The sequence below is a fragment of the Perognathus longimembris genome, chromosome 20 (assembly GCF_023159225.1).
Source record: "Perognathus longimembris pacificus isolate PPM17 chromosome 20, ASM2315922v1, whole genome shotgun sequence".
NCBI lineage: Eukaryota > Metazoa > Chordata > Mammalia > Rodentia > Heteromyidae > Perognathus > Perognathus longimembris.
The window spans coordinates 1,192,089-1,336,267 of NC_063180.1; the positions used below are offsets into that span (position 1 = coordinate 1,192,089).

Consider the following 144,179-nt stretch of genomic DNA (forward strand, 5'->3'; position numbering starts at 1 on the left):
GCTATTGTTACCTTCCTGTTAATACATATAGCAAAATGGAAGCCACAATTATTATCATAAAACAGCAACTCAGTTTTTTTGTGCTGTCTCTACAAACTCATTGCAAGTTCTGACCTTAGATTTAGAAATAGTTTTGCCCAAAAGATGAAAGAAGACTCTTTTACAGACTAGGAGGAGGCTAAAGAAAGCTGGCAGAGAGTGGGATAGAATAGGGTTGATAGCACTAAAATACTGAGGTATGTAGAAAGAGAAACATACTCAGTGACATGACAGAATAGTGTGAGGTAGCAAGCTCTCTTTTCATCCTCAGGGGCTTTCATAAAAGTAATAAACAAGACATGTTTTGATTAGTATTTGACATGTTCTAGGAAATGAAGGAGGAAGTGTTTGTGTCTGTATATGAAGGGATTCAAACAAAAAGACTGCATAGATTTAAGAATGAAAGTAAACAAAGCCCAGCATGCAAGGTGTACATTAATGGGAAGGTTCTGACTTGTGCAGGAATTGGACCTCAGGATAATTATGCTTTGCATTATCAAAGAGCAGAACGTAGGGCTTTAGGTCACTCAAGTATTGTCTGGTCTGATTTTGCTTAATTTAGTGTCCTATTTGTATTGTTTGGCTTTGTGGAAAAGTAGATGCTGAAGGATAATTGAGAGACAGACTCAAATGCAGTTAGACAAATTTAAAACTTCTTATGGTATTGTGTATGTTTGGAGTTATTTTGTGTGACTAACTTTGCCCAACTTGAGTCCACTAATCAACCATTTGCAGTAACTGATTTTATTGACAGATAATTATGTTCATAATGGAGTCTTTCATAGTACTCAAACAGTCTATACTCCTGCAGCTTCCACTCACAAACTCTACACTTGTTCTAAAACAATCAAACCGCAACCAAGTCTTCAAAGTTATGTTGTTGAACTAAATAGGTCACCAACTGTCATCTAGAGGAGTTGTTAAATGTCCCACAGATTTCCATTCTCCAAAGACAATTACCCTATTAGAATTCTTTCTAGGTAAGTGGAAATCTTTTCTTTCTAGCACCTTTTGATAATGAGGACATCCATATGTGGAGCTATATAACTCAGTCGTATTATTATAGAGGGTTATTTTGATTGTATTTTATAATTAGAGACATACATACATACATACATACATACATAATGGGCCATTTGTCAATTTCATATCCTCTTTGAATTCATTAGAATAGATCAAGCTCATCTTCTTGTAACCTTTTTGGAAGCTATGTAAACATTTCTCAAACCTTGAAGATAGCTGGGTCAAAGTGGGCTTGAATCAAGGCAATGTTTCACGTCCTTCAGTATAAGTTGACAGTCACTGTCTCCTCAGTGTTAAGCATTGCTAAGGGATAGCCGTATTTGATAGTTTTCAAGATGGATATGTTTTTACAAGGGTCTTAAGTCTTGTGCCTTCAAGATCATTTTGTGAGTTTAAGGAAGGCAAGCACTACAGGAGGTAACTTTACACTTCCCATGCTTAATAACCTTTACAGTACACAATCACATTTGTTCCTACTTTCATATCTGTAGACAAACTAAGTAGGGAGACTTAATATTATTATTGCAATCGATTTGATTTTTCTCTAGTGAATCTTTAATTAGTTAAGTTGGACAGTAGAGCCCTTCATTGAAAAGATCCTGATATTTAAACCAAACAATAATCTCTGACTTTCTCTTACCTCTGTGGTATAACTGACGTGTATCTTACTGGCTACAAAGATTACTTTTGGGTACAATGATTCCCAAGTCATGAGTCAAGCACTTAACTGTCCAAAAAGCAATTGTTGAAGACCAATGAATCACTGAGTAAGATAGCATGGATTTAGTAGTAATTAATTTGGGGAAAGCTTCCTGACTTTTCCTTTGTAGAGTCAAATGCTCATATAGTGTCAGCAAGGTCAGAGGTCAGCAAGCAGACAGAAATTAATCTATAGGGGGTTCTGGATTTAAGTTAATGCTTATTTTCATGGAACTCTATGGAGAGAGAACTGTAGGACAGGATGTTAATACATTACTGAGAACTTATGTTTTCCTTATACAACGAAGAATGAGGAAAGTACATGCATAGAGGGTTAAGGTTTCTTTCTACCTTTGTAATCACTTAGCATCTTGTTTTTCATGGAGAGCACACTCTGGGTTGATGAACATTAAGTAATAAAATGGTTCTTTATTTTTTCTTCTAATAAAGGAAAGGTATGACTGAAGAATCTGTAGATTAGCTTGGGAGGTGAGATTAACCAGAGGTCTGGAGTTTGTCAGTGTAGAGAGTAGGAAAGAGGCAAGGTATTCAGGAAAAATAATACAGGATTTATGAGGTTTTCACATTAGGCCCCAACAAATCTTAGAGTCCTTATTTTATTTTATTATTTATTTTTTTGTGCCAGTCCTAATCAGGGACCAAATGCTGTCCCTTAGCTTTCATGCTCAATTTGAGTTACAACTCCATTTCCTTTCTAGATTTTTTGATGGTTAACTACAGATGCAGTCTCTCAGAATAGTCTGTCTGGTTAACTTCAAACTGTGATCCTCAGATCCTATCCTTCTTTAGCTAGGAGTAAAGGTGTCAACTACCAGCACTTGGAGCATTTACAGTTTCATGAGAGCAAAGGATGAGCATCTGATGGTGGACATAACAGCCAAACCGTTAAAAAGAATAAAACATTAGAACAATAAAATGGTAATGAAGATGGTATATAAGGTGATTGAGAATCTAAATGGACAGCTAGGCTGTTCTAATATGTTTCAATATTTTCCATAACATTATCTCTGTTATTTATCTCCTTGCTTTCCCCAGCAGAGTTGAATAACACTTTCTGCATATAACCTCCTCAAAAGAAAATAGCATATAAAAGTTTAAGCATAAAGCTGCCATAAAGACAGTAAATTCAATGTATAAATCAGGCTCATACTTCAATCAATTTGAATGTAAATATAAGCCAGGCACTGGTAGCTCACACCTATACTCTTAGTTACCTAAGAATCTGACCCAGAAAGGATTGAGGTTCAAAGTTAGCTCAGTTAGAAAAGTCTGTGAGGTGATATTCCCAATGAATCAGCAAAATGGGGTAAGGGACTTATTGAGCAACTAGTTGAGCAAAAGATGTGAGCAAGAAGGTTGAGCAAGACTATCAATCCCTGTGTTCAGTTCCTGGTATTGCCACCAAAAAAAGGATAAAACAGAGAAATTATATATTCATTCATTCCTTCACGACAGGCTGGTAATGGATCTATAGTGTCACCTAAAGAGGCTAGAAGGACGGAACAGTATCTTTCCTAATACACAGGCTCACAGTCAAGAGAAAGGCCAGATCTTATCCATCCTAATGTTGCTAAGGTTACAGGGCTGGTCCTAGAAGTAAGTTCTCTCTCCTGAATTATTGTCCACAGAAAAGGAACATATTGACTGAACTGTACCTCAAACAGAAAAATGAGAGATTGGGAAACATTTTCAGCCTTACAACATTTTTTTTTGGTCATTTCCAAGAGAGTGAAAGACACATAAGCCTATGTCTGTTCCAACATTGTTTCTTCAGTTGCACAGAACCTTTGAACAGGTTCTTTAAAAAAGGAAGAAACAAACCTCAACCCAATACCAACTGGTTGGGAGGAACACAGCAGGCAAGAAGGAAGTTGAAATGGTCCCCGTTCAAGAATGTATTTCAGAACAGCGCTTAGTAAATAGCTGTTCCTCCAAGCACTCCTTATTCTGTGTTGAATTATACTTTTTTTGAAATAGCACTTATAATTAATAATTCATACTGCTAATGACTGAAATATGTAATTAACTTATTCAAAAGCCAAATCACCCAGGTTTTAAACAGATATTCGAATAGCAATTCAAGTAGGAAAAATGCAAATAAATAATAAGCATGTGGCAGTTATCTTTTTAAATTTTCCTTCTTTCCCTCCATCAATCCCTCCTTTCTTATTTTTTCCTTCTTTTATTCCTTCTGTTTTCCTTGTTTGTTTTCTGTGCTTCTAATTCAGTATTAATGAGAGAAAAGAATATTAAGATAATGGTACATACTTGTAATTAGATGGGTGAGAATTAGAGCAGTAAGGACAGGTTCCAAGACAGTGAGGATGCTGAGAACATTTACACAATACTGGTGGGAGAGAAATTGAATATGTTATTATAGAGCACTTTTTGTTAATTATGCTCATAACCTATGGCCCCAAAATTTCATTTCTGAAAATAAATCCTAATTATGTTCAGGGAGACTATACTAGAGCTTGAATGAAAGTATTTACTAAAGCATTGTTTGTGTCCATGAAGCATTGAAGGCAACCTAGAGATGAGATAACTAACAAGTGGTAATTGTAGGGAGTATTAAAAAATATCATGTAGAATTCAGAAGCCATCATCTAAATTCGGTGGCACTGCATTGGAACATGTAAGATATCCTGATTGATGAAAAAGGAAAAAGCAAAAGCAAAAGAGTTTGTACAGCCCATACCATTGATTTCAATTTAATGTAATCATAAAATAACACTATTTTACAAGGTGTGTACCTGCCCACAAACACAGACAAAGAACATTGTTGATAATGTGCTTATACCTATAATCCTACCTATTCAGAGAGCTGAGATCCTCAGATCTCAGTTCAAAGCCAGTTTCCAGCCTGTGCTGGAAAGTCCTTGAGAAAGCTGGAAATGAAGTTGTGCAGCAATTGGTAGAGTTACCAACCTTGAGGGAAAATGCTAAGTTATAGCATTCAAGTTCTGAGTTTAAGCCTCAGTACCAGCATAAATTTTTAAAAAGGAAAAAAAAGTTGCTGTTTGTGGTGGTGGAATAGGAAAGGACATAAGGGCTAGCTGTGGTGTTAGAATAGAAAGGGAGATAAAGGTACATGAGAGAAAATCAGGGAAGTTGTGTGGCACAATTTATATGATTGTGCACTAGGAACCAAAAACTATGATAAGAAAGAGGAAGCACAGGTGTGGAATTCACAAATAACATAAGCTACCATTCACAAATAACATAGCTACCATTACTGTTAGGCCTTCATTACAGATATTATGAGATACACAGGGAAGTAAGAAACTTCATGTTTATTACAAATACTTCCATCCACTACTCAGCCAGGGGTAATTAAATCAGAATCCACAAACCGCTGTAGTCTGGACTCAAGATTATTGCTCTATCTACATAGTCCTCGCTTTGTGTCTGCTGCCATGCTGAGCCATTGTGCTGACCTATTTATTTTCTGCCTCCCATAGCCACAACTATGGCTCCAGAATCTCTTGGTAGGGTGCTTTAAATCAAAATCATTGAGAGAGGAGAAGATAGGAAGATGGTGGAGGAGCAGCAGAGCCCTAGCTCAGCTCCCTCCAACATCACAGTTTTCCCTCCCCAGAGAAACTTTTACCCCTAGATAGACAGGCCAAATAAGTTCTAACAGTACAGAGATTCTGGCCAGGAAAGAAAAATCAACTTTGCTGGTCTGAAAACACAGATTTGAGCTCCAGGTGGCGTCCCGCTGCCACACAAATGCTGCTACAGGCACAGTGCTGAGCATCCCGAGCAGCTCAACGGAGACCAGGGAGAAATTCTCCAGATGGAACCGTACAGACAGACCGCAAACTGAGCACAGACAGGCTGAAATCGCAGAGACAGCGTGAGTACTCCCACAAAAGAGTCTCACTCATGCCCACAGAGCACCTCCTTTCCCTACCACAAGAGCAAAGCGCCATCTTTGACACTGGCAAAGGGTCAGACCAGACTGGAGCTAAAGCCGGCCTGGGGAAAGAGAGGACAAAGCGGCCATCTTTGAGAAGGGCAAGAGGGAACAATCAGTGAGAGCCAGCTCCGCCCAGGATAATGCCCCCTGCGCAGGTGGGAGGCTTGTTCTGGGCCTCGGCTCGGCTGGAGGTGCCTTCCCTGCCCGACAGAATTCCTAAATTAAAAGTGAAAGTGGCGAGCAGCTATCAGCGGCACGGAACAGCCACACGGGAGAACAAACTTCCCAAGACAGATAAACGGTACCATTTAGAAGCCCAATTCCCAGCCCGAAATGGAGCTGAATTCCATACCCAGCTCTGCCCAGAACCACCCAGGAGGGTGGAACCTCCCCCAAGCAAGCGACACTCAGCCCAGTAAACCAGGCCAGAGGCGCCCCGCCCTGCTGAGTCCACAGCATATTCAAAGCCAGGCATTAAAGGCAGTGGCTTTACAGCAGTGGGGAGGAGCCACGGTTCCCAGGACTGCACATGCCCCCATCTACAGTGGATGCCCAAGGCCTACCTGCTAGCTGTGTGAACCACAGAACCCCATGATTTCACTAACAGGGGCAGAGGGTCAGAGCAGATCCTCCCCCTGTGAACTGAATGTAAGTCAAACCAGCCAAGTGGCGGAATAGACTGCAGACCATAGCAAGGAAATCAGAGACTGTAGAAAGCCCACCCAAACAAGAAAGAATTTTTGTTTGTTTGTTTTGTCTCAAAAGTTTTTTAAGCTTTCATTTTTTTTCTGATATTTTCATTTCTGAAACATCATTGGTTTGTTTTTGTTTTCCATTTTCACCTGTTGGTTCTATCAAGTTTTGTTGTTGTTGTTCTCATTTTCTTCATTTTTCTTTTCTGTTTTTTTTTTCTTTTTATTTTTTTAAATATTTTTCCTCGGTTATGTGCATCTGTCTTTCAGTATTTTTTTTTGTTTCCGTTTTTGTACTCTCTTTCTTTAAAAATTACTTTCCTTTGAATAACACCTCCACTCTTTACTGCTAACTCTCCATTGTCTATCATTTTAACCTTATTTTTTCTACTGATTCTACTCTCCTCCACATTTCCACGTCACTGAAACTAAACCAAAATCATCACCCCACCCATACATTTTACTCTAGTTTCTTTACTACCTCTAACTTACCCTCCTGACTTACTTATAGGTCCTCCAGATCCCATTGATTCCTGGTTATTTGGATAGAGGGTATCCCTGCTTAATTAGAGTGAAACAAAGGGGTTCATAGAGAAAGCCAGTCCAAATGGAACTTAATATAAGAACAAGAATTGCTCATAGGGTTGTAAAAGTAAATAAGTAACTACTGAATACAGGGCTCAGGATTGGTTGTTATATTAAAATTGTATTCTTTAGGAACACCAAATCTAATTTTATATACAGGTATACAAGGTATCTGTATATAATTGTCAACTTCTAACATTTATTTTTTTTTCAAATTTTTATTACCAACTGATGTACAGAGAGGTTACAGTTTCAAACTTCTAAGATTTACACAACAGTGCTTGGTAAGGTCTGCTTTGGGTCTTAAATGGTGCTCACAGGTGCTTGCAGATTCGCATTACCAATCCAAATGGGCAGAAGAAACACAAGAAAGATGGCAAACAATGGAGTCTTGTCTCCCAATCAAAACAATCGGAAAGCAGAGCAGTCAATCAAAGACATAGAAGAGAACCCTCAAAATGCTCTACAAAGTCTACTGATAAACATGTTAAATAAAAAGTTTGAATCAATAAAGCAATCCTTCCATAAAGTAATAGATGATTTCATGGCCGCAACTAATAGAAAGATAAATGAAATTCGATAATCAAATGAAAAGATAGCTACCCAGGTAAAAGATTTGAGAGACAGCACTCAAAACCAAAGTAATGAAGTAATGAAGTAAAGAAGTCCATGCAAGACCTAAGAGATGACATGGAAATTATCAGGAAAGACAAGTAAGAGGAAAGGCGATTCGAAATCAAGTAGATAGCCTACAGTCCCAACTAAATGAAACAGAGGATCGAATCTCAGGAGCTGAAGATTCCTTAGATTCTATGGAGAAAGATCAAAAATCAATACAAATTCATTCCATCAACAAAACAGATCGCTACAGGAGATTCAAGACACGATCAGGAAGCCCAATTTAAGGATAATAGGTATTGAAGAAAACTTGGAGAAAGAAGTTAATGGGATAGGCAACCTATTTAACAGAATATTAGCTGAGAACTTCCCAAATATCCAGAAGGAAAGGCCTATACAGGCAAAAGAAGCATTTAGAACCCCAAAGCGTCCAGACAAGAATAGGATATCCAACCGACACATTGTGACAAAAATAGGATCAGTAGAGTACAAGGAAAGAATCCTTAAAACTGTTAGGGAGAAGAAAACAATCACATATAAAGGAAAAGCAATAAGAATTATCCCAGACTTCTCAGCAGTGACCTAGAAAGCAAGGCGAGCCTGGAATGAGGTATACCAAACACAGAAATTCTCAACAACATTGTGGCAAATAGATTTCAGCAGGTCATCAAAAAAATCATACACCACGATCAAGCTTGATGCACCCGAGGGATGCAAAGTTGGTTTAATATGAGCATCAATTAATGTAATCTACCACATCAACCGGAGCAAGGTAAAGAACCACATGGCTTTATCTCTGGATGCAGATAAAGTGTTCGATAAAATCCAGCACCCATTTATGATAAAAGCCCTGGAAAAACTGGGATTCCAGGGAACATTCCTGAATATAATCAAGACATTTTATGACAAACCAACAGCAAGTATTACTCTAAATGTTGAAAAACTAAAGCCATTCCCTTCAGCAAGAATAACTCTGAATGGTGAAAAACTAAAGCCATTACCTTTAAAATCAGGAACAAAGCAGGGATTTCCACTCTCTCCCCTGTTCTTCAACATATTACTAGAATACCTAGCCAGAGCAATTAGGCAAGAAGAAAATATAAAGGGGATATAAATAGGAAAAGATGAAGTTAAACTTTCTCTCTTCACAGATGACATGATCCTATTCGTAAAGAACCCCATAGACTCTACCCCCAAGCTACTAGAGCTGATCCAAAACTTTGGCAAAATAGCATGATATAAAATAAACCCTAAAAATATCAACGACCTTTCTCTATGCTAATGACTGGAAGACCGAGGCTGAAATCAGGAAAGCAACTCCTTTTGCAATAGCCCCAAATAACATAAAATACCTAGGAATAACCTTAACCAAAGAAGTGAAAGACCTCGTTGATGAGTACTTTAAAAGCTTGAAAAAAAAATTAAGTCAGAACTAAGGAAATGGAAAAACCTCCCATGCTCCTGGATTGGGAGGATTAATATAATCAAAATGGCAATATTGCCAAAGGCTATATACAAATTCAATGCAATACCGATTAATATCCCAACACCATTTTTAAATGAAATAGAGGAAGCAATCCTGAAATTCATATGAAAAATAAAAACCTAGAATAGCAAAAACAATCCTAAGCAGAAAGAACAGTGCTTCAGGAATTACAATACCCAACTTCAAGCTGTATTATAAAACTGTAGTCATAAAAACAGCTTGGTATTGGCTTTGGAACAGGCTTGAAGACCAATGGAACAGAATTGAAGACCTGAAATGAACCCACAGAACTATGCGTACTTAATCTTTGATAAAGGAGCTAAAACAATAGTTTGGAAGAAAGATAGCCTCTTTAACAAATGGTGCTGACAAAACTGGTTCAACACATGTAACAAACTAAAACTAGATCCTTGTATATCATCCTGCACCAAAATCAATTCCAAATGGATTAAAGACCTCAAAATAAAAACAGACACCATGAAAACACTAAAGGAAGGAGTAGGAGAAACACTTGGGCTCCTTGACGCAGGATAGAACTTCCTTAACAAAGACCCAGAAAGGCTACAATTCAAAGAAAGGTTGGACAAATTGGACTGCATCAAACTTCAGAGCTTCTGCATGGCAAAGGACATAGCTCGCAAGATAAACAGAAAGCCCACAAACAGGGAGAAGATTTTTATCAGCCATCCAACACACAAAGGCCTCATATCTAAAATATATACAGAACTAAAGCATGTACCTTCTTCCAAAACAAAACAGCAAAGAACTAATAGCTCCCTCATCAAGTGGGCTAAAGACTTAAAAAGAGACTTCTCTGATGAGGAAATGAGAATGGCCAAGAGACATATGAAAAAGTGCTCTACATCACTGGCCATAAAAGAAATGCAAATCAAAACATTAAGATTCCATCTCACCCCAGTAAGAATGTCCTATATCAAGGAAACTAACAATAAAAACTGTTGGAGGGGATGTGGCCAAAAGAGTCCCCTACTTCATTGTTGGTGGGAATGTAAACTGGTTCAGCCACTCTGGCAAGCAGTATGGAGATTCCTCAGAAGGCTAAATATACAACTCCCCTCTGACCCAGCAGCCCCACTTTTGGGTATCTATCCAAAAGACCACAAACAAAATCACAGTAAAGCCACCAGCACAACAATGTTCATTGCAGCACAATTTGTCATACCTAGAATCTGGAACCAACCCAGATGCCCCTCAGTAGACGAATGAATCAGGAAAATGTGGTAGATATACACAATGGAATGTTATGCCTCTATCAGAAACAATGACATTGCCCCATTTGTAAGGAAATGGAAGGACTTGGAAAAAATTATACTAAGTGAAGTGAGCCAGACCCAAAGAAACATGGACTCTATGGTCTCTCTTTTTGGGAATAAATAGTACAGGTTTAGGCAAGTCACAGCAGAAGATCACAAGAGCCCAATAGCCATACCCTTATGAACACATAAGATGATGGATGCTAAGTGAAATGAACTCCATATTAAGGAAACGATTGTTATATCACAGTTGTAACTACTTTCAACGTCCCATGTGTATCTGTAGCTTCTCCTATTGATGATGTTCTTGTATCACCTTCATGTGGTTGTACCTACACTATCTCTGTAATCTTATCTGAGTATATTGGAAACTGTGTATACTGGTATTAGAACTAGGAAATTGAAAGGGAATTACAAAATTGAGAGACACAGGGTAAAAAAAATACAAACAACTACAAAAGCAATACTTGCAAAACTCTTTGGTGTAATTGAACTGAACAAATCATGGGGGGGGAAGGGAAAGGGCGAGTAGGGTTTATATGAGGGACAAGGTAACCAACAGTACCAGAAATGTATCCAATGCCTAATGTATGAAACTCTAACCTCTCTGTACATCAATTTGATAATAAAAATTTGAAAAAAATCATTGAGAGAGAATCCCATAAGCCTTACCTATCTCTCTTGAACTGTCTGTGCCTATACTAAGTCTTTGTCTCTTAACAAGTGAGTATATAGAGCAGTGCTTGTTTTTCTGAAGACCAGGTAAGTGCTGCTTTTTAGCCTAGTCTGATGATCAGCATCATCTGCTTTGGCTGTCCTAGGACTTGAACTCTTTGAGTACATCCAACAATCCATCACACTTCACTGTTTTAAATTGGATGCATTTTCTGGTGTTGGTCATCATTTTATTATCTGTGGTCAGTGTGACTGTGGGAGAAACTGCACTAGGATTTGCACATCAGCTCTAGAATATGGAGCTGTTGTACTTGTCATAAACCTGTTCTGCAGCCACAAATGCTTACCATGCTTGCATTTCAGAGGAGAAGTAATAAAGAGAAATATGTTTGGCAAATCCCCTAATTTTCTTGTGAACGACAGGATTGCACTGTAGACTGGAAGACTATGTATACTGGCAGTACTCTCATGAAGAATGAGAAGACTTGGGAACCCACTCATACTCAAAAAAATGGTAGAGTGTTAGTGCACAGGGCCTGAATTCAAACCCCATGACAAAAAATACATTCTTTATAGTGGAACATGCAATAATGTCAAATATTAATATAGGGTGGTTACTTTATTCAGTGTCCCAGTTAGTCCTCAGGGCCTAGCACAGCACATATTTTGATTTCTCTCTCACAAAGAAGGTGAATGCATTGCAACTAGTCAGAGTGACAGATCTCCTGTAAAAGTCATCAACACTATCAAAAACAATAAAGTTGTGTAGAAATATATGAAACTATGTTTTTGGAAAATCAATTAGGATGCTTTGCTTCTAGCCAGGATGGATCAGCAGGAGCCACACTGGCCCTACTGTACAAGTAAATACTGGCAAAGACTGAGGAAAAATATGAAGTAATGTAATGTTTTCAAGACATTATACAATAAAAGATAGCACTCATTGACCAATTATGTCACCTTTATGATTTCCCAGATTACTTCCTTTTGAAAAGTTTCTAGACTGTCCCATGGTTAACATAATAATGAACTCAAAAAACTACACTGACCTAAAAAGACAAAGCTCAGAGTCTAGATATTGAACTAGCTGGAATTTATACAAAGAGTAGCAATGAAAAAGTGCTACCCAGAAAGGCAACTCTGCAGAACAGCAGTGGTCCACATAAGTGTGAAGCAGAGGACTGATTGGTGAATGTCTGTGGAAAGTCTTTGCATCTGGGAAGGAACCATCTGATAGAATCAGAAAGAAGAAGGACCAGGTACTCACACATGCCAGTGGTAACCAATGAACAGACCAGAAGACAAATCTTAAAAATCAGAAGGCGGGTGAAGAGAAGCAGGGGGGAAACAGGATGCTCAAATTGAGGTCCTAAGTTCCAAAAAAATGAGGCCCAGCACATGAGGACAACTGTTTCCTTAAAGTCTCAGCCTCGTGGCCCACTCTTCAGTAGGCTTTACTTCCCAGAAGAGTCCTCTTCGTAGTCATACATCTTTTGTGTGAACCCTGAATGCACACCTAACAATCAGGAAAAGCTACCTCAATGAGATACTACTACACACTTACTGGAGCAATGGAAAGTGTGATCACAGGCATTGCCAAGCATGTTGAGGAATTGGCCACTTCTATGTGGCTATGGGATATAAAATTGTAAAACTACATTGGAATATGGATAATGACCTTGTTAGTCATTTTGTTGAAGATAGTTCCCTCAAATAGAACAAACAAAACATATCCATAAAAGAGTTGTATACAAGTATTCATAGAAATTTTATATTTCATAGTCCAATGAAAAATAATCCAAATGCATATGTTCAAAGAAACCTACAGAGAAAATGTGGCAATATATAAAGGGAGATATCCAACAACAACAACAACAACAAAAAAAAACTATTGCCATACTCAAACTTACAAATGACTATCAATGTAATCATACTAAGTACAAGAAGCCAGGCAAAAGTGAGTATGCAGCTTGGCATCATGACTCATGCCAGTAATCCTAGCTACTCAGGAGGCCGAGATATGAGGAAAGGGGTTCAAATCCACAAAAGTCCATGAGACTCTTATTTCCAATTAAATGCAAACGAAACTGGAAGTAGAGCTGAGGCTCAAATGATAGAGTACTAGCTTTAGCAAAATAACTCAGTGAAAGTGCCCTGAGTTCAACAGCCAGGACCTGCATATGAAAAATGAGTATTCTGTATTCTCTTCCATTTTAGAAAACTCAACAAAATGCAAATAATTTCTTATTAACAGAAAGGGGGACAGTGGAGGTTTAAAGTGCAAAGCGCAAAAGGAATTTCACCAATCATAAGTGGAAGTCTTTACAAATAATAGACATGTTGTTTAATTTGAGTGTGAGAACACTTTCAGATCATCATCTGGCACACTGTAAATCAGTGCAGTTTATTGTATCTGAATTATACCTCAACAAAGGTGTTATAATGCCATTTATAATTTTGTGAAATCCAATAGAATTTAATGCCAAACAAGAGTAGATATATTACATATACTGTTCTATGATTCCAATATTTCAATACTGTACAATAATTGTGAATAGAGTTTTAGAGCTAAATTTACTATCCTTATAAACATTCATAGTACATCGAGGTCTATGTTTGCTTGTTTTTAACTTCACTGCTGGGCCTGATGGCATAGGCCTGTAATGGCCAGCAATTGGGAAAGGTAGGGGGTAGGCTCATCACAATTTCAGGGCCTGGTCCACACAACAAGCTCTAGACTAGCCTGGAGTACAGAGTGAGAACCTTTCTAAAAGAAACAAACAATCCAAATTGACTAATTGAAACCTATTTAGAAGATCAAAATTACATATACTTTGAAGTAAGTTGAGAAGTTAAACATCAAAATATTTACTTCGTACTTCAAGAATGATGAAAAATTTTAGTTTTTTTTTTTTTAATTTGGGATTTTTGGCAGTTACTTTCTGTGCTGAATAATAATTATATATAAGATTTTCATGAAGTCAAACATCTATGGCTCCCCTACTCAGGAGGTCGAGATCTGAGGATCATAGTTTGAAGCCAGCCAAAGCAGGAAAGTCTGAGACTATTCTCTCTAATAAACTATTCCTTAAAAAGCCAAAACTGAATTTGCAGCTCAAAAGGTAGTGTCAGCCTTGAACATGAAAAACCTCATGGAAATATTTAATAAGTGAGCTGAAAACACAGGTTGAAGAAAGATAGCCAGTTCAACAAATGGTGCTGGCAAACTTGGCTGTATACATGTTGAAAATTGAAGTTAGATCCATGTGCAACACAATCAATTCCGACTGGATCAAAGACTTTGAGATAAAAACAGATACTTTGAAAACATTGCAGGAAGGCATAGGAGAAACACTAAGGCTTCTAGGCACAGGATAAAACTTTCTTAATAAATAACCAGCAACACAACAAATCAACGAAAGGTTGGGAAAATGGGATTGAATCAAACTGCAGAACTTCTGCATGGCAAAGGACATAGATTGAAAGATAAATAGAAAGTCCACATATTGGAAGAAAGTCTACACTGGCCATACAACAGACCAGGGCCTCATATCTAAAATATACATTGAATCCCCAAAAGTAATTTACCCAAAACAAATCCTCAAAGAAACAAGTGCCCAATTAATAAATGGACTAAAAACTTAAAGCGAGACTTCTCCGAAGAGGAAATGAGAAAGGCCAAGATGCTCATGAAGAACTGCTCAACATCCCTGGACATAAAAGAAATGCAAATCAAAACAACATTGAGATTCCACCTCACCCCAGTAAGAATGGCCATTATTAAGAAAACTAACAACAGATGGTGGCAGGGATGTGGCCAACAGAGAACACTACTATCCTGTCAGTGGGAGTCTAATCTTGTACAACCACTCAGGAAAGCAGATGGATGTTCCTCAAAAGGCTAAACATAGAGCTCCCCTATGATCTAGCAACCCCATTTTTTGGGCATTTACCCAAAGGACCACAAACAAGACCACACTAAAGGAACCAGCACAACCATGGTCATTGCAGCACTCTTTACCATAGCTAAAATATGGAACCAACCCAAATGCCCTTCAATAGATGAATAGAGCAAGAAATTGTAAATATATGTATCCCTTACTTTGATGAGAAAGAATGACATTGCAGCATTTATAAGGAAATGGAAAGACTTGGAAAAAAATATACTAAATGAAGTGAGGCAGACACGAAGAAATGTAAACTCTGTGGTTTCCCTCAGTGGTAATAATTATATGTCTAGGAGAATCCTAGCAGATTATCACAATATCTCAGTAGCTATGTACATATGATCATATAAGATGACGATAAGTGAAATGAACTCTAGGTTATGAAAACAAGCAGTTTATCCTTGTTGTTGTTTCTTATGCACTATTTGAAATTCTTTATTTTATTTTATTTTATTTTATTTTGTTTATCGTCTTTATGGTTTAGCCCCTGTTGTCACTGTATTTGATTTTGGTACCCTTGGTATTGCATATATGTTTTTCTGAATCAAGGTAGAAAAGAGGAACATCAAAATGTTGAGACAAAATGTAAAATGTGAACCAATGGAACAATAATACAGGACAATATGTAGTTAACCAACTGTAAAACTTGGGTAGGGGCATAGTTTAGGTGGGAAGATGGGAGAAAAATTAGGGAGGAGGTAACAAGTTTGACAAGAAATGTACTCACTACCTTATGTATATAAATGTAAACTCTCTGTACATCACCTTGAGAATAAAATTTTAAACAGTAAATTAAAGAAAAAGAGTAGATAGCATGAAAGAAGTACAGGAACGTATATAGGAAACACTACGGCTCCTTGGCACAGATAAAAATTTTCTAAGTAAAGATTCCAAAACACAACAAATCAAAGGAAAACTAGACAAATGAAATTGAATTGAACTGAAGAGTTTCTGCATGGCAAAGGACATAGATAGAAAGCCCACAGAATAGGATAATATCTCTACTGGATTTGCACCAGACAAAGGTCTTATCTACAAAATATACTTAAAGTTCAAAAAAGTAAAACTCCACGAATAAATCCTCAAAGTAATAACCACCCAATCAATAAGTGGGCTTTCAAGACTTAAAGAGAGAATTTTCAGAAGAAATTAGAATGACCAATATACATATGAAGAAATGTTCAAGATTTCTGGCCCCAAAAGAAATGCAAATCAAAACAACATTGAGATTCCATCTCATTGTCGATATAATGGCCATTATTAAAAAAATGATTACAGGTGCTGGCAGGGCTGTGGCTGAAAGGGAACGCTACTATACTGTTGGTGAGAATATAAACTTGTTCAACCACTTTGGAAAGCAGTATGGAGGTTCCTCAAAAGAATAAATACATGGCCTCCTTATAACCAAGTAGTTCCACTCCTGCGTATTTATCCAATAGTACACAAACAAGACCACATGACAGTTATCAGCACAGCCATGTTCACTGCAACATTGTTTACAATAGACAAAATATGGAATGAATCCACATGCCCAGTAGTGTACAAATAGACCAAGAAAATTGTGGCAAACATATACAATGGAATGCTCCTATCAGAAAGGATGATATTGAACCATTCATAAGGAAATGGAAACACTTAGAAAAAATTATATTGAGCAAAGTAAGCCAGACCCAAAGAAACATAAGTCGTTGGTTTTACTCACTTGTAGTAATTGCAATGTGCCTATAAATCTTGAAATAAATGCAATGGATAGTAAAAGAGAAAACAGTACACTTGAATAAGCTAAATTATACAGGACTCTAGACATCCACACAGTGAGACACAAGGAGAATATTCTTAGGAGAGGATCACAAAACTTCAATAGCTATGTACACATGATCGTATAAAATGATATTTATTGAAATGAACGTCAAGAAATGGAAACAGGAGGGTTTTTTGTTAATTTTGTTTTTGTTTCTCTCCTTTATCATAGTTTCATTTTCTTTACCTTTTGTCTTGTATGTAGGTTTATCTGTTTGGGGGAGTGTAAGGTGTAAGCACAGAAATGTTCACAAAGGGTGAAAAAATGCAGCAGTGATACTCCCCAGACAGTATGTTTAAAATGAACTATACAACTTGTGGGGAAGTTGTTTGGAGGAAAAAATTGGGAGAAAGTGATAGACTTATCACCTGACTTTTGTAACTGTAACTCTTCAGTACCTCTCCTTTTTTTTTTTTTTTGGCCAGTCCTAGGCCGTGAAATCAGGGTCTGAGCACTGTGGCCTGGCTTCTTTTTTTTCTTTTTTGCTCAAGGCTAGCACTCTGCCACTTGAGACACAGCACCACTTCTGGCCATTTTCTGTATATGTGGTGCTGAGGAATTGAACCCAGGGCCTCATGTATACGAGTCAAGCACTTTTGCCACTAGGCCATATTCCCATCCCAGTACCTCTCCTTTGAAAGAAGAATAAAAAATTAACTGAAAAAAGGTAAAATATAATGCTCATGTCCTGAGTTCTAACCACAGGATGGCACAAAAATATTTTCTTGGCATGCATATTATTTCATATTATTTGTGAGTACAGATATAATAAATGTTATAATATGTAAAGAATACTAACAAAATCCTATCCAAGGACAGAATAAATTCTTGAAAATTTTCAGAAAGAAGGCCATAGCAGATGAAAAAATGGTAACTCACTATGAAAAAACAAAATGTCTTTCATAAACCCTCTGTAATAGAATACTTGGTTCAAAAAGCAAGTGATTATTTTCCCACTTCTCAGAGGTATAAATTAAATCCCATAGAGATAAATCACTTTCTTGGTGTTGCCCAAAATGTAGATGTGAGTCAGTATTCCATTACCAAAACAAAACAAAACAACAACAACAAAATCCCGCAAAACAAAACCAACAGAAAGGACTTTGAGGAAATCAATTTTAAAAGTTTTCATAGTTCTGGAGGCTTCAGTCCATGGTGAATGGGTTGCTTTGAGCATGTGATGAGGCAGCACATCATGGTGGGGGATGTGTGGAGCAACATTCACTTCCCTTACCTCATGTTCAGAAGTAAAAGAGAAACAGAAGACAGCTTCTCACAATCTCCCACTAGGATAGCACTCTTACTTCCCTTTCACTCTTTCATAGATTTCACTTCTCATAGGTTCCTGCACATCCCAGCAGAATTATGCTAGAGTAAGCCTTTAATGCCTTTGCTTTCATGGGACATTTCAAATCCGATCTGTAAAAGAGATCACATCCTTTGCATTTTGGAATATTGCTTTTTCCATGATGGCAGAGAAGGCCACTGCAAACTAGATTTTCCCTTCGTATGTCGGTGATTAGACCTTAGACCTTCCTTAAAAATCTATCTTGTTACTGAAAGCTAGAGAGAGAGAGAGAGACAAGCAATGGGAGAATTTATTGACTACTTCAATTAGACTAAATAGTATTGTAAACCGTAATCTTTATTTGCTCAAGAATACTGCTTTGTATTATTCAATGCCCTCACCATTATTATGAAGCAAGAAAATTCATTACCAGTAGAGAATGAGGTAGAAAGTGACGCTAACCACATTTGAGTAAGTATATTGTCCTATTCAAGATTTCCATTTAGTACTTTCAGAACAGGAGTGAAATGGCCAAAACTTTTAAACTGACCTTATTGTCTACTATGTCCAATAGAAGAAATCACTGCTTGACAGATAATATTTACAAAAAGAATATGTTTAATAAATATTCCTTTTTTTGTCTAGTTCAGGATCATACTATCCTTCATAATGGCCTGCCAATTTTCACCCAATATATGGTAGAAAACATGGGAATATATTTTAAGTAAACCCTTCTGCAATGGCTCCTTGAGGAGGCTTAAATAGTTTCAAAATTATTCTCTACATGGAAAATGTTATCATACCTAAGTTCGGGAATACATTAATAAGAAATTCAAATTTGAGTATGCAATCTCCCATATAAAGGATTGACAAAGATGCTTATTCAATCTTATCTTGTGGGTTACCATTCAAAGAAAGGCTAGAGGTGAGGACGTCTGAGTTTCAATTCTACAAGATACATCTGAAACAATCTCATTGGACTTTATGCAATCAATGTATGCACAAAACAGTTTCCAGTTGACTTTTTAAGCTAGTGAGAATTCAACTCCACTTTGTTAAACATTTGGTAAAATAAATTAGTTGATTCTTTTTCATACTTTTGGGGTGTTAGGTTTCCTTAACACATGAAAAATATGACTAACATATTGACCACAGCAGAGAGAAAGCTGGAATATACATATGGATGTAATATATTGACACTATTAACATGAATTAATACTAGTAAATATGATTTAAATCAGTAATAAGATGAATCTGCTTATTTTTCATACAAACCAAAATGTTGTAAATAACACTAATCTGGAAACATTTCTTGTATTATTTCCTGAAATGTCATAATTCTCTCTCATAACTTTCATAATTCTCTAGTTGATAGAATATGCTGTGCAGACATATTAGCTTTAACTGCTTTGGAAGCACAGATTTGTCTCAAACAAGAACTATCACATAAAACAGTTTCTATGGACATTATTTAATTTACTGTATGTTTGAGGGTTTTTTGTATTGTATGTTTGGGGATGCCAGTTCTGGGGCTTGAATTTGGACTAGGGTCCTTCTCTTGTTTTTTTTTTTTTTTTTCTTTTCACTGATCTATCACTTGAAGTACATCGCTACTTCTATCTTTTTGCGGTTAATTGGAGATGAGACTTTTATGGACTTTTCTACATAGGCTGGATTCAAACTACGATACTCAGATTTCAGCCTGCTGTTAACTAAGATTATAGGAATGAGCCACTGGTATTGTATTGCTTTAATTGATTATCATACGGTGTTGTGTTACTTTAATTGACTATCATATTTACAGTGTTGGTCTTATCTTAAAGTAAGGCAATCATTTAAACTTTTCCTCACCAATCTTCATAGAAAAAGTTGAGGTGCAACTTAGCCTTAAGTTGATCATTATTTGTTATTCATTTTCTGTCTATTCTTACCCTTCTATCTCCTCCGTTTTTACTAGCATAAGCAATGGTATTACCAGGTTTTACTGTCATACTTATATAGGTGTGTAACAAGCTAATCTCTTCTATTACTGTATTTCAATATGTTTTCTTTTGGTTAACATTGTTTTATTAGTCAGACTTATGCACATTAGTGTAAAACCAAAAGAAACTTTTGTACATGAGAAGTAAATAAAATATTCCTCACAACAGCACATGACAATATGAAAACAAACTAAAGATACTTTGTTAGGACAGTAGATTAATAAAAATAGTAGCTTACTACAGCCACTCAAATGTTAGTGTACCCATTGAAATGATAAATTTTCATAAAATAGAAGATGTATATCTCTTAACAATATATTATTGAAGTTATTTTCCAAAAGAACAAATGGTACTCTGCAGTATATTTATAAAGAAATAAAATAGCATGGGTAAGGAAGCTCAATATTTTTCAACTGGTATATTGATGCATTTTATATCTGTCATCCCGATTCTACACTTTATCTTTACTCAGAATTTCTCAATTATTTTAAGAAATGAGGACTAGGGATGGGAGGCCATTTTTCTGCTAAGGACCATTGGATATTTTATCATTTGAAGGCCAGACAATATTGCCCATATAAAGCAGACAGGCATGGGCAACCAACAAGAAGCAAATAAGAAGCAGGTATGTCTGTCTTGTCATGTACTAAAAGATTTTGAGGTCCTTATACTTGCATGGATTTTAGGCCAGATGTTCTTCACCCTGTAAAGTGTAAAACTATATACATACATACATACATACATACATACATACATACATACATACATTATATGTGTACATACATATATTATATATGTACATACATACATTATATATGTACATACACACACTATATATTTAGTTTTACTTGTGTGTGTGTGTATATATATATATATAATATTCACTGCTATGAATGCCAACAGAGGATTTCCTGACTTAGTGAATTAAAAGAAATGCATACATTGATCCCTATTTCGTTTAAAATCCACTGAAAAGATAGAAATAACAAAAAATATAAATTTTATAGACTTTGACAATAAGATACATGACAAGTTAGAAAGTTTTCTTAATTTTTTAAGAAAATGTAAGAGAGAGATGGTATTAAAAATAGTTTAGCACAGCAGAATTCTAAAGGTATGCATAGGACTTGGAGATTTCCAAAGCATGCCTCAGGAATCACACTAACCAATTACGAAGGTATGCCTAGGAGTAGGGCTGCAAACAGGGGAATAATTAAAGTATGGAATAAGAAGAGTTAGAAACCCTTCCAAGAACAAAGGTGCATTCTTAAGGAAGCCTAACCCCCAAAATATGTGGATTCATGGCCCTAAGAACCGTAGGGGAGTTGCTCACTTTTATAGGGAACCCACTCATGAGCAAGACCTCCTATTTTGTATAGATTTTTGTCTGATTTTAGGGTCTTCCTGTTAAGTAAGAATATGAAGCACATGACCAAGATTTTGAAAGGGCAGACAACCAGATTAAAACAAACAAACAGAAAGAGAAACAAAACTAAACAAACAGACAGACAAGAAAAAACAAAAACCGAAAGGTAAGATTTCACACAGCATGTTGAAAATAATTACAACAGTGGTATAACTCTTGTTTCCATAACATGGAATTCGTTTCACTTGGCATCATCTTGTGTGATCATATGGGCATAGCTATTGGGGTACTTTGATCTTCTACTATGACTAATGTAGTCATGGCAGTTCTTCCCTATGAGGGACACCACAGGGTTTTTCTTTCTTTGGGTTTGGGTCACTTCCACCACTGTATCTCATCTGAGTACCCTGGATAGTGTTGAGATGGGTATTAGAACTGGGGAAGGGAGAGGAAATATCAAAATTGAGAGACAAAGGACAAAAAGACAAACCATTCCAAAACCAATACTTACAAAACCATTTGGTGTAAACCAACTGCACAACTCTTGGGGGAAGAGGGGAAGTGGGAAGAAAATGAGAGATGAAGTAACAACTTGAACAAGAAATGTACTCACCGCCTTACATATGAATCTGTAACCCCTCTGTACCATACTTTGACAATAAATTAAAAAGTTCAGTAAAAACAAACAAACAAACAAACAAACAACAAACACAGAGTCTGAGGAAACAAAGACGATATACAGGTCCATAAACTAAAAATTTCTAATGAGCATTAGATGTCAGTGGAAGAATCTATTACATCTGTGTTCTGTTGTCTACTATTACATAGCACACTGCCCCAGAGCTCGTGTAGTTCCAGTTTTTGGTTATACAAACTTCGTTTGAAACAACTCATGTATTAGTGAGATAGTGGCTGGTTCTGGTGGCAAGTGAAGGTTTCTTTAATATAAAAACAGATCTTTGTTTATGTAACCTCTCTCTGTAACTCTGTGTGTGTGTGTGTGTGTGTGTGTGTGTGTGTGTGTGTGTGTGTACCTAGGCCTCCTTGTTTTCTCCAGTCTCAGATATCAGAATTCTTATTTGATGCTCCACAGAATAAATGTACTACAGAACAAAATATGAAAAGTGTAGTCTCTTAGGATCTGGGTTTAGAAACTGGCTAGTGTGGTTTCTATCATGCTGTATTAGTCAAAATACTCAAAGACCCTAACAGGAAGGGGAAATGCAAACCATTTTCTTCAAAAGAAGGCTATCATAGAATCTATGGCCAGTTTTTAATTTTTCACAATTGATAAATTCATAATGTGATGAAAGAAAAGAGTCATACAGCGTCTTCAACAAGTGGGCTAAAGACTTAAAAAGAGACTTCTCTGATGAAGAAATGAGAATGGCCAAGAGACATATGAAAAAAATGCTCTACATTACTTGTCATAAAAGAAATACAAATCAAAACAACTTTGAAATTCCACCTCACCCCAGTAAGAATGTCCATTATCAAGAAAACTAACAATAACAAATGTGAGAGGGCATGTGGCCAAAAGGGAACCCTACTTCATTGTTGGTGGAAATGTAAACTGGTTCAGCAACTCTGGAAAGTGGTATGGAGAGTCCTCAGAAGGCTAAACATAGAGCTCCCCTATGACCCAGCAGGCACTCTTTTGGGCATCTACCCAAAAGAACAGAAACAAGAACACACTAAAGCCACAAGCACAACAATGTTCATCACAGCACAATTTCCCATAGCTAAAATATGAAACCAAGCCAGATGCCCCTCAGTAGACAAATGGATCAGGAAAATGTGGTACATATACACAATGGAATTTTATGCCTCTATCAGAAAGAATGACATTGCCACATTTGTGAAGAAATGGAAGAACTTGGAAAAAAATACACTAAGTGAAGTGAGCCAGACCCAAAGAAACATGGACTCTATGGTCTCCCTCATACGGAATAATTAGAACAGGTTTAGGGTAGTCACAGCAGAGGATCACAAGAGCCCATTGGCTTTGCCCTTATGCACACAAGATGATTCTAAGTGAAATGAATTCCATGTTATGGGAAAGAGTGTTATATCACTGCTGTAATTACTTTCAATATGCCATGTGAAACCGTAGCTTTTTTTGTTGATGATTTTCTTGTATCCCCTTCCTGTGGTTGCACCTGTGTTAACACCGTATCTCATCTGAGTACCCTGGATGCCGTATATACTGGTATTAGAACTAGGGAAGTGAAAGGGAATATAAAAATCAAGAGACAAAGGATAAAAAGACAAACGACTCCAAAAGCAATACTTACAAAACCATTTAGTGTAAACCAAATAAACAACTCATGGGGGGGAGAGGAAAAGGGGGAGGGGGAGGGGTAATAATGTAGGAGGTAATAAATAGTACAAGAAATGTACTCATGTCCTTACATATGAAACTGTAACCCCCCTGTATATCACTTTGACAATAAATAATTATTATTAAAAAAACAAGAAAAGGTTCATAATACAACAATCTTATGTATTAAAATAGATAGTAAAAATGCTAAAGGCAATTGAATTTGTGTAGTGGTGCATAATGATGCTCATGGCATTTTGGAGGCAGTAGCTGCAAGATCAGAATTTCAAGGTGATTCTGGGCTGTAGACTGTATAGAGAATTAAGGTCAACATAGAATACATGGTGAGATTCTGTCTTAAGTAATGAACACTTGGAAGATAACACTGAATAAATCACTTATAAATTAAAATAAAAAAGCAACTACATAAAATGAATATTCAGGCCAGATATGAGTAGATCATGCATGGTACCGAGCTCTCAAGAGACTGTGATCTAAGGTTCAAAGTTCAAAGCCAGGCAAGGCAGGAAAATCCATGAAACCCTTAATTCCAATTAACCAACAAAAAATTGTAAGTAAAATTTTGTCTCAAGTGGTAGAGAACAAGCCTTGAGTGAGAAGCTAAGGAACAATACTCAGCTCTGTGTTCAAGCTTCAGTATCTGCACACACACACACACACACACACACACACAAACACACACACATGCACACACACAAAAATTCAGGAAGAGACATAAGAAATGTGTATATTATTCAAGGCAATATATTCTGTAACTTTAAAAAAGAAAAATTAAGTGTAAAAAATTATGGTAGCAATTAACAGAAGGAAAATCAATTAATATAAGGAAAGGAAAATGATTAATAATATTAAAAAATAACTAATACTTACCAGAAACGTATAACTTACTTTTTTCAAATTTCAGAATAGAGAACATAGCAAAATAAGCCATATATTTCCATAGAGGTTAAGCACTCACAGAAAACCCGAAAATTAAGACAGGAATCCAAATGCTATCATATGCCTTAATGCCAAACCTGCAAACTAGAGCACTGGGACTCAAAGTTTTCAGAGGAAACAATTTACCAGAATTCCATACACAACAATCATCAATCAAGCATGAGATACCACAAAAGAATTTTGAGACCAGCAGATGGATAAATCTTGTCTAATTGATGGGGAAGTCCAAGAAAAAGAAATGTAATATACTAATTGGAACCTAGAGAAGAAAATGTATTCCTAAGGTCAAGGCCAAAGGGAAGGGTCAGGACTCTTAAGAGTAGAAGAAAATTAAGTAACACAGAGAAGAAAGGCAGCATGGATAGATAAACTTGCAAAATATCATTTAACACATCAGACTCTGTTGAAAGAGGCTCTAGGGCTCTTTCTACTCATTAGCAAAGGAAAGTGGTATAGACATCAAACACAGGCAAAGGAAGATCAATATGTCCTACTAACAACTCCAAGTAAAAGTGAAAAATCTTTCAAGAGAGGGATATCAACACAGCATTGTTTTTCAATAGAGAACAATAGTTAACATGGTCAATATACTAAAATGAAGATTTTCCAAACACTTTCTAAAACACAAAGTTCATGTCTTCGGTCCTTCCTGTCCATATATTAAAAAGTAATCCACTCCAGTCCTTTGTTGCTAGAAGATACAACATATTCAATTTACTCCAAAAAATATTGCAAGCACAAATAACATGATGCACTAATTCTTGGAGAAAGTAGTGGAAAATCCTCTTGTAATTTCCAATTTTTTTCTTCTCCTGCTCTGATATCAAAGGAAGTCGATTGCTGTGGGGTATTATAATTTAGGGCATGAAAAACTGTAAGAATTCAGTTCTCCGTTTTTCATCAATCCATGTTGCAGAGGTACTATACCCAAAACTGTAAATATTACTACTTGAAGTTATTGAGTTTCATTTATCATTTATGTTGTAATTCAACTTCAACCTTCTGCTACTTAAATTAAAATAGAAAAACTATATTTATAAGAACTTCTGCTATAATAATTTGGTTTGCAGTGCAGGTATGAAATAGTTCTACTTATGTGTTAAATCTCATCTTTCAAACAATCATATAATAAACACGATTTATAAAATTAATATATTAGAATAGTGCTAAGAATATTATAGAAAGTTGTACTAAATGAGAGAAAGTTAAAAAGGTTTTGTCAAAAGATGCCATTGATAATGAGGTTTAAAACAGGAAGTTATTGCTTGTGATACGAATTTTATGTTTTAGCTGGGACTGTTGGTATAAGACACGACTCCAGCTACTACAGAGGTGAAAGGATGATCACTATCCAAACCCAGCATAGAAGAGTTGAAATGAAATCATCTCTCAAAAATGAACTGAAACAGAATAGTGGGGGTTGTGAGTGGATGGCCCTGATTCAAACCAGAGTACTACCAAAAAAATGTATAACATATGATTTGATGTTCCTTGGTGTCCTAAAAATATTTTAATTGTGTCTTCACAAATGTTTTGCTATATAATATAACATATTGGTTTTCTTCTTTTTTTTACTCAGTTATTTTTTCTTTATTTTTCTGATATTTGTTTAAACGTTATTACTATGGCCTGATAACATTTATTGATTTTTACACTTTCATACATTAGGGCATGGGTACAATTCTTGCACTGCTTGTTGCCTCCTCCCTCATTACCCCTTGACCCCTCCCCCTTCCCCTCTCCCCCCATTAGTTGTTCAGTTGGTTTACACCAAATTATTTTGCAAGTATTGCTTTTGGAGTCGTTTGTCTTTTTATCCTTTGTCTCTCGATTTTGATATTCTTTTTCACTTCCCTAGTTCTAATACCAGTATATACAGTATCCAGGGTACTCATATAAGATACAGTGGTAGTGCGGGTACAAACACTAGAAGGGAATACAAGAGGATCACCAACAAACTAAACTACTGTTTCACTTGGCATGTTGAAAGTAATTACAACTGTCATATAACAGTCGTTTCCATAAGATGTAGTCCATTTTACTTAGCATCATCTTATGTGTTCATAAGGGCATACCTATTGGTCTCAAGGGATCCTCTGCTGGGACTACCCTAAACCACTGCTAATTATTCCCTATGAGGGAAACCATAGAGTTTACGTTTCTTTGGGTCTGGCTCATTTCACTTAGTATAATTTTTTTCTAAGGTTTTCCATTTCCTTATAAGTGTGGCAATGTCATTCTTTCTGATAAAGACATAAAATTCCAGTGTGTATATGTACCACATTTTCCTGATCTATTTGTCTACTGAGGGGCATCTGGGTTGGTTCCATATTTTAGCTATGACAGATTGTGCTGTGATGAACATTGTTGTGCTGGTGGCTTTAGTGTGTTCTTGTTTGTGGTCTTTTGGGTAGATGCCCCAAAGTGGGGCTGCTGGGTCATAGGGGAGCTCTATGTTTTAGCCTTCTGAGGAATCTCCATACCTCTTGCCACAGTGGCTGAACAGGTTTACATTCCCATCAACAATGAAGTACAGTTCCCTTTTGGCCACATGCCCTCCCACATTTTCTATTATTAGTTTTCTTGATAATGGACATTCTTACTGGGGTAAGGTGGAATCTCAATGTTGTTTTGATTTGCATTTCTTTTATGGTGAGTGATGTAGAACACTTAATCCTATGTCTCTTGTCCATTCTCATTTCTCATCAGAGAAGTCTCTTTTTAAGTCTTTAGCCCACTTGTTGAGGGTGCTATTGGTTCTTTGAGGTTTTGTATTGGAGGACTTTAATTATTTTATTTGGGCACATATTTTAGATATGAGGCCTTTGTCCATTGTATAGCTGGTAAAGATCTTGTCCCAATCTGTGGGCTTTCTGTTTATCTTGCAAGCTATGGGATTTGCCATGCAGAAACTCTATAGTTTGATTTAGTCCCATTTGTCCAACCTTTCTTTGATTTGTAACATTAGTGGGCCTTTATTTTTTTTTTCTTATTTATTGTCAAAGTGATGTACAGAGAGGGTACCGTTTCATACGTTAGGGCTTGGGTACATTTCTTGTACTGGTTGTTGCCTCCTCCTTCATTACCCCCTCTCCCCGTTTCCCTCTTCCCACCATGAGATGTTCAGTTGGTTTACACCAAATGGTTTAACAAGTATTGCTTTTGGAGTTGTTTGTCTTTTTTTCCTTTGTGTCTCGATTTTCAAATTCCCTTTTACTTCCCTAGTTCTAATTCCAGTATATACAGTATGCAGTGTACTCAGATGAGTTACAGTGACAGTGTGGGTACAACCACAGGAAGGGGCCTTTATTAAGGAGGGTTCCTCTTGTGTCAAGGAACCCGAGTGTTTTTCCTATGCCTTCTTGTATTGCTTTCAGGGTAGCTCTTTTTATTTCGAGGTCTTTAATCCATTTGGAATTGATTTTGGTGCAGGGTGATATATAAGGATTTAGTTTTGGTTTGTTGCAGGTGTTGAACTAGTTTTGCCAGCACATTTGTTAAAGAAGCTATCTTTATTCCCTCCTATTTATTTGCTACTTTATCAAATATTAAGAAGGCATAGGTCTGTGTGTTCGTTTTTGGGTCTTCAATTTTGTTCCGTTGGTCTTCAGGCCTGTTTCTGTGCCAATACCAAGCTGTTTTTATTACTATAGCTTTACAATACAGCTTGAAGTTTGATATTGTAATTCCTCCAGCACTGTTCTTTCTGCTTAGCATTGTTTTTTACTATTCTAGGTCTTTCATTGTTCCATATGAATTTCTGGATTGCTTCCTCTATTTCATTAAAAAATGGTGTTGGAATATTAAGGGGTACTGCATTGAATTTGTAGGTAGCCTTTGGCAATATTGCCATTTTGACAATAATAATCCTCCCAATCTAGGAGCCTGGAGGTTTTTCCATTTCCTTAGTTTTGCAGTAATTTCATTTTTCATGTTTTTAAAGTTCTCATGATAGAGGTCTTTCACTTCTTTGGTTAAGGTTATTCCTAGGTATTTTTTTTTTCTGGCTATTGCAAAAGGAGTTGCTTTCCTGATTTCAGCCTTGGTCTTTGGGTCATTGGCATATAGAAAGGCCATTGATTTTTGAGGGTTTATTTTATATCCTTCTACTTTGCCAAAGTTTTGGATCAGTTCCAGTAGCTTGGGAGTAGAGGCTATGGGGTTCTTTAGATATAAGATCATGTCATTTGGGAAGAGAGAAAGTTTTACTTCATATTTTCCTCTTTGGATTGCCTTTATGTTTTCTTCTTGCCTAATTGCTCTTGCAAGGAATTCTAGTACTATGTTGAAGAGGAGGTGAGAGAGCAGACATCCCTGTCTTGCTTCTGATTTTAAAGAGTTTATATAGCATTTTGAGGGTTCTCTTCTAGTTCTTTGATTGACTGCTTTGCTTCCTGCTTGTTTTGAGTGGGAGATGAAATTCCCTTGTTTGCCACCTTTCTTGTGCTTCTTCTGCCCATTTGGATTGGAAATGCCAATATACAACCACCTGTGAGCACCTTTTAAGCCCCAAAGCAGACCTCACCAAGCATTGTTGTATAAATCTTAGAAGTTCACAAATATATTCAGATAATATAAAATCAAATTTGGTGTCCACAAAGAGTACAATTTTAATATTACAAACAACCCTGAACCCTATATTCATTAGTTACTAATTTACCATTAAACCCTATGAGCAATTTTTGTTCTTATATTAAGTTCCTTTTGGAGTGGTGGGATTTCTTTATGAAAACCCTTCAATTTACTCTAATTGAACAGGAATACCCTCTATCTGATAACCAAGGGTCAGTGGAGTCTGGAGGTCTTCAAAGTAAATTTAGTAGGGTAAGTTAGGTGTAGTGAAGAGAACAGAGTAAAATGAATGGGGCAGGGTGATGATTTTGATTTAGTTTCAGTGAAGTGGAAAGATGGAGAAGAGTAGAATCGGTAGAAAAAATGATGTTAAAATGATAGACAATGGAGAGTCAGCAGAAAAGAGTAATGGAGTTAATCAAAGCAAAGTAATTTTTAAAGAAAGAAAATATGAAAAGGGAAACAAAGAAAAACTACTGGAAAACAAACACACAAAACACAAAAATATATTACCCCAAAAAGCTAATAAAACAAACAAATAAAAACAGAAAACAAAAAAAAATCACAACTCAAAAATGGAAAATAAAAAAAATAAATTTTTTTTTAAATGTTAAAAAAAAAATGGAGTCTTCCTTGTTTGGGAGGGCTCTTTCCAGTCTCTGGTTCCTTTGCGCTGATCTACAGTCTATTTTCTTGCTGCTTGGCCTGTTTGATTTGCTTTCAGTTTGCAGGGTGTGGATCTGTTCTGACCTCCCTCCCCTGTTAGTTAAATCCTGGGACTCTGTGGTTCACATACCTTGCAAGTAGGACTTGGGTGTCCTCTATAGTTAGGGATGCTGAACAGTCTTGGGAACTGTGGCTTCTCCTGTCGGCTGCGGGGCAGCTGCCTTTAATGCTTGGTTCTGAATAGGCTCCGGACTCAGCAGGGCAGAGTGCCTAGGGCCTGGTTTACCATGCTGAGAGTCACTTGCCCAGGTGAGGTTTCTCCCTCCTGGGTGAGGGGACCTTCTCCTGGGCAGAGTGTGCTATGGAATTCAGCTCGGTTTGCTGGTGGGAGTTGAGAGTTAGGCATCCTCTGTAAAGGGGCTATTTATCTGTCTCGGGAACTGTTTACCCTCCTGTCTAATTGTTCCATACCGCCAGTAGCTGCTTGTTGCTTTCAGTTTGATTTTAGAATTTCCAGCTGCTGGAGAGTTGGCAGCCATAGCGCCTGAGGGGTGTGGCCGGGCACCTCTGGGTGCATTTACCTGAGTCGTTGAATCCAGGAAGAGATCCTCTCACGTGGGCAGGGGGAACTTCTCCTGGGTGGAGCTGGCTTTCACCTTTCAGTCACTCTTGTTCTTTCAAATATGACCCCTTTGTCCTCGCTTTCCCCTGGCCCACTTTAGTTCCAGTCTGCTCTGACCAGGTCCATGTCAGGGTCAAAGATGTTGCTTTGCTGTGGCAGTGGGGGAAGGGCTAGCTTCCAGAAGCTGCTTTGTGGGCATGAGTGAGAATGTCTTTCATGTAGTACTCATGCTTTCTCTGTGGTTTTGGCTCGTCCGTGCTCAGCCTACGATCTAGGTCTGTCTGCTGCTGTCTGGAGGATTTCTTCCTGGTCGCTGCTGTGTGATATATGTGTGCGGAGTGCCGGGTGCTGTGCCAGCGCTGGCACTGGTGTGGTGGCAGGACACCGCCTGGAGATCAAATCTGTGTTTTCAGGCCAGCAAACTCGAATTTTCCTTCCTGGCCAGAATCCCTATACTGTTACAACTTACTTGGGCTGTCTTTCTAGGAGTAAAAGTTCCTCTGACATCGTAAAAGAGAGATGTCAGAGGCAGCTTGGCTAGGGCTCTGTTGCTCCTCCACCAGCTTCCCAGAAGTCTGTTTTTTTTTTTTTTTTTTTCTGTGAGATGATTAGAATATAGTGTTAAAATTGTGATGGCTTCTTGGTTAAAAACTAAGGTGCTTTAAAGTTCTTGGGACATGTCAGTTTTGTGACATGGTCACCATTTATCCCTTGCTCACATAAGAATATGGTTAGACAGCTCTCTCACCTGCACCATTCAAGACAGACCTTCCTACTTCCTTCCTTCAGGACACTACCATATGCAGCTCACTGAACTAAGGACTTCTTTGTTATGGTCAATCCAGGCTTCTTTATCCAAGGTTCATAGATGACTGCTCTAAAACAGAAGATTAAGATTAATGTGCCAGTATGGTCAGGTTTTTGTCAGGGTTATTTGTGCCTGCATATTGCCATGTTCTTATTTTGTCTCTCATGACAGGAAGAGATCCAGAGCATTCTCTGGAGTCCCTCCTGTAATGTCGCTAATCTCATTCATAAGGAATCCTTCCGCATGACTAACAGCCTCTGAAAGGCTTCCTCTCTCAATACCATAACATGTGGGCTTATAGCTTCAACAAATGAATTTGTGTATGTGTGTGAAAATGTTAAATCCATGACACATGTTAATTCAATTACTGCTCTCTCCAGGTGATTTGACATTAATTGCCTCACTGGCTCTTGAGTGTCTACAATCATGGGCCAACATAGTGTCATTACTCATTCCAGATGGCGAAAGGTAATAGTACCTGTGGAGGAAATCCTCAAGTGTTAAGGCTTATTCCATCTTGGAGATGATTTAGGAAGATGAATGGAAACTTTCCTCATGAATTTCCCTTCTGAGAGTTGGATTGAGTCTTCTCTTTGTTGGGAAGCAAACTTTGGTGTCAAAATCAAGACATTTGTAATGTATTATTGTTTTTTGATGTACTTATTTGAAATGAAAGCTGTTCATCCTGTTACCATCTCTATGGCAGCTAGCAAACTGCCAATAAATGTTTACACAATGTAATCAATTCTATCTGCTTTGCATGTGTATATTAACATTCCCGACTCCCCAGCATACTCACCTTTCAGATTTAGCTTGAAATATATCCAACAACCTTTTCTTATAGAGTGCATGAGTGTTAGAAGAAGTTAGCATATTCATATATATATATATATACAGAAACATATATATATATAAAGACTTTTATAAGACTGTAAAATATTTTCTTTCACGCATATAATGGTAATATACTTTTATTATTTATTGACCTAGGTGTTATTATATGCATTTCCCACATCCTAGTTCTCTTAATCTTCACATTTGTTCCAGAGTATTGTGCAGCTTAACCCACCCTTTTACCAGATGGGTATCTGGTGCCCGGAGAAGCTGGGCACATGGAGAATAGAGATGAATTCAGCACAGGGACATTTACTGTACTGCTGTCAAGTTTGGAGGTACTCAGGAAATATCTAGTAGATTATATTGTTTGAAAAAGCCTATTAGAAAATGAGGAAGAATTCCACTATGTTATTGAATATGTGTTTGCTTACAATATCCTTTTACCCCTCATCAAAGGACAAGATATAGAGAATTAAGGTCATAGGCTAACAGAGCTCAAAGTTAGCCTTGAAGGATAAATAGGGCACATGAATAAGATTCACACAAGGAGTGCATGCATACTCTCCTCAGATGATAATACCATTATCTTGGGAATTGTCATTAGTTCTAGTTCTGCAGATATATCTGAAAGATTGGTGCTTAATGCCAAAAACTAGACATAAAATATGTAAACTACAACCCTGCCCTTTCAGAGATTAAAGTCTTAGTGACATGGATAAGCAATTAAAAATATTTATACTTCAGAATAATTAAAACACTGATAAAGTTAATGGTAATTATATTACATAATTGACTTTAACATTGTATATGAACTAAAGATATTCTCATTATTGCTTCAATGGTGAATTAAAAATAATTTTCTCAGTTGTGAATTTGACAGCGGAAGAGAGATAAAAACCAATTTCAACTATGCCTCTCTCTACATATATTATGATGTATGTGTGTGTGTGTGCGTGTGTGTGTGTGTGTGTGTACAATAGTACATTATTTTAATTACAATTACTGAAGCAGTAGTCATGGCCAGTCTAGAGAGGAACAAGTGACATTATCTCATTTCTCCCTGGGCTTTCCAACTCAGCACTATCAGCTGTATAAATAAAGCAAGAGGAAAAAAAAAAAGGAAATTCTAACCAAGGAACAAAAGGGAAACAAACTGGGATCCTAGGATTGGAGTAACATCGCGTATGCAATATGTCTTACATCCTTGCCAACAAAAGGAGGTTCTGGAATGCATACATTCTATTTCTAGAGCCCACAAGAATGGAAACACAAAGTAGACTCACTCATCCTTTGTATCATCCAACTCACTAATAAACATCCAATTGAACTTCTGTTTCTCACAATGCAGGATGAGTCCAATAGCACTGCCAAAGAGAAAGTGGCTGAATATTTGCCAACAATAAGCAGCCAGATGTTCTCAATTTGACAGGTGAGACAAGAAAGTGAAACTCACAAGATGCCCCACACCACAGCATGTATTTAATATAGGAAACCCCATGGAAGAGTCATAGGAACTTCAATACTCTCCTGCTTCATCCAGAGACAAAGAAGTGATGATAAAAGTGCACCTCTAGGGAAACATCATGATATTGCATACTTTTTCAAAACAAACACTTGTTGTTCTAACAGCTAGGCCTAGAAAAACACACTTCTGCTCCTTTAAACAGTATGGAAGACACAGTGGGAGTTCCCACTGGATAAGCCACTCCCCTAAACGAATATGTCAAAGGCTCCAAAACTTAAAAGGCCACTAGATGTTCAGCCCATTGAAGCAGATGAAAATTATCATGGTAACAAGACAGATCTTATTAGCCACACACTCTGCTTCACTGCCAGTTTAGCAACTTAGTTTGGGTAATTCTTTGTCGCTTTTTTTTTTCTTATTATTTATTGTCAAAGTGATGTAGACACAGGTTATAGTTTCATATATTAGGCCTTGGGTACTTTTACTGTACTGTTTGTAACATCCTTACTCATTCCCCCATCTCTCTTCCTCCTTTCCCTCTCTCCTCATGAGTTGTTCAGTTGCTTTACACCAAATGGTTTTGCAAGTATTGCTTTTGGAGTCCTTTGTCTTTTGGTACTATGTCTCTTGATTTTGATCTTGCCTTTCATTTCTCTAGTTCTAATACCAGTATATACAGTTTCCAATGTACACAGATAAGATACAGTGATAGTGCAGGTACAACCACAGGAAGGGGATACAAGAGGATCATCAACAATATAAGCTACGGTTTCACATAGCATGTTGAAAGTAATTACAACAATGATATAACCGTCGTTTCCATAACATGGAGTTTATTTCACTTAGCATCAACTTATGCATTCATAATGTCATCGTTATTAGGCTCTTGTGATCCTCTGCTGTGACTAGCCTAAACCTGTAATAATTTTTCCCTATGAGTGAGACCATAGAGTCCATGTTTCTTTGGGTCTGGCTCATTTAACTTAATATAATTTTTTCCAAGTCCTTTGATTTCCTTATGAATGGAGCAATGCCATTCTTTCTGATAGAGACATAAAATTCCATTGTGTATATGTTCCACATTTTCTTGATCCATTAGTCTACTGGGGGGGCATCTGGGTTGGTTCCAAATTCTAGCTATTACAAATTTTGCTGTGATTAACATTGTAGTGCTGGTGGCTTTAGTTTGTTCTTGTTTGTGGTCTTTTGGGTAGATGCCCAAAAGTGTGCCTGCAGGGTCATAGGGGAGCTCTATGGTTAGCCTTCTGAGGAATCTCCATGCTGCTTTCCAGAGTGGCTGAACCAGTTTACATTCCCACCAACAATGAAGTAGGGTTTCCTTTTGGCCACATACCCTCCAACACTTATTATTGTTAGTTTTCTTGATATAGGACATTCTTATTGGGGTGAGATGGAATCTCAATATTGTTTTGATATGCATTTCTTTTATGGCCAGTGATGTAGATAATACTCCACTGTTTGCCATCTTTCTTGTGCTTCTTCTGCCTATTTGGATTGGGAATGCCAATCTACAAGCACCTGTGAGCTCTGTTTAAGACCCAACACAGACCTTACCAATCACTGTTGTGTAAATCTTAGAAGTTCACAATTATATACAGAAACCTTCCCCCTCTTTTTTTGTATATAAAGTTAGATTTTTTGTTCCTAAAGAATACAATTTAAATATAACAACCAACCCTGAGCCCTGTATTCAGTAGTTACTTATTTACCATTACAACCCTATGAGCAATTTTTGTTCTTATATTAAGTTCTTTTTGGACTGGCTGGATTTCTTCATGAACCCCTTTGATTCACTCGGATGGGACAGGGATATCCTCTATCCAATAACCAGGGGTTAATGGAATCTGGAGGTCCTAGAAGTAAATCAGGAGGGTAAGTTAAAGGTAGTGAAGAGAATAGATTAAAATGTATGATGGGTGATGTTTTTGGTTTAGTTTTAGTCAAGTGGAAATGTGGAGAAGAGTAGAATCGGTAGAAAGAACAAGGTTAAAATGAAAGACAATGGAGAGTCAGCAGAAAAGAGTGGAGGTGTTAGTCATTGGAATGTAATTTTAATGAAAGAGAATGTGAAGAGAAAAACAAAGAAAAATTACTGGAAAACAAATGCACAAAACACAAAAAAATTATCAAAAAAAGTGGGGAAAAAAGAGCCAATAATACTACAAATAAAAATGGAAAACCAAAGACAAGCGACATCTTAAAAATAAAAAAGTGAAAATAAAAAAAGTTTAAACATGTTTAAAAAAATGGATTCTTTCTTGTTTGGGTGGGCTCTGTTCAGTCTCTGGTTTCCACGTGATGGTCTACCATCTATTTTCCTGCTGCTTGGCTGGTTTGACATGCTTTCAGTTTTCAGGGGGTGGATCTGCTTTGTCCCTCCTCCCCTGTTAGTGAAATCCTGGGGCTCTGTGTTTTGCTCAGCTTGCATGTAGGACTTGGGTTTCCTCTCTACACGGGGGACACTGAACAGTCTTGGGAAACATGGCTCCTCCTGTCTGCTGTGGGCCAGCTGCCTTTAAGGCCAGGATGTGACTAGGCTGTAGACTTAGCATGGCAGGGTGCTTCTGGCCCGATTTACCTGGCTGAGAGTTGCTTGTCCAGGTGAGGTTCTTCCCTCATGAGCAGGGCGACCTTTTGGGTGGAGCTGACTGTGTAATTCAGCACCGTTTCAGGCTGGGATTTGGGCTTATTCTGTGAAGAGTCCATTTATCTGTCTAGGGAACTGTGTACTTTCCCATCTGGTTGTTTCGTGCCAGTGGTAGCTGCTTGCCACTTTTGGTCTGAATTTAGAAATTCTACCTGCTGGCAAGTCAGCAGCCTCAGCGTCCAAGGGGTGGGCGGGCAGGGCACAACTGGATGAGTTCACCTGAGTCTGTGAGTCATTGCAGGGGACATGCCTCCTGCCTGGGCAGGGGTCATTCTAATGGGCGGAGCTGGCTCTCACTGGTCAGGCCCTCTTGCCCTTTTCAAAGATGGCTCCTTTGACCTCACTTTCCCCAGGCCCGCTTTAGTTCCAGGCTCATCTGACCCTATGACATTGTCAAAGATGTCGCTGTCCTCTGGCAGTGGGGGAAGGGCTAGCTTCTAAAAGCTGCTCTGTGGGCGCGAGTGAGAATGTCTTTCATGGGGTACTCATGCTTTCTCTGGGATTTTGGCCCATCTGGGCTCAGCCTGTGATCAGCGTCTGTCTGCTGCCGTCTGTGTGCTTTAAGTGCCCAGAATGTCAGGTGCTGTGCTGGCACCGGCACTGGCGTGGCAGCAGAGCACCGCCCAGGGCTCTAATCTGTATTTTCAGGCCAATGAAGTCAATTTTTCCTTCCTGGTCAGTATGCACATACTCTTATAACTTACTTGGGCTGTCTTTCTAGGTATAAAAGTTTCTCTGAAGTGGTAAAACAGGGATGTTGGAGGGAGCTTAGCTAGGGCTCTGCTGCTCCTCCGCCATCTTCCCAAAAGTCTCTTGAGTTTCAGTAATTATTTTTCAATAGCTATATAAATCAAAATTGTATATGGTATAACTGTAAATATATACAATTCTTATATATTAATTGTACCACATTAAGAATAAACAAAAAACATGCAGAATTTTCTACAACAGACAAAACACCTAGAATATAAGGGGGAAAATACTAATCACCCAATTGGACAAGAACCAAGAAAACTCACTGTTTGAAAGAAAAATGATACTTGATCTTAGTGACAAGATGAATCATCTGATACAATTGTTTGTCCGTATTTGAAAGCAGAAAGAAATGACTAAAAAAGCAGAATGCAATTCAAATGAAAGTAAATTTCTCAGATAAAACTATAGAAGACAGATGGAGTTGGCAAAATATTATTTTAAGTGATTATATATGTACATATATATTTCTTTATCTAGGGAAACTATAATTATGAAATGAAATGAAATAGCCATTCTCTTTTCCTATGAGAAGAAAAATTAGAACTTGTAAGCAGAACTCCCCTTAATGGTTTATTTCTTTATTTCTTTTTTCCTTTTTTTTTTTTTTTGGCCACTTCTGTGCCTTGGAGTCAGGGCCTGAGCACTGTCCCTGGCTTCTTTTTGCTCAAGCATAGCACTCTGACACTTGAGCCACAGTGCCACTCTGGCCATTTTCTATATATGTGGTGCTGGAGAATCAAACCCAGGGCTTCCTGTATACAAGGCAAGCACTCTTGCCACTATGCCATATTCCCAGCCCGCTTTAATGATTCTTAAAAAAATAAAAGGTGAACAAAGTTCCTAAACAAATAAGAGGTGTAGGTAAGCATGAAAGAAAGGCTCTTGGAGCATATAGGGGAAGAAGGAGCAAAGGAAAGAAGAGAAACACAGAGCATAGAATAGGCCATTATTTTCTTCTGCAGTTAAAAACAAAATCATAATGGACAGAAAAAAGTGACAATATAATCTGATCTTTTTAAGTTTGAGAAAGTAAAGGGATTTGACAGAAGTGAAACTTTCTCACTTGTCTAAAATAGTAAAATATCTACAGTAGTAGACAGTTTTATCATATTCTTATTGAAATTCTCAGAGGAATGGTTGTTATACTATCCAATGAGATATACAAGAAAATATATTTCAAGGTAATCTGCAGGAAGTCAAGAAAAGAGAAACAATGAAAATACATACAATCAAATGCAGAACTGAAGCACAGACTCAACAATAACTATGAATAATATAAATACTCTGTATCCACTAAGAAGAGCCAAATCTTACTAGTGTAATTACTGCACAAAGATAAAGACTCTTAAGCAGAGCCTCTTAAATACTATAGAAACATGTTTTTTTTTCAATTGTTAGATGAGAAAGACTAAGTCCCTTATCTTGTCTGAATCTCAGTTTCATATGTATATGTCTCTTGATACACACACACACACACACACACACACACACACACACACACACACAATATTGGCACTGTGAAAATTTGGAAATAAGAACCTCACAGACTTTCCTGCCCCAGCTGGCTTTGAACAATGATCCTCAGATCTCAGCATCCTGAGAATCTAGGATTACAGACATGAGCCACCAGCTTCTCAGCTAAGAGTTTATTTTACTAAATGGGATTCAAATAAGGAAACAATTCTTCCTAAGTAGTTTGCACAGAATGAGGGTTTGCTTTCCAAAAGAGAAACATTTATTTCTCTTGTACAAGAAGAGAAATTGGCCACACAGAGAGACTACGGACAATCACTATCTATTTTTTTCTGCAAGAAGATGTCTGAAGTGTTGGCAAGACCATTTCCCTTTGTTGGGCCCCAGTAAGAATCCTTTCATACTGGCGGCTTTACTATGGCCATGTTTATGATTCTAACCATGTTCATTGCAGCATTATTTACCATAGCTAAAATATCGATCAACCTAGATGCCCCTCAGTAGATGAATGGATCAAGAAAATGTGTTATATACATACAATGGAATTCCATGCTTCTACCAGAAAGAATGGCATTGCTCCTTTCATATGGAAATGGAGACTTGGAAAAAAATCATAGTAAGTGAAGTGAGCCAGACCCAAAGAAACATAGACTCCATGTTTTCTTTCACTGGCAATAATTAATATATGTCTAGGATAGTTCTAGCAAAGCATCACTGTAGGTCAATGGCTATGTATATATGATCATATAAGATGATGCTAAGCAAAATGAACTCCAAGATATGGAAACAAATGGTTTTACATTCTTGTTATTTTTATTAATCTCATTCTTTTTTATTTTTAATGTACTTCGTGAAATTATTTCTTTTTTTCTTGTATTGTTTTTCCTATGGTTTAGGCACTGTTGCTATTGTATTTGATTTTGGTACCCTTGGTATTGTGTATATGTTTGTCTGAATCTGGGAAGGGAAGAGGAACATCAAAATGGTATGGCAGAGGGTAAAAGGTGACCCAGTGCAACAGTGACACTTACAAGACAGTATATTGTAAACTAACTGTACAACTGGGGGGGTGATTAGGGGTTGGGGTGGAGGAAAGGTGGGAGAAAAATGAAAGAAGAGGTAACAAGTTTGACAAAAAAACTTACTCAGTACCTTATGTAAGAAACTATAACACCTCTGTGCAGCACCTTGATAAAATGTTTTGAAAGAATCTCTGTGTGTGTTCTAGCTGCTGGTAGTTTCAAGCAACCCTCATTCTAAATGTAATATTCTATTTTCTACTCTGTCATCTTCCCTGTGTGTCTGTGTCCCAAGCTCTACTCCTAAAATAGACATTATTGGATTTAGAGCCCACCTCAATTTAGCATGATTACATTTTATTAGGTGTGTTTACTTTTGCCAACACTCCATAATCATATTCACAATTAGTGGGAATTCAACACAGCAGTTCTACTCAAAACATAAATCAAAACAAAATTAGTGTGTGTGTGTGTGTGTGTGTGTGTGTATGTGTGTTAAATTGACAGTTTACCTGGATTTTCATTGAACTTAATTAGCTAAAACCTGCTGGGCTTCTTCATTTTCACCTATAATCCCAGCACTAAGGAAGCTGAAGCAGGAGGATCAAGATTATGATTTTGAGGTCAATCTGGGCTATATAGGGAGACTACATCCTGAACAAGTGACCAAACAAGCAGCTGCATTTCCTCTGAGACTGAAATAATTGAACATCAATAAAACCTTTAGTGGTCTCCATTATGACACACCAGTCATGTTTCTCCATGCTAAATATTCGTTTTTCTTATTTTAACTAGATCATGATAGTTTTTCTGTTTAAAAATTTCTAAATTAGAATGATTGCAAGATGTTCTCATCTAATTTAGGCATTTTCATCAAATATTATGTTTATGAGATCAATCTTGCTTTTGCATGCAGCAAACCCTCTGGGAATGATTTTCAAAATGCTAGAGTTGACCCCCGAAAGTAATTACCAGCATGAATCTGTCAGTCAAACTTCTGTACCTACTAACAAACCACCAGAGCTGCAATCTTGGAATTAAAAAGGTTAAAGTTGGAAATTGCAATCTCCATCCATGCTGCCTCTTGGACACCCTAGAAGAAAGAATACTAGATGTTGAAATACTACAACACTAAGGCAGAAAATAGTTACACACACAGAGAAACACTGAAATACAGAATCTATTGAACACCAACGGCAGGGCTGTGAAGGAATCTTGGAAACCAAGCTTATAACTTCCTGTTCTGTGAAATGAATGAAGGAGTTTGAGAAGGAGAAAAGAAAATAGCCTCAAAGTCTAAGATTTCCTGGATCTAGAGGACAGTTAGCTGGAGGAAAGTGAAGGATATGTCAGACCAGTGATGAGCAAACTCCTGGTAGGTTCTGGTACTATAATAATACAGACTGAACTAAGGTTAAGATTATTTTTTTTCAAATCAAACTATCATCAAGGAAGGCACAGGTCTCAATTTTAATTTTGCTTTCTTTTTAATAGAATCTAGGTTTTTATAACATTAAAGGAGTTTTTTCACATGAATAAAACCCTAAGTGTGCAAAACCACAACCAGTGACAACATAGTCTTGATCTTTTGTGACCTCCCATCTCCAGTGTTTCCTTACTCTCTACTTAAGTTTAAATGCAACATTAGGTATTTAAGAAGATGATGAGTACATTTGTTTATCTTTATTATAAAACATTTGCATAATATTTTCTTTAAAAAATGCAACTCAGTATTTTCATTAACCAGCAACTAATGGACATTTAAGTTGCATTTTGCATCTATAGTTTTGATTGAGATATTATATAGAAAAATAAATATTGATTGGGTGCTAGTGGATCATGCCTGTAATCTTAGCTACTCAAGAGGCTGAGATAGGGAGAATTTTAGTCTAAGCCATAGTGAGCAGAGACATCCACAATACCCCATCTCCAAACTAACTAGCAAGAAGCTAGACTTGAGGTGTGGCTCAAGTGGTAGAGTTCCAGCTCAGAAAACATCTGAGCAAACATGAGACCTTCAGTTCAAATTCTGTTACTAAAGCAAAAAAGAGAAAAATAAATATAGAGATAGATTACAATATATCACTCTATGAGGTGCTTATGTATCTATATTTATATGTGTACATATATGCATGAATACTTACACACTTCCGCTATGAATTACCAAATTATCTAAAAAAAAAAACCCAAAGTAATAAAATTTACTAAGTAAAAACAGTCCAATTTTATTTTGATGTATAGTACCAAATCTTCTAAATGGGAATGTTGTTATTTTTCTTCCACTAATGATGCCTCAGAATGTCTTCTTTACAATTACATTCACAAAATAAGCCTTTACAAAGATTAATAAATTGTGTGGATTAATACATTCATTAAGATTAATAGGAATGTAACAAAATGATTTGTCATGTTTTAATCTACATATTAGTTATTATTGGAAGGGATAGATGTGACCAGTTTGAGTCTTGCAAAGTGTTCTCTGACAGAACTGTATCATGTATGCTGTTTAGTCTTGAGACTTGAAGGGTAGTAACAGTGTGAAAAGTGGCAATTTCAATTAACAACAATTAATAACAGAAGACTAAACATTTCAATTCAAATGACAACATTTTAGATGTAGACAGTTTTGGTGCCAGAAAGTAAAACAAGTTGGTAGGAAAGGTGGCAAGGAATTGTGGCCTATACAATTTGCAGATAGCAGAGTAAACTGACAAACCCAAACCTGCATGCCTGCATCATAATTCGGATAGGACAAGCATCTAGAAAAAAAGACAGAGCCCAAAAAGGAAGTAAATACCAGGAAGTAGGTACTTGAAAGAGGAAGGAGGAGGGAGCACTGGGACAAAGGGGAGCAGGGAAGATGAATAAAATGGGAAAGGGAGCAAGAATGTAGTCAAGAATTCATTGTCTATAAAATAAAATTAAGAAAAATAGGGACCAGGTGGTATGAGGGTGGTAAAGATGTTTGAAGGAATGACACAGATCAAGATGCATTGCATACATAAACTTAACTTAATGGCAAAAAGAAATCAATTAAAAAAGTAAAAGAGACCAAAGAATGAGGAAACAAAATGATAGGACAGTAAATCTTTTGTGTCACAACTTCACAGGAAACAAAAAGATGATCTACTAACCAGAAAGCTGTCCAGTTCTTATGATTTAACCCAAGACTGAACGCTGTAATGAAGAAGAGAGCCAAGTTGGCAAGATTAGCTATCGTGTTGTCTGCTGTGTCAAAGCTCTACCACATTCTCTCTGTCTCCGTCACATTTCTTTTCTAATGAATGTTCCTACCAGATACAAGGACTGAGATTGTTTAGCTTCTCTAAATTTGTTCATAACCTATTTGGTACATTGGCAGAATTAAATATGTCTTTTCTGATTTAGACTCACCAAGTTCTTATAGAAGGGATGTTAAAAGGTAAATGACTGATTATATATTGGATTTTCCTATTCAACATATTAAGCATATTGGGCATTTAGTTTTCTTTAAGTGATAAGTACTTCAGTTGACCTGATGTTGGAATCTGGCCTTAGGTAGCAGATTAGAGAACAGATCAGAAATCAAGTACCCAACCTGAAAACCCACTTCTCTTCTGAAAGAAAAATTATTACATTAAGATTGGCTGCAAAGCTACCCATTGACTGTGAGCAATGTATTGTAGATAGTATCATTTTAAGAGGTTTTTCTTCCCAAAACAGAGCCATAATTTAGAAGTAAGAAAAGACAAACATCAAAATATATTAATAGTTTGGGATGAAAAACATACTGACTGACCTACTTTTAAATAACCCCATTTACTTTTGTCTTTCTTCCTCATGGTTTTACCCCTGATGTCACTGTAACTGATTTTGGTGCCCTGCATATTGCATAACCATTTGTTGGAACTAGGGAAGGGAAAGGGAACATCAAAATGAAGAGACAAAAGGTAAAAGGTGAACCAATGCAACAGCAATACTTACAAAACTATATGTCGTAAACCATCTGTCAACTGGAGGTGAGGGGGGGCAAAGAGGGGAGAGAATTAGGGAAGGGGGAAGGTGGAAGGCAAATGAGGGAGGAGGTAACAAATTTAATAAGAAATGTACTCACTGCCTTACCTATGAAACTGAAACTGTATCCCCTCTGTACACCACTTTGACAATAAATAAATCAATTTTTTTTAACCCAATAATGTCTCTACCTGGAATGAGACTATTTTTTTAAAGAAAATGGTTTTGTGGGAAGATGATTTAGTTGTGCCTGGTAAAGGCCAGTATATGCTTTTAGTTTCTAGAAACATTATATATCCTCCAAATTCAGAGGTATGCATTTGAGAATTCCCACATTAGAATAGACCTAAGTGTTATCAACACTGTTTATTTACTGTAGAGCAGAGTAGATGCTGATACAGTGCAGAAATTCCTAAGACTTCAGAGTAGAATTCAGTGATTATAGACCCCATTTCTGAGTATCACATTCTGTAGCATCAGAGATGGCCTGGCATTGTGGTATTGTAGAAGTTTTAAATATATACAAACTGGATTGGCTCATGGCTTATGCCTATAATCCTACTTACTTTGAAGATTAGTGATTCAAGGCCCACCATGGAAAACGTCTGTGGGATTCCCTCAGTCAGCAAACCATGAATGAAGATGGTGTGCACTGTAATCCTCTGCTAGATGGGAGGATGTTGGTCCAGACCATAACGGTGGTGAAGGCAGGGATGTGGAAGATCTACCTGAAAAGTTAACAAAGCAAAAAGGAAGAGTGAGGGATTGGTATGGCTGAAGTGGTAGAACACCTTCCTGGACAAGTGTGAAGCCCCAAGTTTAAACTCCAGTAGGGAAACAAAACAAGAAAATGAAAAAGGAAGAGGAGGAGAGGAGGAAGAAGAGAAAGAGTATGATGAAAGTTATATAACTATATTGACTATGTTACTATTGCAAAAGTACACTTATTAGTTATGTTTCTTACATAATTGTTATGCTTATTGATACACTTATTAGTTATGAGTAGTTTTCTTTAGCTACTGAGTTTCAGTGCAAGATGATAGGTCCTTGAGGTTTATTTGTGAAAAGCATGTTAGGATGACTCACAAAAACAAGTCTCCTATGGTGAAAGTTTTAACAAAGATTTATTATGAGAGGGTTAAAAAATAGAAAGGGGAAACATTGAATGCTATACTTGCAGGAAATAGGATCTAACAAAGTGTAAACCTTATTGTGTCACAATGGTGATTTTATTCTTTGAGCTGTGGTATAATCATGTTCACGTCATCTACTAACCATGAGACCATGGTTTAGGGTTCAGGGTTCAGAGTGGTCAAAATGAGTGCTGTGAATATTCTAAAATATGGAGAGTCCTCTGGCCTACCTGAAACACAGGGACAACAGGGGAGTTTCAGGGCTTCCTTCTCTCAGATAAGCTTCTCATCCTTGTATTTCTACTTTTCATAGGACCTTTGCTGCTTCCACTCAGTCCAAAGGAGGACACTCTTTCAAGTAATCTCCCTTCTTGTAGCTTACATAGAAAAAAATGTTATGTTAGGAGGGAATCTTAAATATTTTTTTTTCAGTTTGTATCCTGGTTCTCATCTCTGAGTCTGGTCCTTTGGATATTTGTCAAAAATAATATATTTTTCTTGTCTCCTCATCAACATATTCTTTCTCAGTTTTAAAAAACCTATAAATTCAGCCTGCTAGATCCCGTATAACAGCTATGTAAATACAAAACAAAGTTCAATATTCATTCTACTTACAAATGACTATGAATTCTTCATGCAAGATATTTTTACTCCCCCCACCCGTTCTGTATCTGTTCTAAATTTTTTTTTGTCTTTATGGTATAACTTGTGCCCTGTGGAATACAGGTGGTAAGAACATATCTTACATGACTACTTTAAGTACGCATTTTGAAGGGCAGTCTATAAAGCCAGATGCTGGTGGCTCATGCCTCTAATCCTAGCTGCTTAGGAGGCTAAGATCTAAGGATTTTGATTCAAAGCCAGCCTACTCAGAAAACTGAGACTATTATAGCCATTTAACCAGCAAGAAGCCAGGAGTGGAGATATTCCTTGAGTAGTAGCATGCCAATGTTGAGTGAAAAAGCAAAGTGACATCATGTTGCCCTGAGTTTAAGCTACATTATGGGCACAAGAAGGCAAAAAGAGAAATAAAAGAGGAAGGCTGAATTCTTAACCCCACAGGGCTTAACTATGATGCTTTAATTTTTCATTTATTAGGAGACTGGGTCATTTAAGCATCTAACAAGATATTTAACAAGAGACCAAAATCCAAGCCATTTAAACTATTTAAGCATTTGACAATGGACCAAAAAAAACTATTAAAATCAAGTATTTTGATATAGTTTAATTTTCTTTTTATTAAAAATATTACTGGTAAAATAGACTTCTAAAAAATTCCTATACAGTCTCCTTATCCCCGTTATTCCCTTTGCTCCAGTTTATTTTCAACAAATTTGTGAGAATAAAATGGCTTTAAAAAGAGGCAAAATTAGGAAAAATCCTGTAAGATTTTTCCCATTGAATTCAGATGAATTCCAAATAAGTGAACAGCATGGAAAACCAAGGGGAGGCTAGAGTGGGTGCATTTCTAATGAAGGTGCAGCTTCAAGGGTAGTTTGCATGGAGACTTCCTTTTCCTCATGTCTGTTTGGCCTTGGAGATCTCAAGCTCATCAATCAAGGCTCAATGCTAGTAACATTTAATTTATGATGTATGTCCAAATGATGGCAATTCAAATCACTGTCTCTGACCATGCAAATTGGATATTTATATACCCATGCACATTAAATTATTTCTTCCTTTGCGGGAGTTCATTTCTCAGCAACAGTTGCTTTGAATGAGAACTAGAATTAGAAGGCCTTCCTTATAGCTTGGACATAGCTTAAAAACTAGTGATCTTTATAATTGTGGAATCCTAGCCACTCAGGATTGTGATAGAAAGCAAGCCCAGACAGAAAAGATGGTGAGAATCTTATCAGCTAAAAGTCCAAACTGTAGGTGTGGTTCAAGCACAGTGCCAAGCAACTGAGAGTGGAAAGTCCTATTGGAAATGTGGTGAGCTACTGGGGTTGTCACATAGGAACGAGCAAACCAACTTCCAAGGAGCTTGGCAAGCTGTTTACTTTTTGTAAAAGGGAATGCTATACTGCCTGAACCCAAGTAAGCAAATGCTGCTGGGTGGGCAATCACCTATGTATAATCCCTAAGGAGTGATTGTCCTTAATTCAGTTTAGTTAGAATTTAGGTTCACAATCTTGCACAACTGGCTAGTTTGAAAGGGGTTAAATGTTTATCTAAACAATTGACCAAATCCAGGACATCTGTCCAAAACTTGTTAGAAAAATTTATTAGCTGACTCTCTACCATTTGAGCCATGCCTCCAACTCTTAGAAAAAAACAATTCTAATAACAGGGTGTGGGTTATTTAAATTGGTAGGACTTGCATAAACCCACCACTCTGACAGAAAATGTTCTAACATTCCCTCAATTTTATCTGACACATTTCCTCCAAAACTAGTCAAATAAACTTCTCATTTAGCAGTATCAAATAGGATATTATTTATAAGAAAGAGGTGTTTGTTGAGATCAGTTTAAATCAGTGTCTGAACAAGACCTCTTATAAAAGGAATACAGAAACCAGGAAGCCATTACTCTGAAAAAATTACTAAAGAAGTAAATATAGATGATATCATTCCTTCCCATTTTCCAAGCTCTTATACCATCAAGCTAGTAAATGGGCCATGTGTCCCATGTATAATCTAACCATCTAAGTTTTTAGCTCACTCTTCTGCCAGAGTGGCAAATCTTTTTAGGCCTTTACGCAGCATTCACTGGATCATCACAGACTCCTCCCATTTTGGTTAGTATAGCTAGGGATAATCTTCCCATGCCTTCTGACTAAGGACATCTAGTCCCTTGATGGTGACTCTAGTGTAACTAAAAAATCTCTGATTTTAATGTGATTAAAGCAATCTGTATTTTAATTTATAGCAGACTACCAGAATAGAATGGATTAAAAACCTATGAAGGTCTATTGACCTGCTTGGAACTTCTTCTCTCCTTACCTGACATAAGGTAGTCATTTGATACCCATTAGGCTGATGAAATATCAGAGTGAATGAGATGGCCAGCTAAAACAAAGCACAGGTTCCAATTCAGTTTCATAGTAAAGTCCGCCCTAAGTGGTCCTCAATAACCCTTTTTTCCAATTTGCCCTGGGTAACTACAGTTAGGTGCTAACTATCTCCTCCAAAGATTGTATCTTAGCCTGACATTGGTGGTTCACATCTGTAATTCTAGCTACTCAAGAGTCTGAGAAATGAGAGGTGAAGTTCAAAGCCAGACCAATCAGGAAAAGGCCATGAGACTCCCCTCCCCTCCCCTCCCCTCTTATTGTCTCTTCTTTCTTTCTGGGCTTGAAGTCTGGGCCTTGGTGTTGTCACTGAGCTTCTTTTGCTGAAGGCAAGTGCTCTACCACTTGAGCCACAACACCACTTCTGGCTTTTTTGATTAGTCTTCTGGAGATCAGAATCTTATGGAGTTTCCTGCCCATGATTCTCAGATTTTAGTGTCTTGAGTAGTTAGGATTACAGATGTGAGCTACCAGCAACCGGCTCTAACTAACTTTTGATTTGGAGTGCATTGTCAGCCATGAAGTAACAGGTTTATCTTGAACTGGAAGCTTTCTCAGCTGGATGCATCTCCTTCTTTGTAAGACTAGCTAAACAGAGACTGCTGTGTGGTCGTTCAGGCAAAAAAAAATGTTCATTAGGGGTTTCCAAACTGCAGGTCCACATGAGATGTAGATAGGTAGAGACCGACATATGGAGAGACTGGGGTTAATGTAGGGAGAAGGCAGGCGGATGAGTGGCCAAGGCAGATGTGGATGTGATTTCAGAGCCTGGGAACCTTCCACTGTCCAAAGGAGGTATGACCTAGGTGGTTCAGAATGTGACCTCAGAAGAAGGGGATGTGATTTCCGAGGTTGGGGACCTGCCACTTCCCCCAGGTGTTCCAGTCACCTGGGTTATGCAGGGCTAAAGTGTGGTCCTGCCTGGAAAACAAAGAGGAGGAGGTGTCTACATGCATGGAGAGTAGGGGCCATTTTCCAGGGAAGATATAACACTCCTAAAGAAGGGCTTCCAGGATGCTACTCCAATAACATGACACTTCACAGGTCAATCTGCAAATGTTTTGTGATATTATGATGCTGAACAAAAACAAGAAGGCCAACTCCAAAGGAAGTCAGCTAAGTAGTTAGCTTTTTCAGAAAGGCAAGCTTCTGGTAGGAAATCAAGTCAGTAACCTCTACTGTGTGGGCATTCACCCATATTTTATCCCTAATGAATTACTGCCTATTGTTTAGATTGGTAAGAATTTAGGTTTGCAATCTTACACAGTTGTGTACTTAAAAGTTTATTTGAGCAATCAACCCAAACCAGAACATCTACCCAAAACATATGGCAAAACAATTCTTACTCAGCTGGCTCTCTACCACTTGAGCCATGCCTGCAGCCTCTAGAGAAACAATTCTTATAACAGGATGTGACTTAATTCAATAGCTTCTCATAAGATGGTGGCTACTCTTAAAATTGTCCTTATAAGGAACCACTTTCACAGAAAAGAGTCTAAGTCCCACAGCCCAAGACTCAAGCATAAGTATTAAAACAACAGAGACAGAGACAGAGAGAGAGAGAGAGAGAGAGAGAGAGAGAGAGAGAGAGAGAGAGAGAGAGAGAGAGAGAGAGAGAGAGATAGAATGGTGGGAGGCTGCAGGCACTGTAAGCCAGGAAAACTCATGAGGAAAAGAACAAACCAGACTCATAGTGACAACGTGTTCCCCACCTGCTTTCTCTGTCCCTGTTTTGGTTTGATTTATGTTTCTCTTTAAAACCAACATAATGCTAAGGACAACAGACCATTTGTGGACTTTTAACCTAGATACTACCATATTGTATTCAACACAGTTATTTGTATACATTTGTTTCTTTGCATTTCTAAGTCTTATAATAGCCACTTTACATGAATGTACTCCTCATATAAATTGAAAAGTAGTTAAGGAAACATTTTTACCAGCCTGACGATATAGGTTCAATGGCACAGTTCTGAAGAGAGACTTGGGCTCCCTTGTTAAGTCATCACAATTCTGTTAATGGTGAGATTGTCCTTGACAAAGAACCAAACTAGGGTAGTCAAAACAAAGCCTATGAACAATACAAATGCAAATCTATTTGTTATTATTGCTTTCATGTTCTTCTGATCACTCCTGCTATGTATGTAGTCATTAGAGTTTCCACATCAAGGTATAAACCTCTTTATCTAGTGAAATCTTGTTAAATAAAATGTGATCTAAGCAGAGTGGTAGCCTCTCTTGACTTTCTTAATAGGCCAATCTGAGATGACAGATTTTCAGATCAGCATCAGAAAAGCAAAAGGTTACAGCGACTTGTCAGCAGGTGCCAAGTGAATTCAGGGGAAATCATCACTGTGGAAACCTTGGTACTAATTAGCTTCCTCTTTATTAATTACATGCAGTAATCTGCTGTCTTTGAGGACACTACAGTTATTTTGTTTTGGTCTTAAATTTACAAGGAACATTCTTGTGATGTTTTTCAAGGTATTCTTGGTGCCATATATTACAAGAAAGAAAACCACATTTGTCCCCATTTTGGTTGCATTAGAACGAGTTGCTTTCCAAATTGTGTGTTTGTGTGTGTGTGTGTGTGTGTGTGTGTGTGTGTGTGTGTGTGTGTCCCTTATTAAGCTATGATGAAGGTCATTACTGGGCCTGTCTTCTGGAGAATGCAAGAGGATATCACCAAGTGATGAATAAGGAAATTAGGTGATAACCTTTCCTAACTCATACTTTTCATTAAGGCACCAGTGGACTCTCATTGTCTGTGATCAAACAGCCAGAAAAATTTCTATTTGAATGAGGGCAAGCTCCAATTAGTAGCAACGATATGCACAGTTCTCTCATAAGGTGCAATGATTTTATTTCTGCTGAGTGTCTTTACCCAGAACCAAAATGAATCTCAGAGATCATGCAATTTGAACTTTTGTTTTATAAAGGAGGAGAAAAGACACAATGATACTAACTACACATAGCTAATTCATAATAAGGTGGATGTAATAAGAACACTGACAAGAAAACACACTAGATGAACATTACATTGGAATCTTGCTCTGTTAATTATTCACTGCACTCCTAAAATCATGAAACTCCTCCAAGCCTGAGATAGCTTAGCATTGTAATACATTAAAAATATTTTTAATTAAAATTAACCTTAATCATATGATGACCTCTAACATTTATGTTCCATAAATGGTTTACTAACTTTACTGGCTCCTTTGTTAAGCCCTTACTTTCTCTTCCCATACGCCCTTAACTTTAAGTCAATGGGTGCCATCTTCTGTTCACTTTTAACCATATCCCACATAATCAGTGATTTCACTACTAATATCTAAAGGCACCTTCCAATAACGTTTTTGTCTCTCCAAATGTATTGGAAGAATTAAGGTATTCTCTTTCCAAGACACCAGTCATTTTTCCCTGTATCCTCTTAAGAGCAGAAAAGAACTGAACTAGGCAGTCAGGACAAAGGCTCCCTTCCACAAAGGTTATGCAACCTTCATCATGGCCTTGAGCATTCTCACTTTTTGATATCACATAATTATGGCCTTGAGAACTGCTGAATTCAAGGTATGGGCAGCACACCATGGCCCATTGTGGATGATGGAAGACTTGCACATGATCAACAGGCTGGTTGGACTGATTGGACACCTGATTTGAGTTGTGCATTAGAATGGGCATTTAGTCAAAAGGTCGAAATAGCTTGCGGAAAGCTTGTGCAGGCTGCACAGAGCTTCTGAGTAGGAACTAATGTGGCCTACTGGCTGGCCATTAATCTTGGATATCATGTAGCTCTCTCCTAGACAAACATTAATTCTTCTATAACAAATCCCTTTCCTAGTGGAAGATCTGCTTTTTCTGCAATAAACGTTTGATCTATACTTCTCCCTTCACTCATTCTTCAAGACCATTCAGACAAAGGACCTGATCAGGGTATTGAAGACTTTCAGTGTCATTCTCTAGAAATGTACTAATTCGCCTCCATGGCCACAGCCAGCACTCTTCTGCTGCTTCAGCTATGGGCTTTCTACATTCAGTTCTCAATTTGTCTTCCTACATATTTGGCTCCTGTTGCTCTCATTCTTCCATGCATCCTGTCTGTGTCTTCCCCATACCCAAATTTGTTCCAAATTTGTTTGACCCAAATCTGAAAGGTTCTTTGATATCGCTGATCTGATGTCTGTACTTAGACAATACTCTTATGTGAGCACATACTCCACCCATGTTCCAATCAGACATTACTTAGAGTACCTTGAATATTGCACACAAAGCACAAACATTAATCCTTCCATCAAGTTATTCTTTGAATTTCTTTCCTTTCAAACCTAACCTTATTTCAGCTATTGCCTTTATCAGGCTTATCCTGAAGTCTTATTATAGTATTTCCTAATGGTTTTCAAACTAGGATCATTCATCTTTCTTAACCTACTACTGCACTTCCCTTGAGAATATTTTCTACTAAACAGTGCAAAGGAAAAAATTATAATTGGTCTAACTCAAATTTTTCATAGTAGGTTTTCCATTCTAGTCTCCTTTGTCTGGAATTTTCAGCTTCCTTATCCTGAAGGCAGTGGTTGAGCCCTACCACCCCCCACTGCCCTCAGGACTTTGAAAGAGGAGAGAAATTCAAGAGATCATTAGTAGAAAAACAGAAAGACATGGGAGAGTATAGTATTGCAATCTCTCGATAACTAGAACTTCTGAAATGCTCTCTGCTGAGAGAATTGACCATCTATGTGCTTTGAATGCAACTGACAATTCTTGTAGACAGTGCTAAGGTCTACATGCCTCTTTTCATTAGAATATTTCATGTCTTTGATTATTAGGACTGATTCTGTGCATGTTAATGTGTGTGAGAATGCATTTGCTTGTGTATATCTGTGTTTATTTATGGATATACCCACATACTGAATATTAGTGGTTGACACCTGTAATTATAGTTACTTGATATTCTGAGAATGGAAAGATTGCATTTTGAGACCACCCAAGACACAAAAATTCATGAGACTTCACACGGAAGTAAAGGTAGACATGATAGGATATGACAGCCATCCAGTAACCACCTGAAACTTAATGTAGGCAGATCAGAACTGAGGTGTGCCAGATGGAAAGCAAGACCCTATTCTAAAATAACCAATAAAAACCCAGGCTGAACTTGTGGCTCAGTGGTATTTTGCCAGCCTAGTAAGGCCCAAAATTTTGTCCAAATACCATTAAAAAGAGGAATACTCACAATGGTTTTTCCAAATTCTTAGAACAAAATTAGTAGCATAAGCTTAAAATATTTATTGAATAGTTAGAAGAATGGGTGATCAAACATATTTACACATAGATACAGGCTACAAGTGTGCTCTTTTGTTTATTGTTCACCTCTTTTTTGGCCTAGTCTGTCTCTTATCTCAGCTTTTACTGTAGATACTAGTTTTCTGTGAGCTCTGGTTAACTTCAACCAGCAATATCCCACAAGGCTTTGCTTCAGGATCTAGCTGAGCCCCTCTTGACTCTGACTGTTGGAGGTGATGCCTACTCACACATAACCTGGAAGGGTCAGGGAGCGGTAGTTCATATATCTTCATTGGGAAAACCTTTGATGGGTGAGAATAAGATTACATGTTAAATATATCTCTTTCTACACTTGGGGAGTATGCCTCAGCCTCAATCCATGTGTTAGTTCTAGGGTCCATAGCAACTGAAATGGGGTCCACATTTTTTAACTTATCCTTACCTCAGGCTCTTTCTCACTTCTCACTTGTTGCTTGTGTTATCACTTCCTATCTCTCACTTCAGCTTAGGCAGATCTCAATCACTATTGACAGTCAGAACTAAGCCAGAGTTGCAGGTTTTGGTTTAGGAGAAACTCACGCTGAGGCAGTTAAGGGAAAGGTCAAAACAAAAACAACAGCAGATTTTTGTTAACTTAATCCTCTCATGCTCCAATTGCTCAGGAAATAAATTTTGTGTTTTTATATGTGTATACATTTTTGTGGAATTTGTCTGAATTTATAGATGGGAATAGCACTGTAGTTGCCTTTAAATCTGACATTTGTAAATTATTTAACAGGGATCATATAATAATCCAAATAAACTTTGATTTCCTTATTTACAAGAGATATGAAAATGATTCATTCACAGACTTGGTTTAAACCTCAAATTCAACAACAAAAATGCCTCCTAGTTTTCAGTTTCCAATTATGGACAACCCTTCCTCACCATAAAATCTTATGTTTCTCTAAAGATACAACATTATCATATGGAAGAATGACAGTGATTGTCACAACTTTCAACAATGGAAAACTGAAAAATCAGATCATTATATTCAATAATGTGTTGAAATTTTAAATATTAAAGTCCATCATTACATTGACAATAAATTATCCCCTCAGACTAAAGTTTACTGATGCTGATTTTATATAAGATATAGTTGCTCTCATTTGAGTGTGATGGTTCTTTAGTCTGTGTTTGTTTTCACTTAAGAAAATCAGAGTTTTACCACTTACCTCAACATTTCTTTTTTCCCCCCCTACTATTCATAAGGTGGGAGGCAAGAACATATTCAAAACCCACTGTTGTGTTAAAAAATGCAAAAACAACCACCAAATTAACTGATAGCTATCAGGGGCCAATTTGGGAAAGTTAAAAATGTTGATTCATCAACTAGTGTACAAAACCTTGAATTCAGCTTGTGTGTGGAATTGGACACCTGTGCATTAAAAGTATATGCGGAGACAGGTGTGAGTGAAATGCCTTATTGTCCATATTTGTTTATATTTTTGCTTTAAAATTATGAGTTCAATCATCTCTACAAAATGAATGGTTTATTGAACAGAAATTCTGTTTGTGACATGGTACTCTACTTTTAGATGGTAATGGTGCTGTTTCCTAGAAAAATGGCTAAAAATGCAACAGAGAAAATATCATTTGCTTGATCTGCCTTGTGTTTTGACTTGTGTATATAGTTTCACTGGGAATATTTCCAGATATATTTTCACTGTTGATTCAATTATTTGCCCTATCTCTTAAAATAGTCACTTGCATCTTAAATGTTAAAATTTATTCACCCTTGGGTTTCTCAAAGACTATGATCAGTATTGAGATTTTGGCCGTGAGAAGTTGATAAGTGCACTCGTGGAATAACTGAATGAACAAATATGTCAAAAACATTAAATTATGATCAGTGAGGTCTTTGCTTTGAGCCAAAAGCTACTTAATGCCGTTCTGGAGAGCTTGTGACTTTCACATAATTAATTGTCAAAAGAAATACTTCTTCATTTGGGCCAAGTGAAAATCTCCAGTCTCAGTTTGCACATTTGAAAATTTTTCTCCTTTATTATTAATAGAAAATGTAGTGTTTCTCTCCTATTCCAAAGGGTTTCAAATTTGAACAACTTTTAACACTGGACAGCAGTTGAATAACCACAATCTTGCCTTTAATCTTCCTTATCTATTATTTCCTCCAAAAAAAAGCCATGATATTAGTCCATGACTTCAAATTTTTCTCTATTTTTATTGCCTAGTTTAGATATACTCTCGTACCCATTTTTTAGTTCCTTAGAATGCCAGTTGCTGCTAATTAAATGTTATACCAGATCTCCTCTGGGACCTGCCTGTCTCACGAATATTCCATGAAAACCTGACTTCCTTCTATGCTAAACTGTTTTCAGTTATGTTATAATGTCTTGTTTTCTCTTGCATGTTCTGATTTTTGTTTTTTTGCTTAGCATTTGTCCTTTTATTCATTGTATTCTACAATATTCATCTTATTAAAGCCTATTAATTAAATAAATTCCAGGATTAGATTGTACCACTACCATGTTGGAAGGTTGTAGAACTATTTCTCCTAAGTACTTCTATAGATAGTTGCTTTAAGTTTACACATTCCCATGATGCTCACCCTTTGTGATAGCCTTGACATTTCTTTTGAATGCTTCTGAAGACCTTAACAGAAAGGCCCAGGTTTTGCTTCTTATTTTATTTAACATTGTGCCTAGAAACAAGTCAGCAAACCAAATAATGATAGTAAATTATTGAAAGTGTAAATATTTCTAGGTTAATAGCACATACTTAAAATAATTTAAATTATTATAATAATTGCTTTCCTGTAGGTGTTTACAAATAACATGCAGTGTGCTCGTCCACGTTTAAAATTTTTTTTGACTACTTGATTTAAGTAGTGTATACCAACTAGTGGATTTGTGTGTGTGTGTGTGTGTGTGTGTGTGTGTGTGTGTGTGTGTTATTTTTCCCCCCTATGCCAGTCCTGGAGTTTAAACTTAGGGAATGGGCACTGTACCCAAGATTTTCTGGTCAAGGATAGAATTCCATCTCTAGACCCACACTGTAGTTTTATCTTGTTTTGGTGGCTAAATGAGAGACAAGTGTCTCATGGGGCTTTTCTACCTAGGATGACTTTGAACCACAATCCTCAGATCTCAGCCTCATGAATAGGATTAAAGGGGTAAGCCAACAGCATGTGGCTAGAACTGACATTTTTTATCTAAACAAAATTTAGTATTCAATACATATAAAGACAAAACAGTAAAAAGAATATAATTTCAGTTTTAATGAGGACTGACTAGATAATGGCTCATCTTGCTTTGTGTCTCGCCATTTTTGTGCCCTTTTCCTCAAGGATGACTTCAAAATAAATATCAAACACTCCATCTTCCACACACAAATATTTTAGGCTCTATTTCTAATAGACAGATGAGCTTTTGTAAACAAAAGCTCAATAGCATTAACACCACTATACAAAATTAACACTAATTTTTTAGCATAATTAATTATTAAGTGTTAAATAATTAGTTTACGCTTGCCTACATCTATCTATCTATCTATCTGCTCACCTCAAGTATTTGTAACCAGTGCAATGATATAATTGTAAGGGTGATTGCCCCTTACAACAACCAACCAACCCCCCCCACATACACACACACACATACACACACTCACACACAAATTTAGCAAAAAATTGGTCCTTTATTACTTCTTGCTTTCTATTTTTAATTACATTTTACTTTCAATAAAGAATTAATGTGCATTCATTGAAATAATTCAATCTCCTGAATCTGTCAAGTCCCAAATCCAAAATATGAGAGAATAAATATATTATTCATGCACATAAAATGTCCGAACACGCATTTCTTTAAGCATCTTCCAAAAGTGCAAAACTGAAGGCCAAGTTCTTTCCATGAGCCTTCTGGAGATATTAAAGATGCAAACAGTAGCATAATCAAATAGTGGTATTCCTTATTATTCCTTTTCTATGTTTCTTAATTTTATTTCAATAAATTTGTTTATGTAAGTGCTGAAAAATATCCAGAAAAATAATAGGGCTTATCTATGTTTACCTGATGAGTATCCCTAAGCCTTCACAGTTGTCCATGGATATAACATTGCTAACTTGATTGTTTGACTATAATACATGCTTTCTGACTACTTGTATAATTTCACTCCCCCAGGCACACCAGTATTTGGCAAGGCTGGCTCCCAGAAGTCATATAAATGTGTTGCTAGAAACCGATATGAGATAGGATGTGACAGAACAGGTCTAATGATACCAGTGTTCAAAGTTCTTCATGTATACCCAAGTTCCTTAAAAACATGTAATGAGACAGTGGCTCTGTAGGCAGTGTAATGAGCCTAAGCATGGTAATCAGATGTTTGACTGGAAAGATGTAATGAGATCCTTGTCTTGGACTCTAATAAGATTGCTTACTGGGAGTGTGTAGTTAGTAATTTATCTTGGTGTATGCCGTGAGGGATGTAACTAGAGGCAGAAATGTTTGGGGCTTGGGAGATAGTGATGCACATGTGGTTGAACTGCTTAAAGATGACCAGGGTGGGACGTCTTGTGGAGAGTGTAGTCCGGGATGATGCACACCATGAGGCAAATAAGTTGCAAAAACACTGACTGTTGAGAGAAGTGATGTGGTCTATGAAGTATGAGTAATACAGGATGAGTATATGGCAATAAATTATGAGTATTGCTTTTTCCCCAGGCCAGACTGGATCATTATATGCCTATTTATGCTTCCACTTAGTCTGGCAGAGTGTGGTATAACTTATTTCCTAGGCTAACCTAAAACTGTGATCCTCTTGATCTTTGACTCCGAATAATTATGATTATAGATGTAAGTCATTGTCACTCAAGTGTCTTCGAATCTTTTTCTCCTTTTTATTAGTGTGTGTGTGTGTGTGTGTGTGTGTGTGTGTGTGTGTGTGTGTGTGCAGAGGCACCAGTACTGGGGCTTGAATTCAACACCTGGTCATTTTCTCTTAGTTTGCTTAAGGATAGTACTCTACCCATTGAGCCAAAGCTCCACTTTCAGTTTTTGTTTTTACTGATCTATTAGATCTGTGTTCGTAGATTGGCTCTTAACTACAATCCTCAGATCTCAGCCTCTTGAATAGCTAGAAATATAGGTGGGAGTCACCAGTGCCTCAGGTTGTACTGAAATTTTAACCATTTTTTTATGAATTGTTAGAAGATGCTTACTTATTGTGGATCTTACTCTTTTGTCGGTATTTTTTTCTCACTAAAAATTAGTAAATAAACAAAGCTACAGGGAAAAAAAATCATTTGCAAGATATTGGGAGTGCTAATGCACATGGTCGTCCCATTTCTATAACATTTCATAGCTTATCCTTGATGTAAGACACTGTCATTGTTAAGGCATACTTACTTTATTCTGAAGAGGAGGAGCTGTATTTCCATAAAGGCTGTAACAAACAAAATGGACACAATGATTTGTCACAGAGAATGCAAAGAATTAAAACATTCAGCATTTTATCCGTGGCATTTTATAAACCCACAGATTCCTCAGTGGTCATTACCTCTATCTCCGCAAAGCAGTTGGTGGCCTCTCTTCTTCATCTCCTTCTCTAAGCTTGAAAAGAAAATTTCTTATACAAGATGAATTATTGCTCTGAAAGAAATCTTCACCTGAGCCTGGGCACTGCTGTGAATTTCTCCTTTGATGATGAAGTGGTGATGGTGGATAATGTATTATTCAGGTGAGCCTAAGTTATGCTGCAGTAAAATAAAACCTCTAAATCTGAATAGCTTCACAAAATCAAAGGACTATTTCCTATTATGCTGTGTCTAAAGGCAGTTGGCAAGTCAAGCTCTGTTCACTAGAATCCCTCAGGGACCCAGCTGGACAAAGGCACCAATATCTTCTCATGTCATTTTTTTCAATACAAGCTCAGGATTCATTTTTGCCTCCACAGAGAGGGCTGGGGAGGCACGGGCAATTAATGTTCAATATGAACATGACATGCAATATCTCTCTTCATATTTCTTTAGGTCCAACTTGTCACATGACCATATGCGGAGGAACCATCTAGTAGATGCAAGGTCCACCGCATGAGGGCTCCATGCAGATGCCTGGTTAAGTCTCCACCTAGTTACCTGGGTAACCAGCATAACTGGAAGCAGTTACTCCCCACAGCGAGTCCTTTTAAAAAAAACTGTGACAGTATATTTTGTAAATCATGCAAATTGTTAAATAAACTTTGGTAAACGGACAGAGACTTCAGAAAAACATACTGAAGTTATTTCATTTAAGGTTATTATGTGATGGTTGAAAAGGAGTATCAACATTATCATCACTGGAATCAGTGTGACTATAACAATATTAAATATCTTTAAAAAACTCAATCTCTTTTTCATTCTTATCAGGCCAGGAACAGGGCACCCTTTTAGAATAAATCTTCATTTTAGGAATAAAAGTTCTCTTACTTTTTTCAATTTCCTTTCTGCTCCATTCTTCTTTTAGTACTTTGCTTACCTGAGGTTGAATTTCAACAGATTGGACATCAGAACGTGGTCTTTCTTTCAGTATCTGCACATGTTGGTGAACATCAGCAATTTTTTCTAGAAATTTAAATGGAGATTCTTCTTGTAAAGATGTGGTTGTGGTAACCAATTCAAGCTGTGGCTCCCATATTTCTTTAAATATTTCAATATGTGGAGTATATTTTTTGCAATGTGGAGGTCAGATCTGTCCAGTGTCATCACTGGCTGTTGAGGGGTGTCAGATTGACTCCATCTCAGATTAGTTATAGAGAGCAGATGCCGACTCCATCTTCACTAAGATCTCCCCTGCCCTGTCCAGGGAAGTTCCCCTTTGCTGTGGTAAGATTATGTAAACTGCTTGACCACCTGAGTTGTGGAACATTCAAGGTTAAACCTTTGCTGTCCTGTGAGTAGGCATATCTGCCTGCTTCATGTGAGCCCCGCCAAATCCATGTGCCAATTCTAGCTAACATGATAGGTTGGCTCCAACAGTTGTTATGAGGCAGATTGTGACTCCATTGGCAACCTGCATGTGATCTGGCATGCTCTGTAAGTGTTGTATCCTCATTTGCCACCTGTGTGTGGCAGGCTTGACCATGTGGTATTTGTCCTTATAACCTGACCCTGAGTGCAGCCCTGCAAGCGCAGTCCCAGCTCCCGAGTCTGGGCTGCAACCCTGGCCAGTCAGTTCACTTTTTACTTCCCCAATAAACCCATCTTTTTACTTGAGACTGTCTCTGAGTGGTGGACTCTTGGAGGATTGGGGATCCCTCCACCCCATTACATTCTTGACTCATCAAATTGTTGTATATCTGACTCCATTTTGATTAGGAAAACATGGTAGGAAATGTTGGGTGGAATAGAGCTGGCTCAATCTTGACTATTAGGTCAACCTGACCCCAAAATTCTGCTTCTGTAAATAGCTTGCTTAACTTATGTGCTTTATCCCCTGTGTAAACCTTCCTACATCTGTACCATGTTTGCTTTGTTGCATGCTCTATCTCCTGCATCAACCTCCTACATCTGTGAACTGATTGCATGCTCTACCCCCTGTATCAAGCCCCTATATCTGTGCTATGCTTTTACTTTTATAAATCCCAATTTGAGTGAGGACTGCTGGGATCATGGTGGCAGCTCCTGGGTTTGTGCTGTGTCCCTGGCTGGTCAGTCCACTTTTCAGGGTAATAGTTTCAGCTCCCGAGTCTTTGCTGTGTCCCTGGCCAGACAATTTGCTTTTTGCTTCCCCAATAAACCCATCTTTTTGCTTGAGACTGTCTCTGTGTGGTGGACTCTTGGGGGGACGTGGAACACCCCCCCTCCTGCACCCGTAACACAAATTGCCAACATCACAGAGAGCAGTTAGGAAATTCTTCTTTTTCTGTTCTAATATATCAATAAGCTCCTCAAAATGCTGGAGAACAACTTCCTTGTCACTTTGCACCATTTTCTTTGAATGGGATTTCTCTTCTTCTAGCTTTTCAGTAAGATGAGTAATAGCTGTCCATTGTGCACCAGCAAGCTGCTTAAGCAATCTTTGTGGTGTGTTCTTTCCTTTCAGATAGGTACTGTGAAGGTCATCTATAAGAAAGATGACCATGATGTTGACCTCTAGTTAGGCAATAACCACAAACTAATTTTTTATCCAGCAGACAATAAACATTCAACGGTTGCCTACAGTGTTTAGGGCAGGTGACAATATCTGGATGGTCTTCCTCCTGGTACTTTTCAATAATAGCCCTGAATGCAAAATTATCAGGTTAAAGATTCAATACGACTGGAACAATTTCAATAATACTTCTTCAATTAGGGCATTTGAGTGGAATTCACAAATGTCTTGATTTATAAAAATTACCAGATACCTGAAGAACGTTTTTCAAACAATTTCTACAAAATTTATGAGAACATGGTAATACACAGGATCTTCAAAAGTACTGCAACAATGGGACATGTTAACTCGTCCTCAAAATTGTGCACTTTTTTTTTGTCAATTTCCTGGTTTGGATACTGAATATCCTTTATCTCCACCTTTTCCTGATTCTTTTATGCTTTTCTGCTACAAGGAAGACATGCAGGGAGTGGGAGGCACGGGCAGAGCACAGTCTGTAGCAGGCTCCAAAGCAGCAGGCCAGTGGAGGCTGCGGGCTTAAGGATGCCCCTGGCCCCTCCTATGTAAGTTATTTTTTTTAATTAAACTTTTTTCTTTATTGTCAAAGTGTGGTACACAGGGGTTACAGATTCATATGTAAGGCAATGAGTACATTTATTGTTCAACTTGGGAGGTGGGGGAGAATGAGGGAAAAAATATGTAAGAGTTATTGAAGTAGGTAGCCGATAAAGAAGAATGCCACTCAGTACTCAGGCAGTTCATTACCGAACTGCTGGCCACTGGCCGAGATCATGCCACCCTGGAGCCTGCCTGGCCCTGCCTTATCTAGGGCAGGGGCAGGGAGGTGTGGCAAGGTGAATTAGGACATAACCTCAGAGAAGGGGGGAGTAACTGTTTCCAGGTAGGCTGGTTACCCAGGTAACTGGGTTGAGACTTAACCAGGCATGGAGCCCTCAGGGGTGGATCTTACAGTAGAGAATACTTATTTAAATATCCCAGTTATGATGTTTCTGTTTTATAAACTCCCTCCATATGTTCATATTTTATCGTTTTACTCAGGATTTCTCTGGCATTTAAAATTTTTTAGCCCCATCTTCTCAGAAAACAATTAAATACAAAAGTCATCAGTAACTAATATCACCTTATTCCTTTGCCTTTACTATACACAGTGCAGTACCAACGTCCCCCTAAATAAGTAACCAATATAAACATTATTTGTTCTGAGTATATTTGTTCTTGAACAGTGCCACTCCTTCCCTCACTTTTGTTATGGGGTAAGAAATGTTACAGGGTTCGAGGGAGGGAATTCCCAGTCTCTCCAAGAGTCCACCACAGTATCAAGCAAAAAGATGGATTTATTGGGGAAGCATAAAGCAAATTGACCAGCCAGGGACACAGCGCAAATTTGGGAGCTGCCACCATCACCCTGAACAGTCCTCAAGTTGGGGTTTATAAAGGTAAAAGCATAGCACAGATGTAGAGGCTTGACACAGTGGGTAGAGCAAATAACAAGCTAAGCAAGCCATTTACAGAAGCAGAATGTTTGGGGGTAAGGTTGACCTAATAATCAAGATGGAGTCAGCACTATTCCCCCCAACATTTCCTACCATGTTTCCCTAATCAAGATGAAGTCAGCTCTACAACAACTTTCTCCCAGTTTTCCTCCTCCCCCTCTCTCCCAGTTGTATAGTTTCAGTTCCAACATAGTATCTAGCGAGTATCACTTCTGAATTGATCCACACTTTGTCCCATCCCTGTGCTTTTTTCCATTTTGCCCTTGATTTTCATTTCTGTACCTTTTGTCTTGTATAAGTTTACCATTCCTTCCTTCCCTTCCCTTTCCCTCCCCTGCCCTTCCTTCTCTTCCCTTAGCTTTCCTTCTTCTTTGTCTTTTTTTTTTTTATTCCTCGGGCACTGTCCTTCAGCACCCTGCCACTTGAACCACAGCTCCACTTCTGGCTTTTTTGGTGGTTTAATGAGATAAGATTCTCACACACTTTCCTGCTTGCCTATCTTTCATCTGCAATCCTTGGATGTCAAACTTTTGAGTAAGTATGATTATAGGCATGAGCCACCAGCAACTTGCTTATGGTATTTCTCTTTATGTTGACAATGCTCCATTGTATGTGTGCGTATCCCTTGGTGGTTATCCATTCATCTATCAATGGCAATTGGGTCTTTCAATCTTTTGGGAAAGTTATGCTGCTATAAATCACATGTACCTGTTTGAATTTTTGCTTTCTATTATTTTCAGTATATTTTCAAAAAGTGAAAATCCTGATAATTCAATTTGTACATTAGGCATGACAGTGCTATTTATACTTTTTAAAGAAACAACCGTCCTGTTTTCTGTGGCCATGTCATTTTACAATCTAATCAGTAATGAATAAAAATTCTAGATTTTCCACACATGTGCCAATACTTTCTATTTTGATGATAACCATCTGAGTAAATACAAAATGATATTAGTCTTTTGATTTTAATGTACATTTCCCTTCCCTGTGTACACATTTGTTGGCTGTCTTCTTTGGGGACATGCTTATTCAATTTGTGTACCAATTTTGAAGGTGGTTACTGATTTTTTGTTGTTGAAATAAAATGCTTTATATATCCTGAGTACCAACGTCTTGCTGGGTATATAATTTGAAAATTTCTTCTTTCTTCCCATGGAGTGCCATCGCTTTATTGGTAGTATTGTTTCATGCACTGATATATCTAATGATAGTGTAGTCCATCTTATCTATTTTTTTATTCTGATCTCTGCATTCTTGGATCTTATCTAGGAAATTGTCAAATGATATATTATGCTCCCCCCACTCCAGTTGTTCCATATAAGAGTGTATAAGTTTTAGCCCTTACACTGGGTTCTTTGATTCATCTTGAGCTAATTTTTATACATAGTGTGAGGAAGGGACCAGCTTTGCTCTGTGAATGTGGACACTTAACTTTCCTAACCCAATTAGCTGAAAAGTTCACTTTTCCCCCACTGAATAGTTTTGAAATTTAAGTATGTGGATTTACATCTGACCTCTATTTTATGCGATTGGTCTATACATCTACCCTGAGCTTGGTAGCAATTGTTTTCATTACTGTGGCTTTGAAGTAAATATTGAAGCCAGGAACTAGAAGGCTGTCTTTAGTTTTGCTTTTTGAAGATTATTTTGTTTATTCAGAGTTCCATGGGATTCTATATAAATTTAAGGATGAATTTTTTTGTTTCTGAAAAAATATATTGGTATTTTTATGCTACTTGAATAGAATCTGTAGATCATTTGAAGGGTGGTATTGTCATTTTAACATATTAAATCTCCCAATCCGTTAACACAGGCCTTCATTCTGTTTATATGTTGCTTTATTTGCTTTCTGAAATCCTGTATAAATTAATAATACAAGTCTTTCTTCTCCTATAATTCCTAAATATTTTTCTTCTTTTTTGTTATTAGAAAATAAGAATTGTATTCTAAAAATATTTTTGAAGTTTTTACTAGTGGTATGTAAAATCACAGCTGATCCTTGCATACCAATTTTGCAAATTTTCTGAATTTATTCATTGTTTCAGAGACATTTTAAGGGAATCATTCAGATATTTCTACCCATAAAATCATATAATCTACAACCATCTATAATTTTGGTTCTTGGTTGGATACCATTTTATTCATGCTTAATTGCTCTACCACTATGCTAAATAGAAGTGGAAAAAGAGAAATCCTATCTTTTTTCCTGATTTTCTTTTTTTTTTCTGAATAATTACTTATTTGTTGTCAAAGTAATGTACAGAGGTTTTTATTTCCCGATTTTAGAAGAAAAAAATTCATTATGCTTTTTTTTATTCTATTGCTAATTCAAGATACTGAATCTGAAAAAAATAGAGATGATTATTCTTGTTTTCTTTATTCTGATATTATTTTTAGTATAATGGTTTATTGGAGGCATTAGGGAGGTTTGGATTAAAGGTCATATGCACGATAGACAAGTTTTCTCACTAAGTCATGCATCCAGACCTTTATTACATCAATTTATTTTGAAGTTTGTATGTTAGATTTTTAAAAAAAATATTTATTTCTTTATTGTCAAAGGGATGTACAGAGGGGTTACAGTTTCATACATAAGGCAGTGAGTACATTTCTTATCCAATTTGTTACCTCCTCCCTTATCCCCTCCCAACCTGCCCTCCTCCCCATTCCCCAACCATCAGTTATACAGTTGGTTTACAGAATATAGTTTTGTAAGTATTGCTGTTGAATTGGTTTGTCTTTTTATCCTTTGTATCTCCATTTTGATGTTCCCCTTCTCTTCCCTAGTTCCAATATACATACATACAATATCAAGGGTAACAAATCAGTTACAGTAATATCAGGGGTAAAACCATGGGGAAGAAAGACAAAAGAAAAAGGCATATTTTCACATGGCATATTGAAAATAACAACAATAATAAATCACTGTTTCCATAACTTGGAGTTCATTTTGCTTAGCATCATCTTGTGTGTTCATATATACATAGCTATGAGCTATTGTGATTATCTGCTTGTAATCTTTTGGGTAGATGCCTCAAAGTGGGGCTGCTGGGTCATAGGGGAGCTCTATGTTTAGCCTTTTAAAGAACATCCATACTGCTTTGCAGAGCTGTTGAACAAGCTTTACACTCCTATCCACAGTGTAGTAGGTTTCCCTTTTGGCCACATCCCATCCGTCATCTCTTACTATTAGTTTTCTTGATAATCGACATTCTTACTGGGTTGAGCTCGCATCTCAATGTTGTTTTGATTTGCACTTCTTTTATGGCCAGTGATGTTGAGCATTTCTCCATGTGTCTCTTGTCCATTCTCATTTTCTCTTCAGAGAAGTCTCTTTTTAGGTCTTTAGCCCATTTGTTGAGAAGGCAGTTGGTTCTTTGCTTGCAAGATAAATAGAAATCCCACAGATTGGGAGAAGCTCTGCATGGAATGTTTTTGAGGCAGCATCTTCCTTTCTGTTTTTGTCGTGTCTGGACAGTGATAATCTTATTTTGGGTATCCCCATCAGGGACTGTGATAATCTTGTTTTGGGTATCCCATCATAGTCTGATGACAGGTGTAAGCTACCTCTTGAAACTTGTCTCCATTTAGAGGTAGTATAAACATTCTGCCTCTGATGGCTTGGAGCTGAAATTTTACTGATCTCTGTCTCCTATGTAGCTAAGACTACAGACATTAATACAATGGCAACCAGCTAGTGGTTGATTTCTGTATGTTGATCCATCCTTGTATTACAGTAATAGATACCACTTAGGAAAGATGAATAATACTTTAATATGCTGCTAAATTTGGCTTGGTGTTTTGATTTTAATATGCTACTGTATTACAGTACTAAGTTCACTATCACATTGTTGAAAACATTCACATTAATGTTTTTAAGTAATATTGTTCTGAGGTTCTGTTTATTGCAGTTTTTCTTAAAAATTATATTATGACAACTTGTCATAATATAACCATAACCATTTATAGCAGTTCCTTATGATCTTTTTATTTGGATTTTTCTGGAGTATTTTCCCTTCATGTTTCTCATTCTAATCAAGTTTGTTTACATTCTCAAATTCATCAACTTTCAGCTTTACTAGGTTAAAAATTATTTCTTCTTAGATTTTTTTAAATTTTTTAATTCCAAAGAGTACAAACTTAGCCCACTTGAACATTTTACCTACTACATTTAAATACCTGAGGCTGGGAAGTCTACAATGAAAATACATTTATTTAGTTCACAGTTTGGGAACCTAAAAGTCCAAATTCAGGTAGCTAGCGTATCCACAAGGCCTCTGGTGAGTGCTTGTTATACTTTTGGGGAAGGAAACATGTTGTTTGCAGAAGGAATCCAAGGTCTAGGGTAGATATCCCTTCTAACACTAACCATGGAATCTTACCTCACTAGTTCATCATTAATCCTTCCTAGGGACAGTGTGTTTTCTTTTCATCTGTGTTGAAATATCCTATAATTTCCTTTTATATTTCTGCATTGGCTTAGTAATTATTAAAGAGTAATTTGCTTAATGTTCATGCATTTGTACATTTTATTTTGTTCATTGATTTTTAGTTTCAAACATGATGATTAGATAATATACCCTGACTGATTTCAATGTATTTTTTCGATTTGTTAAGAAATGTCCTGTTATAAAATCCTTTCTGTGCAATGTTCTTTGTGTACTTGTAAAGAGCGAGTATATTCTGTCCCTCAGTACATGAGTGGATCAAGAAAATGTGGTATATATACACAATGGAATTCTATGCCTCCATCAGAATGATACTGCCCTATTCATAAGGAAATGGAAAGACTTGGAAAAAAATCATACTAAGTGAGAGAGACCCAAAGAAACATGGACTCTATGGTTTCCTTCATAGGGAATAATTAGTACACGTCTAGGATAGTCCTAGCAGAAGTTCACAATAGCTCAATAGCTATGTACAATATGAACACATAAGATGATGCTAAGCCAAATGAACTTCAAGTTATGGAAACAAGTGATATGTCATTGTTGTTGTTATTTTCAACATGCCATGTGAAACTGTACCATTTTATTTTCTTTTTTCCTTGTATTCCCTTCCTATGGTTTTACCCCTGATATCACTGTATCTGATTTTACTACCCTGGATTGGAAATAGGGAAGGGAAAGGGAATATCAAAATTGAGAGACAAAGGATAAGAGGACAAACCAATGCAACAGCAATACCTACATAGCCATATAGTATAAACCAACTGTACATCTCATGGTAGGGAGCAAAATGGGGAGGGGGAAAGGCAGGCAAAAATGAGAGAGGAGGTAACAAGTTGGATAAGACATGTATCCATTGTAAGTCTTTAGCCCACTTGATGAGGGGGCTATTGGTTCTTTGCGGTTTTGTTTTGGAAGAAGGTAATTTTTTTAGTTCTGCATATATTTTAGAGATGAGGCCTTTGTCTGTTGAATGTCCGGTACAGATCTTCTCCCAGTCTGTGGGCTTTCTGTTTATCTTGAGAGCTATGTCCTTTGCCGTGCAGAAGCTCTGCAGTTTGATGCAGTCCCATTTGTCAAACCTTTCTTTGATTTGTAGCCTTTCAGGGTCTTTGTTAAGGAAGTTCTGTCCTGTGCCAAGGAGCCCAAGTGTTTCTCCTACTCCTTCCTTTAGCGTTTTCAGGGTGCCTGTTTTGATTTCAAGGTCTTTAATCCATTTGGAATTGATTTTGGTGCAGGGTGATATGTAAGGATCTAGTTTTAGTTTGTTGCATGTGATGAGCCAGTTTTGCCAGCACCACTTGTTAAAGAGGCTATCTTTCTTCCATACTATTGTTTTAGCTCCTTTATCAAAGATTAAGTAGGTGTAGTTCTGTGGGTTCAATTCTGGGTCTTCAATTCTGTTCCATTGGTCTTCAGGCCTGTTCCGGTGCCAATACCAAGCTGTTTTTATTACTATAGCTTTATAATACAGCTTGAAGTTGGATATTGTAATTCCTCCAGCACTGTTCTTTCTGCTTAGGAGTGTTTTTGCTATTCTAGGTCTTTTATTGTTCCATATGAATTTCTGGATTGCTTCCTCTATTTCATTAAAGAATGGTGTTGGGACATTAATGGGTATTGCATTGAATTTGTAGATAGCCTTTGGCAATATTGCCATTTTGATATATTAATCCTCCCAATCCAGGAGCATGGGAGGTTTTTCCATTTTCTTTCTCTGATGAGGAAATGAGAATGGCCAATAGACATATGAAAAAATGCTCTACATCACTGGCCATAAAGGAAATGCAAATCAAAACAACATTGAGATTCCATCTCACCCCAGCAAGAATGTCATATATCAAGAAAACTAATAATAACAATTTTTGGAGGGGATGTGGCCAAAAGGGAACACTACTTCATTGTTGGTGGGAATGTAAACTGGTTCAGCCACTCTGGCAAGCAGTATGGAGATTCCTCAGAAGGCTCAATATAGAACTCCCCTATGACCCAGCAGCCCCACTGTTGGGTATCTATCCAAAAGCCCACAAACAAAATCACAGTAATGCCACCAGCACAACAATGTTCATCGCAGCACAATTTGTCATAGCGAGAATCTGGAACCAACCCAGATGCCCCTCCATAGATGAATGGATCAGGAAAATGTGGTACATATACACAATGGAATTTTATGCCTCTATCAGAAAGAATGACATTGTTCCATTTGTAAGGAAATGGAAGGACTCGGAAAAAGTTATACTAAGTGAAGTGAGCCAGACCCAAAGAAACGTGGACTCTATGGCCTCCCTTATTGGGAATAATTAGTACAGGTTTAGCCAAGCCATAGCAGAGCATCACAAGGCCCAATAGCTATACCCTTAGGAACACATAAGATGATGCTAAGTGAAATGAACTCCATGTTATGGAAACAATTGATATATCACAGTTGTAACTACTTTCAACGTCCTATGTGTATGTGTAGTTTCTATTATTGATGATGTTCTTGTATCACCTTCCTATGGTTGTACCTACACTATCTCTGTAATCTTATCTGAGTATATTGGAAACCGTGTTTACTGGTATTGGAAGTAGGAAATTCAAAGGGAATACCAAATTTGAGAGACACAGGGTAAGAAAAGAGAAATAACTACAAAAGCAATACTTGCAAAACTGTTTGGTGTAAGTGAACTGAACACCTGGGGGGGGAATGAAAGGGGGGGAGGGAGGGGGGCATGAGGGACAAGGCAACAAACAGTACAAGAAATGTATCCAATGCCCAACGTATGATACTGTAACCTCTCTGTACATCAGTTTGATAATAAAAATTTGAGAGAAAAAAAAGACATGTATCCATTGCCTTACATAAAAAGTGTAACCCCTCTGTACTTCACTTTGACAATAAAGAAATGAAAAAAAGAAAGAAAAAAATGAATTATGCATTGTTCCTTCCCTTAAGGGTCTTTTGAATATGGTACAGAAAAGATGTACAGAAGCCCATGTCATTGAAGCAAATTAATAATTACATGCCTAATGTTGCCAGAAAGAGAGGAAAGTCTGGCTATATTTAGAGGGACTTAAGTTTCTTTTTTAAAATATTTATTGTAGAAATTATTTGGCGAGTGTATGTATACACATAAAGGAAGTGTTTATACTCTTCATTTGTGTTTTTCTAGGGTTATTTTTGTTTGTCTGAGGAATATACCTAGATAGGACAATTTAAAAAGAAGGATTGATTATGGCTCATATTTTCAGTGAGTTCTATGCATAATCACTTGGTCCCATGAAGTTGGGCAGAATATCATGGTGGTGGTATATTGTACTAGTTTCTTCACTTCATTTAAAAACAGGAAGAGTCCAAGAGCAAGATGCCTTCAGTAATCTGTTGTCAGTAACCCACTAACTCTAGCCAAATTTTATCTGCCCAAACTGCAGAACCTCCCCAGACAGTAACACCAGCCAAGTACCAGTTTTTTCAGCACATGAGCCTATAAGGGGCATGTCATATTCAAATCATAACTGTGCTCAGCACAAAGTATAATAGAAATAATTTCTGTTTTTCCACTTCAAAAATGCTAGTGGAAAGAAATAAGTATGTGATCATTTATATTGGAATCAAATCAGCCACTAAAATGTACAATTCTGATATCTTTACTATGCACAGGGATATTTGAAAGCATCATAATTCCCCAAGTTTGGAATGCTTTCATGACAACAAAAAAATTACCACTACATAGTAGCAGTCTGTCTTCTATATATTTTTTTTGCACAACAGACTTCAGAAAACAACTTGTTTTTCTTCTCTGTTAATTTGGCTGTTCTTATCTCATACATATTTGGTTATACAATATATTTTTTTGCACAAGTGACTTTATTCAGTAAGAGAATGATGTTTGTAAATCTATTTAAGTTGTCATATGAATCAGGACTTTGTTTTTCCTTGTCCAAAATATTGTGTTGTATAGTTATACAACATTTTATTTGTTTAATCTTTGGGATGTAAAAAGTTGGGTGGCTTCCATTTTTGTCAATTATGTATAAGACTCTTGTGATCAGCCATATTTCTCTATTTTCTGTGATCCTCGTGTGTTAATTTTTTTTCATATATGAAAGAATCATTGGGTCATATGACAATTCAATGACTAGCATTAGAGGAATTGCCAAAGTATTTTTCTGACATTAACTATAACCATGTTTGTAATTCTGAAAGCCTATATGGAATCTTTTCATATTCTCATCAACATTTGTTAAGTCCATCTTTTATGATAGTCCTGGTACTGTAAGAAAAGTGGTGCAAATTATTTTATTAAGATTCACTCCCTAATAAGTTAATGTTGAACACATTTTTTCAGATGATTAACAATTATCTATATCTGCTTTGAAAAAATGTCCACTGAGTTAGTTTCCTTACTTGTAATTATACAAGTTATCTGATTATAAGATCTGGAATATGGATGCTTGCTGTATCTGGCATCATCTTGGCAACTTGGTGGACAAAGGGGACTTTCCAAAAACTGTTAGAGGTGAAATTCTATTTCCCAATCCCCACCCCCATGTGATAGGCACAAGAATGCCTAGAAGCAGATGGGATAGGACTTAGACAACATAGATAGGACTAGCAACTCTAGAGATGCTGTGAATTCTGGGACTCCTTGTAATCCTACCCCCTAAGCACGGCCCTACTTAGGCCCCTCAACCTCAGCTGCCACTGGGCCATGCCTCCTGACTCCCTGCTCTCCTCAAGTTATCATGGTGTTCCTCTTCAACTCTCCATTAGAGTTGATCTGGTTTGCTGAGATTTTTTTTTCCCTCTGCTCTTTTTGAACTCTACTATCCTCATAGCTGTTTCCTAACAGTATTAAATAGATTGCAGGATGCAAATATTTTGAGGACCTGTGTCTGCTCACAGTCACTGGCTTTCTAATGAAAACTCTCCATTCAATTCTCAAAATGTGGCTTCTTTGTATTTGGAGATCAAATATACTTATTACAGTTGAAAAGAAATTTTTATAAATTCTGGTTAATAACTTTTGTAGATGATTGGTGGATATTATTGCTCATATTGCTTCTCCTTTCCTGCCTTCTCATATTCTTTTTTTTCTCATATTCTTGATGGTTTGGTTTACATTATAAACATTTTGGTTCAAGGTTGTCTGACATATCTATGTTTTCTTAAAATTTTACAATGTTTTTTTTTAAAAATCCAATTCAATCTTATGAATATACGTGTGTGTGTGTGTGTGTGTGTGTGTGTGTGTGTGTGTGTGTGTATTCTACATCAAATGCCTTAGTAGTTTCCATTTTGGTAGGAAATCCATTGAATTTGTACATAAATTAAAGGATTATTACATATCAATAATAAAAGACTGGGACTCTTAAAGCTTGGGTGGGGTGAGAAATTCCAGACACTTGCCTCCTATTTGGAAATATTAGGCCTGAAATAGCAGCTGCTATGGCATCGTTCTTGCTCAAAATAGTTGCTTTACTGAGCTAGGAGTAGGTCATTCTACAGACACACTCTTCATGCTTACCAAGAGGAAGTAAACTTTCATGAATATATGTTTCTATTTAATATGTATGTATGTGCATATATGTATATATGTATGTATATGTATGTACGAATGCATGTGTATACACACACACACACACATAGGACAATTTTCAATGATGAAATCATTTGGTTTTGTTTTCTTGTGTTTTGTTATATTGGTCTCCTTGTTGTAAGTATTTTCTACAACGAATTTAAATATTTTTCTCAGAGGAAAAATATATATCAAACCCTCCCTCCCCATAGCCCTTATCTTGAATTTTAAACTTTTTCCTTTTCTAACTTACCTTAAAATGTCATATGGTCTGCCTTGAGTATTGACAATAACAGATAAAATATGAGCTCCGCTGGATTAGCTGACAGAGCTAGTGTACTGTACATATATTCTTGAAATAAACCATTTACATTGCACATTACAGTCTAATTTTGCAATCATTTTCTTCATGCTTCAAAGCCTGGTCCATGCTATATTGTTCTTTGTGTCATCATCCTTAGTATAGATTTGACAAGAAGGAGTATCTATTGAATAAATGAATTAAAGTATTTGTGAAAATGGTTAGCCAATTGAGACTAAAAATTATGGCTCTCTGTGGTTGATAATGTGAATAATAAGAATCATATAATGTAGGGTGTTATTTATCTCAATACTTTCGTTTTCCTTTTTTTTCCCATTCAGCCCAAATACAAATGCCAAGTCTCAAATGTAATCCCTGAATATAATTCCTTCTCTCAGGGTAACTTAGAGCTTTCCCAGCTTGCTGACTAAAGGCTATTTATTTGTGAAGTGTTTTATAATGTGGGGAATGAAGCCAGGGAGTCTTTTCAATAAAGCAATAATTTGCTATGAAAGGAAAATTAGAATCATCAAATTTTCCGACCTGACAAATTAGAAAATATTATAAATATTTTTCTTCCACTGTACTTAATAATTGCCAAGGACTGGCTCTAATGTTCATGGTAGTCTATTAAATAACCTCTGTATTATCATGGTCTATAGTCCTATTATTATACTTAGCACACAGCACTTTAATTGCTGCGTTTATGCATCCGTTTCTATCATTAACTGGGGTTCTTTGGGAATCATCATAAAATATTGAATATCTATCTGCACACCCCAGACACCTGGTACATAATCATCATTTAAAAAATATTTCCTGATGACCTCATTGCATAGTTCATCCAGTTACCAGGATATACTTTCATGCTGGTGCCCTCAAACTCCTCAAATCTAATGCTTTATCTTCTTGACAGAATTCTCAGATTGAGTGATTAGATTAAAAATAAAATAAATATTAGTACAACCACTTTGGAGAACAGTATGGAGGTTCCTCAAAAAGCTCAGCATAGACATAACCTACGACCCAGCCATACCACTTCTAGGCATCTATCTTGAACAACAGGTCTCAGAATATCAAGAAGACATCATCACTTCCCTGTTTATTGCTGTACAATTCACAATAGCCAAAATATGGAAATAACCCAGATGCCCCTCTACAGATGAATAGACCCCAAAAAGGTGGTATCTATACACAATGGAATACTACATAGCGATTAGAAATGACAAAATATTGGTATTCGCTGGGAAATGGTCAGAACTTGAACAAATAATGTTGAGTGAGACAAGCCTAGAACAAAGAGAACAAAGGATCATGTTCTCCTTGATATATGACTGTTGGGGGGGGGGGGGCAGAACAGCAGAGACCAGGCCTGTGGAACAAAAAACTTCTTTTCAAATGGTATTTCCACAAGTTTGGATCAGCGACCTTACATTATGTATCTAAAACCAAACAACTACTAAACATCAAAAGGTCTAGAATAGACCTATCAGTGGATCACAATAACTCAACAGCTATGTACATATGACCATATAAGATGAGGATAAGCAAAAACAACTCCAAGAGAAGGACACAGGATGATTCTATTGATGATGTTACATTTAAAGTTCTAGGTGAATTTCCTTTGGCATATGCCACATGTCTACTGTATATGATTTGGGTACACTAGGTATTGTATATATGCCTACCTGATTTAGGGAAGGGAAAGAAAAACGAGGCTGTAAGATATCACAAGACATGTACTCACTGCCTTATTATGTAACTGTACCCCTTTTGCACAACACCTTGTTAACAAAATTTAATTAATAATAAAAAGAGAAAATAATGTAAAATAAATAAATGAGGGAATTAACAACCTGATAAATGTACTAGAAATTGGCTCTTTTATTTCACATCCCTGTGTGGAGGAATGGGGCTATTGCAATGTGTATTCATATCTTGATGTGGCTTCATATTTTTATTTCTCATGGAATATCCACCCCCAGAGATCCCCAAGAGAATTCCCCAGGTGCATGAACAGTTTCAGCAATAGATTCATTTGTAGTCTCTATTTCATGGTGAAGTTTTTCTACAGGTTTCTTTGAAAGGTTCAAACAGACCTTTCTCATGTAGTTGCTTCTAGTAACAGAGGAAATAAACTACATTTCTTTGTCATTAAACTCTTAGATAAAAAGACAACCATTCCTTTGTTGGGAAGCAGACATCCTCTGAAAACCTAAACATCTTGAAGTGAGGGAATTCTTGATCATTTCTCTTCCTAATTCTACCAGCAAAGGAAAATCAAAGCAGGATGAAGATCTTGAGATGTTGGAACCTGAGTGAGATGAGAGTTGATGAAGACTTGTGCTATGAGCATTTAGAGGCCATGGTGTCCCACAGAGGCAACATTTAACCTAGATAATTGCTAAGAAAAGCTGAATATTGTGGTTTCTCCTTGACTGCAGATTTCCATAATTTTCCCACCTAAACAAATGTGTCTTTCTGCCACATCAATATCAAAAGCTACAATGTCTTTTAAATAATGAATTTGTTACATTAAAGAAATTAGATACCATTTCTCTAGCTAGGAACTCAAAATTTTAATCATTGTAAAATTTAAAATTTTTGGAGGCAAAATAAATTTAAGTAGTTTATTTTCCAAGAAGTTATTTAGTGCTAAAATAAATCAGTAGATGGGATGTATTAGGTAAGAAGGTTATTATTTCTTAAGGTAAGATACTTGCTAAATTCATGACTGGAATACCTTGATAGAGACTACTGTCTTTAAAGCTATATTCATAAACACTGGCTTGAGGATGTTTAGAGCTCTCTGATAAAAGGTGTTCATGGACACTTAAGTTCATGGTACATTGGTTAGTAAATTGTCCTTCTACAAATTCACTGTTTACTAGAGCCATGGCATTGATACATCATAAGCAGGTATTCCCTCTTATCCTATCTTACACATTGATTCTTGGGTTAATATAGATTATCTATTTAAAAACATACTAATTAACATAATATAGAATAGCAGCCTACTGATGCAATTTGAGTAACACTAATGAATACTGTTGGTGTTCCTTTTGATTTCTATTGGAAGAAACACGTACAGTGCCCATGTAAAGAACTTGTCAAAGCCCAAGAAATACTTTAAAACTACTCTGTAACACTATATAAAATTTCTTTTCAGTCTGTCTGCCTCTAGCTATGAGTGACTTCAGAAATTGGAAAGTGTGACAAAAGTTTAATCTCAAAATAAACAAATAAAAACCCCCAAGGAAATATAATGCCTATTGAAAAGATTTAAAGAACCAAATTCTCAGAAACCTAAAGTCTTGAAAGTAGAGTAGCTATTTTACTTACTTATTGACACTAACTGGAAATAGAAGTCTGGCAACTCAAATTAGATATTTGGGGAAATGGAGAAAAAGGAAAGATTCATTGCTGATTATTTCAATTCTCTTGATAGGAACTAGTATTCTCCATTTAAAGAAAGAGAGGGGCTGGGGATATGGCTTAGTGGTAGAGTGCTTGTCTTGCATGCATAAAGCCCTGGGTTCAATTCCTCAATACCACATAAACACAAAAAGCCAGAAGTGGCACTGTGGTTCTAAAGGTAGAGTGCTAGCCTTGAGCAAAAAGAATCCAGGAACAATGCTCAGGCCCTTAGTCCAAGCCCCGGGACTGGCAAAAAAAAAAAAAAAAAAAAGAAAAGAAACGAAACGAAACGAAAGAGCAGAAGACAATAGTATAAAAGTTATTGAAATGGCTATTCTGTGCAAAGGTATAAATATGGCTTCCTAAATATACAATTAAACACCAAAAATAATAGTGAGTAAACAATGTAAATTATCTGAAAAAAAAACTATTTCTGTGTGCATTGCATGTATGTGTATGTCAGGGAATGGACATGAATCATAGTTTAAGAATGGTTAATAAGCCTGGTGCTGTTGGATCATACCCATAATCCTAGCTACTGAGGAGGCTGATCATGGTTCAAAGCCAACCTGTAGAGGACAGTAATCACCAGAAAACTGGAAGTGCACTGTGGCTATAAGTGGTAGAATGCTAGAAAAGCTCAGAGACAGCACTCAGGCACCATGACAACAAAAGTTAACAACAACAATAATATTATTAATAATAAAAAGAACACCAGACAAAGAAAATATGAAAGAGCAGTTTTCAGTCTTGATGTCTGACAGACAGGAGCCAGGACAAAAAGAAAATCATTAGAGACAAAGAAGGACTGTCTGAAGTGTTTAGGTGTGACGAGGAAGCTGATAACCATTAAGATTTATTTGCACAAAAATGCAGAAAAAATTGTTTCAGAAGAGAGAAATTATAGAATATGTTAATCCATGTACTGAGAAGATATTAATAAGATCAAATAATACTTCTTCCTCTCAAATAACACTTGCTCCATTCACTCAACACAAAACTCAGTAAAAACTATAGAAAACATGAAGAAACAGAAAAGCAAAACAACAGAAAAAGTTACATCTTTAAACTGTAGAGCCAGAAGGACCAGAGTAACTCCATATTGTACTAAGACCCCATTCTGTACCTGACTGACCTTACTGTAAGTGCTAAAGACCATAAAACACCCTGGGGCAGGGAGTTCTCAGAAAAACTATAAACACTCATAAGAGTGAACGACAGAGAAGAAAAACAAGTTTTGGAATTATGCCACGACTCCCGCAACCAGGTGTGGTTTCCAGTATCTAATTAAAAACCTGCAGCTGTGCACATATGCCCCTTGCTACACCCCTATGGCTTAACCAATCAATTTTAAATGCGTTGGTCCCTTGACCTGACCAATGACCCTTTCCAGATTCCTTCCCTCCACCAAATGTGCCAAACACTTTTTAATTTTCTCGCGGTGTGTGTTGATTTGTTAAAAGATGCTATGATGTATGCTAAGTCCCTGCCTTCCCCAAAAAATGTATAAAACAGTTGGGAGCCCAAGGCTCAGGGCCTCTTAGTGTCATCAGCGTGCTGAGTGCGCGGAGGACCAAGCTAGCTCGAGATAAATGACATTTTTGCTGCTTGCATTGGTCTTGATCTCTGGAGGTCTTTCGGGGGATCCGAACTCAAGCATTTCAAAGCATGTATAAAAATCCAATTACCTGTATTAAAGAATACACTCAGGTTTACAAGAATTAATAATATACCAAATAATAAAAACAACCGCTATCAATTTCAGAGACAAAATAACTTAGAATTTTCTTACTACTGGGAGCATCAGGAGGAACGTACTACATGGCCATATACTACAGCACATTATTATTTAAAAAATTATGTTCTTGGAAATTAAAAAAATACTCACATTGTTATTAACGAGTCTTTGATGGAAAAAAGCATACTAAACTGGTAAGTTTTGAAAATAATAAGGATGCAAACTTAAGATATAGTATATGACATGGAGCAGAAACTCTTTGAAAGAGGTAATTCAGCTGTATTATCGCTATAGAAAAAAACAATGAAACTAAACATGACAGATAGTAAACATTTAAAAAATACTGAAGAACAGAAACCTACAAAATTAGGTGGTTAATATGTAGAAGAAATATGAATAAAATGTGATTAAAATAACTACAATTTGTAAAATAAACCTAAATAAAGTACTTAAAAAATGTTTTCTGGGGTGAGGGTGTAATTCAATGGTAGAACACTGGTCTAGCATGTACCAGGCCTCAGGTTCCAGCCTATGGAGCATATGCACACATACACACTCACAGACATCTCCCACATCATGCTCACAGACATGCATTCATGTGAACATACATATGTGTTGGACCCAGGTAACTGCAACCATATACAGGACACGGTGAATGCAGAGGCGAGTGCAACAATGCACACTTTATTTCAGGAGGGCCAGGGTCTATATAGGGATAGAAATCAACTCACAAATTCAAGGGTGAAAATTATTACAGCACGATATCCATTTCAAATACAAAAGTTGAGGATGTGCTACTGTGAGGGAGGAAAGTAATACAAAAGTTTTCCTATTACAAAGGGTGATTACTACAAAGATTTTTTATATCAAAACAAGGGATAAAACTAGTCAAGGAAAAACTCTATCACTTAGCTACTATTTTCTCTTTAACCATGACTTCTCTATTTACTGTGAAAAGACTTCCCTATATACAGTGAAAAGCTTTCTCTAAAAGCAGCTGGTCAAGCAAGTCTCCCCAGGGAGACTCTGTAGGGGGGGGGCGGAGAGGGGCGGGGGGGGGGGGTGAATCTCATTACAAAGGTGGCTTCCTTTGGCCATCAAACACAGGAGACCTTTAATGGAGATTTTTCCCCAAGGCCTATTAATTTGCTAATAAGGCATCAGAACTTCTGTTCTGAGGCTAAGTTTCCCACTGGTCACAGAAGTTATTCTCCCACAATCCCCCTTTATTTATTAATTTTCTACAGCTGCTTTTCTAGTAAGCTTAAGGGCAGTGAGTAACATATCAGAAGATCTATTCTTAGCAAAACGCTTCATTACTGATATGATAGAACAGTATCGTAAGGTAAAAACTCATAACATAAGTAATCATGGCAATAGAAGCATTTCCAACACTATGTATAATACTTTGCCACCACCCACTGGGGTCTAATCCTTCTAAGGTCTGGGCTAGTCCCTGGGCAATCTCATCAATAGAAGAGGCATCTAATTATTCCTTTTGAAAAGCTTCAAAAACTTCCCGGTATAAACTTTGCTCACTTAAAGAGCCATTTATTATGGCTCCATCTATAAGCATTTGTATAGCATTCCATTCACATTCAGAGGCATTATATTCATAAGGTGTTACACAGACATGACTAGAATTCCAATCACAGGTTAAAAACAATCATTGCTGTAAAGCCAGGTATTTCTGTCCAAGCCAGAACACCCCTCCTTTGAGGGCTTCTATCTCATCTTGAAGGTGGGCATTTACTTCCAGCTGATGTTGCTGTAAATTGTGGCAGTCCTGGTGCCAATGCACCATAAAGTCATGAGTTTGTACAGATTATCCCAATGTGGCTCCAGATATCGCTGCAATAGTAGCAATGACAATCAGTCCGACAAGTCCTGCGATAATCAGTCCAATTGCAGGATGACGCCTCTTTAAAAGCTGCTTGAAAAAGCATATTACTAGTCCTTGTACAGGTCCTCCAGTCCAGGGATGAAGCATGTGAACAGGCACCCAAAGTGAGTAGGGCTGGGTCAAAATCATGATCCTATCTTGACATGTAGGAGCACAAAGGGTGAACATGTAGATTCTTCCAGATGACTGTCAGGCTGTCTGTCCTCCATCTTAACCCAAATAGGATGAGCAGGGGCCCTGGTGGCAGCAGGCAGCAGTGTCTCCCAGTGGCTCCAATAGAATGTCACACTTCCTGCTGGGCTGCCTGCAACTTTCTGCATAGACTGGTTAAAGAAGCTAGGTTATAAAGATTTGAGCAAAATCTACTATTTTTCTGGTTGCTTTTTAAGTACACTGACTTTTGCAAGCTGGTGTCCCACCAAATTTCAAAACACCTTTAGGCAATCAATGCTCCTTGAGTAATTTTGCCATTGCAATAAGTTTTAGTAATCAAACTTTTAAAATAAGGCTAGGATTTTTTAGGCCAACAATACAGGGGCCAGAGAGGCGACTAATTTCTACAAATGATGCTGTGGACAAAATAGACTGTTCTCATAAGCAGGCCAGGGGTCACTAAAGCCTGCTCTAAACCATCCTAAAAGCTGTTTAGCAGACATGGAGTTGGACATGTTCATAGATAAATCAGGGTCACAAGATGGGTTATATTCAGGGCAGTTTTGTAACCACATACCAAAAGGTCCCCAATCATACAAAATATGTTGGGATGTATTCCATATAGTTGGAAAAATTCTTTGACAAGTTTCCCAACACCTTTCAGTAAAATTCAAGTTCAGATAAATAAAAATGTGACATTTAGGCAGACCAGCAGGACTGGGATAATTGTCTATCTTATAGGTGTGAGATTCCCACAGACCAAGAAGACAGTCTAACCAGCCAAGTTCTACTGGAATTATATGAACATCCATGTTGAATCCAATATTACTATTTAAAGGAATAGCATGGAGAATGGCCTAGACAGATAGCTTTAGAGAACTGACAGTAAGAGAAGTTAAAAAATTGTCCTTCTTCTGTAGAAAAGACTGGTATGCCAGACCCATAAGGGGGAGAAAGTAAATCAGGAGTAGATGTAGAAACAGAGACAGGGGCTTTTGTCCATAAATATGGATGTAATAAAGGAGCGCTAGAAATATTGGCCCAATACATTACCTCTGATGTGGACCCTGCAGGTTATCAGTGCACACCTGTCCATTAGAATGGCCTTATGACTTGGATGAGGATATCTCACCCAGCTCTTGATGCTCAGGGGGTGTTTGTTGCTGGATTCACTGGACAGGTGCTAGAAAGATGGGCTGTCTTCTGTAGAAACATAAGCATACCCTCGCCCCTGGGTTATTATCTCCCCTGGAACACAATCTAGCCCCACACCCAATCAAGTCTAGACAGCCTGTGGCTTGTTTAACAAAGGCGGGGCTAAGAAGTGGTGATCTGATCTGGCCATTATATCTCCTAGAGGCAAATTTTAAAAATTAAGAACAAATAAATTAAGAACAAATATTGCTTTCTCAATAATGGCTGGGGCTATTTCATAAAGACTTTTCATAGAAGTCTCATACCCCTCGGTACTATCCATATTATCCCCTTTTTTAATTTTTTTGAGCTTGTTTTACTACACCTTGACCTTGAGGATTATATTTAATTCATGTACGATATTATGAAATTTTAAGGATAGAATGGTTTTGGTTTTCTTTTGTGGGAGCAAAAGAGACTAAAGCATCTACTTGAGAATTACAATATGCCATACGACCTGGAAAATTAGAATGAGCATGAATGTAAATTACATACAGGGACGGAGTACTGTTTTTGGCATAACAGGCTTTGTAATTGTTTAAATAGTGAACTTAGTGGGGATTTTGGGGGGGGGGGTGGAAATTTTAGCAGAATATATATTGCATAATACAAGTGCTGCATGGGCAGAGATAGTGATTAACTTAAAAGGAATTAAGAAATTCTGAAAAGCATATATAACAGCCTGTACCTTGTGCCGATTGCTAAGGAGTGAGAAAAACTTGATATTTATATTTTATTCAAAATGTAGATTTGTTATATTTAGTACCATCTATAAAGACATTTTGAGTATTTAGAATGGGTTCAGAAAGTAAAATATTATCAATAATATAAATTTGTTTTTGAAAGAATTGCCATAAAGGGCTAGAAGGTAAATGGTGTAAAATTTCTCCAGTAAAGCCACTCAAGGCCAGAGGGTGAAGATCAGCGGTTTGTAATGCAAATCCAAATTGCTGTTTAGGTATAGGGATGATAATGAACTAGGTGTCTTGCCAACTGATTTGCAGGCACCTTTTAAGGCCTTGCATGATGATAAAACTGGTCATTTTCAGATGTGTGATTAGCATTTTAGAGAATGTGGGCCTGGTATATATCCATTCCAAAGGCTTGTTGTACTGTTCTAGCATCCCTGTGGGGTAGTTTTTTTGGTAAGTAAAATTAATAACCCAATAGGGGCAGATAAATCTACCCAAGTCAGGGCTTTTTGTACTAAAAGTAATTTCTGACTGCCTCACTAGTTAATTTACAAAGGCTATTTAAAGCTGAATCTCTTTGAAGAATGGAGAATAGATTATGTAAAGCATAGGCAGGGATCAGTTAATGTTTCCGAGTAACTCGAATCTTTCTTAATTGGGGGTAACTTGTTGTCTTCTAACTAAATATCCTAGATACTTAAATGGATTTTCTGTATAAATGAATTTTATCAGGGGCAATTATTAAACCATACTGTTGCAAATGCAAAGGCAAAATTTGCAACAACTCTGATACCATATTTTTTTTTCAGGTGCAGCAAATAATAAATCTTTTTTTTTTTTTGAAAACCTGCAAGGCAAACTGGAGTAGCAATTAAACACTCATCTTGGTAGCCATAATTTTCCTATATCCAACTTAAAACAACCAGGTAGTACAGGACTTTACCAAGCCTGTATGTATTTGAAGAAATCTGGAGCCTAGGTGCCACCCATTGCTTTAGGCTGCTTGTTTTCACTCCCAAATTTCTTATCTAGAAAGACATTCTAAAGCCTTTTAAAATAGAGGCTTTCACACCTTCACTTCAGCCTTTATTTGCGTGGAAAAACTGAAGGCCCAGGTGGAACATTGCCTCTTGGCTGCCTGTTTTAAAAGAGCCAATATATATGTGTGTGTGTGTGTGTGTGTGTGTGTGTGTGTGTGTGTGTGTGTGTATATATATATATATATATATATATATATACATATATATGTATATATATATAGAGAGAGAGAGAGAATTAATGAGAGTTGTTTACTTCTATCCCCATTAGTTTATGTACTTTAAAATATTTACCTGATTATATGAAACTTAAGATAGTCCTACTATTACTTCACAGTTTACACTTATAAAATTTAGTACCCAAAACAATTGTAACAAGAGTACACGTAGCAGTGTGCCCCAGAATTATAAACATGAGATTCCAGACTTACAATCTTTGCCTTTTTAATACATCCAAATTGCAAAACTGGACAGAAATCAAATTATATCAGGCAAATAAACTTTTAACTCTCCTTTAAGATATTCCAATTTTAATCCATCCTAAGGAGCAGTTTTAGAATTATCAAGTCATTCATTTTTACCACCAGGTTTCCAATGTTTACCTGACAACAAAAGAAACAAAAGAAAGGCCATTACCTAGTCCTATAGAATGGGCCTATCTACACCATACTTCTTAGAGCTTAATGAACTGCCTTGTTGCCAGCTTACCTTCTTCTACCATGAATGGAGACCCCCTATTGCTATCCCATCACGTGGACTGGCTAAGCTGCACCTTTGTTAGTTTATATGTCAATCCTGAGGACAGGCTACAGGCCCAAGCTAAATTTTCATTTATTTATTTATTTATTTATTTATTTATTTATTTATCTATTTATTTATTTATTTATTTATTTATTTATTTATTTATTTATTTATTTTTAACCATGAATTAAAAAGAGTCTTAACTATAGTTCCTCTTTAAAATAAAATAATAATCCTTTAAAACTTTTGGTAATGCCTAAACTTGATGCCCTTTTGAAGTTTAAAGTTAAACTGACCCATTTTTACATCATACAGTTTCAATCTTGAACGCATTCACACTCACATACATGTGCACACGCACACACACACACATACATACATTCACATATGCAAGTATTTGTTAGCATTTCCCTAGCCTCAGGTCCTCAGCTCCTCCCACTAGACCCCAGACCCACCCATACCTAATGAGCCACTCCCACTTACTAACTAACTACTTCCCCTTTACCCCAGAGAAGCTGCCACCTGGATAAGGTGCACACGCCATGTAGCTCCCTCTCCCATGGGAACTATAAACCTCCTTATGAACCATTTTCTCCTGCCTGTGATTATCTCCGCATGGTCCTCTGGGCCATACCCATGGCCAATATCTATGCTTTCATTGGTGCTGAAATTCGGGATAGGCTCCCCGGTGGATTTGTTCCTCCATTTCTGGGGGTCCAAGCTGCCTCCGGGACCTATTCTGCTGTCCTAAACCCACGCAGATGACCACTGAGGTAACTTCTCCTGACTGAGCGCTCTAATTCCATCCACCATGACAATCTACAAATTTGCTCTCACACTCAGGGTAAGTGATCATCTAAACGAGGGCTCGGATCCGATTTTCCAATTTACCGTAGGGCCACAGGGCCATGGCTTCTGGGCCACACCAAAAATCTTGGCGCCAAGATTTGAGCCCCACTCAATGACCGTAGCATAGGGCCACAGGGCCACAGCCACAGGGCCACACTCTGCGCTCGGTCCGAGACACAGTGATTGGGGTGACAATTCCATCACTGATTGTCTCTCACATTTCTGCTAACCAGAGTAATACTGAGGACACTTGGTATTAACTCCTTGGCTCTGCTAATCACTTACCATGGGAGGGGCACAATCATCCACCACCACAGATTTGAAACTCCAACCAGGGTGAGTGACTATTAGCCGGGAGCTTGGATTTTCTCTAGTTTAGCTCCGCTGGTCACTCATCAAGTGGGGAACAGTCTAAAGCTGCTCACAATCTTACAAATTTGGACTTACATAACTTCTATGAGCACTCAGGCAGATGGAGTTCTCTCTCTCTCTGTATCTCTCTCTCTCTGCCTCTCTCTAAACTCTGCCTGCCTGCCTTCCTGTGATGGGCTTGTACTAGCTTCCAAAGGTACCAATATTTGTTTAACATCTGCTTTGATTGATGTTTGTTAAGCTTGGAGATTCAGGTAAATTCTGCTTGTTGTTGGCTAAACCCTGTTTTCTCTAGCATTGACCACGTTGATAATAGAATTAATTTTAGCAAGGGCCATCTTGGTTCCATCAAAGTTCCAAAAACTCTTGGAGGTGGAGTCCCACCTATCCCCCAGTTTATGGGCATGCAAAATTTCTGGAATTCCTCCAGGCAGGGCAGGGACTTGGGAGACTCAAGCTCCTGGAAAACCTGCCCCCCCACCCTAAATTCTTTAACTGTGGCCTTGCAATTCAAATGTGCCTTGCAATTCAAATTCTAAACTGGTTTCTCAAAATGTGGCTTCTTCATTTCCTTGCCAGATAATCTGTGAAAGTTTTTTTTTTCCCTTGGAAAAGTTTTTTGCTTTCTAACTGACCACGTGGTTCTAAAATATGGGCAAAATAATATAATTTTGCCACTGGAATTCCAGAAAACTTACATAGCCAATTAAAAAACTAAATTTTAAGCATACCTCAAAGCTTGTGCACAAGTGTCTGTATGTCTGTCTGTCTGTCTGTAAAACATGTAAAATCTGGCATCATGGTTTCAAAATTACTTGCTTTTGACTACTATTTTAACTTACTATAAGTCTTCTGTTAAACTTTCCTTTGCAGCCTGTGGGTGGAGTGACAGTGCACCAGACTCCAAGCCAAAAGAAAAAAACCAGGTTTTAAACCCAAAGTGAACATGTTCGGGTGCAAGCAAATGTGTCTAAGAAAAACTCCAAAAAGTTCAAATATGAAGCATGTGGTACAAGTACAATGATGTAAAACCAGTGTGTTATTCTTTATGTCCATCTATGCTCAAAGTCAAGTTTGCATCTGATCCTGACAATTCTTTGTTATAGATGAAGTTTTTGCTTCTCCATTTTTCTCTCTTGTGCTCTCATAAACTCTTTAAGGTCAAGAGACCAGAGTGCTAACCTAGATTTTTCTGATGCAGGATGAGTATTTGGCTTTATAGGATTCAGGTCAAGATGTGTGCTATCTGCATGGACTGTAATGGTCTGTGGCTACAGGGGTGGCCACAGGGTTGCACTGGGGTAGCATTGGTGTCTTCCCCCTCCATGTCTCAGAAACTGTTGTGGCTGCTGCAGAGAGCAGACTTGGTTGGCCTTTCGTCTGTGAGGATTTTGTGACTAGGAAGATGGTTAAAGGCCCAAGCCTTCTAAAACCTTTTAAAGTTGTCACCCTGCTTAAACCAGCAGGATACCAGCCTACAAAAGCCATAGTAGTCAGAGTATGCAACCAAGGAATATTGGGAGATTTCAAATGTCTTTAACCATTCTTGTGTAGAAATTTGCAGGCAACCCAGCAGGAAATGTGACAACCTGCCCAGGGGAATCTAAGAGATGCCACTACAGCCTCGCCCAGATCCAACCCATCTCTCCTGCCTGCCTCCATCACACATGACTAACCAAACCTGCTGATTTGGGATGGAAGACACAGCCACTTCAGATCTGCTGAAGCTGAGACTTTTACATTGTCCTGACCCTTTGCCCTCTTGATTGTCATTCATTTGTGTTCTCTTTCACCTGCAAGTAAGGTTAAATGATATGGTTTGATTTGATGACATATGGATCTCATTCAGTCTGCTGTTCTCTAAGTATTACAGAAGAATTATAGCAAGTACTTGTTGGTCAATTCTCAACAAGATACAGGTAAGCTCTACTCCTATTGTTCTCCTGTTGGTATAATTGGAAATAAAAAGGGCTTTTATGGCTAAGATTCCTTGGATTGCAGTTCAAAACCAGCCTGGGCAGAAAAAAATTTCCCTCTAAAACTCCATCTCCCAACTAACCAGCAAAGAGTCAGACTGGAAGCTTGGCTGAAGAGAACCAGCCAAATGCTGAAAGTGGCACCATGGCTCAAGTGGTAGAGCACTATCCTTGAACAGAAGTGCTCAGGGACTGTTCCCAGGCCTTGAGTTCAAACCCTGTGAATGCCAACTGGGACAAGCTATCCAAGTAATGAGGAACTAGACCTTCAGGACGAGGTCTATCCTGACAATGAGGAACCATGGAGAGGAGTAAGAGGAGATGAAGTCTCATCTTAAATGGAGTCAATTTAAACTTGCCCTTTCAAAATTAATCAGAGATGAGAGATCAAGAGGAATATTTGTTTACCCACCTAATGTCCATACCTGTCCTTTTTCCATCTGGACAAAAACTTGCATTCTTGCCCTAGTTACTTGCTATTTGTGTATATATATGCGCCTCTAACTGGTTACTCCGATTTCAGCTAGGGGGATTTTACAGTTTTGAATTACTCTCAGGCTAAGATTAGCCAGCTGTTTGAACCTGGCTCTTTGCCACCTGCACTTTTTCAACTGCCTTCTTGCAGAAGGGGATACAGAAGATTGTAGACTCTGATGTTCTCCCCATAGACATGTAAATGGACAACAGAAATATGGGAAACACAAGTTTATATTTAAAACTTGTGCCAACCTCAAAGACAAAATGAGTCAAGACAATACAGGACATAGAAATAGAGGCTTTATGCCTTGGATGGCATGTCCAGCGTCCACAAGCTGCCAGCCAGAGTGATGGAAAGTCTATAGGGTCCAGAAAATTCTCAGGGGGATTCTCTCTGGTGGAGATTTTTATCCCCAGGCAATCAGTCTGCCGAGGCCACCCACCAGATGCCTTTTTTCCCAATACAGCAGTCCACACAAAACACAACTAATCAGACAAGGACAAAGACACATGAAACATATACATGAAACATGTAGTACGGGGGCAAATTAAAAGTGCAATTGCAGTAAAAATTCTCTTGAGAGGTAAAAGAAAAATCACTAGTCCTTCCCTAATTCCAAGCTGATGATCAGAACAGGGAGTGGCAGCTCCCCTGCTAATGCCTGGTTGTAAGGAAAAGATGATGAGGAAGCCTTGTTCACTGGAATGGAACCACAAGGAGTCCACCACATATTACAGCTGTTCTAAGTTAAGTGAATCTGGTCAATATCTTGATAATAAGGGGGCTCAACTACACATCCCATTGGAGGGGGTTGAATGATAGGAAAAGTTTGATAGCAAGGGAGAGAAACAGAACCATTGGAATTAGAATAAGAAAAGTAAAAGCGGGCCCTGACGAGGCAATTTTTTTTTCACTTTCACCTTCCTGATTGCCCCTGGCATATCTGGAGAGTGTCTGTAGTGCTTATACTGCATTGCTGAGATATCTAAATTAGCTTCATTCTCTGAAGGAGCATAAGTAGAGGCCGAAGGCTTATTGATGTTGATTTTTCTTTAACAGAACTGACAGGAGATTGTTCAGGTGTAGCCATCTATTTTAGCTCCTGCTCAATTAGAGTTTCTGCCTCCTCTGGCAGGTTATAGACCTTCATGGCTTTCTCCACGTCAGCCTCTAGCTCAGCAGCTGATGTTATGGTAGCATCGGGAGACATCATACTCAGTGTTGCACTCGTCAATGCCCAAACACACCAAAATGTAACTGGAACCTTGTCACCACACCGATATTCCTTTTCCACATTATTCTTTACTCATTCCCAGACTTTTAAATCTAAAGTATCTCCCTCTGGGAACCAAGCATTATACTCCACTACCACCTGCATGCACTCATCTCTTTGTGAACGTGAGACCATAGCTCCGTTCCGTTTCAGTACATGGTGGATAAAATTAGAAAAAAGAGTTGATTTAGCTTGTCCCATAACCCCATAATTTTTTAAGTATTAGGAGCTCACCACACAGTTCCCTTATCTCCTGTGAATTAAAAATATCCCCCACCCCCTCCTGAGAGTTTGGCAGTTCCGCAGTCTCCTATGGATCAGAATATCAGATCCCTGGATCTGGACACCAGTTGTTGGATTAACCAGTTGGGTTACTGCAACCATAGTCAGGACATGGCGAATGCAGAGGCGAGTGCAACAATGCACACTTTATTTCAGGAGGGCCAGGGTTTATATAGGGTTAGAAATCAATTCACAACTTCAAGGGTAAAAATTATTACAGCACGATATCCATTTCAAATACAAAAGTTGAGGATGTTGCTACTGTGAGGGAGGAAACTAATACAAAAGTTTTCCTATTACAAAGGGTGGTTACTACAAAGATTTTTGATATGAAAACAAGGGATTAAAACTAGTCAAGGAAGAACTCTAATTATCACCTAGCTACTATTTTCTCTTTGACCATGACTTCTCTATTACTGTGAAAAGACTTCCCTATCTACAGTGAAATCTTTCTCTAAAGGCAGCTGATCAAGCAAGTCTCCCCAGGGAGGTTCTGTGTGTGTGTGGGGGGAGGATTTCTAATGACAAAGGTGGCTTCCTTTGGACATCAAGCACAGGAGACCCTTAATGGAGATTTTCCCCCCAGGCCTATTAGTTTGCCAATAAATCATCAGAACTTCTGTGCTGTTACTAAGTTTTCCACTGGTCAGAGAAGTTATTCTCCCACACATATGCACACATATACATACAAATATTGTAAAAAGAAATACTAGCTTTACCAAGCAAGAGTGAGGGAATAAATCCAATAAAGAAAGCTACAAAAGATAAAAACAGAAGGAATATAATATTTGAATAATGAATTTGTACAATCTTTGTGATTTGAAATCAAGATGACCTTTGCACAGAAAATTTGAAAATTCAATTTCAATGCAAATCAGAGAAGATAAGAAAAAATAAACTTCTACATATATGTAGATTGCATAAATTTATAGACATCACCTGTAGATTATATGTTCATGGTCTACATACATATTATATGTATTTCATATATGTACAATGAGTCCAATACAGTTCTCTAGGAGGAAAACTTGTTACAACCCTCCTGAGGTTGGCATTGTTTGCTTGATGGTTTGTGCATGTCCTTCCCTTTCATTGCTTGACTAATCCTGCAGGCCATTATGAGAAGAATAGAACATGAATTGAGCAGGAGCCCATGGCATTATGAGAAGAAGTGTTTGAGTATAACCTTGGTGCCCTGTAGGAAGAAGCACCATGACTTGCCAAGCACAATAAAATGGTTATTCTGTTTGCTAGTCCTTGGGGGTAATTTACCACATAGCAATAAAATATGCAGAACTACATGAGTCATTTCGTTTTTATTGGTGATATATGTTAGTACAAATGCTATACCTTGTTGGGGTCATCTGTGCCTTTAAGAGGCCACAGCTGGCCTTGGCCTGTCTCCCCCCCCCCAAGCTTCTTCCGCCTTTAACAGGACGAAAAGCCCCCTGCTCCTGGGGCGAGCACGTGTGCAACGGTGGAGGGCACTCCAGAAACCCAATCCTTGGGAGGCTGGGCCTCCACCCACAAGGGAGGTCCCCTGACATCATTTGATGGACAGGTCTCGTGACCAATCTGTTCTCCCTCTCTTGTGCCCGCCTTTGGGGTATATCTTTGTGGCTTTTCATTTGAATAAATTAGAATAGTCCCAGAGACAGTCTCCGAGACCTCACGCGCTCGTGTCTTCCTTGGGCTGGAGAGTTTGAGGGGTCTCGCATCCACACGCGAACCGAGGCTAATCTGGGTCCCCGCTCCCGCGTCTAATCCCTACCGGCTGGGAGGACATGAGAGAGTGAGTATGGATCCCAGAAAAAAGAGATAGATAAGCCCTGGACCCCTCCCCACGTGGATGGGGAGGGATAGAGCGAAGCCCGGCAATTTGGAACCCAACAACACCTTATATCTATGATGTGTCTCATGTAAGCAAGCATTTATAAGGAAAAGAAGGGACAAGTATAATATTTTGTATAATAATTTGTGTTTAAAACACAAAAGAAAACTTTCAAATAGGATGGTAGTAATAAGTTTGGGTTGGGATTTAATTCATAAAAGTTTCTTGCTTATATATGATCATTTGATTTGGCAACACTTTAAATTTTGATAAATGTACTTTCACTTATAATGTCATCTGTTCTTTGTTAACATTTAACTTTTGTGTTATGTTACACTTTGGCATCACCTATTGGCACAGAAGGCCATGGTATAATTGTGACTTCTAGAACCATGGTCAGAAAGGGCAGTATCCTCCAAATTAAAATTCTTTTCAAAACATTGTCACAGATGTTAGGAAAGCCATGTTGTAGGCTGAAAGTCAATGTTTCGAAGAGATAACTGTTGGGAACGTATTATGAGTGGATTACAGGTTGAATATCCAGAAAGTTAGTATTGGTGAAATGGGGTTTTGCCTCAGGCTATGGTGTAATGGGGTCAACATGGCTGGCTACCTTGACTTCTCACATTGAGTGTGGTGCTATACTATCTTGGCTTCAAGAAGCAAAGGAAGGCTCTGTAAAGGATTCTGTAATAGTCTGAGAGGCACAATATGTAGTACTGGAGTACTGTATCAGACCTAAGAACACTTAGAAGACAAACGAAAAGCATCTTCAGTAGTTGCTCTAGATTAGTGGTAGAAAGTGGGGCTAGAATACCCCATGTTGGTTTGGTGATATTGAAAAGAGAAAAAGAAACAGAGAGAGGGTGGAAAGACACAAAACCAAGTGGTAGTGGGGAAGATGGTGAGCAAATGTCAAGTGGATGGATCAGGAAGACAGGTGTTCGCATCCTTGCTTTAATCAATGGCTCAGGATTGATGTCATTGTAGCAAAATCACCCCCTCCTGTTTTTAATAAGGCCATTGGTTTTAGTCAGAAAATTCAATAGTGCTGATACCAGTGGATTCCTTTCAACCTAAACATTATATATACGTATCTCCAACTGCAATCTTTTGAAGTGCCCAATTAAAGATGTAAAAAAATAGTGAATAACCAGAGGTGTCTGTCTTCCCAGTTTCTTTGCAGTTGAACTTTTCTGACTGAAAGGATTTTAAGTTTGCCTCTGTTTTTATTTCCCACTCTTTTTTAGTTGCTTCAGTTTTCCCTCTCCCATCATCCTGTCCATCATCCTGTCCTTCACCCTGTATCTCTGACAATGCCCAGTCCACTCTCCAACCTTTTTCTTCCTTTTCCTTGTGATTTCCAAGAGTGTCTTACCCTTTGCTTTGGAAAAAATTGGAATCACTTTCTACCACCCATGGGTGATCAAGACCGTTGGAGAGATGGTGTTGAAGGCACTCAGGTTGAAGTAAGCATCCTCTTTGAAGTGCTTCACATCCAAAAGCATCTTTTCACATTAAACTTCAATCCCGAGGGATTATGATTTCACTTGAGAATTAACCTTTTCCAGCCCTGTACTCAGCCCAAAGTGGGTTCAATGAGCTTAGGGAATAATGGAAGCTTCTCTGTATGTTCCCAGTTTGCTCAGTGTTGGTATGGATAGAGCATATGTACATGGTGACAAACTCTGTTTTCCACTGGCAAACTTACTGTAAGTTATTTGAGATCGGAGGCTCTGTAATTCATATAATTGTTATTCAACAAATGTGTGTGTGTGTGTGTGTGTGTGTGTGTGTGTGTGTGTAATATTAAACAAATACCAAACGCCTACACTTAGGTGCTGTGGATATAGCTGTTACAAAAACATACTGTTCCTGTCCATATGTAGCTGTATAGACTTCTGGGAAAACAGAAAGTGTACTCATGACATTAAAATATGTCTAAATATAAATCTATGTGTGCTTTGCGAATATATTTAGGAATATCAGAATGCAGTTGATCTGGGAGCTAATGGCTGAGAACGAATTAACTTGGTAGGAAAAAAATAGGGGAGGACTCTGTATTGAGAAATCTCTGCACATGGGAAGGCTTATGGTAGCTGGACCATGGCCCCCAAATCAGAGTGTGTACACAGATATGATCACCTTTGCCCATCATATATTAAACATGAGATCAGGACCCATAGACCACTCTGCTTCTTAAATTAAGCACATTGTCCATTATATTTTTAAAATATCTCCAAGCAATATAATACCTCCAGCTAGCAACTACATCAGAATTAGTAGAAGACCCTTGTGTTTGAAGATGACTTGCAATATTATAGCGAAAATTTTATATGAAATAGAATGGATACAGAGAGCATGCCAGTATCCAGATTTTTCAGAGCATCAAGGGGTGAAGAAAGTAAGAGAGAAACTATATCCAGATTCAATTCTTCTCAATCAGTGTGTAGATGACTGCTCATCTATTAACAAGATGACCTGTTCAATGACAACATGATCAAATATTTTATTTTCCCCTGCCTTTGAATCTGATCTTTCCCCTACCATTCCTGTGTCTGTATGTACTTCTGAATCAACTGTTTTGTGACCATTAACAAGAGCAAACAGAAGGTAGGCCCAGGTTTCAGATCAGATGCAAGAACAGGAGTAAGAAACATGGAAAATTTTTTAAAAAGATCAGTATCAATAAATGGATTTTGAGGAAGCTGATTTTTCCAGCTAGTTGGCCTTAAACCACCATGTACATCATCATAAGCTATTATCTTTGTGACAAAAAGATCAGCAAAATTAGTCAGTTAGATAGGTTAGCTGAAGCAAGGAGAGTGGACTGAATGATATAAAATACATCTGGAGAGAGCTGTTATCTAAGTGGTCTAATAGTACATTTTAGAATGATGGTAGCTTAGAGTGAGTTGCTAGAAAATGGAGAAGGGTGGATAGATTCCACTGATATTCAGGAAGAAAAATTTTAGGTCTTGATGAGATTTGAGAGTAAAAGGGTAGGAAAATAGGTAAAGTTTGCTTATAATTTAATGGATATTTAGGGAGAATATAAAATAGCCCCCTTTTTTTTTTTAAGCCAGGGACCTTGCACTTTCCAGGAAGGTGTTCTTCTACTGAGATAAATTCCCAAGATAGACATTCTGAGCTAGAGAAGTTATTACTTGCTTTAAGAGATGTGATTTTAAATATATCCTAAATAGGACATCTTATAGTTGTACAATAGAGTGTAAGACTCAGAGAAAAGGTCTATTTTAAAGATATGAATTTGAATGTCATCCATATGTTAGTTTCTAGCTCTACATTTAAGAAAATGTCTTAGAAATAACCACAGAAGTTTATTTCCTTATAACTCTGAAAGCTGGAATTCTGAGATCAACTTTGAGTATGGTGGTTTTCTTCTGAAGCTGCTCTATGACTCTATGGCAAGTCAATGGTAATCTCTTCCAAGTGTCGTCCTATGGTCTTTCATTGTGTGTGTGTGTGTGTGTGTGTGTGTGTGTGTAATATTTTTCTATTTCTATGAGCACCCCTTTAAGCTTGTATCTCTAAATACAGTAACCTTCTGTGGTGCTGGATTTTTCAAGAATTCAACACAGAGTTTTTGGAGACTAGAGTTCAGTGCATACAGATAGTTGATGTGGATATTAACTTGGGAAAACAACAAGTGAAAAAAATGAGACAGCTCATAAATTGCATTTTTAACTTCGAAAAGGAGAGAGGAGGGATAGAGAAATGAGATTCTTACAGAGAAATCAAAGGATAGCTAATTTAGCGAAGCCAATAGAATTGATAATCATGACAAGGAAACAATGCGAAAGGCTGATGAAAACAATGGAGAATGAATCTAAAAAAAGACCTATTTTTATGTACTCAGTACCTATCCTAGTGACTGGAACCAAAAAGTCTTCAGTAATGATCAGTTTGTATTGCCACATTTGAATCTGGAGGAAAAAGAAAGAATAAAGAATAAAGAAATATTATAGATTAGATACAGAATCTATGCAAACTTGAAGAGGTAAGAATCTCACCCCCCCAATCACAAATTATGTAATATAAGTTCGTCAATATTTATTTCACAGAACTGATTTGTTTATACATTGGAATTTATATTGAGAACATATAATATGTGTTATTTTGGCTATTCATTAAAAATACATTAGCCGTAGGCATTTCACTCAGATTGGCTAGAAACAGAAAGAAGTAGAAGTGATTCCATACTGAGTCAAGTTCTTCCTGGAGAATAAGAGAGTTTTGGCTATAAAGTATGTTTTCCAATGTGAATTTTAAAGGTAAAGTCAGGGAAAAATACGGGAGTCTGCAATAGTGTGAGAAGAAATGGACAATGATGATGAAGCAAATTCTAAGCTAGGATATACTAAGTGGTAGAAGACAGAGAATTCATTTCTCCTTCTGCTAGGATGAGGCTATGCCATGACCTGAATGCTGTATTCTCTCCCAACCCCAATCTGTTAAGACCTAAGCCAAAGGTGATGGAGTTAAAAGGTGGGTCTTTGGGAATTGATAAGAGTTATTATCATCATGAAGTATTTCTGAAGCATCCTTCACACCTCTGCCAACATCTGAAGATGCAACACAGCATGGGCTGTTATCTCTGCTTGGACTTCTAAGCCTCAAAAATTGTAAGAGCTAAGATTCTATTGCTAATAAGTTATACATGAAATTATTTATGGTTTAACAGCTTAGACAGGCTGTAGCCCAGTTTTAGTTCAAAATAAAGTGAAAAAAATAAGCTCAGCAACAAAGTAAGTGATGTTTTTCGAGTCAATTTGTAGCTCACTCTAGGGTATAGGTTATAGATTTAACAATGCAACTTCCTAAAAAAGAAATAGAGCTAGAAATATATATGTGCACATGGTGTGTTGTACAGCCTGTCCAACACCGTGGTTGTTAAAAGGACACATGAAACTTGGGCAGTGGAGCTGTGTTCACATGCTATGCAGAGCTTTCTTATGCTGTGAGATCTTAACAGACTGTAACTCTTCTGGTTTTCATGGTATTTGTATACATTTATTTGCTTTGGGCAATGCACATTTCAACAAAATAAAAAAATGAGTGCAGCAAGTAGTAGCAGTTTTGAGGAGTCATCATGTGTATTATGTTGAGGTCATCTCATTTAGCCTACCAGACATATTTGTGCTATCTTTTATAATCTCCATTTTATGAAGCAGGAATGTGAAAATATGAACCATAGAATGATCAGAGTTCAAAGGTAGTGTGCCCCTGACTTGGTGGTGTGGTGGATACATCTAATCAGCTCCTCCCTGGCCTCTTTTCTAAAGCAGTGCTGACTCTCCATATGTTGGTAACTGTATGATGGTCTAAGTGAACACATTTGTATTGCAGCAACCAGAAAATACTAGAGATCAGTGGTTTGGTTGGGTATTTTGCTTAGTGACCTGCTTATTAGGCATTTGGATTGAGGTATACTTCTGATCCATGTCGAATCTTTTGTCATTAAGAGTTAACTCAGTGGGTGTATTGTCTCCAACTTCTTGAAATTTATCAAAATATAGCATAGATTCTGGTCTCTTCTCTTTACCTATTAATTCATTACATAAAAATTGAGTTATTTAGCAGGGTATCAGTGGCTCATGCATGCAACCCAGTTACTTAGGAGGGTGAGATCTGAAGATCACAGTTAGAAGCTGGCCAAGGCATGCAATTATAAGAGACCCTTATCCACAAATAAGCAAGAGAAAGCCAGAAGTGAAGGTATATCTCACGTGGTAAAGAACCAGTTTAGAGCAAAATGGCTGAACTACAGGTACACAGTACTAGCCCCAGTACCAGCACATGGACACACACACACACACACACACACACACACACACACACTGACCTTAGAGAAAATAGAATATTAATGGCTGAAATTTATCTAACACTTACTGTATGACTGATAGGATTCCAAGGAATATATACAAATTGGTACATTCATTCCTCCCAATAACTCCATGAAGGAAACATTGTTAACTTTCCCTTGCAGATTCAATGTTGAAGCCCAAAGAACTTACACAGATGTCGATACCTAAAACTATGAATTGTGTTCTCAGTGCTTATTACTGGCATGGAGAAGTTCATCATTTATATTAAGTGAAGTGATCACCTGGCCACATTTTCAGCATAAATATGACTTTCACAAATTAATCCCCAGGCTCTGTTTGTCCCTCTGTTTGACCCATATGAAGGTGCCATCCAATACATTTGGAATACAAAGATGGGGGAAAATATGTTTGTAGTGAAAAAGAAAGCAAAATGTTTAAACACATACTTCAGAGAGATGTTGAGGGCTTTTTAGATGTTTGTTAGTCCTCTGTTGTCTCTTATTGCCTGATGTGCCTCTTCAAAATAAACCTCTATGAAGACTGATGAACAGTGCTTTAGCCTTGTAAATTATTGTCCTATAGGACCAGGCCTGTAGGGATGCCACTCGGTACTCAACATGTGACATGTAGTTCTGATCTACCTATCATTTTTAGCATCATGAACTAGCAGAAGGAAATCACCATCTTGTAGGTACTATTTCTCTACCCCTAGGAAGGCAACTTCTGTGCACAGGTGCTCATTCTGTGCCTTCTTTCCAATTGTTTAATCTAGATTTAGAACAAGTCTCTCCCTTGGTCTGGGTTTCTACCACTTCATTTTTTGTGGATTCCAAGGAGAATCAATCATAAATTTCTCTACATAGTAGACTGAGTTCTGTTTAATCTTGAAGAATCTCTAAATATCTAAGATTTTTTTTTTACCAGAATCACTTTTCTAAGAGGCTTGCCACACAGAAATATTAGTTGTTGCCTGTGACCAGTTTTGCTGTCCTAACCTGAAATGGTCCTTCTTTGTAGGAATACCTTCACCATGAAAACCATTGATTTCAGTGTCTTTTGATGGGCTGATTTCTTAAAGTCAGGTGGATTTAGGGCACTTCAGAAATTAGGTGATAGGTGAGAATTGACATAGACTTTGACCACTAGTCTTTGTTCTCTGAGGGCCTTGGTGCCTGTGGTGCTTTTAGAAATGTTTCAGAAAGTCTCCTTGATCTATTTAAGAAAAATGTCAGTCTACCCTTTCTTCTAACCCTATTGTTTTTTCCCCCACAACTAAGAAAAACAACTTAGTATCCAAAGTTACCTAAGGTCTAATGTCATCTTTGCTAGTAAAATATCTTTTCAGCATAGCCTGAAATCTGTGATGGAAGAAGAAAACATGTAATAGCCAAAATTTTCTTGAAATACAGAGCCTAATTAACCAAATGAACAGGGTACTCTAGAATGTGAACTAATCACACACCACACTGAAATGCTCAAAGGGGCAGGGAAATGTAACTATGATTTGGTCTCCAACCATTTTCCCTCATCTAGTTATGAAAATGATGTGCATGCAATTCATTAAAGAACATTTCTCCATATTCCTTTTCCAAATTAGATTGGGGAACAGCCAAGTGGTGTTGGGGTTCAGCCTTGGCCTTGAGGGGGAAGGGCAACAGAGAGACGCCGCCCTTCCCCCATCCCTGGGGAATGCGGAAGCAGGCCACAATTCTCTGGGTCCGGAACCATAAGAACTGGTTTTGCAACCAGCCTCCAAACTTTCTTGCCAGCCCATGTGCCCCCCAGTCTCGCGGGCTTTCGCCCCCGGGGTGGCACTATCCAGGTGACGTTAGCTCATGAGGGGGTCCTATGACAAGCTCCCAGCCTATCGCCAGCCCTCTGGTCGATGACCCCTTTTCTCCTCGCCATCTACTATATCAGGTTTAGCCCCTCCCTTATTAAATCAGATTTGCTCTTGAAGCGTCTCCAAGATCCGCGTACGCCTGGCTTTCTTCACGGGTAAGGAGGGGAGTAAAGCGATCTCGTTTGGCCCTGTGCACCTGAGGTCTTTCCTGAGCCCCACACTCCACTCTGGCCTTACCTGCAGGTCGGGTGACCAGGGGAGAGGGTGAGAAAGGGAGCAGTTAGAGGATAGCAGAGCCTGAATCCCTGCTCCAAGGGAGGTGACCCGAGCCCGGTAAAGTGGTTTTTAAATGAGCAAATGCAAAACTAATCAACCAAACAAGCAAGTAAAACTGGATGGGAAACCGAACCGGTAGAAATGCAGTTACACATTGGTGAATAACAGAGAATCCTTTAATTTAAAGTCTAGCTTTCTTTGCCGTGTGTGTGTGTGTGTGTGTGTGTGTGTGTGTGTGTGTGTGTGTGTGTGTGTACCAATACCTGTACTTGAATCAGGACCTTCTGCTCTTGTTCAGATGTTTGGGTTTTTTCTTCCCCTCTCACCTCTTGAGGCATGCCTCCATATCTCTTTCAAATTAGTTTTGTTTTAGACAATGGTGTCAAATACCATTATTCTTCTATTTGGATGAGTTCAGGAGAATGTTTTATTTCCAAAGTTCTCACTCTCCTCTCCATCAGTGTCTTGCTTGCTCTTTCAATCTTCTTTACCTGTGTCAACTTTCTTCTCATCTGTATCTTCTTTCTTTCCCAAAGCCTTTCTGACTTCTACTCTGTCAATCTCTCCCAATATTCCTTGAGATCTTTTGTATTCATCCATTTCTAAAGTTTCAAAAATCATTCTCTATGCCTTTTCTTCCTGTCACCTAGAATAATCTATTAAATTTCACTTAAAGGTTAGTCATTGCAAAGATATATTCCTAGAGATAATTTACTGCTGGTAGAGTGAATGACTGTAGTTTCTACCTCAACAACATTGAGCTGTGTGTTGTGAAAAAAGCCATTTGGATGCTAAAGTTAGAAAGACAAGTGTGCAGTATATCTATTGAGAATTTCGGATGAGAAAAAGATGGGTGTTCCCATTTTGAGTGAAGGGGTCAATGAGCGATACATAATTCTGACATGGTTTCCATAAAATTGTGTTTAGTAAATATCTCTTTCTGAAATCCAGCTTCATTGGATGACATTTCAACCCATGGTGTTCTTGTTGACATTTATTTGTTTATTCTTTTCTTTTAATTGTTATCTTTAAGTAGTTGTACAAAGAGGTTGCCATTTAACAAAGCAGTTTATGAATACAATGTCTTGTTCACTGTTATACCTTTCAATATTCTCACCCATCCCTTGCCTACTTTTATTTAGTAGAAATAAGCTTTGAAGCCAAATGTTCTTTTATTTCAGGAACTGTAGATTTATTCATTGCAGCAATGCCAGGTTATTTGGAGATAATAGCCTTTCCTATCCATGCTGTAACTGAATTGTTGTCCTCAGATCTCAACCTCCTGAGTAGTTATGATTACAGTCATGTGCCACCAGCTCCCAACTAAACCACTTAAAAAAAGAATTCACAGACTTGTACATAGAATAAGCTGAAATTCTTATTTTCCTTTTCAGTGTGCAGGTTGAACACAAGAGAATAAGTGATTAAATGTTAAATGTTCATTGTAGCATTTTACCATAACTATGGAACCAACCCAGGTGTCCCTCAGTAGATGAAAAGATCAAGAAAATGTGGTACATATAAACAATGGAATTCTATGCTTCCATCAGAAAGAACTCAATCATCCCATTGGTAAGGAAATGGAAAAACTTGGAAAAAATCACATTAAGTGAAGTGAGGCAGATACAAAGAAACATAAGCTCCATGGTTCCCCTCATTTGTAATAGTTAGTATATGTCTAGGACAGTCCTAGCAGAAGATCAAAATAGTTCAATAGCTATGTACATATGACCATATAAGATGATGTTTATCAAAATGAACTCCAAGATATAGAAACAAAAGGTTTTTCCTTGTTGGTATTGTTTGCAATGTACTATATGAAATTCTTTCTTTTTTTCTTTTATTTTTCCCCCTTTGGTTTATTCCCTGTTATCATTGCATTTGACTTTGGTATCCTGAGTATTGTATACTTGTTTATCTAGATTAGGGAAGGGAAGGAAACAACAAAATTCTGAGACAAAGGGCAAACTCGTTCAACAGCTATACTCACAAGGCAATAAGTTGGAAATGAATTTTACAACTTTGGGGGTGGGGTTGGAGGGGAAGGAAAGTGGGAGAAAAACTAGAGAGGAGGTAAAATGTTGGACAATAAATGTGCTCCCAAACTTAACTGTAACCCCCATGTTCCTCACTTTGACAATAAAATTAAATTTAAAAAATTCTCGCTAATTCTTGCAACTGTGACTGTATTCCATTCCAGACTACGTAGTCAAGATATATAAATGGACAGGTTGTGATATCTGATAAAATAGGCACTTGATAAAATTATGAACAGGCTCTGTAAATGATTGTTTTAAATGACCTGGTTGATCAGAAATGTTTATTCTCATTCATCGAGAGAAAAGTTATTTATATAATGAAAAAGATAGAGAACTATGTTTCAGAAAATGTATTTCTGATGGGGAAAGAAGAAATGAGCAGGTCATAAGGGAAAAATTTCCTATCCTCTAATTATGGCTAGATAAAACAATAAAATACATATTTCCCTAATTGATCAATAAATTAATAGTCAATGACATGTCATTCTTTAGTCACTGACAAAGATCAAGCAAAAATATGACAATGAAATTACATGCATATTCAGAATTGTCTCACTTTCTGGGAGAGTTGTAGCTCAGAACATTGGTAAGAGAAAACATGAACATTTTGATGAGATCCACTGGGCATCCCAGCCTCATCAAATCTGAATAATTTTCTCTGGTAGTCTTTTTTGAAGAATGAGAAAACAGCTGTACACAACAATTTAATAAAGCAAATATGTATCCTCCAAGTGCTTGATCTGAAAATGTATACTGTCTTTTGATCTGAGAAGAATTCCATCTTCCTGTCATGACCCATTAGTCTCACAAAGAAAATACACTTGGGCACTGGATAACAGTGTGCTGTGCCTATCATCATTTACATGCTATTTTTTTTTTTTGGCCAGTCCTGGGCCTTGAACTCAGGGCCTGAGCACTGTCCCTGGCTTCATTTTTGCTCAAGGCTAGCACTCTGCCACTTGAGCCACAGCGCCACTTCTGGCCATTTTCTGTATATGTGGTGCTGGGGAATCAAACCCAGGGCTTCATGTATACAAGGCAAGCGCTCTTGCCACTAGGCCATATCCCCAGCCCTTACATGCTATTTTTTATGAATAAAATAAATAACCACAGCAGGGAGGGCAGCTGGAAAACTAGGAAGCAGATCACTCACAAACTCCTATAACTTTTTGTTCTTGGCTGCTGGCTAGATAGCTGCTAGGTGCAGATGCTCAGTCCCAGTAGTCTCTGGGTCACCCTTGGATAGTCAGAGATAATGATGCAGGCTTTTTACTATTGTTCCATCACTAACTCCTTAAACATGTTAATGGACTTTCAGATGCATTGAATATTGTATAAATGTTTTTCAGTATTTAAGGTTGTGAGGCATAAAAGATCCATTATGTTAAATCTTGAGCTGATATTTAAGGGCAATTATAAGAAAAAGCTTTCTAAGGGCAATATGCTCTATAACTTACTGGAAAACTGAAATAAAGTCTAAAGTCTCTTTAAATGGTGAGGGTTTTTTTTAGTCTGAGTGCCTACAGTTCTAGAGAGAGTTGAAAATGACCCCTTCTGGTCTTATCTCAGACATCATGGATAAGTCAACAAAGGAGTTCTACAGAGCCCCCTTAAACATTAGGACTATGGATGCAGTAACAGCCTGGGAAATGAAGGATTATTAAATAATTTTCCAGAAAGCAATTTGTTAATATACATCAAAAGCCTTCAAATCAGATGTTGTTGTTTCCTTTTGTTTATGTACAGGTCCTAGGTTGAACTTAGGTTGGGGCACTGTCCCTCAGCTTTTTTGCTCCAGTGTAGCTCTCAACCATTTGAGCCACACCTCCACTTCCTGCTTTCTGGTGATGAGCTGGAAATAATAGTCTCACAGTCTTTCCTGCCCAAGCTAATTTCACCTCTATATAGCTAAGATTATAAACATGAGCCACTAATTCCCAACTAAATAATTTTGAAAGTTTCCTTTAGTAGGTTCACTTTTCAGAAATCCATCCTAAAGAAATAATCTAATGTAAAAATAAATTTTAGGCATGAAAGTTGTTCATAGTGGCATTATAGTGACTTATAAATGAATTATATTTGGCATAAATGGGAAACCACCCTGCTTTCTCCTAAGCCATTGAGGAAATGCTTGTTACCATAGTACCACAAAAGAAAACTAAATAATGTGTATAACTTGCTAGTTATTTTGGGCAACTAATGCATTGTTAATGGTATAACCTTGAGTAAAGATAAATTCCAAGTCTCAAGAGCAACAAAATAAAAACCAATCAAGCAACATTCTTGATACCCATTGCCTCTATACAAAGTTTTTTTCCCAAGTTTTCTTATCAAATAATTAAATGACACAATTAATCCTCTCACATCCCTTTGTAATCATTTGAAATCCCACTTCGACCTTTGCTAATATAGTCATATTTTTTCATTTTTTATTATTTTAAAGGGTAGACAATTCCATAGCATATACTTTTTTTTTCTTTCTTTTGCCAGTCCTGGGGCTTGGACTTAGGGCCTGAGCACTGTCCCTGGCTTCCTTTTGCTCAAGACTAGCACTCTGCCACTTGAGCCACAGCACCACTTCTGGCTTTTTCTATATATGTGGTGCTGACAAATTGAACCGAGGGCTTCATGTATGTGAGGTGATCACTCTTGCCACTAGGCCATATTCCCAGCCCCCATAGCATGTCCTTACACTTAAAATATATCTAATGTTTACTCAAGATTGTGTTTGTGTGATTTTAATCATACTCTCCCCACCTCCTAATACAAATTATACCTCTAGGCAGAGAAGCCCCTATGATATGATTCCCAAGGATATGCCACTGTTTTCTATCAATGAATTTCATCAGGAGGTGACATGTCCTACATGACATTGACTGTGGTACCTAGTTAAGATATTGATTATCTGAATGTGCCACTGAATTACTAGCCTCTTGTCTGTAATTAATGCATGTCTTGTAGGAAGATATGTGAGAGCATATAAATATCCTGATCCTCATCAAACATATACTACTTTTCACTAATGGATTTATTTTAAATTAATATAACTACAGTGGTTGTTGGAGGAAATTCTTACAGTGCAATTGTTTATATCTCACATATAATGGCACATTAGAGCAAGAAAAAGCACTAAATTACCCCTCTATTATTATCTGTCATTGTCTATAAGTGACATTATCTTCTTCTCTATTTGTTTAATTATTCCATGTTGTACCAGAACAGACACATGTATTTTTGTTTCACTTAGTGGTTGTGCCTACTACAGATGTGATTTGCTTTACTGATGAATTTACTTATGAAAGTTTTCTAAGTCTGGCATTTGAAAAATCTTTGAGTCTGTCTCCTGTTCTTCCAATGTTTTCCCATGCCTTCTGGTGTTCCTTATTCCTGATTTACCGAGATCTGTGGTACACTTGTACAGTCCTGATTTGAAATCAGCCTGATTACCAAGGATCCCTGGTTCTATACGTACAAAAGAAAGAGATTTTGGTGTGCTCATTACTAATGAAAACCACTGTATCTAGATTCAGCAGAGCCAGAAAGTATTAATATGTGGATATATGTTTATATGTTTATGAGTATATGTGTTTATGTGTGTATATATGCATATATGTATACATATGTATATATAGAGAGAGAGCGTTCCATATCCTCATCTGTGACTATCTAAACCTTGACTTTGTACAGATATCATTAAGTCGGTAATCATTGAATTTAGCTTCTTGCTTATGACTATCATACAATAAAGCTAATCACAGAACAGTTAATTCGTTACCACAAGAGAAAGGAACCTACCAAGAAGAATTTGCTTTTGTTCAGTTAATTGGGTATTTCATCTGAGAATAAATAAAGCAGTAAATACTATAAATATAAAGGTTAGGGAAGAAGTAAGGGATTTGAAAATGTAATGGAAAGGAGGGATTTGATCAAATAAGTATATATATGTGTAGAAATATCCTAATGGAACTACTTTATACAAATATTTATAAATTATTATATAAGTGAACCATTTGGGGGCTGGGAATGTAGCATAGTGGTACAGTGCTTGCCTAGCATGCATGAAGCCCTGCGTCTGATTCCTCAGCACTACATAAAAAGAAAAAGCTGAGGGCTGGGGATATGGCCTAGTGGCAAGAGCGCTTGCCTTGTATACTTGAAGCCCTGGGTTCGATTCGCCAGCACCACATATACAGAAAAAAAATGGCTAGAATTGGCGCTGTGACTCAAGTGGCAGAGTGCTAGCCTTGAGCAAAGAGAAGCCAAGGACAGTGCTCAGGCCCTGAGTCCAATGCCCAGGACTGGCAAAAAAAAAAAAAAAAAAGCTGAAAGTGGCTCCACGGCTCAAGTGGTAGAATGCTAGCCTTGAGCGAATAAAGGAAGCTAGGGAGAGTCCTCAGGCTCTGAGTTCAAGCTGTAAGACTGACAATAAATAAATAAATAAACAATTTGTATATATTCATAAATTATCATAAAAGGCTGAAGGAATTAAATCTCTTTGTTTTCAGATTAGTTATATTATTGGTGCAAACTGCAGTTATATCATTCTCTTTTCTTTGAATTTTTTTTTTACTAATATTTTTCCCTTTTTTTTGACCAGTCTTGGGCCTTGAACTCAGGGCCTATGCACTGTCCCTGGCTTCTTTTTGCTCAAGGCTAGCACTCTACCACTTGAGCCCCAGCGCCACTTCAGGCCATTTTCTATATATGTGGTGCTGAGGAATCGAACCCAGGGCTTCATGTATACAAGGCGAGTACTCTTGCCACTAGGCTGCATTCCCAGCCCTAGGAATAGTTTTCTTTATCATTTTAAAATTTATACCATAGAAATATTAACTTGGTATCCTATGTCAAAACTATTACACAAAAATGAATAGCCAAAGAAGGATTTATCTTCTGTTCTCAACATTCCAACTCCACTTAAACCATCCTTTATTGTAGGTAATAAATCTCATTAATCTCTAATTTATTTTTATATTTCCCTTACTGAATATAGGCTCATCATACAAAGTGTAACTTGTCATTTCACTTACACAAAGTGTTTCATTTTTAGCTTCTATTTTTACTTAGAAAATATGAGAAATTGTTGCTTAACAAGTGATTCATTAGCAAATTTTTCTTTCTTTTTGTTGTTGTTGTTAGTTTGGGGTTTGAACTTGGGACCTCATACTTATAGAGTTATTTGCTAGCCTACCAATCTATTACTGAGCTATACCTGCAGCCCTGCTTTTTGCTACTTTCTTTGGAGATAAAGCCTCATGGACATTTCTCCTCTGGCTGGCCTTGAACCATAAACAAGGATTCACCTTGCTACTCATATCACAGTCTCCCATGTAGCTACAATTGGCAGCAGATGCCACACACTGCTGCCAGGCTAATTAATCTGGAAGATAAGTCTGTTCATTGGTTCTAGTGCTGAGAGTCACAGTACTGCAATGTATTAATATACATAATACAACCACATTGCATTTATATTGATGGTAATATATCTTCTGAACAAATTCCTTACAAGTGAGATTCTCTAGACAAAATTTAAATTTATTCTTAGCATTGTTACTTCTATTCAAGTTATTTTTCCCAATGATTAGGCATCTTTACCTGAGACTTGTGTGAAGTTACTGGATATTCCTGAATGCATGGTTGATATTTGTTTTTTGCTAGTCCTGGGGCTTGAACTCAGGGCCTGAGCACTGTCCCTCATTTTTTTTTGCTCAAGGCTAGCACTCTACCAATTGAGCCACAGCGCCAATTCTGGCCATTTTCTATATATGTGGTGCTGGGAAATTGAACCCAGGGCTTCATGCATATGGGGCAAATTCTCTTGCCACTAGGCCATACTAGCCCATGGTTGATATTCTTGACTTTAAAAGATTTCCTAAAACTTCTATCTGCAGCCAGGTCACCATTTTCCCTCTTTTCCAGTAGCAAGCCCCAAAGAAAACAATGATTTCCATGCATCCCCCAAAACTAGAAGGAAGCACTCTGAAACTTTCCATCACTAAGATGTGGGGCAAGTTTAAAGAGATAATGTGTCATTTAATTTAAATACCATGCAGTGTGTACATGAACAAGAAGGTACTACTATACCCCATTCATACATTTACTATTGTGTTTTCATGTATAGGTAATATATCCAAAGCACTAGTAAATATGGAACTGGAAAGAATGAATTTGTCTATTATAATAATAAGAAGAAAAATAATTCCTACAACCCCAGGAGAGCAAAGAGGGACATTTTATAAGAACTTGTTTAATGGAGTTAATCCTATGGATTTAAACTAATATGAATTAATAAGGAATGTTCCCATTTAATAGATTACTTGGTATATTTTGCAATTTTAGCTTTAACATAATCTATTCTTCCTGTTTATGTCCAGCAAATTAAGCTTTCTATGTGAAAGTAGACAAAGAATAAAGCAGGGGTTAAGAGAAAGAAGAGAAAGAAAGGAAGGAAGAAAGGGGAGGAGAGAAGGGAAGAGAGGAGAGAAAAGGAGAGGCAAAGCAAGGACTGCATGCATTTCATCTAGTATCTAATGTAGGTATTTATATTATAGTTCAGACAAAATACTTGTTTAATAATATATTTGTATATTTGAGACTAGTAGACAGACATGGTGGTTTAGTCCTCTAATCCCAGATGCTGGGGCAGAAGGATCAAACCAAACTAAAATCACAACCCAAAGGATATTAAAAAGCATAAAGGACTAGTAAAAGAAATTATGTGCTATTATGACATAATAAAAATTTAGTTTTTTTTATTTTTCTCCCTTACTGATACAGTGATACTCTTTCTCACTGTATGATATTATTCTTTCTATTTAATTTAATCTTGGAAATAAAATTATACCCTGATAATGGGTCGATGGGTAAGAAAATGACAGAGATACATCCTGTCTCTCCAATTTCAGCTGCCATATTCTTGTCTAATCCAGAGGCAATGGAGTGTCTCAGGGAATTTAAACAACTCTGTACTGATTAGCAGCCTAGGGCAGATGTCTCTGAATGAGATCAATGTCACAGTGATTTTGCCCACAGCAGCCACAAAGGAGGAAAACGAAAATCAACCGATACTTCAAAACATTGTTTATCAGAACAAAATATAAACGTCAGAAGTGTAGGGCCTTAGGAGAACTCTTTGCAATGACAATGAAGATACCTACCTTTACTCTGAAAAAGGGGGACAGGAGTGTGATGCCTAAAGTGAATTGCAAAAGTGGAAACTCCAAATATTCTCCCCAGGCATCTAGGATGTTATCAGATTTTTATTATTTTTTTTTTGTCCAATTGATGTACAGAGAGGTTACAGTTTCATACTTTAGGCCTTCGGTACATTTATTGTACTGTTTGTTACCTCCTCCTTCATTACCCCCTCCCCCTTTCCCTCTTCCCTCCCAAGAGTTGTTCAGTTGGTTTACACCAAATGGTTTTGCAAGTATTGCTTTTGGAGTCGTTTGTCTTTTTATCCTTTGTCTATCAATTTTGATATTCCCTTTCACTTCCCTAGTTCTAACAACAGTATATACAGTTTCCAGTGTGCTCAGGTAAGACAAAGTGAGAGTGCAGGTACAACCACAGGGACGGATATAAGAGGATCATCAACAAAATGAGCTACTGTCTCACATTGCCTGTTGAACGTAATTACAACAGTAATATAACACTCATTTCCATAACATGGAGTTCATTTCACTTAGCATCACATGTGTTCATAGGTGCATAGCTAATAGGCTCTTGTGATCCTCTGCTGTGACTCGCCTAAACCTGTGCTAATTATTCCCTATAAGGGAAACCATAGAGTCCATGTTTCTTTGGGTCTGGCTCACTTGACTGAAAATAACAAATGGTGGAGGGGATGTGGCCAAAGGGAACCCTACTTCACTGACGGTGGGAATGTAAACTGGTTCAGCCACTCTGGAAAGTGGTATTGAGATTCCTCAGAAGGCTACACATAGGGCTCCCCTATGGCCCACTTTTGTACATCTACCCAAAGACCACAAACAAGAACACACTAATGCCACCATAACAACACTGTTGATTGCAGCACAATTTGTCATAGCTAAAATATAGAACCATCCCAGATGCTCCTCAGTAGACGAATGGATCAGGAAAATGGTACATATGCACAATGGAATTTTATGCCTCTTTCAGAAAGAATGGCAATTCCCTATTCACAAGGAAATGGAAGAACTTGGAAAAAATTATATTAAGTCTAGTGAGTCAGAGTATTGAAATTTTTTAATTTTTTAAAAAATATGTTTTTTCAAATTTTTATTATCAAACTGATGTACAGAGAGGTTACAGTTTCATATGTTAGGCATTGGATACATTATTTGTACTGTTTGTTACCTCATCCTTCATACCCCCCTCCCTCCTCTCCCTTTCCCTTTCCCCCCATGAGGTGTTCAGTTCACTTACACGAAACAGTTTTTATTCTCAAACTGATGTACAGAGAGGTTAAAGTTTCATACATTAGGCATTGGATATATTTCTTATACTGTTTGTTTCCTCCTCCCTCATTCCCAACTTCCCCTTCCACCATTTCTTTCCCCCCATGAGTTGTTCAGTTGATTTACACCAAACAGTTTTGCAAGTATTGCTTTTGTAGTCATTTGTCTTTTTACTCTATGTTTCTCGATTTTGGTTTCTTAATTCTAATACCAGTATACACGGTTTCCAATGTACTCAGATAAGATACAGAGATTGTGCAGGTACAACCACAGGAAATACAAGAGGATCATCAATAATAGAAGCTACGGATTCACATGGCATGTTGAAAGTAATTACAACAGTGATATATCACTCATTTCCATAACATGGAGTTCATTTAACTTAGCATCATCTTAAGTGTTCATAAGGGTATAGATATTGGGCTCTTGTGATCCTCTGTTGTGACTATCTTAAACCTGTGGTAATTATTACCTATGAGGGAGACCATAGAGTCCATGTTTCTTTGGGTCTGGCTCACTTCACTTAGTATAATTTTTTCCAAGTCTTTCCATTTCCTTAAGAATGGGGCAATGTCATTCTTTCTGACAGAGGCATAAAATTCCATTGTGTATATATACCAGATTTTCATGATCCATTCGTCTACTGAGGGGCATATGGGTTGATTCCATATTCTAGCTATGACAAATTGTTCTGCAACGAACATTGTTATGGTGGTAGATTTAGTGTGTTCTTTTGGGTAGATGCCCAAAAGTGGGGATGCTGGTTCATAGGGTAGCTCTATGTTTAGCATTCTGAGGAATCTCCATACCACTTTCCAAAGTGGCTGAAACAGTGTACAGTCCCACCAACAATGAAGGAGGGTTTCCTTTTGGCCACATCCCCTTCAACATTTGTTATTGTTACTTTTCTTGATATAGGACATTCTTACTGGGGTGAGATGGAATCTCAATGTTGTTTTGATTTGCATTTCTTTTATGGCCATTGATGTAGAGTACTTTTTCATATGTCTTTTGGCCATTCTTATTTCCTCATCAGAGAAGTCTCTTTTTAAGTCTTCAGCCCACTTGTTGATGGGGCTATTGGTTCTTTGCGGTTTTGTTTTGGAGGAATGTAATTTTTTTAGTTCTATATATATTTTTTATATGAGGCCTTTGTCCGTTGTATGGCTGGTAAAGATCTTTTCCCAATCTGTGGGCTTTCTGTCAATCTTGTGAGCTTTGCCCTGCAGAAGCTGTGCAGTTTGATGCAGTCTCATTTATCCATCCTTTCTTTGATTTGTAGCCTTTCTGGGTCTTTGTTAAGGAAGTTCTGTCCTGTGCCAGGCTCCCAAGTTTCTCCTACTCCTACTCCTTCTTTTAGTGTTTTCAGGGTATCTGTTTTAAATTCGAGGTCTTTGAGCCATTTGGAATTGATTTTGGTGCAGGGTGATATGTAAGGATCTAATTTTAGTTTGTTGCAGTGGTGAACCAGTTTTATCAGCTCCATTTGTTAAAGAGGCTATCTTTCTTCTATACTATTTTTTTTTAGCTCTTTCATCAAAGATTAAGTAGGCGTAGTTCTGTGGGCTCATTTCTGGGTCTTCAATTCTGTTCCATTGGTCTTCAGGCATGTTTGGTGCCAAGACCAAGCTGTTTTTATTACTATAGCTTTTTAGTACTGCTTAAAGTTTGGTATTGTAATTCCTCCAGCACTGTTCTTTCTGCTTAGGATAGTTTGTGCTATTCTGGGTCTTTTATTGTTCCATATGAATTTCTGGATTGCTTCCTCTATTTCATTAAAAAATGGTGTTGGGATATGAATGGGTATTGCATTGAATTTGTAGATAGCCTTTGGCAATATTGCCATTTTGATTATATTAATCCTCCCAATGCAGGAGCATGGGAGGTTTTTCCATTTCCTTACTTCTGCCTTAATTTCATTTTTCATGTTTTTAAAGTTCTCATGATAAAGGTCTTTCACTTCTTTAGTTAAGGTTATTCCTAGGTATTTTATGTTTTTTGAGGCTATTGCAAAAGGAGTTGCTTTCCTGATTTTGGCCTTGGCCTTCGGTTCTTTAGCGTATGGAAAAGCCATTGATTAAAAAAAAAAAAAAAACATCAAAACAATCAACAAAACAAAGAGTTGGTCCTTTGAAAAAATTAACAAGATAGACAGACCCCTAGCAATCCTGACCAAAAAATAAAGGCAGCATGTAAACCATATCAGAGATGAAAAAGGTAACTGCACCACAGAAGCAACCAAAATTCAGAACACAATAAGAGACTATTTTGCAAAACTTTGTGCCAACAAATTCGAGAACCTGGAAGAAATGGATGATTTCCTAGGCAAAATTGATATCCCCAAACTCAAACCTGAAAATTAAACCTTCTAAACAGTCCCATATCTAGCATTGAAATAGAAACGGTAATAAGCAATGTCCCATCCAAGAAAAGCCCAGGTCCAGACGGATTCACAGTAGAATTCTACAAGGCCTTCAAAACAGAACTCACACCAATATTTCTCAAACTCTTCAATGAAATTGAAAGAGAAAGCTCAGTACCAAACACATTCTATGAATCCAGTATAACCCTCATCCAAAAACCAGGCAGGAGCTCATCAGGGAAAGAGAACTATAGACTGATTTCCCTGATGAATATTCATGCAAACGTTCCAAACAAAATTCTGGCCAATCGACTTCAACAGGTTATCAAAAAAATCATACACCATGACCAATCTGGATTCATGCCAGGGATGCAAAGTTGGTTCAATATGAGCAAGTCAATTAATGTAATCCACCACATCAACTGGAGCAAGGTAAAGAACCACTTGGTTATATCTCTGGATGCAGAAAATACGTTCAATAAAACCCAGACCCCATTTGTACTACATGCCCTGGTATAACTGGGATTCCAGGGAACACTCCTGAATATAATAAAGGTAGTTTATGACAAAGGAACAGGAAGCATAATTCTAAATGGTGAAACACTAAAGCAATTTCCTTTAAAATCAGGAACAAGGCACTCTCTCCCCTTCTCTTCAACATAGCACTAGAATTCGAAGCCAGAGCAATTAGGCATGAAGAAAATATAAAGGGGATCCAAATAGAAAAGATGAAGTTAAACTTTCTCTCTTCGCAGATTGACATGATCCTATACCTAAAGAAACCCAAAAACTCTACTCCCAAGCTAACATAGCTGATCCCAATTTTTTTAAATTTATTTCTTCACAGTAGATTCTACCTAATTGATTGGAGTGTTCGAGAAGTAAGGAGTATTATCACATGTTTGCAGGTGTACACCCAAAATGAGATTTTTACACTTGGAAAGTTGTGGCAGATTTCTATACAAATTAAAGTTTTTGTGAGTTTTGATGTATGCATCTAATTGTGAAGCCATTATAATAACCAACACAGTGAATATTCCCCTCCTCTCCCAGAGTATATTTCTCCTTCCTTCCTTCCTTCCTTCCTTCCTTCCTTCCTTCCTTCCTTCCTTCCTTCCTTCATTTTTCTTTCTTTTTTTGTGTTTTTATTGTTTTTTATTGTCAAACTGATATACAGAGTGGTTACATTTTCATAATTTAGGCATTGAATACATTTCTTGCACTGTTTGTTACCTCCTCCCTCATTCCCCCCTCCCCCCTTACCCTTTCCCTTTCCCCACATGAGTTGTTCAGTAGATTTACACTAAACAGTTTTGCAAGTATTGCTTTTGTAATCTTTTGTCTTTTTTACCCTGTGTCTCTTGATTTGTGTATTCCCTTTCAGTTTCCTAGTTCTAATACCAGTATACATGGTTTTCAATGTACTCAGATAAGATACAGAGATAGTGCAGGTACAACCACAGGAAGGGGATACAAGAGGATCATCAATAATAGAAGTTATGGATTCACATAGCATGTTGAAACTAATTACAACAGTGATATTACAGTCATTTCCATAACGTGGAGTTCATTTCACTTAGCATCATCTTTTGTTTTCACAAAAATTGGGCTCTTAAGATCCTCTGCTGTGACTAGCCTAACCCTGTGCTAATTATTCCCTATGAGGGAGACCATAGAGTCCATGTTTCTTTGGGTCTGGCTCACTTCACTTATAATTTTTTCCAAGTGCTTCCACTTCCTTACAAATGGGGCAATGTCATTCTTACTGATAGAGGCATAAAATTCTGCAGAACTTCTGCAGGGCAAAGGACATAGCTCGCAAGACAAACAGAAAGCCAACCGATTGGGAAAATATCTTTACTGGCCATACAATGGACAAAGGCATCATATCTAAAATACCAGTATACATGGTTTTCAATGTACTCAGATAAGATACAGAGATAGTGCAGGTACAACCACAGGAAGGGGATACAAGAGGATCATCAATAATAGAAGTTATGGATTCACATAGCATGTTGAAACTAATTACAACAGTGATATTACAGTCATTTCCATAACGTGGAGTTCATTTCACTTAGCATCATCTTTTGTTTTCACAAAAATTGCACTACATCACTGGTCATAAAAGAAATGCAAATCAAAACAACATTGAGATTCTATCTCACCCCAGTAAGAATGTCCTATATCAAGAAAACTAACAATGACAAATGTTGGAGGAGATGTGGCCAAAAGGGAACCCTCCTTCATTGTTGGTGGGAATGTAAACTGTTTCAGCCACTCTGGAAACAGTGTGGAGATTCCTCAGAAGGCTGAACATAGAGCTCCTCTATGACCCAGCAGCCCCACTTTTGCAGCCCCACTTTTGGGCATCTACCCAAAAGACCACAAACAAGAACACACTAAAGCCACCAGCACAACAATGTTCAATGCAGCACAATTTGTCATAGCTAGAATTTGGAACCAACCCAGATGCCCTTCTGTAGACGAATGGATCAGGAAAATGTGGTACATATACACAATGGAATTTTATGCCTTCATTTTTCTTTCTTTTTTTCCAGTCTTGGGGCTTGAACTATGAGCCTGGGACTTGTCCCTGAGCTGCTCTGTGCTCAAGGTTAGCATTCTACCACTGAAACTACAGGGCCAATTGCAGCTTTTTTGAGTGGTTTAATAGAGATAAGAGTCTCGGGGGCTTTCTGTGCCTGGCCTGGATTTGAGCTGCAATCCTCAGATCTCAGTCTTCTTAGTAGCTGGGATTGTAGTCATGAGACACTCGTGCCCAAATCTCCAAAAGTATTTTATATCACTGCAATTTTCATTGCCCTTATGCTCCAGTGATAGTTACTGCTCTCTCTCTCCCCCTCCCTTCCTCACTCCCTCCTCTCTCTATTTCTTTCTAAATTACTGTTTTTCCACCCCCCTCTCTCTTTAGCGGTAGTTCGTATGTTCCCAAGTTTTACATGGATGGAACAATACTAAATCTGCTTATTTTAGGCTAATTTACTTTAATCTGCACTGATATTTTTAAATATTATTAGTAGTAATTATGATGGTTAGTCTCTGAATTAGGAGTTTGTATACATTTTCATTTAATGTCATCTACAATGTCACCCAAACTAAATTATGAAAATAGTACTTAAATGGCTTTGTAGAAAATTATTTGTTTTTGACAAAAACAGTCACTATATTAACAAAAGCTAATTATTTTCCTGTATGAGAGCATTGTTCTAGTACGGCTAACCAAGGATAGTTACAATAGAATGGTACCCAGCCACTTCTTTACTTGTTGAAGGAGCAATGGGGATGTTCCCCATATTTTTGTACCAGTGTTAACTATCAGATAGGGATAATGTGCGCTGTATGCTCCAAGTACTTTATTTATTTATTTATTTTTCATGTCCTTTTTTTTCTCAAATTTTTATTATCAAACTGATGTACAGAGAGGTTACAGTATCATACGTTGGGCATTGGATACATTTCTTGTACTGTTTGTTGCCTTGTCCCTCATGCCCCCCTCCCTCCCCCCCTTTCCCTCCCCCCCCCCCCAGGTGTTCAGTTCACTTACACCAAACAGTTTTGCAAGTATTGCTTTTGTAGTTATTTCTCTTTTTTTTCCCTGTGTCTCTCAAATTTGGTATTCCCTTTGAATTTCCTACTTCCAATACCAGTAAACACGGTTTCCAATATACTCAGATAAGATTACAGAGATAGTGTAGGTATAACCATAGGAAGGTGATACAAGAACATCATCAATAATAGAAACTACACATACACATAGGACGTTGAAAGTAGTTACAACTGTGATATATCACTTGCTCCAAGTACTTTATGATGTGTCAGTTCTACTTCTAGTTGTTTTCTTTTTGTATTGAAGTTATTTCCTAAAGTTTCTTTTAAACTTTTAAACTTTGAAAATACTTTCAAACCACATTTAGCAACTGACTTTGTTCACAACATCATTCATGAAAATAAATGCATCTTTCCCATTCAATGCTCCAGATCCTGGAACAATAAAAAGCACACAGGGGGCTGGGGATATGGCCTAGTGGCAAGAGAGCTTGCCTCCCATACATGAAGCCCTAGGTTCAATTCCCCAGCACCACGTATACAGAAAATGGCCAGAAGTGGCGCTGTGGCTCAAGTGGCAGAGTGCTAGCCTTGAGCAAAAAGAAGCCAGGGACAGTGCTCAGGCCCTGAGTCCAAGGCCCAGGACTGGCAAAAAAAGAAAAAAAGAATAAAAAGCACACAGGATAGGTGATGATGAATGGGGAATGCATATAGTATTTGTAAAACCTCAGAGAATCAAAATACCCTATTGGCTACAAGGTGTCTGGAGGCCAAGTGGTCCTGAGAACCTGACCTTGGCAGAGGCAGCAACCAGGAGCTGAGAACACAGGAAGATAGATGTGGTCAGTAGAGCCGGTGGATGATTTCTGGAGAAAGGAAAAGGATCACCCAGGTCAACAAGGCACAGATAACATCATGGAGAAGCAGTTGTGTGAGTGGGGGATGAGAAACATGGCAGAGAATCAGAAATGTTAAAGTGTGTGAGGTTGGAGAAGCCAATGGAAGATGACACAGGTATCCTGGACTTTTGTAGGTGCTATGACACATGTACTCATTTCAGTGTTTGAAGTGATCTGTGATCTTTCTCCTCCTCCATAGTTGTGTACAAGATTCATGTTGACATATAGGACTTAAGGGAAAACATTCATAGGTGCTTCATAGAATGATAGCACATGAGTGGGACCTGCCCACTGGCAGGGTAGGATGTGTAATAGGATGTTTTAACCTCTAAAATTCACCTACAAAGCTTAAAATACAGTCTTCTTTTCTTAAGGCCAGTACTTTGGTATAGGTAGAACACACTCTGCTGTTTGCATAACAGAGCCTGACAATGCCCATCCTTCATTCAAGGCCATGTGAATGATAAATTTAGTACATATAATTGACTTTACCTGGCTGCCATTTCAGTAAACCGAGCAGCTATTGGATGCTGACCTTATTCAAAAGGCCAACAAGGTCAAAAAATTGTACAATCTGGAATTCAATCAATAGTAAAGGATGGTGGTGACCTTTGGGAAATAGCATTCTGTAAGTCTTTTGCTATTATGTTATTTGCACATAATACATGCTCAGACTCTTCTTTACCAAATCCAGACTAAAATCTTCCACAATGGAAACCCCATTCATATTTTAAAATAAGTTAATTAAATTTAGACTAAACTTTTCCTTTTTCTGGTTTCCTTAACCTCTATTATACAGAATCCTTTAGTATTTTGGCCATTTACTCTAAAAGCACTGATCACACCTGATTGGACTACTGGACTCAAATGTGTGGTTCCCTCTACAGTGCTATAACCTCAGAACCCTGAGAAGTACACCTGTTACCAGCTTTCCTGCAAGCCAAGTGACACTTGAGGACAAGTCAGTAAATGTGAACGTCTGTCTTACTCTATGACAAGAACACACCTACATAACTCCATAGTCTGAACCGCTTTTCTCCTGTTTAGCATTTTAACGCATTCCTCTTTTCCTCACAACCAAGACACCAACCAACATCAGTGAAACCAAAAAAGACCTGTTCTTTTATGTTGCTTAGTACATGCCAAATGATGTTTAAGAAACTCATTAGCAGCATATTTTGCTAAAGAAATAAAAGAATTTTACACTTCTTTCCCTCTCTATTATCCTCTGATATTTCTATTTCCTTGGGTTGATAGATCAGTGAATACATTTACTCCTAAATATTATTCTGTCTAACTTCTTTGCAATCCACAGAGGGAGAAGTAATTATGAATCACTTGGGTCAAACAGGAAGCTGTGCTCAAATACACCATTCTCTTAGAGGAGGCTTATGGTTGGAATATTTTGTCGCCCCCCCCCCCCCCCCGCACATAAACCAACTATATAACATCTCTCTCATGTCAAAAAGGACAACACACTCTGGGACTTTTATAAAGAAGAAACTTACATGTTCCTCCTAATGAAAGTTATTCTAGTCCAGTCATATATCAACTGGTAGCTGAGACACAGACATTCTGACACCTGTAGATTGTGGCCTGTTCTCACAACTAGTTTTTCTTTTTTATTCTTTCCATTTTTCACTTTTATTAAGTAGTTTTACAAAGGACTTGCAATTCAGCAAATTGGTTTATAATTGAAATTCATCTTGATCAATGTTACTCCTTTCATCGTTATCTCCTCCCTCTTAACCCAACTCCTCCCTTTCAGTTCCTTAATTCCACAGGATATGTGTTGAACATACATAACCAGATGACAGACACACTCATTGTAGTGAGTCTCTTGCTTAAAGATTCATGTAAATAGGAATATAACAGCATTTTGTTTACAATAAATTTATTTTTGGTTAGTAGGTGTATGCACTAAAATATTGAAAGAATGCATAGTATAAATGATTAGATAAATGAAAAATTAGGTATTTATACCATCTTGAGAATCCCATGTGGCATGCAATCATATGTGCTCTACTGCCATGTGGCCCAGTAGATATGTACATCTTCCCACATCCTTGGGAATACTGCACTGTGTTGTAATGTGAGAAAACACATAGCATGACAAGTAACAGGGAGTTTCCAGGTCTGTTATGACCTTTTGGCATAAGTATGATTCCTTGGATCCATCACTGATCAACATGACATTATGTAGCACCTGATTGTATTTTGTTTCCAAGGCTTTTCTGTTAAGTTAATTAGTTAATTAATTAAAACTATTTGGCAATGCTGGGTGCCCATAGCTTATGAATATAACACTAGTTACTCAGAAGAATGCCATATGAGGATCAAGGTTTGAATCAAATGCTTTGGGAATGTTTTCTTCTCTTCTATTTCCTAACCTGTGGACCCAGTATGCCACTTCCGTTTCTTTGTTTTTCCTAGTTTCTATTTTTTTAAATTTTTATTATCAAACTGATGTACAGAGAGGTTACAGTTTCATACGTTAGGCATTGGATACATTTCTTGTACTGTTTGTTACCTCCTCCCTCATCCCCCCTCCCCCTTTCCTTTCCTCCCCCCATGACACGCACACGTCTTTTCTCCAATTTAAGGCCAGGTCTCTCTGCTCACCTTAGGAAGAGAAGTAACAATCTTGACATTCCAGAGCTGTGCAGAATATTCTTAAATCATATGGACAGGGCAACTGGACCTGCGGGTTAGTGTACTTTCTGTGTAGTGCAGACCTGAATTGTGAAAGCTGAAGAGGTAGGAGATACAGAGGGAGGTACAGTGAAGAAAGGAAGACAAGTAAGTGTTGGAAACTGGAGAGGCAAAATCCTCACCACAAGGCATCTGGAGTAAGGTGAGTGAAAAGCAAGGGTGAAAGAGATTTGAAAAGTCTGTGGGAGGTAGAATAGCATTCTGCATATGGTTGAGGGAGGTGGAGCTATGAGGCCAAACTTTGTCAGGAGAGGACAAGTTTTAGACAGGACAAAACTTCCTGTGTTACTGACTTGGCCACTAGCCCAGCCTTTGACCTGCCAGGCATGTCTGGAAGAAGGGCTCCAGCCACAAGATTTTTCTTAATCGCATAGTGGAGTTTGTGTTGGGCTTTCTCTTTTCCATTGAAGACATGAATATGTTTTTATAATACAGACTCATAAATCCTATGATCAAATTTAAAAAATATTTGTCCTTCACAGGCATTAAATATGCTGACAAGAAATAAGCAAAGGCTCTTATAAAAATCAGATCATACACTCTTAAGTTTTCTAAAGTGGTTAAATTTCAACAAGCATTATATATCAGGCTATTTTAAAGCATTTGTTTTATATCCCAACATTTCTTTTTTGTGGCCATGATTGAGAGAATGAGTCATGAAACTCTCAAAATACCATTAACTAAAATGTAAAAGACCAAGTTTATCAGATTTACTATGGAACAATATATATTGATATAGATATATATATTCAGTCTTCAAAAAATCTATCCCAAGTATATGAGGATTACATTGTACATTCTGTGAGAGTTCTCCTATCATGATATTTAAATCATTGATTTACTTTGATATCACAAATAGGAGTATTGGGAAACATTAAATTTGGCTGAAGAATAGACCCCCGTTTTTCAATGAGCCACCAAAGGGCAAAAATAGGAGGTATAGACTTTAATAACAAGTGTTATTGCCTTTGCTCAGAGTTGAAAGATAGAGAGAAGCTGATCATTTGTTCCAATGCCTTTGAAAAAGAAGGCAAGACTTGTGCATTGTCACCACCCTGAAAGGGAAATAAAAGTAGAAATGATTGTCTCCATCCAGGTGCTGCCTTACTGCTTGCCTGTCCTTTCACAGTTTCTACTGCAAAATGAAGAAGATAAATAAAAGAAGCAAAACATGAGGAGCATACACAAAAAGATAACCTACCAAATTTTCTATGATTCAGATGTCTTGTAGCATTTTTTTTTACTATAGAAAATTTTTGTTACAAAGGTTATGCACACAAGAGTTGCAGTTACATGGTACATTTACTTTTGAACAGTGTCACTCTTCCCTCATTCCCAATTTCCCCTCCCAAGTCCCCTCCCCCAAAACTTCTAGAGTTCATTTCCAACATAGTGTCTCATGGGTTTCACTGCTGAATTGGATCACCTTTTGTCCCACCATTTCTATGATTCCCCTCCTCAAATCAGATAAACTTATATAAACAAGATAAATGGTACAGAAATCAAAATCAGTGACAAAAGACAAAAGGGAATTAATAGAAGAAAAAAGGAAAGAAGAAAAGAAAAAATAAAGAACCAAAGACTTCTTACTTCCATTTCTGGGAGTTCATTTCAATATAGATTATTTTATATGATCTTATGCACATAACTGTTGAGGCCTTGTGATCCTCTTCTAAGGATATCTTCCTTTGTTCTCACTATATAAATGCTGTTTAATTAATTATGACCAGATGTGATTTTTTTTTGTTTTTTACTATCCCTTGGCTTTACTTGTAGATTTATAGTCCACATTCTAGTTATCACAAATGAGGAAAACCATGTAGCCTATTTTTCTTTGGATTTGGTTTACTTCACTTGCCATGAGTTTTTCCAAGTCTTTCCATTCCCTTATGAATGGGGAAATGTCATGCTTTCTGATGGAAGCATAAAATTTCATTGTCTATATATGCGACATTTTCTTGCTCCATTTGTCCACTGAGGGGAATCTTGGTTGATTTCTTATTTTGGCTATGGTAACCAATGCTTTAATGAACATGATCATGCTGCTGGCTTTAGTGTGGCCTGATTTGTGGTCAATGGGACAGATGTCCAGGGTTGGATTTCTGGGTCATAGTGAAGCTCCATGTTTTGAGGAACCTCCACACTGCTTTCTAGAGTGATTGAACAAGTCTTCAATAAATGGTGCTGGCAGAATTGGCTATACCCATGCAGAAAACTGAAGTTAGATCTTCATATGTCACGCTGTAACAGAGTCAACTCCAAATGGATCAAATACCTCAATGTAAGACCAGATATCCTGAACAAATCACAGGAAAGGATAGTGGCAACACTAAAGCTCCTTGGCACATGTTGAATTTCCTAAGTAAAGATCCAGAAACACAAAAAAATCAAAGAAAGATCAAACTGAAAAGTTTCTGCATGTTACAGGATTTAGCTATTAAGATAAATAGCGCACAGAATGGGAGAAGACCTTTACTAGCTATACATCAGACAAAGGCTTCTTTTATAAAATGTACTCAGAGGTCAAAAAACTAAACTTAGCAAAAACAAATCCTCAAAGAAACAACAACCCAATTAATAAATAGGCTAAAGACCTAAAAAGACTTTTCAGAAAGAGAAACAAAAACTTCCAATGGACACATGGAGAGATGTTTGGCATCTCTGGCCATAAAAGAAATATAAATCCAAACAACAATGAGATTCTAGTTCACACCAGACAGAATGGCCATTACCAGAACATAACAATAATAAATGCTAGTGGAGATGTGGCTAAAAGAGAACTGGTCTCATACCTTTTAGACTGGCACATTGCCTCAGTGGATGGCTGACACTAAGGAAACAGCCTAGTATTTACTGAATCCTCTCCCCCTCTTCATTTCCATTGCAGTGACAAAATGTAAAACGAGTATTTGACAATGTTAACTGTACATCATTTTTTTAGATGAATTATCATGTAGCTTTTGAGGCCAAGAATTGTGTGTGTGTGTGTGTGTGTGTGTGTGTGTGTGTGTGTTTGCATGGGCACACATAGGTGTGACCTAATAAATGCATAAAATACATTGAAGTCATTGAGGATCCTAAAAGACCTACCTTTGTTTTACGCCCTATCAAAAGGTGTAGATCTTTCATTTAAGACTAAGTTGGAATTCATTTCACTTTGCATCAACTTTTGTGTTCATAACGGTATAGCCATTGGGCTCTTGTGATCCTCTGCTGTGACTTGCCTAAACCTGTACTAATTATTCCCTATGAGGGAGACTATAGAGTCCATGTTTCTTTGGGTCTGGCTCACTTCACTTAGTATAATTTTTTCCAAGTCAATCTTCCTGGAGAACTTTATTGTATAAATTTAATTGTTTGATCCCCACATCCTGAAGGTGCAAGTTGAATTGTTCTAGTAGAATATTTTTTGCAATATGTTCAAATCATTCCAAGGTACAGTCAGAGTAAAGCAGCACAGGATTAGCACACTAGAACTCTGAGGTTTAAAACCTTCCCATCAGTTGACTTCCACTCTCAGATGTGCCCCGACTGCTAATACCCTAATTAGCTAAATATCATTCTTACCACTATTTCAAGACAAATCACCACCAACAGCAGAACAACTGATTTTTATTATACTTTTGCCTTTCACATTTTAGCCCCACTCATGCTTTGCATTAGAGATGATTTTTTTTCTTAAATTTTAGTCCTTCTAGCCACAATCTAGGGAGAGGGACAAAGAAATCTACATCTTAAACATGTGTACCAATACTCCTAAACCCTCTTCTCTCTAAAACTGCCAATGTTAACCAGCATGATCATTTTGTGATTTAAGGCTGAGGCTAGATTATCCATGTAAAAGATGTCGTGGTTGTTGCTGCACTGGAAAATGGCTTTATTTTGTTCTTAAGTAGTGCTTATGAGTATTAAAAGCAACCATCTGTGAGCCTTGATACTCTCTAGGGCCAAGTTAGTTTTCTCTGCCAGTTGATGAATAAAATGACAAGAAAATGTTCAAACACAATAAAGTTTATTATTTTACAGCTAAAGGAAAGAAAAGATTGTCATAAAGTGCATTCTCTGAGGAGGGAAGAAACCCAGAGCTGGGTTTCCAAATCCCTTTGTCTGGACCTGCCAAGTATGCCATACTTATTCCTTCTCTCCTGGGAAAGTATATCTTTGCTTAATTAATTATGCAGTAGCCACACAACACTGGACTCCTCTGTGATTGGATCTTCCCAAATGGGGAACCTAAAAGCAAAAGTTCCCATCCGATTAGACCACCCCACCTCAGAGAATTAGGGAAGAAGTGAGAGGGCTTGCCTTCTTTCTTGTCTCTAAAGCATATACGTCAAAGTATCGAAACTTGCACAGCCTGATGAGAACAAGAGAGGTGATTTGTGTTGCATGATTGTTACTTGCCATGTTGTACTAATCACCATTTTCTACCCTAAATATATAGTTGGGGTTGGCTATCTATCCCTCAGCTAAACCTGAGGAAATTTGTAAATCGGGCCTAAAAAGACCTGGCTCTCATCAGCTGTCTCTTTCTTGCTTTATATTTTTTCCTGATAGAATTTTTTGCTTTCCTGCAGATCTGAGCCTAGCTGTTCAGATACAGCTTCTCCTGGCATCCTGGCATTCTCTATATGAACTGGTGAATACAATTAGAATGAGGAACATAGAACATGTTGGCTTGAAATGTTAGAGTGGAAACAAATCATAAATAGGAACACAGGAGTGGAGCTACAGACACGTGTGTGTGTGTGTGTGTGTGTGTGTGTGTGTGTGTGTGTGTGTGTGTGTGTTGGGCATGTATTCCTGGTGCCAGGGAAGGTCACTGACTGATAGAAATGGAAAGTCTATCTTGAGAAGACATGAGTCAAACTTCTTACAGGTAATCACAGATAACACTGGGTAAACAAATACCAGAAAACAACTTTTATTTATTTATTTATTTTATTATTTTTTTTTTTTTTGGCCAGTCCTGGGCCTTGGACTCAGGGCCTGAGCACTGTCCCTGGCTTCTTCCCGCTCAAGGCTAGCACTCTGCCTCTTGAGCCACAGCGCCGCTTCTGGCCGTTTTCTGTATATGTGGTGCTGGGGAATCGAACCTAGGGCCTCGGGTATACCAAGGCAGGCACTCTTGCCACTAGGCTATATCCCCAGCCCAGAAAACAACTTTTATAAAAACATTCTTAATGATGTTGAAGACTTAGGTAACGCAGTTTCCCAGTGGCATGATGTTGTGTTTGGTTTCTCTGTGACATCTCAGGACAGCAAATCACCTGCACCTACTGGTCAAGGACTGCACATGTCCCTTTTTCTCAGGTAAATGATGGAATTCAAAACAGGTCAACCTAGATAATGTAGTCATAAAAAAATAGACATGAGTCCAACATAACTTTGCGTCTAACAAATTAACTTCCTTTATAAGCAAAGAATCAGGTCCTTTGTGCTGATGGTCTTTGTAGAATAAGATAGAGTGTTCCTGGCCAGCTGCATTCAAATTTGTTACCACCCCCCCACAGAGTTGCACAATATGTTTCCAACATATTGTCTTGTGAATATATATCACTGTAGCTGCATTCTTACCTAAGAAAGCTTTTGAAAAAGGAGATTCTGAGGAAGGAAGATGAAAAGCTTGCATTTCACCGTCGATTAATGAAAGCATAACTCAATTACCCTGGGTGCTCAAGAAAAGCAAAGTGGATGTGATGTGTGCAGCGTGAACCCTCCTGCGGCCTTCACAGACCTCCCTCTACAGCTCCCAATATCATTGCATTGATGACTAACAGTGTTAATTCTATCACAGCAATTTCAAAATTACAAAAGAACCTGTTACCTTTTCTCACTGCATTTGGCAATATTTTCTCTAAATAGAGACACTAAATTTTGTTTTCCTGGCTGAGCCAGTCATCTGATTTCCAAGCATGAGAAAAGAGGACATTGCACATCTGTCAATGTAGACAGAAACAGGCAGATGGAGAAATAGACAGAAGAAGGAAGGCCCTGCAGGTATGAGAAAGACAGGAGATGCTGGACCTGAGGATTTTCCAGTAGCTTTACGATTACACTCAGCTTTTCTTGCTGTTCTATAAGGTAGGAAAACTGGAACGATACAGTAAATTACCTTTATGTAAAATTATTTTTTAAAGTGACTTCTTTGATATTCCCTGAAAAAATAAAACATATTCAGTTAGTAATCAAGTTTAAAAATGTAAAAGAAGGGGCTGGAAATATGGCTTAGTGGCATGAGAGCTTGCCTCATATACAAGAAGTCCTGGGTTCAATTCCTCAGAATCACAAATACAGAAAATGGCCAGAAGTGGAACTGTGGTCATGTGGCAGAGTGCTAGCACTGAGGGAATAAAAGAAGCCAGGGAAAGTGCTCAGGCCCTGAGTTCAAGGTCCAGGACTGGCTAAAAAATGTAAAAGCAGCATAAATTTGAACATTTTAAAGTACAGCATAGGTTGTCACAAAATCTACCTTAATCTGAGCTCTGACCTTCATTTTCTTTTTAAGTCTTTTCATTCTGATACTGGGGTTGGAACTTAGATTCTTAAGCTTTTATGGCTTTTCCACTTATGACTGATGCTGTACCACCTCAGCAGTGCATCCAGTTCTAGCCTTTTCCTTGTAACTTGGAGATAAGAGCCTCATAAATTTGTCTTTCCCCAGGTGGCTCCAAATGCAATCCTCAGACCTCAGCCCACTGAATAGAAAGTATTATAGGAGCAAACCACTGGTGTCCAGCTTGATTTTCATTTTTAATTGGAAATAATAAATGTCTTAAATCCCTAGAGGTATTCAGAGACTGAATATTGGATCATATCAGATTAGAAAAGCTTTGGCCAGAAAGAAATAAGGAGGGGGTGATACTGGATATGAGGATTTCATAGGGAATTATAAAAATTACATTTTACTGATAGTCATAGAATAGTGTGAAAATATCATATTGAATTTTATACTGTAGACTTTAAGAGCGTGAATTGTATGATATATTCATTTCATCTCAGTAAAACTTTCTTTTAATAAAAGTTTCCATTCAAGTTCATGTGCTTGGAGAACAAAGATTCCAGAGAGTGATAGATGCTATTCAGGTTTCTGACAAAACCTGTGATGTTTTCAATGCAGTAATTTTCAATAGCCATTAATTACTATCTCCTATATCTCAACTATAAAGCTACCTGTAACTTATAATTGCCTTTATTTAATGGTTGCTCTTTTGCTATGGAAAGAGTTGAATATGATAGAAATTTTCTTCACCTCCCAGCCATCCAATAATTTGAACTAGTAGAAAGAACTGATTGCATATAAGGGAAGCCGCTACTTTGATATCCAATTGCTCACTGTTAACGGTATTCTTTTTTAAAAAAATATACTTCCGTTTGATAATAAAAATTTGAGAAAAAATAAAAATTAAAAAAATTAAAAAAATAAAATTTCTTAGATATTTAAAAAAATATATATATATACTTCCATCTACTTCCATACATGAATGTTACATTTAAATAAATCTATTGCTTGACTTCAATAATAACATTTACAATTATTTCAAGTTATGGATTGATTACAAATAAGCCAGCAAGTTTTTCATGAGATCACATAAAGAACAGGCTTTGCCATTAATTAAATGCAGCTAACTTTGCTTCTTTCTTTGTGTAGGCTCACTTCCTTGTGCCAAGAAGTGGTAATCCATTATTTATTAAGCAACAGAAGAAACAAGTGATTGTGATGAATGGTTTTGTAAAATTCTCAATATTGTAGTGTCACTTGTATGTTAGTAGAGTGATTTTGTGTGAGAAAGAAATATGATGAAGTGGGATTTGTTATTCCACATTTTAAATACCCCAAATGAAGGGCCACAAAAAGGGAATATTTGGTGGTGGTCCGATTGTCTGAATTATTAGCTCTTTATATGGTATGATATAAGAGGAACTATATAGGTTGTTTAATTTTGTTGTTTGATGTGTATCAGTTGGAAGTTCACCACTGCTCAAGATATTTGATGAATAACATGTGAATTAACCTGTCTGAGAATGTTTCCAATGTGCAAAATAGAGACCAAAGGCTGACCTGGTGGATTTAAGGTGTCCAGTATACCTAGCATAGTGTGTTGTAGGTATCAAAATGTCAGTTTTGTTCTATTCCATTTGAAAGTTTCTCTCATCACTGTTTTCTGGGTGAGGTCTCTTCTACAGTTTGCCATGTTTTGAAAGTGCTTGATTAAGTCTTATATCCTCAGTCTTTAAGTCACTTTACTTCTTCACATTCCCATGAAATGTACAGCACACATAAAAGTACACAGATGGTGATTTTGTAAGTTTAAAAGGACTACTTGAATGTGATGAGGCTTAAATATATTCAAACTCTAAGAAGCCTTATCTTAAATGTATGTTCTAGCATATATAAAAACAAATGAATAAAAATTTAAGCACACATATTAACCATAGCATTTTTATAATATATATCTTTAATATACAGTATAGGTATACTTGAATATCCAACTATATTTTTGTGTTAATTAGATTTCTGGCACTTTGAAAAATTACCTGAAATAACCAGCTTAAAAGGTGAGGGAAAAATGAAGGTGCTATAGCTCATGCCTGTAGTCCCAGCTACTCAAGAGGCTGAGAAATATGGATTATAGTACCAAGCCAGCCTGAGCAGTAAAGTATATGAGACTTTATCTCCAAGTGACCAATAGAAAGTTAGAAGTGGAATTCTGGCTGAAATTTAGAACAACAGCCTTGAGGGAAAAAAAAATCTCATAGACTGTGCCCAGGCCCTGAGTTTAAGAACAGGAACCAAGACACAGACATAGGTACAGGCACACACACACACACACACACACACACACACACTCACACAGACACACACACCACGCACACACAGACTTACTCTGGCTCATAGTTTCCAAGGTTGTAGTTAATGGTCACTCATCCTTGTTGATTTGGATCTGTGGTAATACATTGAATCTTGGCAGGAAAGAGGTGGCAAATGAGCCTGTTCACCCTACTGCAGTCAGGATACAATGAAAGTAGGAGACTAGTGTTCAATATCCCCTTCAAGTACTTTCCTCAGTGAGTCAACATCCTTCTCTTAGGCCCCACCTCTCAAAGGCTCCAACACTCACAATATCTTCATAGACCATTGGCCCATCTTATTGTACAGATCCAAACCACAGCAAAATAAAGCAAGTGCTTGTTTATCCTTTAATTGCCATGACTATCCCTGGCTCCATGTCCCCCTTTCCACCATAAGTCAAAGCTCAAATGAGGAATATGAGTAGCAAGCATATCTGATATTGATTGGTCCACCAATCAACAGGACCTTATGTACCAGGAAAAAAGTTATGTTATTGAAAAGGTGATATAAAGTGGGGGTAACAGTTATATAAGACAGATAAACAGCACTCCGCCACTGGAGCCACAGCGCCACTTCTGGCCGTTTTCTGTATATGTGGTGCTGGGGAATCGAACCCAGGGCATCATGTATATGAGGCAAGCTCTCTCGCCACTAGGCCATATCCCCAGCCCCAGTATATTTCTTTTTAAACAATGTCAGCCCTTCCCTCCCTCTTCCAGTTTTTCTCTTCCATCCCCATCCACAAGTTGTATAGTTCATTTTCAACATAGTATCTAATGAATATCACTGATGATTTTATTCAGCCTTTGTCTCACTACTTCTTTGTCCCTTCTTACTCTCCTAAAGATAAAGAACAAACAAAAAGAAATCAAAACAAAAATCACAACAAAGAACATAATTTCTTATTTCCATTTCCTGGAGTTCCATAAATATTAGTTTTTATAATCAGATGTACATAACTATTGTGCCTTTGTGTTCATCTCCTAATAATATTCTCCTTTGGTCTCACCATGTGTGAATGCCTAGAGATCTGTATAATTTATCATGCCCTTTATAATTTTTTCATACCACCTAGTATGTTTACTTCTAGATTTATAGGCACATTCTAGCTACCACAAATGAGGGAAACTATGCAACCTGTGTTTCTTTGGATCTGGCTTATTTCACTTAATATAATTTTTTCCAAATCTTTCTATTTCCTTATGCATGATACAATATCATTCTTTCTATTGAAGCATAGAATTCCATTGTGTATATATACCACATTTTCTTGGTCCATTCATCCACTAAGGGGTATCTGGATTGATTCTATCTTAGCTATGGTAAATAAAGCTGCCATGAACATGGTTTTGCTAGTAGCTTTAGTGTGGCCTGCTTTGTGTTGTATTGGATAAATAGCCATGAGTGGGATTGCTGGATCAAAGGGGAGCTCTATGTTTAGTCCTTTTAAGAGCCTCCATATTGGTTGTATAAGTTTGCCTTTTCACCAACAGTATAATACAATTCCTGTTGTCCACATCCATGCCATCATTTGTTATTGTACATAGAAAGCTCCCAGATTGAGAGAAGATTTTTTTTCTAGCTGTGAATCAGACAAGGGCCTCAGAACTAAAATATTCTTAGAGCTCAAAAAATTGACCCCCCCCCCAAATAAACCCTCAAAAAAACAACAACCTAATTAGTAAGTGGGCTGAAGACTGAAAGAGAAGTTTCTAAGAATAACTAAAGATAGCCAATAGACACATGATATTCAACATCTCTGGCCAGAAAAGTAAAGCAAATTTAAACAACTCTGAGAACCTACCTCATTCCAGTTAGAATGGTCACTATCAAGAAAACTAAAAATGCAGTTCTTTAAAGCATTACTTAGTTCTTCTTTCAAAATATTCCCTATGCAGAGCCCTAGAGACAGTGGTGATGCCTGTACATATGGATCTTCATATAGAGATAGACCTGTAACAATATTTGTATACATGCTCTTTATAGAGGGAAACAGAGAGAAAAACAAGAGATCTGTTTCAATAGATGTGCACATACATACATAATCATATAATATAAATATATATAATAGAAAGCCTCCCAACTGATTTAAATTATGAAACAATGAGCTTTTTATTGAAAAACTTGTTTCCAGGGTCTGTGGTGTATATTGTTCTGCATTGTCAAATAGATTAGATGTTGCGATAACACATTGTGATGCTCTTCAGATAGCAGGATTAAATTTGTGAGAGGGGTCTCTTAGAAGATCTCAGTCTACCACTGGTCCATTCAAGTTGTGTGATGATTACTTCAAAGCTGCTGCCAGCTAGCCACATCCATAGGGAGCTTGCTTGAGCTCCACTCTGATAGGATTCCTACCACATTCAAATAAAATATACTTCTTCCTATAGGTTCGTTGGGAAGAAAGAGAATTCCTTCCATTTTATGTAATTGTGCGAAGGTAATGAGGCTACTAATGAAATGAAAGAAGATTAGTTACTGAAAGATTGTTCCCTTCCCTTGAATACTTTTTAATAAAAAATGTAAGCACATAAAGCAATAAAACTTTAGAATCTTTTTTGATATTAATTTCAAAAATCAGCTTTATGACAGATATAAATATTCCTAAAAGTATTTGAGGCAAATACATTTCCTTCATTGCACTTAAGTAGTGCTCCAATGTTATTTTATGTTGTAGATATCATTCATTCTACCAAGTTACTATATTTTTATAAGTGATCTTTCCAGCAACAATGGTATTTTCTAATGTATATTTTATATTATTTCTGTAAACTTGTTTTTGTCATATAATAATGTTTAAAATTGTAAATACAAAAATACTAATATGATGAAATAGTATTCAGAAATTAAACCACACATAATAAAATATATGATTCATAATTTATGTTCAACATAATTTAAATTGTTTTGAATAAATTGTACACTTACTAAAATGGTTACTAGTAATCTTAGTGATGAGAGCATGTATTTTATTTTACAGAAATTCTCTTTTTTCATTATTCTTAGTTCTGATGATAAGTATATGGCAGTAAAAGTCATGGAAAATATCTTTCGTTTTGTTTGCTTATGTCAGGAAAATTAAACAATTTTACAAGTTCCGAAATTGTAACAATGTTATGCTCAGTGACTGTTGAGGCTCAACAAATATTCCTTTCTTCTGATGATATTTGAATATCTAATTAGAATAGTTTCTCCAAGGTTTCTCTTCTAGAATCTTTCACAGTTCTTCACATTTTACCATTAAAGATGTTCCGAATGGGGTCTTTGAATTCTGTGATAATCCAATTTATCTTGGAAAGAGTCAGCAGAAATTTTCTCTAGAAATTTCTAGGTAACTCCTGGTATGGAGAATGAACTGATCAAACATCCTAATTTATCTGGCCGTTGTATCTCTGGGCTGTCAGAAATCAATGTAAATACTACTCTGTAGACTCTGAATTGTATAAAGGTTGATCTCCCTTAGTATTCCTCCAAATAGACTACGTAGATTCCAAAGCATCCCCAAGAAAGTTCTCTCATTGACTTACAACTTTGCTTCCTGCTTAATGTATTTATTTTTCTGAAGTTTGTTCAATGAGCTGATTGTAGGTCAGGCATATTTGAGTGCTAATGAGTTGTATGTAGCAGATTAAAACTGGCCTGAATTTTTGTTGGGTTCTGGTTAGACCATGAGGACCAACTGCAGATGATTTCCAGCCGCCTTGGAATTTTTCTTATGCCATAGATGAAAATGAGACTTCCTAACTTTAGAATAATTACTATAATTTAAAATTAGTGCTTCATTTATACTGATCCTGACCATTATTTTGAGTAACACTATTATTAGTATGAATATTATTATATTACCATCAACAAGATGACACATTAGTAGTTTGAAAATATATCTAAGTATTATATTCATGGTTTTCTATTAATCTTCAAGACCCTCTTGGGAGAGAAGAGAGACTCATCAGAACAGTTTGTTTCTAGGACATTGTATACAGTCTACCTGTGCAGCTCCTGAAGCCAGGAAGGGACAGCTTTTTGCCTACTAACACTTCCCCAGCCTTATCTGGACACATACCATGCATTGTTGAAATACATTCAGACTTTCCCCAGGTTAAGGTCCTCCTTTATTCCAACACTAGTAAAGACACACACACAAAAACCAAAAACACAAAACAAACAAACAAACAAAAACATGTTTCAGAAATTTCCAATGAGACTTTGTGGGGAAAAAAAGAAATACTTTAGCTTGACCTTATCACTTCTTTCCCGTGCTGATATTTTGAAAAGAAGTGAGTAAGAGGATTTTACTGTCCAAGTTGCAACATCAAGCTTTGATAGCTGGACACAATCATGCACACCAGTCATCCAAAAGAACATGGAAAGCTAAGATTGGAAGGATTGTGGTTCCAACCCTGCCCTTCTACAAATATCCACATGTCTATATGAGGAAATCTGAATGCAGTGGCTATGCCTGTTGTCCCACCAACCAGACACATACCTTGGTGGGAAGTCAGGTTTTACCTTAAGAATAATCAGCAAAAACTAACTATAGTTTATCAGTAGAGTGGCATTGTAGCAAGCAAGAGGTCCTAGGTCCTATAGGAACTATATCTTTCAGATTTAATATAAAACCCAAGAAGCCTACAAGGCATACATTTCTTGAGAAAACACAACTGTCTTGAGTGTGAACTTTTTTTTCTGTAATAAAAGGTCTTTCCTATTTTCTGCTTGATGTCATCAATGAATTAATCTGACCATGTCAAAAATCTGGACAAACTGGGCAGAGGTCTCAATCTACTTCTTCTGTATCTCCCTGGGGCCCCCCAAGCCTTCACCACTATGAACAGATGAAGTAATCAGCTCCTACCAAATAACACATCTCAGTATTTTATCCTAACATTTGATTTTCTGACCTGTACTTGTCTTACTATGTCTCCCTGTACTTACATGGAGGTGCCTCTTTCTTCAGCCTGAATGCTATGTGGTACATAACTTCACTACTTTATAAAATTATGTTCCTACCTACATCTGGATGGTTGGTGACTTGGAATCATTAGTAACCGAATTATGCCTTTAGAATTTCTCACATAATTTCACTGTTTTTTTCCTTTTTTTCCTTTCTGATTAGACAGTTGTGGGTGAGCTTCAATCTAGTTTCTGGTCTCAGAGGGAAAGCATGTGGTATTTAGCCTGGTGCCTGCTGCAGGATTTTCAGTAGACTTTTAGGTATCTACCCTTTTTGTGCTAAGGAATCCTTTCATTCTGAAAGTCAAGGAGAATTTATCATGAAAGCTTTTCTATTTTATCTCATGATTTTTGTGTTATTAAAATCTATTTTTTCTTTCTTTCTGGTAATATATACTGGTTTTCAAGTATTAGACTAACTTCACATTCCTAATGTAGATGAAAACTTGTCATGAATTATTTTCTGCAAACATATAAAAAGATTTTAATGTTTCTTTTTGATAGTGAATAAATTATCATTTACCTCATTTATAATGATCTTGATAGATACTTCTAACAAAGCTTTCTGCTGTGTGAGCTAGTAGCTGGTGGCTTATGCCTGCAATGTTACATATTCAGGAGTGTGAGACCTGGAGGATTTTGGTTTGAGGACAGCTCAGGCAGAAAAGTCCATTTCATAAGAATACCCATACCACCCACCAAAAAGCTGGAGGTTTGACTCAAGTGGTATAATACCAGCTAAGTTCAAAACCCATAAACATGAAAAAATTATGTTGGTCTCATAAAACACATTGTAAAGATTCTTTATTCTGAAAGCTTATTTAAAATTGGTATATGTATTCTGTACATACTTGCCATGCTGTTCAAATTTGCTACCATAGTTGGGTGTTCTTTATTCTGACTTGAAGCCATCATATTTTGCTTTGTATGTTTTCAATTTCTATTTATGTTGTTTGTAAGACCTGTTAAATAAGGCTTGTGGGGCACTATTGTTTTGAACGAAACCCCTTCATTAGACTACAACAGCACTGACCTAACCAGAATGTAGCTAAATGCCACAAACTCAAAACAGAAAGTTATAGAAGACAAAGATAATAAACAGAAGGAAGTTCAAAGCAAAAATGCATGTCCCAGTCAACCTGAGAAGTACTCTTTTCTGTTTACAATCATATGAAGAAAGCATTTAGAAATAACTGCTTCCTGTTCTTTATTTCTGCCTTTCTAAGCCTTTTGTAACAATGCTACTCCTACTTGTTCAGCTCAGGAGAATGCTTGTTTTCATAGATGACATGTTTTTCAATTTGTATATTATTAAAGGCTAATTCGATCTGTAAACACAATTTAATGAAATTTTGTTCTTTGACAGTCTAGAGTCATTTTGTTAGAAAAATTATATTTTTCTCATCAAGTACAGTATTTTTAAACTCTCCTTTGTTTATTAATTCTGGGTATTTTTCAAGTAGCACCTCTATATTCTTTTCTCTGAGGTACAAAATATGATGCTATGAATTTTATTAATCAGGTTTTCATGTGGATTTAGTTGAAAGGATACACATGGCAGGCTATAGAAAGTTGATGAGAAAGACAGAAAGAGAGGGAGAGGGAGAGAAAGAGATTGCTGAATTATTCTCCTTTTTTTTGCTGCTGTATCATTGGTGGTAACAGCTAAAGTTTGCTAGTTCTTTTCTATGCTGTATCTTCTGTGTTGTAACTCTTCTAGTTCTATGAACCATATTCTTACTGGTTATTGGGGCTTTATACCAGGCTATCCAGAATAGCTAGAATTGCCCTACTATGTCTCATTTGTTTACTTTTTAAAAAACTCACTTGTCTACAATTTTGAATTCACTTGTCTACTATTTTTGAAAGAATAATAAAAAGTGATGACATTGATCAAGATGCATAGTTCTCACAACTTGATATGCTGACTCAAACTCCTTTGTACAACAAAAATAATAAAATTATAAGTAAAATAAAATAAAGAGCATACTTGCATTGACACATAAACTTACAAAAAACAATTCTTCCACGTGTGTGTGTGTGCACATGTGCACGTGTGTGTGTATGCAGGTTTGTGTGTGTGCGCGCATGTATTCAGGGGTGTGTGTGTGTGTGTGTGTGTGTGTGTGGGTGGGTGTGTGTGCCTGTCCTGGGGCACTCAGGGCATAGGTGTTGTTCTGAGTGTTTCTCCTGTTTTAGTATGTTACCACTTTAGCCATCACTCCACTTCCAGCTTTTTTAGTGCTTAGCTGGAAATAGTCTCACAGACTTTCCCACTAGGCTGGCTTCAAGCTCTTAAGTAGCTAGGGTTATAGACAGGAGTCACCAGTGCTAAGCTTTTTATTCATGTTTAATGCTTTCAAGGAGACCTGGATGTAACATGCCACTATTCTACAACCTCATGTAAATCAGCTGTTTCAACAATAGGCTCAAATGCTTAATTGTCTCTTAAAAATTCTTTTTTTTTCCTTACTTTTTTTGGGTAATGGGGATCAATCCCATAACAATGGACTTGATAGGCAAGAACTTTGCCATTGAACCACATTGCAGCCCACCTAACAAATTCTAGCCCAATGCCACAAGTACTAACAACAGAATACAGTCTACACTTAGTACACTATGTTTCATTTGAGTCTGTTTCCTTTCTCTTATTTCCTTCCTAGTTGGATGACTGCCCAGTGGAAAATTTCATATTGCACAACTTTAAGAAGTGCGGGGAAGTTTGGGAAAATGTAAGTGGTCTTTGCTCAGATTTTTATCAACCTGCCCAGAGATATTTTCAAGAATGTTATGTGGCTTTGATCCTCCCATATGATTAAGGAATTGTTATTTTTACTAGTTTCCACTTTTTACTTATGACAGTGACTTCCAGAATACAAGCTCCATGAAGCTTTCTATTGAATTTTTAACCTTGGGGAAACTCAATACTCTATTTATGTAGATGTTACAAAAAGTAGTTGAAGAAGTCAATATTGGCAGATATCCTTAGAATAAAAGTGGCTTGAAGAGTTGCTCATGAAAATCTAACCTTCTCCATTCATTCTGTGAAGTAGTCCCTGACCAACTTATGACTGTGTTCCACACGTCTCATTTCCTATGGCTGTGGTCACGTTATTTCTTAACACAGACTTGTAAGAAGCAAGTACACATTCTTCCCTTATAATTTTTCATTCCATGAGCTAAATGTAAATAGTTCCAAGGCTGGGATAGTATGACAAGAAAGTGGAAATATTATATCTGACGGAATTCTCCTTTGAACAATTATTGAACGGGAAGTACTTATACACCTGAGGTCTGATATATTGGTTATCATAATACTAGTGATTCAAATCCACCCACGTTTACTCACTGAACTCCTAACTCCAAAGGTGACAATATTAAGAGGTGGTAATTTGAATCTGTTATTTAGTTGCAGAGGTAGAACCCTCATGAATGAGATTCACACTTATATAAGAGGCCTAAGACAGACTTTTTGCCCATCTTACCATGTGAGGACACAGTAAAACAAAGCTGTTCAGGAACCACCCTGTAGAAACTCTTAGACTTTCCACCCTTTAGAACGATAAGGAATAAATTGTTATTATTTATAAGTCATCCAGCTTATATTTTATTATAACAGACCGAATAGACTAAGACACATAGATAATGGTTAAGATTCATATTTAGTGAGTTCTAATATTTACAGTATGTCTTCTAATACCTTTTACATATTCTCTTTGCTTTTCTTGGTCCTTTTATATAGCAAATCTTAAAACGGCAAATTTTATACATAAGGAACATACGACTAAAACACATTTGTTATTTTGCTTAAAGTTTGGGAAAAAGCTAGGCACAGAAGCATCTACCTGTAACCCAGCACTAGGAAGGCTAAGAAAAAGAGGATTGAAAGAGTAAGGCCAGCATATATTACATAGCAAATACCTGTTGCAAAAATAAATATGGGTTAAAGTGAAAATATTTACATATCTCTCATCTTCAAGTGTTTCCCCTCTTACCACTTTTCTAGTAGCAAAATTCTTTATTTTTGTGGATTCTTTTTATGAGTCCACCTGTTAAGTAGCAAACTCCATTCCTCTTATTATGTCAATGTAATCTATATAGAGACTACATTACATATGTAGACTAAAGTATATGTGTAATAGACTATGTGTAACATATGACTATTTCCACCCATTTTTGAAAAGACAAATCACATCCCTCCTTTGGGTTTTCTTTTTCAGATGATGAACATTTTTATTGGTATTGTGGGAATTAAAGAAGATCAACTGTGATAGCCCTATAATTTTTTTATTTCTCTTAGAAATCAAGATTCTCAACAGAAGTTCTACATTATATCATTTTCCCAATTACATTTCATTAAAAATTTCTTTTTAGCATCTCCAATTATTCTTATGTATTAGCTTAAAAAAGCAAAGAGCTTCTACAATTAAGGATTACATAGTTACATACCTATATATAAATGAGTACAACCCTTCTCATGTTGGAGGAGAGCTTCCACATATCTTAATATAATAATCACTGAGAAGTATGTGATGAGGTGGACCTCTAAAATTGTATTTTAAACACACATGTGTCACAAACATACCCACAATGAACTGCCACAGAACTTTGACAGCAGTGACAGCTATATTTTAACTTACAGGACATTCAAGTAAAGTTATCTATTTTTCTTACTATGTTGGTTTACATAGCATGTGTTAGCTAAGATACTGACAAATATAGCATGACAATGGATCTATATTGTTAGTTCAGACAAATATGTCTCCAATGATGCTGTTAGATATACTGTAAAAGAAGTGTTTTACATGCATAACTCTGTCTAAAGTGGGACTATGTCCTAATCTATACCCTGGTCAGGCAGTTAGCCTTTCCTCTCAATGATGAAGAATTTATAATTGATGCAACTATGAGGCATAGTAAGTGGACAGTAGAAACAGAAAGCTAACATTAGAAAGGACAAAGGGGATATTGCCATATAAATAAAGCAAAGCCCAAAACACTGATATTTGTGGCAAACATCTTATACTTCATGTTGAAAAGGAGAAGGTTACTGTAAATGTCATGCCTAAGAAATTTACTTGACATGACCCAACAAAATACGCAAAATGGGGAATATTTTTATGTCAAAAAGATATAAGTATTATCTATCTATAGGGAATAAGGACAAGATGCTGACATCAAAGAACTATTAGACAGGAACATGTAAAATTGAGAATCTGACTGAAGACAAATCATTTAACATATCCATTCATTCAATTATTTGTGTGTGTGCTGAACTTAGAGACTCATACCCTTGTTTGATTTTTGTTCTCAAGCCTTGTCCTCTACTTCTTGAGCCACTTCCAACCCTTCTATCATTTGGTAGTTTATTGGAGATAAGAATCTCCCAGATTTTCCAGTACATTTTGGCTTAGAATCATGATCATCAGATCTCAGCCTAGTAAGGAGCTAAGATTACAGGTATAAACTAGTAGCATTCAGCCATTTATTCAGTTTTTGACCAGTGCATTTGCTCAGCTTACTAAATATGCTAGGCATTAATGTAAGTTCTGAGGCTACACACATAAATAAAACTTAACTCTGTCTACCCATGTATAGAATTTGCACTATGATCCAAAATCAAGACCAATTATTATTATTATTTTTTTTGCCAGTCCTGGGGCTTTAACTCAGGGCCTCCGCAGTGTCCTTGGCTTACTTTTTTTTTCTTTTTCTCAAGGCTAGCACTCTACCACTTGAGCCACTGCGCTACTTCTGGCCATTATCTATACAAGTGGTGCTGATGAATTGAACCCAAGGCTTCATTCATACAAGGGGAGCATTTTACCACTATGAAATATTCCCAGCCCCAAGACCAATTGTTTTATATAGAAGTAACGCCAAGCTGGGGACTGGTGGCTCACACCTGTAATCCTATATACTCTGGAGGCTGAGATTTGAGGATTGTGGTTCAAAGACAGTCTGGACAGGAAAGTCTGTGAAACACTCATCTCCTGTTAACCACCAGGAAACTGGAAGTGGCAGTAAAGCACTGGCCTTGAGATGAAGAGCTCAAGTGCAAATACCCAGGGTTCAAGAACTACAACTGACCAAAAAGAAGAAGAAGAAGAAGAAGAAGAAGAAGAAGAAGAAGAAGAAGAAGAAGAAGAAGAAGAAGAAGAAGGAGAGGAAGATATGCCAGTCCAGAACTAGTGGGAGACTGTCATGTCATTCATACATTGAGAGTGATTTTAGAATAATGTGCTCTTGCTTTAATTCCTTAGCTAATATTACATCTACATAAATCCTATGTAGAGTCAACACAGGTCTTCCAGTGGAAACCATCAAGCCTATCTTCAATCTAGAGGAAAAGGGTACTTAAAATTTTTTTTATTGTCAAACTGATGTACAGAGAGGTTACTGTTTCATACATTAGGCATTGAATACATTTCTTGTACTGTTTGTTACCGCCTCCCCCATTCCCCACACCCTGTTCCCCCTTTCACTTTCCCCTCATGAGTTGTTCAGTTGATTTACACTAAACAGTTTTGCAGTATTGCTTTTGTAGTTGTTTGTCTTTTTTTTACCCTGTTTCTCTCAATTTTGGTATTCCCTTTCAGTTTCCTAGTTCTAATACCAGTATACATGGTTTCCAATGTACTCAGATAAGATACAGATCTAGTGCATGAACAACCACAGGAAGAGGAAACAAGAGGATCATCAATAATAGAAGCTACAGTTCACATTGCATGTTGAAAGTAATTACAACAGTAATATAACAGTCGTTTCCATAACATGAACTACATTTCACTTAGCATCATCGTATGTGTTCATAAGGATATAGCTTTTGGGCTCTTGTGATCCTCTGCTGTGACTAGCTTAAACCTGTGGTAATTATTCCCTATGAGGGAGATCAGAGTCCATGTTTCTTGGGCATTCCGATTGGAGTGAGATAGAATCTCAATGTTGTTTTGATTTGCATTTTTTTTTGCCCAGTGATGTAGAGCACTTTTTCATATGTCTCTTAGACATTCTTATTTCCACATGAGCGAAGTCTTTTTTTAAGTCTTTAGCCCACTTCTTTAGGGGACTATTGGTTCTTTGCAGTTTTGTTTTGGAGGAATGTAATTTTTTTAGTTCTTCATATATTTTAAGTATAAGGCCTTTGTCAATTGTATGGCCGGTAAAGATCTTTTCCTATTCTGTGGGCTTTCTGTTTATCTTGTGAGCTATGTCCTTTGCCCTGCAGAAGCTCTGCAGTTTGATGCAGTCCCATTTGTCCACCCTTTCTCTGACTTGTGGCATTTCTGGGTCTTTGTTAAGGAAGTACCGTCCTGTGCCAAGGAGCCCAAGTGTTTCTCCTACTCCTTCCTTTACTGTTTTCAGGGTACCTGTTTTAATTTCGAGGTCTTTGATACATTTGGAATTGATTTAGGTGTAAGGGGATATATAAGGACCTAATTTTAGTTTGTTACAGGTGTTGAACAAGTTTTGCCAGCACCATTTGTTAAAGAGGCTATCTTTCTCCCATCCTATTCTTTTAGCTCCTTTATCAAATATTAAGTAGGCATATTTCTGTGTGTTCATTTCTGGGTCTCCAATTCTTTTCCATTTTCTTCAGGCGTTCCTGTGCCAATTCAAAGCTGTTTTTACTACTATAGCTTTATAATACAGCTTGAAGTTGGGTATTGTAATTCCTCAAGCACTGTTCTTTCTGCTAAGGATTGTTTTTGCTATTCTGGGTCTTTTATTGTTCCATATGAATTTCTGGGTTGTTTCCTCTGTTTCATTAAAAAATGGTGTTGGGATATTAATGAGTATTTCATTGAATTTGTAGATAACCTTTGGCAATATTGCCATTTTGATTATATTAATCCTCCCAATCCAGGAGCATGAGAGATTTTTCCATTTTCTTAGTTCTGCCTTAATTTCCTTTTTCATGTTTTTAAAGTTCTCATCATAGGGTCTTTCACTTTTTTGGTTAAGTTTTTTCCTAGGTATTTTGTTTTTTTAGGCTATTGAAAAAGGAGTTACTTTCCTGATATCAGCCTCTGTCTTCTGGTCTTTAGCATATAGATAGGCCATTGATTTTTGAGCGTTTATTTTATGTCCTGCAGCATTGCCAAAGTTTTGGATCAGCTCTAGTAGCCTGGGAGTAGAGTCTATGGGGTTCTTAAGGTATAGGATCATGTCATCTGTGAAGAGAGAAAGTTTAACTTCATCTTTTCCTATTTGGATCCCCTTTATATATTCTCTTGCCTAATTGCTCTGGCTACGAATTCTAGTACTATGTTGAAGAGAAGCAGAGAGAGCGGACATCCCTGTCTTGCTCTTGATTTTAAAGGGAAGGGCTTTGGTTTTTCACCATTTAGAATTATGCTTGCTGCTGGTTTGTCATATACTGCCCTTATTATATTCAGGAGTGTTCCCTTGAATCCCAGTTTTTCCAGGGCTTTTAGCATAAATTGGTGCAGGAGTTTTTTGAATGCCTTTTCCGCATCCAGACATATAACCATGTGGTTATTTACCTTGCTCCAGTTGATGCGGTGGATTACATTAATTGACTTGTGCATATTAAACCAACTTTGCACCCGTGAGATCAATCCAGTTTGATCATGGTGTATGAGTTTTTTGAAGACCTATTGAAGTCGATTGGCCAGAATTTTGTTGAGAATTTTCACATCAATATTCATCAGGTAAATTGCTTTATAGTTCTTTTTCCGTGATGAGTCCCTGCCTGGTTTTGGGATGAGGGTTATACTGGCTTTATAGAATGTATTTGGTAGTGAACTTTATCGTTCTATTGCATTGAAGAGTTTGAGGAATATTGGTTTGCGATCTGTTTTGAAGGCCTTGTAGAATTTTCCTGTGAATCGATCTGGACCTGGGCTTTGCATAGATGGGAGATTGCTTACTGCCATTTCTATTTCAATACTGGATATGGGTCTGTATAGAAGGTTTAAATCTTCATGTTTGAGTTGGGGGATATCACTTTTTTCTAGGAAATTTTCCATTTCTTCCAGTTTCTCGAATTTGTTGGCAAAATTTTTTGCAAAATAGTCCCTTATTGTGTTCTGAATTTTGGTTGTTTCTGTGGTGATGTTACCTGTTTCATCTCTGATCTTGTTTATTTGGGTGTGCTGCCTTCATTTTTTGGTCAGGATTTCTAAGGGTCTGTCTATCTTGTTCATTTTTTCAAAGAACTAAATCTTTGTTTTGTTGATTCTTTCGATTTTTTTATGTCTAAGTCATTTAATTCTGATTTGATTTTAATTATTTGCTTCTGTCTATTAACTTGGGGTTTGGCTTGTTGTTCTTTTTTGAGGAACTTAAGGTACTTCCTTATATTTTTGAATTGGTGTTTCTTGTTTGTTGGTGTTGGTACTCAGAGATATAAATTTTTCTCTGTGTACTGCCTTTGCTCTGTCACAAAGAGCTGGTACTTTGTGTACTCATCTTGGTTGAATTCCATAAACATTTGAATTTCTGTTCTAATTTCTTCACTGACCCACTGATGGTTCAGCAGTGTTTTGTTTAGTCTCCATGTATTGTAGGATTTTCTGTGGTGGCTGTTTCTGTTGAGATCTAATTTTATTCCATTGTTGTCTGGGAGAATTCAGGGAATGGTTTTAATACTTCTGAATTTGTCTTTTCTTTGTGCCCTAAGATGTGTTTTATTTTGGAGAATGTTCCATGTGCTCCTGAAAAGAATGTGTATTCTGTTATTGCTGGATGGAATATTCTGTAGATGTCGGTTAAGTCTAGTTGGTCTATGCAGTTGTTTATGTCTGTGGTTTCTTTGTTCAATTTTTGGCATGTTGATCTGTCCACAGATGACAATGGAGTGTTTAAGTCCCCAACTATCAATGTGTTTCATTCTCTGAGTGTTTTTAGAGTCAGTAGTGTTTGTTTGATCAAGTTGGGTGCTCCTGTATTTGGTGTGTAGATATTTAGGATCGTTATATCCTCCTGTAGAAGAGTTCCTTTTATTAGGATGTAGTAACATTCTTTGTCTCTTCTTACCATTTTTAATTTGAAGTCAATTTTTCTGGTACTAGGATTGCAACACCAGCCTGCTTATGAGGGCCATTTGCTTGGTAGATTTGATTCCAGCCTTTCACTTTTAGAAGATGTCTACTTTTTCTGGATAGATGTGTCTCTTGGAGGCAGCAGAAAGATGGATCTTGATTTTTGATCCAACTAATGAGCCTATGTCATTTGATTGGAGAATTAAGTCCATTAATGTTGAAAGTTAGGATTGAGAGATGATCATTTGTTCCTTTCATTATATCTATTTTGTTAAAAGCTGTGTCTTCCCATTTCTTGATCTGACATTCTGGTTTATTATTTAGGGTTTATTTCTCTGTCTGTATTGTGATCTTTATTATTTTCCCTGTATAGTACATCTTTAAGGTTTTTCTGTAAAGCTGGTTTGGTGGAGATATATTGTTTTAATTTTTCCTTACTGTGGAAGACTTTTATTTGACCTTTGGCTATGAATGAAAGTTTATCTGGGTACAGTATTTTTGGTTGGTAGTTAGTTTATTTAGGGTTTGGTATACCTCATTCCAGGCTCTCCTTTCTTTCATGGTCTCTGCTGACAAGTCTGGGATAGTTCTGACTGGTTTTCCTTTATATGTGATTATTTTCTTCTCCCTAACAGCTTTAGGGATTCTTTCCTTGGACTCTACTGATCCTGTTTTAATCACAATGTGTAGGTGGGATGTCCTATTAAAGTCTGGTCAGTTTGAGGTTCTAAATGCTTCTTGTATCTTTATAGGCCTATCCTTCTGGATATTTGGGTAGTTCTTGGCTAATATTCTGTTTAATAGGTTGCCTATTCCAGTAACCTGTTTCTCTATATTTTCCTCAATTCCAATAGCCTTAAATTGGGATTCTTGATTGTGTCTTGGAGTTCCTGGATTGATATGTTTTGTCGATTGAATTCCTTTTGTATTTTTTTGTTTTGATCTTTCTCCATAGATTCTAGAGAATCTTCATTTTCTGACATTCAGCCCTCTGCTTCATCTAGGCTGGACTGTAAGCTAGCTACTTGATTTTGAATCTATTTTCCTTCTGACTGGTCTTTCCTGATGATTTCCATGTCTTTGGTATAATTTTTCTCTTTGGTCCTGTATGGACTTCTTTACTTCACTAATTTGGTTTTGAATGCTGTCTCTCAAATCTTTTATCTGGGTAGCTATCTTTTCATTTGACTCTTGAAGTTCATTTATCTTTCTGTTTGTGGATGCCATGAAGTTCTCCATTAATTATTACTTTGCCTCCTCATGCTCCAGAATAGTTGACTGAAGGGATTCAAACTTTTCATTTAACATGTTTATGAGTAGACTTTGTTGAGCATTTTGATGTTCTCTTCTATGTCTTTGATTGACTGCTCTGCTTCATGCTTGTTTTGAGTGCAAGATGAGACCCCATTGTTTGCCATCTTTCTTGTGTTTCTTCTGCCCATTTGGATTGGGGATGCCAATCTACAAGCACCTGTGAGCACTGTTTAAGACCCA

General features: G+C 37.3%; 1 pseudogene; it reads right to left on the minus strand.

Annotated features, from left to right (window-relative positions):
- Positions 1–31,365: 31,365 nt before the first annotated feature.
- Positions 31,366–99,472, minus strand: LOC125338898 (annotated as a pseudogene).
- Positions 99,473–144,179: the final 44,707 nt, after the last annotated feature.